General features: G+C 38.4%; 1 protein-coding gene, 1 long non-coding RNA gene, 1 other non-coding gene and 1 pseudogene across 4 annotated transcripts; 3 read left to right on the top strand and 1 right to left on the bottom strand.

The window, feature by feature from the left end:
* The first annotated feature begins 6,070 nt into the window (after nucleotides 1–6,070).
* LOC132342943 (uncharacterized) lies at nucleotides 6,071–8,321 on the top strand. Its single transcript, XR_009491496.1, has 2 exons — nucleotides 6,071–6,263; nucleotides 7,715–8,321. It is a non-coding gene; the product is annotated as an uncharacterized lncRNA (long non-coding RNA).
* A 23,049-nt stretch (nucleotides 8,322–31,370) lies between these two features.
* ITGAV (integrin subunit alpha V) lies at nucleotides 31,371–140,232 on the top strand. Of its 2 annotated transcripts, none has more exons than XM_005202252.5 (30): nucleotides 31,371–31,734; nucleotides 44,961–45,091; nucleotides 81,354–81,445; nucleotides 84,309–84,423; nucleotides 89,165–89,226; nucleotides 91,143–91,188; nucleotides 97,030–97,155; nucleotides 98,033–98,077; nucleotides 98,811–98,854; nucleotides 98,943–98,999; nucleotides 101,813–101,865; nucleotides 102,271–102,473; nucleotides 105,990–106,181; nucleotides 108,756–108,801; nucleotides 110,196–110,303; nucleotides 111,914–111,972; nucleotides 113,487–113,641; nucleotides 116,759–116,896; nucleotides 120,799–120,866; nucleotides 121,470–121,617; nucleotides 122,150–122,242; nucleotides 126,702–126,781; nucleotides 127,163–127,243; nucleotides 128,050–128,155; nucleotides 128,728–128,886; nucleotides 129,712–129,825; nucleotides 134,771–134,884; nucleotides 134,985–135,092; nucleotides 135,807–135,929; nucleotides 136,207–140,232. In XM_005202252.5, exons 1-30 carry the CDS (start codon nucleotides 31,550–31,552, stop codon nucleotides 136,300–136,302), a joined length of 3,147 nt encoding a protein of 1,048 aa, XP_005202309.1. In that variant the 5' UTR covers nucleotides 31,371–31,549; the 3' UTR covers nucleotides 136,303–140,232.
* Nucleotides 50,704–53,321, bottom strand: LOC132343530 (small integral membrane protein 20-like; annotated as a pseudogene).
* On the top strand, nucleotides 90,922–90,997 carry MIR2351 (microRNA mir-2351). Its single transcript, NR_031077.1, has one exon. It is a non-coding gene; the product is annotated as a microRNA mir-2351 (primary transcript).
* Nucleotides 140,233–144,179: the final 3,947 nt, after the last annotated feature.

Here is a 144,179-nt window from a genome sequence, read left to right as displayed (position 1 = left end):
GAATGGGGTGGGGAGGAGAAGCAGGATCAGGTGGAGAGAGCAGCACACCTGACTGATTTTTATAATGCCACAGTCATTCCACTGCTTTTTTTTTTTTTTAATTTCAGGAATGTACTTTTATTTTATTAGCACTGTATTTGGTTGTATTTGTTTTTAAATGATAGTATTCTCTAAGCCCATAAAATAGAGAATATCCCTGTCTGCTGTATTGAATTTGACAATTCTATTCAAATAAACTGGGAAGTATTTTAATACTCCTTAATTTACATTCACCATTTTGAATTGTCAAGGAAAACTTCTCTCTGATTCAAGTCAGCCAAAAATTTAATCAATCCAGTAATTAGACTTCTTGTTTTGTTCCGTCACTCAGTCATGTCCAGCTCTTTGCGACCCCATGGACTGCAGCACGTCAGGCTTCCCTGTACTTCTCCATCTCCAGGGGTTTGCTCAAACTTACGTCCACTGAATAGGTGATGCCATCCAGCCATCTCGTCCCCTTCTCCTTCTACCTTCAATCTTTCTCAGCATCAGGATCTTTTCCAATGAATTGGTTTTTTGCATCAGGTGGCCAAAGTTCTGGAAAACTTTACGACACCAGTCCTTCCAATGAGTATCCAGGATTAATTTCCTTTAGGATTGACTGGTTTGATCTCCTTGCTGTCCAGGGGACTTTCAAAAGTCATCTCCAACACCACAGTTTGAAAGCATCAATTCTCCAGGACTCAGTCTTTTTTATGGTTCAGCTCTCACATCCATACATGAATGTCTTTGGGTTTCCGGGGTGGTTCTGCTTCACGTATTCTTCATTCTCCTCTTGGAGCCAGTAGCTAGTCCGAGTATATTCTTCTCATGTTGATAGCAAAGAGGTAGAGAGACAGCTTGGAATTTAAGTCATTTTGGTTTCCCATCACCGTGAAACTTCACCTTGCAGTCTGAGAAACTCGTCTCCGAAAAGTTCTCACCCGTCCGTGGTGCAGGTCTCACAAAAAGACGACAGTCCATTTCATTGCATTTTGATGGCCGCTTTAATGAAAAGCAAGGTTTAAGTTATCTTCGTAATGTGGACACAAACTGGGTAGAAACTGATATGCCCTAACATCCTTAAACTTTTTTTGTGTGTGTGTTCATGCTCAGTCATGTCTGACTCTTTGTGACCCCGTGGACTATAGCCCACCAAGCTCCGCTGTGCATGGAATTTTCCAGGCAAGAATACTGTGGTGAGTTGTCATTTTCTCCTCCAGGGGATCTTCCCAACTCAGGAATCAAACCCGTGTCTCTTGCATTGGCAGGTGGATTCTTTACCACTGTGCCACCTAGGAAGCCAACATCTTTCAACAGCCCATCCTAAACCATAGTCAAGGCCTTGGACACCCTTTAGGTTAGGAAGAGGCACAGTTTCATTTAACTACTCAGGGAATGTCTCTGTGTCTGCCTCTGACCCTCCACACTTTGTACCACTGGTTTTGTTTTGGTCAATACGGTGTCATTAGTATTTACAGTATTTATTGAGCAAAGAAGGCCTCTCCATAAAATAACACAGTGCCTAATTTCATGAATTCAGCAGCCTAGTCTAGAGTAGAGGAGAATGCACATTCCTGTACCTCATAGTCAGTGCTGTACTGGTGTTTATTATTATTTCCTATTGTTCTTGCCTAGTCAGAGAATTCAGCTCTGCTTGTTCCTCTTAGATTCATATCTTGTTTGAACTATGACTTTGCTTCCTATCACTTACTTATAGCACCCTGAACTCCAGTGTCTCACCATCTCTCTCTCTCTGTCTCTCAAATACATACACACACACACCTCCTTAAGGATCAGAGCTCGGGTTCAGTGCCTCAGATTTAAATGGATACTTCTCAGCCTTTAGATTGATGAAATTATGCCTTAGTTCCAACTGAAAAAGAAAATTTTCTGTCCTGCCCTGGAAAAATTGTCTGTGCTCAAAAGGATAATAGCATGGGGCTATCTGCTAAAAGGGCTTCCCTGGTAGCTCAGCTGGTAAAGAATCCATCCACAATGCAGGGGACCAGGGTTCAATTACTGGGTCAAGAAGATCCCCTGGAGACAGGATAGGCTACCCACTCCAGTATTCTTGCCTAGAATCCCCAGAGACAGAGGAGCCTGGTGAGCTACAGTCCATGGAGTCACAAAGAGTCGGACACGACTGAGCGACTAAGCATAGCACACAGCATCTGCTAAAAACATATTGGTACATGATTAAGACTAATTACTTGAAATTTTATTTCTGTGTAAAATGTGAGTGGTGAATGAGCAATTGTTCTGGGGAGGGACTGTATACATCTTTCCAGTCAGCAGGATGTTGTTCAAATGTGTTTCTAAAGAACACGAGTTACAATGATTTCACACTTTCCAAAAAGGATTATAATTCCTGTTTTGAAGTCGGTGGAAGCTCAAATGCTTCTGACTGTGTCAGATCTGACTGGAAACAGTGCCCTTAAGTGAATGAATCAGTGAATAAGTCATTTATTGATACTGACATGACGAGGGGCACCCAGCTAGACCCCGCCTTCTAGCAGCTTGCTGGGTAACAGGGAAACAAATTCATTGACGATGAACAACATCATTGCCACTAAAAAACAGTCTGAATTATATCCAGTGTGTAGGATCACCCAGTACTGCTAAAATTTTCTAAACTGGAGTGTGGAACAATTACTGGTGCCCTTTAACCTCCAAGGGAGTTTCATATCTAATACCAAAGCAAGGGTATGTTTCTCAGGGTTCCCACTGTGTATAATACAGTAGCATTTCAACAGTGCCTACAACACCTGGCAAGATAAAATAATGGGTAGTGTAGTAACCATTTTTATCCTGGCTATCCACATCTATTTACCCTACTTCTGGTTGCTGCTGCTGCTGCTAAGTCACTTCAGTCGTGTCCGACTCTGTGCGACCCCATAGACAGCAGCCCACCAGGCTCCTCTGTCCCTGGGATTCTCCAGGCAAGAATACTGGAGTAGGTTGCCATTTCCTTCTCCAATGCATGAAAGTGAAAAGTGAAACTGAAGTTACTCAGTCGTGTCCGACTCTTAGCGACCCCATGGACTGGAGCCTACCAGGCTCTTCCGTCCATGGGATTTTCCAGGCAAGAGTACTGGAGTGGGGTGCCACTGCCTTCTCCAACTTCTGGTTAACAGCCCACAATTTATGTTAGGGGATTAACCACTCCTCCCCTCTTAGTCCATGTGGCTCCTCTGGAGCTCATTCCACTTTTAACTCTGGAGGTGTTACATGACCCAGACTTGGCCTGAGCCAAGTTACTAATCCACAGGCAGGTTGGTCATGCTAATGAGCCTCTGGGACTTTTGTTGAAGCCACATCTAGGTGGTAGACTTCTTCCCTGCTGGACTCTAACTAGTCGTGTTGTGAGACTGGGGCTGCTGCTGCTCTCTTGTCACCAAGAGGAGACTTAAACTGTAGCATGAGCACGTAGCACATGAATCTTCATATGGAGACTACAAAGACAAGACCCAAGAACTTCCTACCTCCAAGGTTCTCAGTTATGCAAGCCAGTAAATTCCTTTCTTATTTAGTCTTTGAGAGTTTTGTGTGTTTTGGTTTTACCTAATGCAACTGGCAAGTGTGGTTTATTTTATCTTAGGCAAACAGCGGCTGATTCAGGAGCTAGTCCTTAAGGAAACTCCCTTGGTCTCACATCCATTGAGTCAGTGCTGTTTCTTATCCAGAACACATGACTCACATAGCTGCAGCCAAGGTTGTTGCACCCCATGAGAGGAAATTTTCAAGTCAGATTTTCTTTACCACTCACTTGACCTTGGAAGTTCCCCACAAGCAAGTACGAGTGGGATTCTATCACCTTCTCCCACCACCCCTCCTCATGGTACTGCCCCTCACTGGCTGTGCGACCTTGGAAAACCCTCTCCTTGCTTCCTCCCACCTCTCTTCTCTCACTGCTACGTCTGCTAGGGTCTCTAGTGCACTGATCATTGAGAAAGGGTCTTGCCTTCCCACGAAAAGTGTGAGCATCATATTCTAACATGCTGTTCTGTGGACAAGCAGTAATTGTTAACATATGTTGAATGCACATCAGAAGACATTACTGATAAAAGTTTTACTTAGATTATCTCACATAATCATTTCAACAACCTTGACCTGTCAGTTTATTATTTCCACTTTACTGGTTGGGAAATGGAGGCATAGATCAGTTAAATAAATTTCCCAAGGTCACACAGCCAGTAAGTATAAAATGGGAAGGAATATTACATTCTCTTGTGATTCTTGGCAATGCCTTTCTGGCCTCCATTCAGATATTGATAATTTATGTATGTCACAGGACTGGAAGAAAATGTGGAAGAAGGAGCTCAGGATAAGGCAGAGACAAGATGATTCAGTTAAGTAAAGATAAAGTAAAAGAATATGTGTAAAAATCTATCTTGGCGGAAAAGAACAGAATAGTAATGTATAGTTACAAGGAAACTGATGTCTTCCAATTTGTAATTGTTCATAGACTATTCTGGAAAGACCAAACCTTATCTTGTTATGTACTCGATCAGCTTTATTTACCGTCACCATGACCTTACATGGGAGAAGGCAATGGCACCCCCACTCCAGTACTGTTGCCCGGAAAATCCCTTGGATGGAGGAGCCTGGTAGGCTGCAGTCCATGGGGTCGCTAAGAGTCAGACACAACTGAGCGACTTCACTTTCACTTTCCACTTTCATGCATTGGAGAAGGAAATGGTAACCCACTCCAGTGTTCTTGCCTGGAGAATCCCATGGACGGAGAAGCCTGGTAGGCTGCAGTCCATGGGGTCGCACAGAGTCGGACACGACTGAAGCGACTTAGCAGCAGCAGCAGCAACAGCAGCATGATCTTACATATTTATTTCAGCTTGGCAAATGTTTATTGATTGTTTATTGTGCACCACGCTGGGCATGGGGATACAAAGCCTGCCAAAAAAAGAGTTAGCGTGCCTGCCTTAATGGAGCTACAGTATCAATCTATGTACTGCACACATAGGTATTAGCTTACAACTGAGGTAAGGGCTTCAAAAGAGAGACAGATGGCCACATCTATGAGAGCTGAGGATGGGAGAAGTGGTCAGTGAAGGAGGCCAAGCAAAGGAGAAAGAAAAAAGGTCCATGTTCGGAGGACATTTGTTCAGGCCCTTAGTTCTTACATTGTTTCAGTTGAGACACTCCCCGCCATGATTTTCTTTCTTATTCTTAACTTCTCAACGCTTTTCTGACCTTTGCCCTGAATATCCCCACTCTCCCAAAAGCACACACACAGTGCCTGCTTTTCCATACTCTTTCCCAAGCTTTGAGTCTCCTACCTTGGTCCCAATCACAATGCATTCCTTGATGTCTTTGTCTCATTCCCCAAGGCTTGTTCTATTGTAAAGTCATACGGTTATGTTTTAAAATCACTGTAGAGATGTGGTACTGCCTAACCAATGTCTGCCAGTCTCTTCTTCTTTAGTACTAGAATTTTTACTTATTTGATTTATTAATGTGCCTACTTGAAAATACTGTATTTTTTAACCTCCCTTGAAGCTAGATACGGCCATATGACTAAGTTCTGGCAAATGAGATATAAGCAGAAACGTTACAAGAAAGCATCCAGAAAACTTCCTGAAACGGCAGCTAATGTTGGGAGACTTCCTTGGCAGTCCAGTAGTTAAGACTCTGCACTTCCACCGCAGAGGGCACAGGTTGGATCCCTGATCCAGGGACAAAATTCCCGAATGCCTCCTGCGTCTGGCCAAAAAAATTTTTTTAAAGGAAAGGCCGCAAGTGTGGGCTGTTTGCTTCTCTGTCTTTTATATCCCTTTCTCTCTTCACCAGATTATTGATACATTAAGTAACATTTTTGAAAAAAACACACTCCCTCTTCTCAATACTCTACTTAGAACACTTAACGCTTGTAACACCAGATGTGTGGGTTTTTCACATGCTAAACAGTTCCGTGATACTGTAATAGAGTACGGCCATGTGCAGCCCTTAGCACACTGCCTTTGCTGTGCACCATCACCCACCACCCTGTTACTAGGCAACTGTTACCATGGGACCATTAGTGGTCCTGCTCAGCCATTGGTCAGCACTGCAGTGGGCTCCTCCCCCAAGCAAGCAACTCTCAATGAGCAGCGGTTGGTGATCCTGCTCAACCATTGATTGGCGCCATAGTGGGCCCCTTCCCCAAAATAGCAACTGTCAAGGAGACACCGTTTGTGGCTCATTCAGCCAACTCTCAGAGGAGTGGTGGTCGCCAGGCAGAGAATGAGGTAAGAGGGAGATCCTGGCCTTCTCCCCAGGACCCTCCCCCTCAACTAGCCTCGGGCGGAGGATCCCAGGGAACAGACTGGAGTCTGTGTCCTATAGGGCTCCTCCGCCCTCGCCAAGGCCACCTACTGGACGGGCCCAGGCCTTGAGGCAGAGGTGAACCTCTCCGCCATCCCTGTCTCTGCGACTTCATGACAGCAGCAGTCCACCTGGGTCGCAGTCTGTGGAACCTGCCCCCAGTGTTTGGGCGGCCTGAGGAGCCTGCGGGCCAGTTGGGTCCTGGGCACCCGGCTCCTTCAGTGATGATGGCTGGGCAGAGTCTGGGGAACTTGCCCTTTCTTATTAGAACAAAATAACATCTATTTGGTGGAGAATCACAGGAACAGCATTACCTGACTATGACCTGACCTCAAGAACAAAGGATCTGACACTTAGAAGCTTACAACAACTAACCATGCTCCACGCTCACATTTCCTAGGAAAGGGCTTTGCTGAGAGCTCTCCGGGAGTTTGGGGTTTTTAAGGGAGGAGCCACCCATCTCCTTGTAAACCTTTCTTTGTAAAGGTTGCTGCTACTGCTAAGTCACTTCAGTCGTGTCCGACACTGTGCGACCCCTGAGATGGCAGCCTACCAGGCACTGCCGTCACTGGGATTCTCCAGGCAAAAACACTGGAGTGGGTTGCCATTTCCTTCTCCAATGCGTGAAAAGTGAAAGTGAAGTTGCTCAGTCATGTCCGACCCTTCGCGACCCCATGGACTGCAGCCTACCAGGCTCCTCCGTCCATGGGATTTTCCAGGCAAGAGTACTAGAGTGGGTTGCCATTGCCTTGGCCCTCAGTAAACCCTTCTCTGTTCTAAACTCCGATGTTTTGGTATCGCTGGCCTCACTGTGCCATGAGCACGTGGACTTACATTTCAGTAACAATCACCAGCTGCGTGTCTTAAATGTAACTCAATTCTGACACTGTCTACCTGGAGATAGTGTCACATCCCACAAGTTAAAGGTTCAGTCCCACCAAACTGCTCACCCACTCCCCACCCCTCCACCTCCCCTGCTGCCAGTCAGAAGCCCATTTTGTCACCATCTGTGCTCTGACAGAGGCTATAAATGACATGTTCCCACAGCTCATTTCATGGGTTCAGTTAATTTCTAGAGTGATTCACAGAAGTCAAACAGTGTACTACTGGATTACCAGTTTATTATAAAAGGAAACATCCCAGGAACAACCAGATGGAAGAGATACACAGAGCAGATATATGGGAAGAGGGACAGAGCTTCCATGCCTTCTCTAGAAAACACCTCTGTCCCAGCACCTAGGCAGGGTTGGTTACCCTGGCAACCAGCCTGCATCTTTAGGAGCTTTCTGAAGTCACCTTGTTAACACAAACAGATGTGGTTGAAAGGTGTTTGCTATGAATAACAAAAGATACTTTTATCTCTCTGATCACTTAGGAAATTCCAAAGGTTTAGGGGCTCTGTGCCAGAAACCAGGATGAAGACCAAATATATATACTTCTTATTATGAATCACAGCACCACGTGGTGGTGTAAGCTGGAGCAGCTATTTTGACCCTTGAGATGATCTTGGAATGAAAGTCACTAAGAGATAGCCAACAAGAAAAAAGGAGGCTGAATTTTTGAGGCTGCTTTGGAGCAACATTGCCATCACGAACTTAGGTTGTGAAGCTCCCTAAGAAAGAACACTTTGCTCTTGTTTAAGTCACTGTTGTTTTACACATCTGTTAAACTTCTAGCAACACCCCGTCCAAAGAGAACATGTCATTAGCATGCACCTTTCTGCTGTTCTTTACATTTGCTTCCTGCCTGGGATGTGGACGCCAGAGCCAAAGCATTGGCAACTGTTTTAGCCAACTTTGAAGACGATAAATAGAAAGAGATGGCGGTGCCTGAAATGACTGGATCTGCCTTCCCAGCTCTGGACTTATTTTCTATGAGAAAAATACAAACTTCTCTCTTGCTGGAACACTAGCATTTCAGTTCTTTGGTACCAGCAGATGAATCCAATTTATAACTGGTAAAATCTGTAATTCTGTAAAGAATCTCCTGTATCCACTTAAGACAGCAAAAGTTTTTTTTTTTTTTGGCAGTTTTATAACTTTATTTTATAGTTGGCTGTTAGTCCTCATCCATACTGGCTGTAGATTTTGACCGTGGTGATGGGGACTTAGGTAGCCAACATATACAGCTTGCTTGTTTGGCAAATCTTCATCCTCATTATGCTTCCTGGACAACCACACATGGAAATGGTATGGGACATTCCTATTCCTTTGGCTCAGACAGCTTTGTTGAGCCTGGTATGAAAATGCACATCTAGAGTTCCCATCTCCTTCGTGGCAGATTTCCAGATTTCTTTGAGTTCCTGAGGGCCAGGCTGCTTAGCCCACTTCATGTATGTCAAATGGTTGTCCTCATGAAGTGTCAATAGGCTGGACATCAATCCCTGACAGCAGCCAGTCAGTAGGTGCTTACATTATTCAGGTTCTGCGGTCGTTGGCTCTCTTCTTCTCCCTAACTATTCCAGCAATCCTGACAAAACAGGTGGTTTATAGGGGACTACCACAAACTAAACAATGATGGCAACTGAGAGTTTGCTCAGGTTAACTGTTCCAGGGGACTGTCAATAAGCAGATTACAGAAACACTGTTACTCTGTGCCACATCCAGGTCATGGAGCTAGATATTTCCATATCAAGCTTTTCTTAGGAGGTTTGTTGGACTGGACATTTAACAAATACTTCTTTGTTTTCCAGTAATACAGTTTCCAGTACAAGGGCCTATAAAGGTTATTGTTAATGACAAATTCATCATTTTGCCCTTCTCGTAGATTAGCATTACTTTGCAGGTATTTATCTCTGCATTCCCAGGATCTCAATGCAGCTATACTCATATTGTTTTTTCCCCACTTTTCGTTATGTCTCATGAAAGTCATTTCATGCATAAAGTGCTTAAAATGTTAGTGAACACAAAGAAGGACAGACTAAGAATTACATGGTTGGTGCCAGGTGGTAAATTGTAATGAAATGAACATGCTATATCTGTCCTTCTAACTAATCCTGATTACAGGGCAGATTGTCTCTCCTCTCCTACAAATATGCCAGATCCTTTGAAAAGATGTTTATAAAATATGAATTATGCAACTGGGGATTTAAGTGATCTTACACAGCTCACAAGGACTGATCTTGTGTTTTCCGCTTTTTGTGTTTTCAGTGTGTGATTTGATTTTAGTTTTTGTCAGGCAACCAGAACCTGCAAGGTTTAAGGGCACTGACTTAAGCTGGGCTGTCTATTTACTGCTGGACACGCTCAGTAACAGCACTAAGCTGATCACACAGATAAGCAGTTCTGGAAGAGTTTCCGCAGTTAGTCAGCCAACAAGAGAATGCAGTTTGGTCATCCTTTCAGGCCATAATTACATTCTATTCCAGTGACCAGTGGTAATTAATTGTACTTTGTGCCCAGTGTAAAAATAAACACGTACAAGGAAAAGCACAGTGTCTGGTAAGTGGCCTGGGCATTCTTGGAACTCAGGCTAGTTTCTTTGAATGGTGTAAAGGAAGTGGAAGCCTCACTTTCCTCCCAGAATAATATCGAGTTGTAACATGCAGCTGACCTGTAATAGCTCCCTCCCCCAACCCCAAAATAGCCTTCAATTTCTGTAACCTTTGATAACAAAAACAGAAGCTTTACAAGGTAAAGCATTAACATGGCTTATATTCTCTCAAAAAAGCATGTGAGTTGTACAGGCCTGCACAAAGCTTCCCTGAAATGAGCCTTTTGGAAGAAAGGTAAATAAATGTGCAGACCATTTCAGATACACTGTAGAAAGTTAGACTAAAAGAGCTAGAAGAAACAGTTTAATTTGATCTTTTATTTCTTAATAGAGACACTGACTGCAAGGACCTGCATAAGGCTAGTGGCAGAGCTTGGACACAAACCACAGCTTCTGAAAGTTAATCAAGAGCTCTTTATACAGTGGAAAACAGCCTCATAGCAGGGAATGAGGAATAATTAAGTTTTCTACAGTCTAGAACTCTAGAATCTGAAATCCAGGGAAATTCAAAAGCAGTTTTCTGTTTTCTTTAGAGCTAGACTTTTCATTTCTTCCTTAATTCAGACATTTTCATGCAGCTAATGGAAACAAGACTGCAGTCTTTTGGGTTTTTTTCTTGTTGCCTCATTTAAAGTATTCTACACTTTAGCCATCATGGTACATCAAGGCAGCCCAAGGCCTGCCCTTCTTTGTTAAAAAGAAAAATGAATACAAATTAGCACCAATCTAAAACTTAACCTTTGTTATAATCAGAAAGACTGAAAGAAACTGGAGGTGGGTAAAATTTTTACTGTGATTCACTTAGATAACACTTCAAATAACCTCTTTAACCATTGGCTTGTTGGGAGAAAACTACTACAATGAATGCATTTACTTATTACCATTAATACTTAAAATTAAGAGTCATTTAGTTGTTCAGTCACCAAGTCATGTCCGATTCTTTGTGATCCCATGGACTGCAGCACTCCAGGCTTGCCGGTTCTTTACTGTGTACTGAAGTTTGCTCAAATTCATGTCCATTGAGTCGGTGACACTGTTTAACCATCTCATCCTCTGCTGCCCTCTTGTCCTTTTGTCTTCTATAATTCCCAGTGTCAGTTGTTCACTCGCTCAGTCGTGTCTGACTCTTTGCAACCCCCACGGACTGCAGCATGCCAGGTTTCCCTGTCCTTCACTATCTCCCGGAGCTCGCTCAAACTCATGTCCATCGAGTCAGTGATGCCATCCAACCATCTCATCCTCTGTTGCCTCCTTCTCCTCCGGCCCTCAATCTTTCTCAGCTTCAGGGTCTTGTCCAGTGAGTCAGATCTTCGCAACAGGTGGCCAAAGTATTGGAGCTTCAGCTTTAGCATCAATCCTTCCAATGAATATTCAGGATTGATTTCTTATAAGATTGACTGGCTTGATGTCCTCGCAGTCCAAGGCACTCTCAAATGTCTTCTCCAGCATCATACTTCCAAAGCATCAATTCTTTGGTGCTCAGCTGTCTTTATGGTCCAACTCTCACATCCATACATAACTACTGGAAAAACCACAGCTTTGACTAGATGGACATTGGTCAGCAAAGTGATGCTTTTGCTTTTTAATATGCTGTCTAGGTTTGTCATAGCTTTCCTCCAAGGACCAAGTGTCTTTTAATTTCATGGTTGCAGTCACTGTCCACAGTGATTTTGAATCCAAGAAAATAAAATTTGCCACTATGTCTATTTTTTCCCCATCTATTTGCCATGAAGTGATGGGACCAGATGCCATGATCTTTATTTATTGAATGTTGAGTTTTAAGCTAGCTTTTTTACTCTCCTCTTTCACCCTCATCAAGAGGCTCTTTAGTTCCTCTTCACTTTCTATCGAGTGATATCATTTGTGGAGCTGAGGCTGCTGATATTTCTCCCAGCAGTCTTGACTCCAGCTTGTGATTCATCCAGCCCAGCATTTCACATGATGTACTCTGCATAGAAGTTAAACAGGGTGACAATATACAGCCTTGTTGTACTCCTTTCCCAATTTGGAACCAGTCCATTGTTCCATGCCCAGTTCTAACTGTTGCTTCTTGTTCTGCATACAGGATTCGCAGGGGGCAGGTAAGGTGATCTGGTATTCCCATCTCTGTAAGAATTTTCCAAGCTTGTTGTGATCCACATATTGAAAAGCTTTAGTGTAGTCAATGAAATAAGCAAATAAATAAATAAAGGGTCCTTTAGGATCCTGTTATTCCCTGCAGGAACTTTCAGAAGCAATATCATATGGTGGAGGCCACGGATATTTTCTGATGCATGGTAGCTAAGGTACATGCAGGGTTATGCCTTTAACTTGTTTTGTTTGGATTTATATCCTGGCTTTACTACCAATTATCTGTATGACGATGGCCAGGTCATTGTTCTTGAAGCTGTAGCTTCCTCATCTTTAAAACTGGAGTAGTGATAGTGCTCGTTGGATGGTTACAAAGATTTAAGGATCTAATGCACATAAATACATATAGTGAGTGCTTAATAAATATTAGCCTAGTTATTAATTTATCATATTGTACACTACCCTGCTAAACTGTGGGCTCTGTAGGAAAATGTGTATAAACTTTTCATGGCAGGTAGAGTAAATAAACTGCCATAGTTTAGAACAAAAACATTTTTAGGTAGTGACATTTTTTGCAGGCCAGATCAGGTTAATTTCCTCCTCTCATGGGAGACATCTGCTGCCTAAGAGTCACTTTCTACTTTTCTCTCCCCTAGGCGGAAGTTCCCTGAAAGGGCACACCGAGAACCCACAGTTAAATGTTTGCATAGCAATTTGCCACCCACCCCTAATGGCTTTGTTTTCCCTCTTCTGAGCCAACATTTCATCTTGGCAGCCTTTCAACCTGCTGATGGGCCCACCCAGGAACAGGGGCATGTGTGTAATTCCTAACGTTGTTTCCAAGGGCATGGTGATGACTGCTGGCATTGATGAGGGATGCAGATCAAGTAAAGGTCTGGTCACAGATTCTAGAATGCTCAAGGTAAAGAACTGAGCAGAACAGTGATGGAAGGTGTAGACTAAGCATGAACAAGAGAAAATAATGCATGATGAATCAAGTGGACCAAAAAAAACCAAAAAAACAAAAAAAAACACTATCCCCAAAGAAAACAAAACAAACAAATAAGCAAACAAACCAAACAACAAGATAAAATTTTAAAAGGGGAAAGAAATCTGTGGGTAAACTTCAGTGCAAGGTACAAGAAACCCAAAAAGCATTCTTCCAGCTAAACAATACTGCAGAAAAGATCATGATTTAAGAAAGGTGGCATAAAAATTGCTGACACTAAAGTGTGACACAATTAGAAGAAAAAAGAGGAAGGTGTTTGGTTAAAAAGCAAGTTAACTTTATCCAAGCCCATGTCTGTTTTGTGTAAACATGTGTTATATATTAATTCATGCAATATTCTTTTTTCTTAATTGGTGGTTCCAGACTGATTCATGTGAATGTATGGCAAAAACCACTACAATATTGTAATTAGCCTGCAATTAAAATAAATAAAAAATATACATACATAACAATTTTAAAAAAGTAATAGTCTTATCAGTAGCTTTGAAGGCATGCTTTTATTTTTGTTGACATGTCTTTGTGTGAAAAACAACAAGAACTTAAGGTTTGATTTTCTTCCTTAAGTCACATTCCTTGACTCTAGCCAAGCCTCACAAAGAGTAACAGACTATAAATTCCAGTCTTTTCCAAGCCAGACCGACTCTGAGGTGGTGGCTGTTTGGTTTCCATTAGAAACATTAAGAGAAATAAATTATTTTGGACCCATGGAAAAAATGTGTGTTACAGATATAAAGTTTCCAAATTTGGAAAATATTTAGTGATCTACCAGTTAAAATAATAAGTCTATTGCTTTCCTCAATTGCTTAGAAAATGTGATTGAAAGTGGACACATTGAAAAGACCAAGGTGATTGAAAAGATCATGGTGATAATCCTTCATACATCAGTCTCTCAAGATTACAATTAATGAGTAATAAAGTACCATGTCAGTTTCTTTTTTAAAAAGCTTTGCCCCCCAGGAGTGTGCATGTGTGTGTGCTTGTGTACTCAGTTGTGTCCGACTCTTTATGACCTGGTGGAATGTAGTCCGCCAGGTAGGTGATAATAAACCTTATCCAGCATCAAAGTGAACTCATCAAAGACAGCAGTTCTCAACACTGGCTGTACACTGGAAGCAACTGAGGAGCTTTAAAAAATACTGAATCCTGTCTCCCACTTCCCTGCAATTCACATCTAATTTGAATGGGACACAGTTTGGGCATCAAGAATTTTGAAAATTCCTTGGGTGATTCTAATGTGCAGCAAAGTCTGAGAAACACTGAAAACGTTGTCACTGAAAAATGTGGTCCAGGGGCCAACAGCACTAGAAATGCAGAATGTCAGGTCCCCTCAGCTTAGAGTTAGAATCTGAATTTTTCCAAGATCCCCACATGGCCTATATGTACATTAAAGTCTGAGGATTACTGCTCAAAAGAATTCTTGTATTTGATAATTTTTTTTCTTTCTATGATATTAGGTAGTAATTACATGATTAATAAAAGATGAAAGAAAAATAGCTTGACTTTTCTTCTCAAAAACTCAAGAAACAGACTTTCATCTCTCTGACATTCTGCAGATGATATGAAGTGAGATCCATGTTTGTAGGTTTGCCAGATAAAATATACGATGCCTAGTTAATGTGAATTTCAGATAAGCAATGTATTTTTTTTTTCAAGTGAAAGTAGGTTACGAATATTTCATGGAGCATACATATACTAAAAAAAGTATTCATTGTTTATCTTGAAATCTAAATGTAACTGAGCATCCTGTATTCTTATTTGCTAAATCTGGTAACCCTACGCATATTCCCAGGAGTGTCTCTTTGCTCTCTAGGTTCTCAGTAGTAAAGGGGAAATGATACCATAAATGGCCAAGTGACTGTCTAGACTGATTGACTGTAATGTTATTTCTCATCCCGCCCAGACAGCCAGGACTGTGACTTCCCTAAGCCGGGCTGATGACTCACCCAACTGGAAGAGTAATGGGAAATTTACTTGCTGATTCAGGGAGACACAAACCTTGGCAAACTTTTCCTCCAGTCTAAACCAGAAGAAAAAAATTTCCAAAGCAAATGTTAAATATGGCACAATATATAGAACACTTTGCAGCCGACACATTCAAGGGTTTGTAATAGTATGTTTTCCATTATTTGATTAAAAGACATTTTTGTGGTTTGTTCTGCCATGGCACTAAGAGGTTGGTATTTTTTCTTAACAATTACTGCTACTTAAGCCCCCTCAGAGAACACTTTCCAAGAATACATTTTAGATCTGTTTTCTCAATACTGCCTGTAAATAAAGTAGCACATTTTTGAACAGAGATGTGGGTGTGGATTGGATGGCTACATTGCCTCTGTCACTGACTCACAACAGGCTTTCAACTGTAGGCAAAGCTGACAACCCAGTCCTTCCTCCTGGAACGGTCCTTTAATCTTACACCCCATACCTAATTTCTCAGGTTGTCGTCAATCCTTCTGTATTCTGTTCTATAATTTTGTCATTTTTAACTAAGTCTACTTGTTACCAAAATCACTGAAGATTAGCTTTGGTAGAAGAGTAAACTAAACTTACATTACCCAATTCTGACCTTTTTGTTTTTAATTTGGAAAATAATTGATCAGAAAAGTCTGGATAAAATAGCTGTGAAAATAAGCAATCTTGTATTAATTATTTTTAAAAAATAATCCCATGGTTGATTTTGAGTAGATTGAAAATGTAAGTGTAGATACAACTTTTTTTGACAATCTTAGTTTCAGGACCTGAAAGAAAACCAGCTTTTTTCTATCAAATGAAGGCAGAAACTTCCATTTAAAAGGAAAGCCTACAGGGGCTTCTCTTGTGGCCCAGTGTTAAAGATTCTGCCTGCCAATGCAGAAGACACAGGTTCGATCCAACATGGGTTTGGTCTGTGATCTGGGAACATCCTACATGTCTTGGGGCAACTAAACCCCTGCAGGGTAACCACTGAGTCTCTGCGTTAGAGCCCAGGAACCACAACTACTGAGCCTACGTGTTGCAACGACCGAAGCCCTGCAGCCTAGAGCGTGTGCTCTGCAACGAGAAGCCACCAGAATGAGAAGCTCATGCATCACAACTACAGAGTAGCACCTGCTTGCTGCAACTAGAGAAAAGCCTGCGGAGCCATGAAGACCCAGCACAGCTAAAAGTAAATAAACATTAAAAGAAACTCACAAATACCGTATTTCAGAGGTTTCCATTTCCACAGACAGGATGATGAGGGCTGAAAGTATTATACACTATAGTATGTTGGGAAATATAGCTGTAAATGCTTTGTATCTCTTTCAGTCAAGAAAAGGAATCAGTTTCCCATACTTTGAACCTGGTCTGACCTTGTAACTTGCTTTGACTAATAGAATATGGCAGAAGTGATGTGTCAATAAAGTCTAGGTTTCCTGAGAGCTTTCGGTTTCCACCTTTGCCCTCTTGGAACACTGCCTTGAGAATGCCACTTGTAAGGAAGCCACCTCTGGTATCAGGAGGCAAGTGAAGGATGAGAAACCACAAAAAAAGAGAACTGAGGCACCCCACTGACAGCCAACACCAACTGACAAATATGTGAGTGAGGCCATTTTGGACCTTCCAGTCTAGAAAGATGTTGCAACAGTGAGCCCAGGAGAAACTGCCAGTCAACCCACCTAGAATCATGTGAAGTAATAAATCATTGCTGGGATTTCCCTGGCAGTCCAGTGGTTAAGACTCCTTGCTTCCACTGCAGGATGCACGGGTTAGATCCCTAATTGGGGAACTAAGATCCCCATGCTGCTTGGTGTGGCCAAAAAAGAAAAAAAAAAATCACTGCTTTAAGCCACTATGTTTGGGGGTGAGGGGAGGATTGTTATTTATTAACAGGTAACTAAAACTCCCAAAGGAAATCGTTAACAAGGCACATGCAAAGTTCCCTCTCCAGAAATTCTGATTTAGTGCCTGGCTTGGGATTCTGATCACACTTTTCACATGAAGACCCCAGATGAAGGTGAACTTCAGACCGTCCTTTGGGAGAATATCCTAGTGAGATTTCTCTCAGCACACAGCAGGCCTGAGGCAGGTGGCCACATAACTGTGCATCACCCCTGCAAATGGTGCTCCTGCATCTGTGCAAAGTACATTTGCATTGCCACATGCAATGGCCAGGTACAGACAGAAGCTTTTCTTAATGTTTGCATAAAAAGACTAAATATATATATATAGAGAGAGAACATAAAATAGAAACCAAGAAGTTTATTTTTATGCTTCCCCATTTGCCTGATAAAATTGATATGGGCTAAAGTCTTGAAATAAGAGGGTAGGTATTCTTTTAAAGGCTGCAAAACTGAAGCAGAAAGAGAAAAAGAGTATGCAAGTTTCTTTGAGCACTGTGAAAAGAGGAGGCAGGAAAATAGGAAAGGCAGATGCTCAGGAAGGTTATTTGAATGAAGAACAAGACCAACTGCAGGTGAATATCCTGAAGCTCTAGAAAGATGAAATGTGAATCTGCTAGAAAGAGAAAGCTGAGTTTTCTACTCATGTGTACAACCCTTGATAGGAGTGTCATGAACTTTAACAGGGTATCTTTAAAGCCATAGCTTTATTATGTTGTGCTGGATGGTGATGTTCCGAGTGTCTGGGTCCTGCTTTTATCCATCTTGTATTTGTGATTTCTGCTAATGTATCATTGGAAGAATGGGTCCCACTGCCAGGAAACATTTGAAAACCAAGGAATTAAAGTATGAAAGAAATATTATTTAATTGAAGAGAAAGAGTATCACACCACTGATATTTTAGTTTCTGAGATCGCTGCTTCTCAGTGGCAGATGTAGTCAAATTCAGTCTTCTTGTGGTTCCCTTTTGTTCTCAGAAGGTGATGGAAATCCATAAAGCTTTCAACAAATGCCATCTCCCTGGATCCTTTGGTGAGTCCAACCTGTATTTTCTTTTCCATGTGCTAAGTCTCTTCAGTCATGTCTGATTCTGTGAGAGCCCATGGACCGTAGCCTTTCAGGCTCCTCTGTTCATGGGATTCTCCAGGCCCTCCTCCAGGGAATCTTCTTGACCCAGGGATCAAACCCATGTCTCTTAAGTCTCCTGCACCGGCAGGTGGGTTCTTTACCATTCGTGCCACCTGGGAAGCCCCAGTAGATGTGAAATAACCTGTGAAAACCCCAACTTCTTATACAGTAATATAACTTATATTCAGAAGCTTCCCTTTTATAGGAGCTGTTTGTGAAACTTAAATCACTGAAATACAGTAAGAAAAAAAAAATCATAGATACCTACAGAAAGTTGGTGTTGATGATTCTTAAGTTTGACAGCTTTCTTGACACTCACCAAATTATGATTTTTCCCTATTTCTCTTGGGAAAAAGGCAGACTTAACCATCACTCTTAGGAAATCACACAGACATATGTATGTTTGCCTAGAACATAAATTATACATATTGTAATAAGGTAAAGTATATACTATTTGTCTAATTATAGTAAGAATCTTTTTATTTATAAATTATACCTTGAAACTTAACACATTTATATTTATCAGGATTGGCTAGGATATATTTCAGATTATATTATAGATTTTGTAAACTATAAAATTAGTTCACAAATCTCTGTGACTTAACCCAGCAAAAGCTTGTCTTTCACCCTATCGCATGAAGCACATTTAGTAAAAATTTGTGATAATAGCAGCAGGTTTTTAATTTCTATATACCAAGGCAACATGAGTAGAAAATAACACAAATCATGCTTTCTAGCCAATAAAATTCCTATAAAAATAATGTTTTTCTGTCAAGGCTAAAATAGTCTCTAAATACGGTGGCAACCAAAGTGTGGTGAAGCCAAGACACACTGTTAAGACTACCACAGCCACACAACTCAGATTAACTGGGGAAATGGCTTGTTAGATTGACATAGTATTCACAGTGTCTAAAAACAAATTTATCATTCATTATACCAGAAAAAGTTTTAAGCCAACATTGCCTTTTGACCACCACAAAAATGTTACACCAATGAGCAAACAATTTTCACACGTAGTTTAAAACTAACAAAATCAGGTTTATATAATGGTAATAAAAACTGATAGGATATTTAAATTTTATAACTGAGATAACTGATTAATAATAGAAGTCAAAATTGGAGGCCTGTGCGGGGGTATTTTCCCCTTTGATGTAATAAATACTAAGATTTACGTGGAACAAACCGCATACATTGTATTGGCATGCTTGGCTGCACCCCTTTCTTTGTACAACTTCCGTTCCTGCATCCTAAATCATTAAGAACCTCCTATCTACAACAGTGTCGTGCCACATTCTTGCTACAGAAGTGATTACTTGACGCAGGCATGGCCAATCCTAATATCTCACTCCACTGAACACAGCGATCAGCTCAGGGGTAAGCAATTATTACAAACAGAGCCAACTCAAACGAATCATTGCCTGGAGCTGCTATCCTGGGATTTTAGCTAGAATGGAATTGCTAAATTACGATACAGAGCCTGAGGTTACAGGTGGCTATCTTCTCTAGTCAACTGGGAAACCTGAAACAGGAGAGGAGACAACTAAAAGAAGGAAGCAGAGCTGGAAGAGGAAGCGGGAGAGGGGAGGGAAGCGGGGGTGGGATATGGATCAAGCTATTTTTAGTTACTTTTTAAATCTATATAGCTTTCATTTTTATATGCTTTTCCCCCAGTGTCTGTTATGCCATTTTCTAGTGCTCATGACCTTGTTTTCATTGGAGACAGTATTGTAAGTGGTTGTGAGAGTCTCATACCTGTTTACAAAATCTTATCTAATTCATTGTTTATGGCTATAATTTAATGAAAAGATAAATGCTCTTCAAGAGTTTCACCTTCTAGTCCCCATAATGTCTTTTATTGACTTTAGGACCATGGCCAAGTCTTCTTTGAAACTATAATATACAGTTATGTAGTCACATGAAAAAGAAAATTTTACTTCAAAATCTGGAAGTAGAATCCTTTTTTTAGGGTAAGAACATTTTGTATACTTAGTTTTTTATTTGAAATTTTGGATCTGGCAATATAGGTCCCTGACATCTGAAAAATTAGGGTAGAGCAGAGAAGTCTGAATTATTCTGAAGGAAAAATTGAGAGCAATTTAGACATGGCCATGGCCCAGAGTGAAGAAATAATAGGGGCTTGGGAATGAGGAAAAGAGACAGAAAAGGGCCTGGTAGATGTGGGCACTAACATGACAGGCAGTCAGGAATTGGAGAAGGGGACACAGGTTGGGAGAGATTCCCACAGTAGGAATGCTGAAGGCTTTAAGGAACAGGGCTTTTTAATATTTAGCTGCAACACAGCACATCCCACTATTACCCTCCAACTTTTTACAGAATCCTGCTACCTTGCATTTAGGTTGCTTTGTGGAATCGATGTGAAAGGGAGCATGTTCCATATCTGGGTTGAGATAGTTTATCTGCAGGGATGAATGAACAGACCAGATGCAGGAGTACAAGCGAGACTAAGAACTCGATACAGGCTGAAGCTGCTTTGAGAATCCTGGGAAACACTGCGAAGGAGGCTGGCAACAGTAGGAATTCCTTATAGCTCACATCTCACATGTGCAGATAATATCACTTTAAAATCAACTTGAATCTGATCAGAACCCTTATTGCTGCTGCATGACCCCATCAATTCCCGTGGCTTTACTCTATCCAAGCAGAGAAATCTCTGGTGAATCTGGGAGTTCCTGCATTTAGATATGGTGTCCACAGCCTGCTGCTACCTGGACATCATATTTGAGAGGTGTCCAGAAAAGAAGGGTTATTGAAGGTTCTTGTTCAGTTGTCCAGGTGTGTCTGACTCTCTGCAACTGCATAGACTGCAGCACACCAGGCCTCCCTGTCCCTCACCATCTCCAGAAGTTTGCCCAAGTTCATGTTCATTGCATCAGTGATGCAGTCCAGCCATCTCATCCTCTGACACCCTCTTCTCCTGGCCTCAATCTTTACCGGCATCAGGGACTTTTCTAGTGAGTTGTCTGTTAACATCAGATAACCAAAGTATTGGAGCTTCAGCTTCAGCATCAGTCCTTCCAGTAAATATTCAGGGTTGATCTCCTTTAAGATTGACTGGTTTCATCTCCTTGGGGGACTATCCAAAGGACTTTCAGGAGTCTTCTCCAGCACACAGTTCAAAGGCATCAATTCTTTGGTGTTCTGCCTTCTTTACAGTCCAGCTCTCACAGCTGTACATAACCACTAGGAAAATAATAGCCTTGATATGGACCTTTGTCTGCAGAGTAATGTCTCTGCTTTTCAGCACACTAAGTTTGTCGTTGTTTTCCTGCCAAGAAGCAATCGTCTTCTGATTTCATGGCTGCAGTCACCGCCCGCAGTAATTTTGGAGCCCAAGAAGAGGAAATCTTTCTCTACTTCCACCTTTTCCCCTTCTATTTGCCAGGAAGTAAAGGTCCATCTAGTCAAGGCTATGGTTTTTCCAGTGGTCATGTACGGATGTGAGAGTTGGACTGTGAAGAAAAGTGAGTGCCGAAGAATTGATGCTTTTGAACTGTGGTGTTGGAGAAGACTCTTGAGAGTCCCTTGGACTGCAAGGAGATCCAACCAGTCCATTCTGAAGGATATCAGCCCTGGGATTTCTTTGGAAGGAATGATGCTAAAGCTGAAACTCCAGTACTTTGGCCACCTCATGCGAAGAGTTGACTCATTGGAAAAGACCCTGATGCTGGGAAGGACTGGGGGCAGGAGGAGAAGGGGACGACAGGGGATGCGATGGCTGGATGTCATCACCGACTTGATGGACGTGAGTCTGAGTGAACTCCGGGAGTTGGTGATGGACAGGGAGGCCTGGCGTGCTGCAGTCCATGGGGTCGCAAAGAGTCGGACGTGACTGAGCGACTGAACTGAATGGAGCTAGATGCCATGATCTTAGTTTCTTTTAATATTTAGTCTTAAGCCGGCTCTTTCACTCTCCTCCTTCACCCTCATTAAGAAGATCTTTAGTTCCTCTTCGCTTTCTGCCATGAGTGGTATCATCTGCATTTCTGAGGTTGCTGAGATTTCTCCCACCTATCTTGATTTTGGCTCATAACTCATCCAACCCGGCATTTCTCATGATGTGCTCAGCGTATAGGTTAAATAAATAGGGTAGTAAGAGGAAAATCGAGAAGGTAAAAAATATTAATGCCCCCCCCAAATTAATACCAGAGCAGATTCTCTTGTGTTTTTTTTCCCTCACTGCATTTGGCACATTATAGTTCTGTGATGATTAAATTAATTCCTTGGTTAATTTTAGATATTAGAAACAGGGATAATTTGGTGCTGAACAGAGAAGACAATGGAGAAGAAATAAAGTTTAATTGCATGTTTTTGCAGCTATGGTGATATAAAGATGGGAGGGAGTTTAGAATCCATCAAAATTAATTCTTTCACCCCCCATGAATACCATCTAAAACTATATCATCCAGTTTGAGAGTCACTAGCCACATGTGGCTATTAAAATTAAATACAATTTGAAATTTACCTTCTCAGTGATACTAGCCATATTTCAAGTGCTCAATAGCCACATGCAGCTATTATAAATATTAGAGACAGTATAGATACAGAGTATTTCCATACTTATAGAAAGGTCTATTATATCCCTATCAAATGATCATCCAGCCTTAGCTTGAATTCTTTTTGTGAATGTCATTTACTATTGCATTTTGGGTCAGATGTAATTGTTAGGTTGTCCTTGAAGCTTTCTTCCATGTATTTATCCTAGACATTTTAAATGTATGAAAACATTTATTCTCTAATGGAAGCATTTTATTACAATCACTGTTCAAAAATGTTGTTTACTTAATGATAAGGATATTCTGAACTGAAATAGAATAACTAACTTGAAATAGAATAAAAAAGTTAATTCAGTTTCTTAGAGTATCTTATTTCTGCCTATAATAGTATTAATTTACTATTAATAATTACATAATATTATTAATTTACTTTTTCAGAACTCAAAAGAAAAACTATGGAAATGCTGTTCTGCTTCACAAAAATGCTGAATATGCACCAAACCTTTTATTTAATTCTTTTATATTTTTATGAGCTAAACCTAATACAATTATGTGATTAAGAGCTCTGCATCTAACTCCTTTCTGAATGTAATAATTTCCTATTAAATCCAGATATTTAACGTATCATGAAAATCCCCTGTCATAATGATTGTCAGGTGGAAATCTTTAATTAATTTTCAAGTTTTAAGAAGAAGTAAGAGTAGAGAGTTTAGAAGAAAAAAACCCTCTAATGACTCATTTAAAAGGAACAAACTAACCCATCTAAGAGTATCACTTAGCACACTTAATTCATACCTGGTTTATTTAATACAAATAGTTGAATGAGCTTCCATGGGGCATATAAAACTCTGCTGCTGCTGCTGCTAAGTCACTTCAGTCGTGTCCGACTCTGTGAGACCCCATAGATGGCAGCCCACCAGGCTCCCCCGTCCCTGGGATTCTCTAGGCAAGAACAATGGAGTGGGTTGCCATTTCCTTCTCCAATGCATGCAAGTGAAAAGTGAAAGTGAAGTCACTCAGTTGTATCCAACTCTTAGTGACCCCATGGACTGTAGCCCACCAGGCTCCTCCATCCATAGGATTTTTTATTAGGCACTAAAAAGTGAGCTGACTCTCCTTTCTATAAATAATAATAACCTTGTATCATCAAGAAAACTATCAGTGCTTTTATTTTAGCTACTTTAAAAAGTAGGAAGGGTGTTCAATATATTGAGAACAATTTCTATTAAAACAGAGTAAGTATACAAATGTTTGGTGCTCAAAACTTAAATCTATTGCTTGAGGAATTAAGGTGGGTATATCAGTTAGGATTAGGTTAATCAAGGTATAACTGAAAACCCTTGTAATATCTACTTAAACAAAGATAGAGGCATATTTTTTCTTTCACATAAGAGAAAAATTTACTAAGACAGAAACAGTGGGTCCCTGGTTTGCAGAAGCCCAGACTTTCTGCTCTGTTATTCTTAAATCATGACCTTCATTACCAAGTATGCCTCCTCATGTTTGCAATGAGGCTGCTGCAGCTACAACCACCATATCCATGTCCCAAGTGTCAGCAGGAAAGAAACTGAGAAGGAAAAAGGGCTCCTGATAGTTAAGCTAGCCCTCTTCTAAGTGGTTTCTTAAGTAGCTCCACCTGATAACTTCTGCTGACGTCTTCTGGTCATCTATAAAGGAGGTGGCAAATGCAGGTTTGTTTTTTTTTTTTCTGGCTAGACACATTATTGCATCACACAGTGTGGGAGTATTACCAATGGGAACAACGAATATTTGGTAGACAGTAGTCTCTGTCGGAGTACATGCTTTATGCCTTCCCTGTGCTATACTTCCATTGTTGGGTAAGTCACACTGTATCCAGTAATTTATATAGAAGACAATGTTCTGTTGCAGTAAAGCGCATAGGCTGTATAGTGAATCTATGTCCCAGTTTGCCCTAGATAGTTCCAGTATATAGCTGTTGTACCAATATAATTATTATCACTATCCCTGTTACTCTCTAAAGCGTCCCAGTTCGACAATAAATTACATGATTAGCTATAGTTGACTGGCTGACACATCTCTTACATTTCCTGGCTCTGTGACCTTAGCAAATTACATATCTGCTCTAAACTCTTTGTCTTAGTTTTCTATTGCTGAATATCCCCAAAATGTACTGGCTTAAAGCAACAAATATTTATTATCTAACAATTATACCATAGCTTAGATGGATAGTATCTGGCTCAGTGTCTCTCTTCAGATTAGATGTTGGCGGGAGCTGCTAGCATCTGAAGGCCTGACTGGGAAGAAGGAGCCACTTTGAAGAGGACTCACTCCCATGGCTGTTAGGAAAAGGCCCCAGGTTCTCACTATGTGGACTTCTCCACAGGGCAGCTTGTAAGTTCCTACCTCAAGACATCTGGCCTCCCATCTGGAACAGCAAAAGGACACCTTTTATGACCTAGTCAACAAAGTTGCACCATCACAAAATTTTTTAATCCTATTCCTTGAAAGTAATTCATGAGATCTAGTCCACATTCAAGGGAAGAGGAATTGGGCTCCACCTCTTGAAGGGAGCATACTTTAACACCTCCAAACTTACTCTTTTCATCTGTAAAATGGGGTAAAATTACCCACATGTAGTAACTATATTGTTATAAAGAGGCAACATCTATATGATGAATAAGTGAATGATTAACATATTCCTTAATAAAGTAGTTAAGTGGAGTGTTTCTGTAAGTGGAAAGAAAATGTGATGTGAATAAATTTATGTTTTATTTGAGTTATATATCAGATTGTTTTAGCTGTTTATTTAATAGAACAAGAAAAAGTTTTATACATTAAAATTTCTTCTGCAAAATTGTGTTTTGTAGACATATGTCTAGCTATGTCTTTTTGGGACACAAGATAATTTTTTTCATTTTTTGGAGATAATGTTTTATAAGAAAATACTTTAATAATCATTTAGGTAACATAGTACTAAACAATAGTAGGATTAAATCATGTATCTAAGGAAAAATTTCAGGACCTATACATACATACATTATACAAATGCTGTGTTTTGTCATTAATGACATTTTCTTGCCATTTTTTCCAAGGAAAAAATAAAAATATGCATGACTTTGTGGACTTTATTTTTTAAAGATCATCTGATTATGAGTATTTAAATTTATCATAAAGCTGAAGGAAAAAAGAATTAGAGGTTTTGGGAATTCCCTGGTGGGATTTGATCCCTCTTGATGGTGAAAGAGGAGAGTGAAAAAGATAGCTTAAAACTCAGCATTCAAAAATACAAAGATCATGACATCCAGTTCCATCACTTCATGGCAAATAGATGGGGAAAAAAATGGAAACAATGACAGACTTTATTTTCTTGGGCTCCAAAATCCTGTGGACGGTGACTACAGCCATGAAATTAAGATGCTTACTCCTTAAAAGAAAAGCTATGACAAGCCTAGCTGCTGCTGCTGCTGCTGCTGCTAAGTCACTTCAGTCGTGTCCGGCTCTGTGTGACCCCACAGACGGCAGCCCACCAGGCTCCCCTGTCCCTGGGATTCTCCAGGCAAGAACACTGGAGTGGGTTGCCATTTCCTTCTCCAATGCATGAAAGTGAAAAGTGAAAGTGAAGTCACTCAGTTGTGTCCAACTCTTAGCGACCCCATGGACTGCAGCCTACCAGGCTCCTCCATCCATGGGATTTTCCAGGCAAGAGCACTGGAGTAGGGTGCCAGTGCCTTCTCCAGAACTGAGCTCAGAGGATACAAAAACAAAAATCATGGTTCCTGATAGAAGGCTTCCTGAGAACATGATGATGACTGATACACATCTTGAAAGAAGAGTAGGAAGCAGCTAGAGAGAGGACATTGTGTAGGTTGAAGCTGCAGAAGGATGTAGGCTGGTTGATGAGATCTGATGTTTTCTAGGAAGACAGAGACCCTGTGAACAAAGATGGCACTTTGGGGACACTGAGTAATTGATTTAATTGATTTAATATAGTTAAAGCTACTTTGTGAGGTGCAGAGCGGTAAGATCATGACAATGAGTAAGATAATGTTAGCGATGTGTAGAATGAGAAATGCAATGAATCAAACAGACCTGGGCAACCCTAACCCTGAGGGAGCAGATTAGGAAAGAAAGCCCAGAAAGACAAGTTTTTTGCCTTCCTTCTCTTCTGTTCCACACATCCAAGTGCTAGCTGGGGATCTTTTGTGATACAGATAGGAAAAGGCAATTCTGTAGGGTATATAGAAGTAGAAATGAAATGTTGTACCCATAAAACTTGTATAATGTAATAAGCCAATGTTATCTCAATAAAAAGAAATGAATGCCTTCACCCAGAAGGGAGTGCAGCTGGAAAGGCCAAGGCCAAGTTGATCTCCTTAATAAATAGCTGGAAAGCAATAGCAACAAACATTGTAGGGTTGGGTTTAGTGGATTTTAAGGGCTCGAGAAATGGAGGGCGGAAAAAGAGGATTTCAAAAGGGTTTCTGTGGATTATGAACTGAATCCTCCTTGATGTTGGTTGAAAGATAAAAATTTGAAATTCCTCTTATTTTATGGTAACAGAACTGAGCTTTCTTTGAAAAGAAAACAGACACATAATGATGGGAGCGATTTGCCCAGCATCACACAACTAACTAGTATTTGGTGAAGCCAGCAGTTGAACTCAGGCATTTGAATTTACAGAAGTCAGTGGACTCAGGATTTTAAGCATAGGACAAAGAAGTATGGGGTAAATTCAAAGTAAATATACTTTTACTATTTAATTTTCTTGATTTAAAAATGATTATACTTAATGTTGATATCTAGTTCTCTTAAGTTGGAAAACTGTTATAATGTAGTTTTAAGGAATGCTATGGGAAAGGGGATAGCACAGTTTTTCTTTGTAGCATAAAATATGCTCTTGCCCTCTCCTGTGCACACAATACCTGGCACATTGTGGATTCTGAATAAGCATGGGCTGAATTGGTATACACACTTCTCAGGTGGTGCTAGTGGTCAGGAACCCCCTTGCCAATGCAGGTAGACGTTAGGAGACACAGGTTCGATCCCTGGGTTGGGATTCCCCTGGAGGAGGGCATGGCTACCCACTCCAGTATTCTTGCCTGGAGAATCCCATGGACAGTCCATGGGGTCGAAAAGTGTAAAACATGACTAAAGTGACTTAGTTGCTTCATTCACATAATAAACTTCCTCAGTCTGCAAGGTGCTGGATAGATGACTGCTCAAGCTTGACTACTCTGTAACAAAGATGTCTGCATTCACAACCCTGAAGGTTAAGGTACTGGCTTACCCTGTTCGTCTCCTCAGAGAAATGTGGTCTTCATTCACTCAAGCTTCAGCTTCTCTCCCTATCTCGGTGGATTTCCAAGGGAACTGATTCTCAGGCTTTTAAGGCATAGATGATCCTTTGGGTTTGTGTGTACATACCCATGGCCTGATTTGTGTACCAGAGAACACGGCAAGGAAAAAGGTACATTTATATTTATGTACAAGTATGCAACACAAGCTTAGGCATGTTTTATAACATATGGTCCAACATTTGCCTAAAGGAAATCTCACATAGTAATTTCCTTTAGGCAAGTGTTGGATCTTACATTATAAAACATGCCTAAGGTTGTGTTGTATAAATATTAGTCACATTTAAAAATCAAAGTATATGATGCAATTAAGTAATACATTCAAATTAGATATTTCAGTTTACATACATATCCCTGCACAGGATTAAGAGCTTTTAGGTTCAAATTCAAAATTACTGTTTTAGTACTCTTTAAACTGTTTTAAAAATCCAAACAATGCATTTATACTCTTATCTTGTTCACCAAATTCTTTATAGCACATGATACACAATATGAGGAAGTCACGTCTCTGGGCAAAGTTTACTGGTGATTTCATCTTAGATTTCATCACATCTCATTCATTCCTTCAACATTTTATTGATTGCTTGCTAACTGCAATTGATTGCTTGTTAAGGTGCTAAGAGTTGTGAATACAAAAGAAAAGGTCAAGGTTTAGTCTTCAATCCTGCTCCAGGGCCTGGGCGAGGTGGAAAACACCAATAGCAAGCTAGCCCCAAGGGACCTCAGGTGCATATTCCTTCTTCCAAGTCTAAAATCCTTCAGTTTAGTTCAGTTGCTCAGTCGTGTCTGACTGTTTGCGACCCCATGGACTGCAGCACGCCAGGCCTCCCTGTCCATCACCAACTCCCGGAGCCCACCCAAACCAATGTCCATTGTGTTGGTGATGCCATCCAACCATCTCATTCTCTGTCATCCCCTTCTCCTCCTGCCCTCAATCTTTCCCAGCATCAGGGTCTTTTCAAATGAGTCAGCTCTCGGCATGAGGTGGCCAAAGTACTGGAGTTTCAGCTTCAACATCAGTCTCTCCAGTGAACACCCAGGACTGGTCTCCTTTAGGAGGGACTGGTTGGATCTCCTTGCAGTCCAAGCACCACAGTTCAAAAACATCAATTCTTCGGCACTCAGCTTTCCATATAGTCCAACTCTCACATCCATACATGACTACTGGAAAAACCACAGCCTTGACTAGACGGACCTTCGTTGGCAAAGTAATGTCTCCGCTTTTTAATATGCTGTCTAGGTTGGCACCCCACTCCAGTATTCTTGCCTGGAAAATCCCATGGATGGAGGAGCCTGGAAGGCTGTAGTCCATGGGGTCGCTGAGGGTCGGACACGACCGAGCGACTTCACTTTGACTTTTCACTTTCATGCATTGGAGGAGGAAATGGCAACCCACTCCAGTGTTCTTGTCTGGAGAATCCCAGGGATGGGGGAGCCTGGTGGGCTGCCGTCTCTGGGGTCGCACAGAGTCGGACACGCCTGAAGCGACTTAGCAGCAGCAGCAGCAGCAGCAGCAGCAGCAGCAGCAGCAGGTTAGTCCTAACTTTCCTTCCAAGGAGTAAGCACCATCCGCAGTGATTTTTGGAGCCCAGAAAAATAAAGTCAGCCACTGTTTCCATGGCACCCCACTCCAGTACTCTTGCCTGGAAAATCCCATGGGCAGAGTAGCCTGGTAGGCTGCAGTACATGGGGTCGCTAAGAGTTGGACACAACTGAGTGACTTCACTTTCACTTTCATGCATTGGAGAAGGAAATGGCAACCCACTCCAGTGTTCTTGCCTGGAGAGTCCCAGGGACCGGGGAGCCTGGTGGGCTGCCGTCTATGGGGTCGCACAGAGTCGGACACGACTGAAGCGACTTAGCAGCAGCAGCAGCAGCAGCAGCAGCAGCAGCAGCAGCAGCACTGTTTCCACTGTTTCCCCATCTATTTCCCATGATGTGATGGGACCGGATGCCATGATCTTAGTTTTCTGAAAGTTGAGCTTTAAGCCTTTTTCACTTTCCTCTTTCACTTTCATCAAGAGGCTCTTTAGTTCTTCACTTTCTGCCATAAGGGTGGTGTCATCTGCATATCTGAGGTTATTGATATTTCTCCTGGCAATCTTAATTCCAGCTTGTGCTTCATCCAGCCCAGCGTTTCTCATGATGTACTCTGCATATAAGTTAAATAAGCAGGGTGACAATATACAGCCTTGATGTACTCCTTTTCCTATTTGGAACCAGTCTGTTGTTCCATGTCCAGTTCTAACTGCTGCTTCCTGACCTGCGTATACGTTTCTCAAGAGGCAGGTCAGGTAGTCTGGTATTCCCATCTCTTTCAGAATTTTCCACAGTTTATTGCGATCCACACAGTCAAAGGGTTTGACATAGTCAATAAAGCAGAAATAGATGTTTTTTTTTTTGAACTCTCTTGCTGTTTCGATGATCCAGCGGATGTTGGCAATTTGATCTCTGGTTCCTCTGCCTTTTCTAAACCAGCTTGAACATCTGGAAGTTCACGGTTCACATATTGCTGAAGCCTGGCTTGGAGAATTTTGAGCATTACTTTACTAGCGTGTGAGATGAGTGCAATCATGCCGTAGTTTGAGCATTCTTTGGCATTGCCTTTCTTTGGGATCGGAATGAAAACTGACCTTTTCCAGTCCTGTGGCCTCTGCTGAGTTTTCCAAATTTGCTGGCATACTGAGTGCAGCACTTTCACAGCATCATCTTTTAGGATTTGAAATAGCTCAACTGGAATTTCATCACCTCCATTAGCTTTGTTCATAGTGATGCTTCCTAAGGCCCACCTGACTTCACATTCCAGGACGTCGGGCTCTAGGTCAGTGATCACACATTCATACTTCTACACTAATAAACTAGGAATAAGGTTTTGACTAATCTGACGTAATTTAAAACGGTTAGTGCGGTTCTTTGCCCTGCCCATCTTTTCGGGGTCGGCTGAAGATCAGCTTTAACACGACTCGCCTGGAAGAGGCTGTGCTAGCATTCTGAAAGTTTATAATTAAGTTCAGTGTTTGAGTGTGGGCTAGAATTGGGGAGGAGAACGACCATTAATTACAGAGTTTCGTCTGTGGGTGCCTGAGGGCTTTAAAGTACCAGAAACAGGAAAAACGGACAAAGCTTTACTCCTTTTTAAATAAACGTCGCACAAGAGTTGCCGCCGGAATCCGGCTGCCCTTGGCACTCCGTAGGGCGCGGGCGGGTTGGGACGCTCGAGCATCTCCTCCACCGACCATCGTTCACCCCCCACCCCGCTACTCCGGTTGTGGGTCTGAGGCCCTAGTCTAGGAGCGCTGCCGCTGACCCGGGCTCTGAGGGTTTGGGGCCTCGATCCTCGAGCCCCGTTCTTGGGACAGGAGGTGATAGCCAGCGCGCACGGAAGTGTGCTCGGCTCGTCCCAGTCCGAGTCTGACTCTCCTCCCCCACTTCCTCCTGCGATGGCTCAGCCTCCAGGGCGGCTCCTCCTCCTGCTCTGCCTCCTCCCACTGGCCGAGGCAGGACCCCGGCCGGGGGTGCGGCGCCCGTCCCGGCAGTCCCGAGCCCGAGGCGCGACGCTGAGCGGCCGAGCGGGAGGGAGGCGGGGGCCGCCCGAGCTGCTGTCCCCGCCCCGCGCGCCCTGCGCCCCACTTCCCGGGCGGCCGCTCAACAGCTCGGCCCTCCTTCCTCCCCCAGCGCTGTCCGGGACTCGCGGGGAAGCGAGCAGCTGGCAAGTTTCGGCGCGCGCAGGCGGCGGGCCGCGGGCTCCGTGCGCTCCGGGAGGGGTGGCCGCGGCTCCGGGCTCGGCGCCCCGCGCGCACTTCGACGATGGCTTCTCTGCCGCGGCGGCGACTGCGCCTTCGCCCCCGCCGCCTCCTGCTCCTTCTCCCCGGAATCCTGCTGCCTCTTTGCGGCGCCTTCAATCTAGATGTGGAGAGTCCTGCGGAGTACTCCGGCCCAGAGGGAAGTTATTTCGGCTTCGCGGTGGACTTCTTCGTGCCCAGCGCGTCTTCGTAAGTGGCCACCCTTGGAAGGGGAGTTGGTCCCCTCCGCCATCAAGCGCACCCACCCTGCGATTTCCCATAGGGAGCGACCTCTGCAAAAGATCCCGGCGTCTTTCTATCCGTTCCTTCTAACCTTCCCTCCCCCTCACTGGGCGAGTTAGATTCTGGGTGGATGAAATATTTGGGGGAGGTGAGCCCCTGCACTGCTCATCACCCAGTTCCCCCTTCTCCCTTCTTCATAGGGAGCGCTTTGAAGCAGACCTGTGCTTAAAATTAGGGGAAAGAGGGAAATCAACAAAGGCTAGTCCGGCGGAACACCGCGCAGCCTCTGCGGGCTCCCGGGACTTGGTTAGTTTCATCTCTGAACTTCTTTCTCTCCTATACCAGTTAAAGTTAGCCTTTCCTGTAGTCGTCTTTTTTGCTTCACAGACTTACTTAAACACCCGTGTTTTTCGCTCTCCCCAAAGCCCTCCCTCATTCTTTACGCCTCTCAGTCTGATTTTGTCCCTCCTCGTCTGCTCCTTTTCCAGACATTCTGATGACTAAAATGACCATTCTGTCGTAGGAGATTCATTGTGTCTTATCTCTGAGACTGTCAAACCTGTGTACATTGGAGGCTGAACAGATGAATTGGATGTGTCATCTGTTCTTTTTATAGTGATCCATTATTTGGGTCATTGTTCAGTAAGAACAAGGGTGTTTGCTGAGTTTTCACTCACTACAGGTCTTTTCAGTTATGTTTCAAATTACCAACGTTTCGCGTTGCACAGGATTTGGAACAGAGTTATTGTCATTATTGGATTAAAAGTTGTCTCTCACGTCACCAAACGCTGACATCATTCTCACCACCCACCACCTTTTTTAGCGTTAGAAATACTGATTTAATCAATGTTCACTGGCTGTCTTTTGATGTTTAAATCTTGTTTCCAACAGGGAGAACTGTTCCTAACTCTTATAAATCGTAGCAACATATTTTTGTTTTTTTGTTTTTTCTGTATTTTAAAGTATTGTTTTTTGGGGAGGGGAGGGAGGATAATTTTAATGGTCAGTGCTTTTTAGAACCATTTTTTCTTATTCATACATACCTAATTTGAAGATGATTAAGTATTTTTCCTTGACTTTTAATAATATTCATCAGGATTTATTCTTTCTGAGAGTTGTTGATTATCATTCATTTTGGTGACAACCTTTGCAGCACTTTGGAAAATCTGTTGGAAGCAGTTGGTGGAAACTAGACCTCGATCTCTGTAGTGAACTCAGTTTTGCTTTCTCCAGCATCATTGCTTTTTATGAGACCTGAGCACAGATTTTCCAAAGTGATAAAAATAATCATTAACTTCAGGAAGCATTTACTGCCTTCTCATTTGATGTAATCATATTTTCAGCCTTTTTTGTTATTTAAATTTCTTTTTGTCTCCAGATAGTTTTAAGTGTATGCCTTTATATTGCAGAGGATTTTAGTTGCTCTCAGAGTGCTCTTAATAATTCTAATAGTTTTGAAAATACGTGTTGTTTTTTGTCAAGAGTTACAGAAACAAGAATTAGCATTTAAATGTTTTCTCGTTGATGGAGTGTTTTGCAAATGTTGCTCTTAACTCTGTGGCAACCCTCTGAGTTTAGTGGTGTAAAGATATGTGACAGAATGATAAACTTTAAGTGTTTTTACCATGGAAAATGCAGTAATGTTGACTGTTGGCCTGACATATTTCCTATTTTTTGGCTGCGAGGGTGGATGTCTACTTTGTGACTAGCCATTGTAGTTGTTGAATACACTGTGACCTCACAGGTTTACATTATCTCCCACTTGGGCCTTTAATGATAAGGTAAAACTGAAGTTGGTTTGGTTTCATATAACATTTTGAAACTTTCTTCACTAACTTTGTTATTAATAGACTAGTGAGCTCTAGAAAAGCCTTACTTAAAAAAATATAAAATTATCTTTGAGATTAAAAAAACCCAAAATATATATAAACAAAGGTGTCTACTTCTGAGCATTTCAGATTTAAAAAAGATTGATGCAAACTTATGCTTCCCTGGTGGCTCAGTGGTCAAGAATCCGCTGCCAGTGCAGGAGATGTGGGCTCCATCTCTGGCTTGGAAAGATCTCCTCGAGAAGGAAATGGCAACCCACTCCAGGATTCTTGCCTGGACAATCCCAAGGACAGAGGAACCTGGTGGCTACAGTCCATGGGGTTGCAAAGAGTCAGACAGGACTGAAATGACTGAACAACAATGTGCTTAATTTTGGAGAGAGGTACTTCTAAAGTTTAACAAGCATTGGAATCCCAGGTGCACGAGAATGCCATTTACAGTATCAGCAGCTGCATTTACTGTTGTCATTTGGTGTGATAATAAACATCTAAAGGGAAATAAAATTCACGTTAAAAAAAGTGCTAATTAAAAATTCCTTTCTTCTGAAGGAAGAGTGCCTGGATTAATGAGGAAGCAATGAGGTCTCCTCCTGCTGCTTCTGGTTTCTGAAGGTGTCTAAATACCTTTGGCAAGCTGTAGGACTGTTTTATGTCTCATTTTTCTTGTTACAGAAAATTGTTACCAAATTATATCCATACCCTAATGAAAACTAATGAATCAGTGTTCATAATAAGCAAAAATATTAAAGTGACTTCAGTAAAATTTCTCCAGAAATGTCTTAGGTTTAAAGTGAAAAGTCAGAAAAATTGTGATTTGAAAATTATAAAAAATATAGAAAACAAACTTATAATTACCAGAGGGGAAAGATTGTAGGGGAGAAGGATAAACTAGGAGTTTGAGATTAGCAGATGCAAATTACTGTATATAAAATAAAGCAACAAGGATTTACTGTATAGAACAGGAAACTATATTCAATGTCTTGTAATAAGTTGTAATAAGCTATAATGGGAAAGAATACACACACACACACACACACACACACATATATGTAAAACTGAATCACTTTGCTGTACACCAGAAACTAACACAACATTGTAAATTAGCTATGATTCAGAAGAAAAGGAAAAGTAATTAGGAAAAATAAAACATTGGCACTCCCTATTTTTTTTCCCTGTATGCATTAATTTATGGTGACTGTATTGCCAAACTTACATAAAGTTTAAATAGTGTATACAGGCCAAGAAGCAAAGGCATGTTTTTCTTATGGAGAGTAATTGAAAGAGTTAAAAATTACACCCTAGGCTTAGTTATAATAATGGTATTTTACATTGGTTGACCTATTTTATAATTTACAAAGCACTTTTGCTGTGATTTCTCATTTTGCTCTACACCACAGACCTCTAGGGGAAGAAGGGAAGCAGATAAACTCATTCTTACAGATGAGGGAACTGAGGCCAGAAGCGTTTGTAGCCTTAAGTTGTTTGAGTGGGATGATGTGGGGTAAAATGGAAAAGATGGGAACAAAAGGCAGAAGAAATGAAATCCAAATTCCATTTAATTTTTGTATTCAAATTTTAAGAAGAAAATGAACAGTTTTCTTATTCTTAAGGTATGTTATACAGTTCTCATTTTACATATATTTTGAAATAATGCTATAATGAGCAACACTAGATTATAAGGCTTAATAATTAACACTAGATTATTAAGGCTAATAAGCAACACTTAATAAGGCTATTAAAAAGCAACAATTAATAAGGCTACGAAACTAATAAGCAACACTAGATTATAAGGCTTCCCCCCATTAAACATGATTGGAGCCTTACAGTTACTATTTGTCCTGTGACCCCAAAGACAAGGTTTGGGTGGGTGTGCCCTGGTCACAGGCCATCCTGCAAAATGATTCTCAGTCCTGACTTCCTGTTTGCAACACCTGGAGAGCTTTTAAAACCATACTGCTTCCCTGTCTGCATCTTCTATCTCAAAGCAGAGCTCAAACTTTATATTCAACAGCCTCTGGATCATTTCTCCTTGACTAGACTGTCTTACCTCAATTTGACAAAAAAGAAAAGGAACTTTTTCACTAAGTGATGTCAATTGCACCTCTGTTTCTATTATGGTACCTTCATTCTCTCTGTCGCTCTGGAAATAATTTCGTATTCCGCCCTCTCATTTTCTATTTTTCTTTATCTCTCCTACTGCACACCCCTAATATTAGCCAGTGATTAGTCACCAGGCAGAAGGTCCTAGAAGTTCTTCCTTGCTAATGTTTCTTGCATCCATCCCTGTTTTCCACTTGTACTTTGACGAGCTGTCACAAGCATGGTCTGTGGTACTCAGGTCATCACTTTTGCTCATCATTTAGCTCTTAGACCTGCAAAACATCTTACATGTTTCTAACAGTTTTCTCTTTCTGAAGCATCTTTTGATCTTGGTATTCTGCTGTTTAAGTTTCCTCAACAATGTTCTCATGACCAGAGATGAAGTCCAAACTGCTTAACCTGAATGAAGGCCCCTTTCAGTCTGTCCCAGTCTGCTTTTACGTTTAAAAGCTTACATCCTATTTCTCCCTTAGTTTTTGTAACCATCTTCACAACCTTTTTGGAGAAGGCAATCACACCCGACTCCAGTTCTCTTCCCTGGAAAATCCCATGGACGAAGTAGCCTGGTAGGCTGCAGTCCATGGGGTTGCTAGGCGTCGGACACGACTGAGCGACTTCACTTCACTTCACAACCCTTTACCAAATAATACAGGTTATTTTCATGAACTGAACATAGTGTGGGTCTGGCTATATTGGTTCTTTTTTCTTATCATAAATAATATACATGCATAGGTTCTGTCATTTTTATTTAGAAAGCAAGTCCTATGTTGATTTCTCCTGATTAAGGCCCAAGGTTTATAGGATAGATATTATGGAGAAAAAGAGCAAATACATAGAATTTATAATTAAAGCATCTGTTTTACATCATATAAATATTGACTGTAGCTTTTTTTTTTTGAAAAAAATGAAAAGTAAATGTGACTGGAATTATAGCTCTGAAATAACATTCAGACAATATAATACACATTTCTTTCTATATATGTATATGATCATTTTTCGGAAGTTCCTTTTGGTGAAACCTCACTGGTCAGCCAGAGCCAGCCAAAATATGTTCAACATGCTTTATCATGGAGAAGTCGATGCTGAAAGCAGCCAAATAACTTAGTTCATTTGGAGGGTTTGAAAAGTGTTCTTGTCATTGTTCGGCTGGTTGTCTCTCCTCGGTGGTCAAGGTCCCATTCCCTGCAACTGCCCCTAAAGTACACTTTGGGTTAGAAGTGCGTCCACAGGGCATCTTCCTGCTTGTCTGCTCACATCCTCTTGTCTGTCTCACATCCTCTTCCCCTCCCTTTCCCTCTTCCTCCTTCCCTTCCCTTTTTAAAATTTCCTTTTCCTCCCCCTCTTCTGCGCTCCCTCCTCTCTTCTCCATCCTGACCCTCCCTTTCTATCTCCCTTCTCCCTTCCTATCTGCTGGCCCTCCCTCTTTCTTCTTCACCTGCTACCCTAAAATTTCTTGGCATGATATTAATAACCTGCTCATATATGTAAACCTTAATTTTAAAGCCATTTAATGAAAATAAGTCATTGAGTGAAAATGGGGATTCTGATACTGTTTTGGGGCAAACTTTCTGGTGGGAGATGGATTCTGTCAGGAAACTGCAAGCACGTGAAACTAAGTTGCTCAAGTTCACATTTTTGCTGCTTCTAAGAGAAATCTCTATCAGCCTCAACTAACCCTGTGCATCTCCCCCAGCTGTCCACCGTTGTCAGGAAATGTTGCAAGCCAACCATTTTCTGCCTTCTTTTTTACCTCTCTCCTGAGAGCTTGCCTTTGGGTTAATTAATGACCCTTTGAGAAAATTGAGGAAAGAAAAAGCTCTTTTAAAAAGAGGTTTGAACTTTTTATTTCTTGTTTTATTAGGGAATCATTTTATTAATAGTTGTCTTTCGTTCTGATGTCATCATCTTGTATTTTTATGAAGTGGTCACATTTTCTAAGTTTGCTCTTATCTGTACACATTCAGAAAATTTCTCTTTTAAGTAATTGTACTGGGCATTACTATTTCCATACAATGGAAGTGGAAACTGAGGCTGAGAGATTTACAGTGACTTTCTTGAATGATTTATATGGTGATTAGAACCTTTAGACCCAAACTGCCCATTAGACAGTGCTGCTTACATCACATTTTTTTTTCTGGTCTGTCACTTCTTTTACTTTAATTAAGCTGTTGTAGGCACATTAGATATTCCTAGATGAACTCTTTAGTAAAAACGATTTAATTGTTTATAAGGTGATTTATTTACAGGCTGTTTTTTGTTACTGTGGCAGAAAGACACAAACTTGTCCTCCCAACACATTAGCAGGCTTTTCCTCTCTGCGATATGTGTTGCTCTTATAGTCTTAATTTTCTCATATAGGATCTTTTGCCACCCTGTACTCTTTGTTCTCTACAAATGCTTACTTTTTTTCTCTCCCTTTTAGAACTTAACATTTGTCTAAGGCAGTCTTACTGTTTTTATCTCTCCATTTTTCTCTTGGAGAACTTTCTCTTAACACTCTTTACAAGTAACTTCAATATCATGTTGACACTTTGCACAAAGAACTTCATTTCTCAGCTTTTTTCCCCTCCCATTCCTCCCATTCACCTAGCACTTAGAAGCTGAGAATGCTCACACATTCCTTTTATATTATTCTACCATTTCTGTGGCATTTCACCAATGTGCAAGACTGCACATGAAGGTATGCTTAGGAAAACTTGATGAACACCCTGGTTAGCACATCTAATTACCGTCATTTCATGCCCATAATGTGCAAATGGTCTGATGAAAAGCAGCAGCCTTGTTCCTGGTCTTATCCAAGGAACTCGAGCTCTGTGCCACCAATAGAGTGAGTGCAATTTCCATTCAGAACTCTCCTGCAGAGCCCTTTTTTCTGTCTTTGCTGAAGCCTGTGTCCCCTACCAACTTCCCAGCCTTCTCTGTCTCTAGTGCCAAGTAAAGAAAGTATCTGAAATCCAAGATTAAGAAGCGATATGTTACAGAAAGAAATTATTTTAAGGATAACTTAACCAGATGTTTATTGGAGGATGATTTCTGCATTCTGCAGGGGTTGATGATAGTGGAGGTGGCTTTTTACTTATGGCTGTTAAAACTGAGACTTATTACTATCAAATGTACCTGCCACTCAGTTGTCAATTTAATAAGCTTTTTTAAAGCGCTTATTATGTGGCAGTACAAAGATGAATGAGGGTATCCTTCATTCATGGAAGCCGTTTATTATAAGGTAGGAAGAAGTGCTTTGACAAAAAATTATTAAAGATACTGTAGTGTGCTGTGTGAGGACAGTTCAGAAATGAGTTTGCTTGTAGGTTTTTAAATAGATTCTGAGAACCAGCTCTTCTGTCCTGAGGTCCCGGAACCTGTCCTTTATCCACAACACAAAAGTCATAACACACACCTGTGCTTGCATTACCCTTATTAGGGCTACTGCAGGAATGATCCTATGCCTTTTTAGGTACAGATCTGAAAAGTATACTTCTCAGAAATACTTTTTTTTCCCCCCTATCTTGTACTCAAGAATCATTTAATTCAGATAAGGAGGGGCAGTTTTATAATTTTGTAGCCAAATTTTTGACCCGTTGAAAGGCAGATTTCATATATATATATGTGTGTGTACGGATGTGTGTGTGTGTAATTTAGTTGTTAACCAGCTCTGCTGTAGAAATGTAGGGTAGGATGATAACTGAGCTGCTCTCTTATTCATGGGGGTTAAGAGTTCTCGAGTTGGACTGTGAAGAGAGCTGCGTGCCGAAGAATTGATGCTTTTGAACTGTGGTGTTGGAGAAGACTCTTGAGAGTCCCTTGGACTGCAAGGAGATCCAACCAGTCCATCCTAAAGGAGATCAGTCCTGGGTGTTCTTTGGAAGGACTGATGCTAAAGCTGAAACTCCAATACTTTGGCCACCTGATGCAGAGAGCTGACTCATTTGAAAAGACCCTGATGCTGGGAAAGATTGAGGGCAGGAGGAGAAGGGGACGACAGAGGATGAGATGGCTGGATGGCATCACCGACTTGATGGACATGAGTCTGGGTGAACTCCGGGAGTTGGTGATGGACAGGGAGGCCTGGTGTGCTGCGATTCATGGGGTCGCAAAGAGTCGGACACGACTGAGCGACTGAACTGAACTGAACTGAACTGAAGGGTTCTCTTACTCAGCTTTTTTTTTTTTCCTTGCTGAATGAAAACTTAGTTGGCTATGAGGAGAAAGAGCCAGCTTTGGTGTTTTACTGATGCCAAATATGACTGCATAAAACTTTATTCAGCAGGGTGTGGCTTGGTTGGGAATTTTGTCTTTTGAGTGTGGAGTTTTAAGATAAGTATCTGAAAGCAAGATTCAAGTAATTCATGCAGCCAGCTCTTGACTGGTCTAAATAGGATTTGGTAGCTACCATCCAGAAGAAATGAAATTGATAAATAAAAGTTAAAATCAAAGCATTCCAGTACTTCCCCCAAATCAGCTTTATCACTTTTCCTTTGATGCCATGATTACCTTACAATAAAATATCTTTTAGCTCAAAAAAAAAAGAAATCAGAGCATTCCATATTTAAGATGTAGGTTTGTTCATAACTTCACAAAAAAGTGAAAAGCAATTGTGAGTATTTTCTTTGCTGGAAGAATGTAAGTGACTTAGTGTTTAGTAAGGAAATGATAGCGGTGGTAGCTTTTATCCAAGGCCTTCTGTGCTTGACTCCGTCCTGCTCAGCCCCTTTTACGCTGGCCTCTTTCTCTGCCTCCTAAATGTTGTTGCTTCCTCTCTTTGGTCCTCCTCTCTGTGCGAAACTCTGCATTCCTAGTTGACATTCTCACCATATTATCTCTAAGACAGAAGTCTCCTTAGAGCCACAGATACCAATTAGGTGTCTCACAGGTGTTGCAGGCTAACGTGTTGGGAACTGAATTCTTGGTTTTTCTGTAAAATACTCAGTCTGCCTTCTGCTTCCCTACTCTCTCTGCTTTTCTAGCACAGTGTATGGTTCTCCCACTCCTGAGCTCCAGAAGGAAACCGAGGTATTATTCTTTCATCTCATCTTCTCTTTCTACCTTAGTCAAGCCATGAGCTCTTCCTGTTCATTCTACTGCAGATATTTTCCAAATCTGCCCATCCGTCTCTTTCTCCATCTACCCTCCCAATCTCAGTTACTGTCACCTCCTTCCTCCGCTGCTGAAAGTCTCTCACTTTTCTTGTTCCATTTTTACCCCCTCCTTCCTTTATTTGTTTCCCCTAAGGCACCAAATTTCATTTTCTTTATTAGATTATGTCTTTCTCTTGCTTTAAAAAAAAACATTCAGAAGCTTCATATGGACCTTAGGAGAAAACCTGAAAGTTTTCCTCTGGCTGAAGGACCCTGCGTGATTCAGCTTTGGCCAAGCGCCCTAGTTTTATTTTGTGCCATTCTCAGTTTGCTCTCCTTCAGCTGCTCTTCTTCTTTGTAAGTCTTTCCTGCTTTGCGACTTTGTACCTCTGCCTGGGATGTTCCCTTCCACCTCTCTATTGTTGTTGTTCAGTCACAAAGTCGTGTCTGACTCTTGGTGACCCCATGGACTGCAGCACTCCAGGCTACTCTGTCGTCCACTGTCTCCTAGAGTTTACTCAAATTCATGTCCATTGAGTCTGTCATGCTATCTAACCATCTCTTCTTATGTTGCCCCCTTCTCTTTTTCCCTTTAATCTTTCCCAGCATCAGGGTCTTTTCTACTGAGTTGGCTGTTCAGTAGAGCCACTTATCAGGTGGCCAAAATATTGGAGCTTCAGCCTCAGTCCATCCAGTGAATATTCAGGGTTGATTTCCTTTAGGATTGACTGACTTGTTCAACCTCTGCATTCCAGTCCCTTATTCCCTTACTCCCAATACACAAGACGCTCTTTGGCAACTTCCTTCTAATCATGTACACTTCAGTGTCTTAGTGAGTCTTAGTGAAGTCGCTCAGTTGTGTCCGACTCTTTGCGACCCCATGGACTGTAGCCTACGAGGCTCCTCTGTCCATGGGATTTTCCAGGCAATAGTCCTGGAGTGGATTGCCGTTTCCTTCTCCAGGGGATCTTCCCAACCCAGGGATCGAACCCGGGTCTCCCTCATCGTAGACAGACGCTTTACCGTCTGAGCCACCAGGGAATTCAGGTAAATCCATTTGTGACTTTACCTACAAGAAGTCTTTTCTCCTAGTTCTTTAAAGATAACTTCCTTAGATATCCCTTGATCTGAAGAAAATCTCTCCCCTGCATTCTTTAGAGATAACTTTCCTTTATCTAAAAAGGTGTCCTCTCCCCGTACCCAAATAATGTCTCTCAGCCAATTGTTGGTTTCTTTCCTGGCACTTGTAACAGGGACTAATTTTCTTTGCTAGTGTCTTAATTTTCCCCTGAGGGACTGTAAGCTCCACTGAGAGCAGGAATCAAGATGGTTTTATTCACCCTGGTTTCTCTAGTGCCCAGATCTGTGCCTTAGTACTGGAGACACTCAATCTATCTTTTTCGGAATGAATAGAAAAACAGCTAAAGAAAAGACCTCTTTTACTTAAAAATCTGATTCCTGATTATTTTTATCTTTTGCTAATTTTACCCTTTTAGGAAATTGAATAGTGGTTTTGTTCTTTGACCAGAGGTTGATTAAATTAATCCAGTGAAAAGAGAAATTTGTTAGTCGCTATAAAAAAAAATTAAAATATGTTGTTTTAAGACAAGATAAGTTTTCCCAGTGAAGAAATGATAGTATTTAGAATTACCATACGATAGAAATCATTTATTTATTTATTTTTTTTGACCATTCAGGATATAGAATGTATAAAGTAAATCATTAAAAAAAACCCCAAAACCCACAAATTAAAACTAAATGTCCCTGTCTTCAGCCAGCATATATTTTTAACAAATTTATTGAGCTATAATTGACATGATTTGCTGGCATATTGAGTGCAGCACTTTCACGGCATCATCTTTCAGGATTTGAAATAGCTCAACTGGAATTCCATCACCTCCACTAGTTTTGTTCGTAGTGATGCTTTCTAAGGCCCACTTGACTTCACATTCCAGGATGTCTGGCTCTAGGTCAGTGATCACACCATCGTGATTATCTGGGTCGTGAAGATCTTTTTTGTATAGTTCTTCTGTGTATTCAAGTTTGGAAAACTCAGCAGTGGCCACAGGACTGGAAAAGGTCAGTTTTCATTCCAATCTCAAAGAAAGGCAATGCCAAAGAATGCTCAAACTACTGCACAATTGCACTCATCTCACACGCTAATAAAGTAATGCTCAAAATTCTCCAAGCCAGGCTTCAGCAATATGTGAACTGTGAACTTGCTGATGTTCAAGCTGGTTTTAGAAAAGGCAGAGGAACCAGAGATCAAATTGCCAACATCTGCTGGATCATGGAGAAAGCAAGAGAGTTCCAGAAAAACATCTATTTCTGCTTTATTGACTATGCCAAAGCCTTTGACTGTGTGGATCACAATAAACTGTGGAAAATTCTGAAAGAGATGGGAATACCAGACCACCTGACCTGCCTCTTGGGAAATTTGTATGCGGATCAGGAAGCAGCAGTTAGAACTGGACATGGAACAACAGACTGGTTCTAAACAGGAAAAGGAGTCCGTCAAGGCTGTATATTGTCACCCTGCTTATTTAACTTATATGCAGAGTACATCATGAGAAACACCGGGCTGGAAGAAGCACAAGCTGGAATCAAGATTGTCAGGAGAAATATCAATAACCTCAGATATGCAGATGACACCACCCTTATGGCAGAAAGTGAAAAGGAACTAAAAAGCCTTTGATGAAAGTGAAAGAGGAGAGTGAAAAAGTTGGCTTAAAGCTCAACATTCAGAAAACGAAGATCATGGCATCCAGTCCCATCACTTCATGGCAAATAGATGGGGAAACTGGAAACAGTGTCAGAGTTTATGTTTTTGGACTCCAAAATCACTGTGGATGGTGACTGCAGCCATGAAATTAAAAGACGCTTACTCCTTGGAAGGAAAGTTATGACCAACCTAGATACCATATTCAAAAGCAGAGACATTACTTTGCCAACAAAGGTCCGTCTATTCAAGGCTATGGTTTTTCCTGTGGTCATGTATGGATGTGAGAGTTGGACTGTGAAGAAAGCTGAGTGCCGAAGAATTGATGCTTTTGAACTGTGGTGTTGGAGAAGACTCTTGAGAGTCCCTTGGACTGCAAGGAGATCCAACCAGTCCATTCTGAAGGACATCAGCCCTGGGATTTCTTTGGAAGGAATGATGCTAAAGCTGAAACTCCAGTACTTTGGCCCCCTCATGCGAAGAGTTGACTCATTGGAAAAGACCCTGATGCTGGGAGGGATTGGGGGCAGGAGGAGAAGGGGACGACAGAGGATGAGATGGCTGGATGGCATCACTGACTCGATGGGCATGAGTCTGGGTGAACTCCGGGAGTTGGTGATGGACAGGGAGGCCTGGCATGCTGCAATTCATGGGGTCACAAAGAGTTGGACATGACTGAGCGACTGAATTGAACTGACTGAACTGACATGATAAACTGTACCTATCTAAAGTGACAGTTTGGCTGGCATAAATTTTTAGTTGATACAACTTTGCCGACAAAGGTCCTGTAGTCAAAGCTGTGGTTTTTCCAGTAGTCATGTACAGATGTGAGAGCTGGACCATGAAGAAGGCTGAGTGCCAAAGAATTGATGCTTTTGAATTGTGCTGGAGAAGACTCTTGAGAGTCTCTTGGACAGCAAAGAGATCAAACCAGTCAATCCTAAAGGAAATCAACCCTGAATATTCATTAGAAGCACTGATGCTGAAGCTGAACCTCCAGTCCTTTGGCCACCTGATGCAGAGTTGACTCAGTGGAAAAGACCCTGATGCTGGGAAAGATTGAGGGCAGGAGGAGAAGGGGCAGTAGAGGATGAGATGGTTGGATGGCAACAGCAACTCAATGGGCATGAGTTTGAGCAAGATCTGGGAGATAGTGAGGGACAGGGAGGCCTGGTGCGTTGCAGTCCATGGCATCGCAGCAGAGTCTGACACGACTTAGTGAGTGAACAACAACAGCGACAACCCTGAAGTTGCCCTATAATGTGTTACTGGATTGAATAAACCATACTGAATAATGTATGTATGTAAAAGAGCACCGAATGAGTAAGGAAGATGGATTACGCTCTCAGTGAGTGGTTTTTTAAAAATATTTGTGGATAAAATAAGGAGAATGATTGCTTTTCCTAAATCACAAGAGATGGTTTATGCTTTGTGTGACTTAGAGTCTTTGTCTTCCCATTTGTATTTTAGCAGGATGTTTCTTCTGGTGGGAGCGCCCAAAGCAAACACTACCCAGCCTGGGATTGTGGAAGGAGGGCAAGTCCTTAAGTGTGACTGGTCTTCTCACCGTAGGTGCCAGCCAATTGAGTTTGATGCCACAGGTAAGCATTTATATGGTGGCCCCTTTGCTTAATTTCTGTTACTTATATTTTCTCCCTATCTTTACCTCCCTCCATTTGACATAGTTTAAAACATTTAATTTTTGAAAGTACTTGCATTAGCTTAAATGTAACAATTTAATGACATAGATATATAAGTACTTCAGATCCCCAGAGAGTTAAAGACAAATGACTTATTATATGATTTTTTGTTTTTTGTACAATTTTGTGGCATGTGAAAGCCTTAATACATTGTGTTTCTATTGCTTTAGATGTCTCCAACTTTAACTGGTAATGTAACCTGCAGAAGTCTGGGGAAATCTATTAAAATTTTTTTGCCAACAGAGAAAGGACAAAAAGCTTTCTTTGAAGAGGTGCAAAAAATTTTATCAAAAACCAGTTGAGTAATCTTTTGTATTCAAGTAGATTTGGTTGACTTAAAAAAATTCTTTTCTAGAATTTATTGGGGAAATAATATGTTATGATTCTGATAACATTAAAGTTTTCTCTACAGGGACAATTCCACTGTGGTGGTAAGGAGAAAGATAGGATAAGATGAGAAATAAATAATTGTAAGTTTTTCACTTACATAGGTAAAATAAAATATGCATAATCCTATATATATTTCTGTTGGTATATTTATCTACATTTGTGAAAGCTTAGAGAATCCTTAAAGAAAGAGTTTGACATTCTTCAGGTGCAATAGTCTGCATAATTTTTTTAACAATGTTGATTTGCTGGCTTTGACAGAATATTTTAAGATAAGTCTGAAGAAAATTAATATTTTTTTCCATATTGTTATTTACTGCTAGTTCTAAAATTCATTCTGGGAATTATACTATCAATTAAACAGAAATCATGATATGGACTGTTCCATTTGATATCATGATCAGTGCCAAAATGAATGTCATTAAGCCAGTTCTTTATAGGAATCAGGTCACGTTTGCTTTTTTCCATTTGAAACCATCTGCATTAAACCTTGTTTTTTTCCCCATATATATGGCATTTGGAAAACTCTAGGAGTATGTAAAAGGTTCAGTTTTACCACAAATAGAGAAATATATCTGTGATTCAGGGTATTACTGGTCAGGGCTTTTATGTCTTTTGACAAAATATGCATATTAATGAATAAAAATGTTGAACTGTTCAGATATATTTCTGTATTCAACACCATAGGTTTTGTGCAGTGCAAGGTAATTTATTAACTGGTCTTTATTGAAATTTGTTTATTGAAAAAATTTCAAACAGTTTAAAAGAGTAGACAGTGAGAAATGGATTTGCTCACATCAGCCTGCTTAGAGGCTACCACTTGAAACAATTTCTTTTATCTTCTTAGAATTTTCTTATTCTTACATATCTATATATCCTTTAAAAAAAAAAGCAACTCACGAAATAGGAGTCTTCTATATATTACTAAGGCACCTGAGTCAACCCCCTCCGCCTCCTAATATAATCTCTTATAGACATATATAGATTTACCGCATTCTTTGCCAATCATGGTGATTATTCAGTTTTATGTACATACAGTCCATATTGTTTATTTCTTGCCAGCAGGCAGGGCAGTCCATGGGTTCACCCCGGTCAGCATCCTAGGCATTCTCGGCACACAGTAGCGTGGGGAACGGTGGAGAGGAGACCTGGAGGGGCAGATGGAAAAGAGCCAGCACCACCCTCTGCAGTTCTCCACGCTTCTGCCCCCGGTAGCCCTGCTGTTTGTTCTCTAGAGCAGCCAGAGTGATTCTTTTAAAATAATATTCAGATTGTAACATTCCCATTCAGATTCCACTGAATGGACAGATTCCACTTCCATCTGTCTCACAGTAGCTAAGAGGACTCTTGAGTATTCCAGCCCACTGTTTCTGTCTTTACCTTCATGCTCTTCCAGGCTCACTGGGTCTCTTTGCAGAGGTTTGTAAACAGTAGGCACATTCTCACCTCACCTTTGCCTGGACTATTTCCACTGCCTGAAACATTGATTCCCCGAATGTACATTGGGTGCCCCTCCATCACCTCTTCTGGGAATTCCTCAAATGTCATTTTCTCAGTTATGCGCTGACCTTCTTATTTAAAATTCCAATTCCCCCTTTCCCACTGTGTGCTCCCATCATCTTCTCCCCTTTATTTTTTTCCTTAGTACTCACGCTGCTGTACAATTTATTTTTAGTTAATTTGTTTTAGTTATCCTTTCCTTCAATTAGGATATGTATTCCATGGGGATTGTTTTTATCTGTTTTGTTCACTGCTGCAATCCCAGGGCCTAAAACAGTGCCTGGCACAAGTGGTACCCAATACGTTAAGTAGATGAATGAATGAGTCATAAGAGCTTTTTCTATAGTGAAGAAATTGCTAAAGTCCTTCAGTTGTACATTGACATGTATGGACTTTTTCTATTCTTTTTGCCCTTGTTTATGATAGTTCTCCAGTCATTTTGTATAGCCTTTCAGACTTCTCTTATGAAAAAAATATACAAATTGTATTTTTTCCATTACAGTTTTTATCCAAATAGTGTTTGAATTTAAGAAAACAGGACAATATGGTTTTCAGTAATCTAGTCATAAACATGTATTATCTGGAACTAGCACCATCAGACTGTATCTTGACTGTGAAAGAAATGCTTACAACTTATAGCATCCTCCTGAACATTCCTCACACCTCTGTCCCATCCTGGCCCAAATACCTCACCATCTATGCACCACTGATGTCTTTTATCTTTTTCATTATCTCAAGAGAGATAGTGGCATTTCTGTTTCCCTCATCCTTAGTCTTGAGTCAGGGGAGATAGTGAAAGTGAAAGTGAAGTTGCTCAGTCGTGTCCGACTCTTTGCGACCCATGGACTGTAGCCTACCGGGCTCCTCTGGCCATGGGATTTTCCAGGCAATAGTACTGGAGTGAATTGCCATTTCCTTCTCCAGGGGATCTTCCCAACCCAGGGATTGAACCCTGGTCTCCTGCATTGTAGACAGCGTCTGAGCCACCAGGGAAGTCCTGCTGACTTCCCAGGGAGATAGTAGCTGAGGGGATAAATGTGGTTTCTGGAAGCAAATCGCCTGGGGCTTAATCCAGCCCTGTCATTTACTGCTGTTAAACTTTTCACAGTTTACTAACAGGTTACCACCCTCTCCCTGACACAGTGCAGGCATGTGTTAAAAGGAATGAGTTGATTCCTATGGAGTTAAATGGAATGTTAAAACATGTGACCTACTTGGTGCAGGGCCAGGCCCACTACAGTCACTCACTTCGTATCTGTTGTTGTTCTGTTGCTCAGTCATTTCCAGCTCTGCGACTTGGTGGACTGCAGCGCACCAGGCTTCCCTGTCCTTCACCATCTCCTGGAGTTTGCTCAAACTCATGTCCACTGAGTCAGTGATGCCAGCCAACAGTCTTGTCCTCTGTCCTCCCCTTCAAGTTGCTTTGTATTGTTAATACTTCTCCCTTCTCAGGGACCCTGCTTACTTTCATTTGTCTCTACGATCCCGCCCTTCCCCCGTACTCCTTTTTAAAATTTTTTTAAAAAGAAAACAACTTTCAAACATGCTTTACTTTTTCCTACCTGAAAAATTAATTGAAACAGCTTTCCCTTGAGCTTGTGTCTTCTCTTAGCCATTTTCCTTTCTCCTTTTCTTCACAAGCAATATACTGAACACTCTGCCTCCGTTTATCACCTTCCATGCTCAGCTACTTCAATCTGGCGGCTCCCTGAACCCAACCCAGCATTGCCCAAACTCAAATCGCTGGTGGCAGCTCTGCCTCAGTGGACACTTGATCCCTCATCCACCACTGTCTTATTTAAAGTTGCCACTTTTTGCCTGTCTGGAACTATCTTGTCCTCTTATTCCTCCTGACCTTTAAAAAAAAAATTATTGATGTATAGTTGATTTATCATGTGTTAATTTTTTCTATACAGCAGAGTGACTCAGTTATATATGTGTTTTTTTCATGTTCTTTTCTATTATGTTTTCTCATAGGATATTGAATATAGTTCCCTGCCTCCTAGCCTTCTTGGGACTCTTGTGGAGTTTGCCCTTTGACTCTTCTTTCTTTGCTCTCTCCATCTGTATTTGTTATACATCATCGTGTCATGAAAAGGAAATAGACCATGGAGTCACACAGACCTGCGTTCAAATCCAGGCTCTGCCATTTTTTCCAGTGTTGTTGTTTTCTAGTTGCTCAGTCACGTCTGACTCTTTGTGACCCCATGTACTGAAGCCAGCCAGGCTCCTCTGTTCATGGGATTCCCCAGGCAAGAATATTGGAGTGGGTTGCCATTCCCTTTTCCAGGGGTTCCCAATGTTACTTTGGAAAGATTGCCTACCTTTCCACAGCTGTACTATATTCCAGGGGTGATCATGAAATGTTTCAGTTATTTAATTTATTTTCTCTGCTTTATTGTGTTTCTGAGTCCAGAGGAGACTTCAGTGCTTTAAAGGGCTCCATCCTCATTTTTTTGAATATTTGGGAAATAAAATTTATTGTTGTTCAGTCACTAAGTTGTGTCCAACTCTTTGTGACCCCATGGACTATAGTATGCCAGGCTTCCCTGTCCTCCATTGTCTCCTGGAGTTTGCTCAAATTCATGTCCATTGAGTTGGTGGCAGTATCTAATCATCTCTTCTGCCACCTCCTTCTCCTTTTGCATTCAATCTTTCCCAGCATCAGGGTCTTTCCCACTGAAAGACCGTATTGTTACTACTTCTCCTGTTATTACTGCACTGGCTCGTAGCATCAGGTGGCCAAATAATTGAAACTTCAGCTTTAGCTTTAGTCCTTCCAGTGAATATTCAGTGTCGATTTCCTTTAGGATGGACTGACTTGATTTCCTTGCAGTCCAAGGTACTCTCAAGAGTCTTCTCCTCCAAAGCACAGTTAGAAAGCATCAGTTCTATGGTGCTTAGCCTTCTTTATGGTCCAGCTCTCATACCTACACATAACTGCTGGAAAAACCATAGCTTTGACTATATAGACCTTTTTTTTTTTTTTTTGATGTGAAAAGAAATCATTCTAATATACACACTTTCACTTCATTAATTCAACAGTGATTTCTGATAGGCATGCCCATCCATTTAGTTTTGCTTCAAGTTTATTCTTCAACATAGAGCCACCTTCCTAATGAGATAGTTGAGTTGAACTATTTATTTTTAAAGAGTACAATGTACCTTGTCCTCAAAGAGTTTTATCAACTTTAACATTTTCAAAGAGCCCTATGAGGGTGCTCATTATGGTGGTTTCCCCCTGAAACTTCCCATTTGGAAGACTGCAAAACAGACTAGGATCTTCCCCAGTCTATCGGTTGCTTATATTCATATCACAACCCAGGTGGGTAAGAGGTACAGATTGAATGATAAATAGATTGCCTCCAATCCCAGCTGGGTGAGAGAGCTTCATGTTTAGAAAGGAAGCCAAATCATGAAAACTTTCCTAATGGTGTGATTTATTCCAGGATTCTTTTGAACTTAAGTAGGGAATTTAATCCTTGTGCACAGTACTCTTCTTTATGGCTTTCTCGAGTTTTCCTCTCCAGCCATCATTCTCTAGCCAGGTGATTGATTATACTTGCTGTAGAACTGAAAGCATGAAGTCTCTTTCTCTTTCATAATTAAAGGTGGTGATAGTCTTCTCATTTCCTACCAAATGGATCCAACCACACTTTCAGCCATGGTGGCTGCATGTCTTCTTGAACAGTGCCAGCTTGATTTATGGTTTGTTGCTTCTGTTACTCCTACAGTCGCATTAGGGTCTGGAAGTAGATGAGGTAGAGGGCAGCACCAATCAGGGAGATGAAGCTCCCGAAAATGAGAGCAGTGTGCAGATTCTGGGACACGGCTGTAGTTGGGGGCGGCCTGGATTTCTATATAGACCTTTGTCAGCAAACAGTCTCTGCTGTTTAATATGCTGTCTATGTTTATCATAGCTTTCCTTTCAAGGAGTAAGCGTCTTTTAATTTCATAGCTGTAGTCACCATCTGCAGTGATTTTGGAACCCAGGAAAATAGTCAGCCACTGCTTCCACTTTTTCCCTTTCTATATGTCATGAAGTGATGGGACTGGATGCCATTATCTTAATTTTTTGAATGTTGAGTTTTAAGCCAGCTTTTCGCTCTCCTCTTTCACCCTCTTTAGTTCCTCTTCACTTTCTGCCATTAGAGCGGTATCATCTGCATATCTGAGGTTGTTGATATTTTTCCCAGCTGTCTGGCTTCCAGCTTGTGCTTCATCCAGCCCGGCATTTTGCATTATGTACTCTGCATAAGAATTAGATAAGCAAGGTGACAGTATATAGCCTTGTTGTAGTCCTTTCCCAATTTGGAACCATTTTGCCTTCTTGCATTTCTTTTTCTTTGGGATGTTTTGGTCACTACCTCTTGTACAGTGTTAGGAACCTCTGTCTATAGTTCTTTAGGCACTCTGTCTACCAGGTCTAATCCCTTGAATCTATTTGTCACCTCTACTGTATAATCTTAAGGGATTTTTGATTTAGGTCATGCCTGAATGGCCTAGTGGTTTCCCCTACTTCCTTCAGTTTAAGCCTGAATTTTGCAATAAGGAGCTCATGATCTGAGCCACAGTCAGCTCCCAGTCTTTTTTTTGCAGACTGTATAGAGCTTCTTCATCTCTAGCTGCAAAGAATATAATCAATCTGGTTTCTGTATTGACCATCTGGTGATGTCCATGTGTAGAGTCATCTCTTGTGTTATTGGGAAAGGGTGTTTGCTATGACCAGTGTGTTCCCTTGACAAAACTCTGTTCAAGGCTGCTTCATTTTGTCCTTGGAGGCCAAACTTGCCTGTTACTCCAGGTATCTCTTGACTTCTACTTTTGTACTTTAATCCCCTGTGATGAAAAGGACATCTGTTTTTTTTTTCCCTTTGGTATTTAGTTCTAGAAAGTCTTGTAGGACCTTCATAGAACTGGTCAACTTCAGCTTCTTCAACATCAGTGATTGGGGCATAGACTTGGATTACTGTCATGTTGAATGGTTGAATTTATAAAATTACTGTGATGTTGAATTTATAAAATTGTTTTATTTACATTAGCTCTTAGATGATGTATAGTAAATATTACGACTAGTGATTAGTATTATATTTCTAAAACTTCTAGGAATGCCCCTGAATTAGGTAAGCCCCTGTGACTTTTGCAGCCAATGAAACATGCGCAGCAGTGTAGGTGGAAGGGTTTAGGAGTCGGGACGTTGTTCTGCTCCTCCTCTTGCCAGATGCCGCAGTGAGTGGTGATAGTTTAAATGATAGAGGCTCCCTCAGCGTAGTTTCCTGAGTGAGGATGATGTGAAGCTTAGGCTCTTTGACCCACAATGTATGTATATAGAATAATTTTTTGTTATTTTTGACTAATAGACATTCGGGATGCTTGTTACTTTAGCATAATGCAACCTAACTGAATAATACATGTAGGGATATTAAAACTAAGTAAAATTATCAGTAGTCAGCTTTTGGAAAATGGTTATTAAAACCCTTTCCTACTCTGCATGCCAACCCGAGTTCCTGTTAAGTTTCTTGTTCTATTTTATTGGGTCCTGAGTGGCTAAGTAAATAGATATCGTTGCTTTGTTAAGAATGGCCCCTGGTTGGTAAATTGAATTTAGTTTAGGAGAAACTATAGACTATTAGTACCTGATGGGGAAGCCATAGTGTTAGCGTTCCCTGAGTGCATTGACTCTCATAACTGGCATGTCCTTTGTGGGAACTCTGAAAGTGCTGGCTGTGGGGTTTTTATAGGAGATAACCATTCCCATGGGGCATGAGACCTGACACACTGGTAGCTGTTTTATCCGCCAGATCTCGTTCATGTCTGAGCTGTGTCCTGGTGAGGCAAAGAGACATGCTCTGAACAGCTGTGTGTACTGCTGCAGAGGAAAGTTCATGTGAGGACTCTCTTAGGGAGGTATGTCCAGTTCTGTTCTAAAGCCTTGAAATAGACTGGTGCTGAGTGTGGCCTCTGGTGGTTTTGTGAGTCTGACCATTCAATTGAGTCCTGAGAATCCCTCCTGATAGTTGTATCAACATTTGATGTTTGTAACTGTATGAAGTACTTACTTTTTAGGCTCATTTATTTCTTGGGCTGTCTCTTTAAAAACAGAACAGTGACTTATCCCTTCTTGTAATAAGAACAAATATCAGCTAGTTCCAGAATCACAATAAAGTTTTTTTACAGTAAGGTGCTTTTTGGAGATACTACAAATACTTGGTGTTAAATAGGTATTTTCAATGTCCTTTCCCATTCCCTTTGTCTTCCTTTAAGATCAGCTTCTGCTATGCAGGCTGTCAATGCAGTAGGTACAGCTCTTTTTCTTTATTTAGCTAAAATTTACACTTCTTTTCTTTTCTTTCTGGTTGTCTTACATTGTGTTTGTTTTCCAGACTAGACTGTAAATTCTCCAGACAAATTTGTTTGTGCTCACCATCGCGTGCTAGTGAATAGAGACGTGCTTGGCATATGGTAGGCTGTGTGTGTGTATTTATTGCCTGCAGGTGTTGGGTTCTTCATGTAAAGCAATAAAAACTGCCTTTGGCTAAATTTTGCTGAATAGGAATTTATTGGCAGAATATCGGTAACTCGATAGTTTTCTGAATAATGGGTAAGAGAAGCTAACAGAGGAACTAGTAGTGCAGGGTCTTACTGCTGTTGGACTTGGTGGTACTGGCTATAGGACAACACCGTGAGAATAATTTCTTACCCATCTCTGGCTTTTGGCATCACTTGCTAGAGATTCAAAGCTTTTATGGTAGTATCTGACTGACTCTAAGAAGTATGCCTATGCCTGTGTCAGAAAGTCTGTCTTACCTGGCACAGCTAAGAAATGATAGACTATGAGCTTGTTTAGAGAACTAAAACTTACAGTTTTCAAACGAAGAAAAAGAATAGCAGTAAGAGAGTACCTTTTTCTCTTTTGGGTTGGAAAACAAGGTCATAGTAAGAAAACATCCAGTGTGTATCTGTGGTTGTTGTCCAGTTGCTAAGTCATGTCCAGCTCTTTGCAACCCCATTGGCTGTAGCACGCCAGGCTTCCCTGTCCTCCACTATCTCTGGAGTTTGCGCAGGTTCATTGTGTGTTTATTGCTGATCAGTAATTCATGAACCAATTTTATTTTCTCTTTACCAAAGATATACCTAGATATTAAACAGTGTATAACTTTGTAGGCCATTTTAGTGTGACCTGTCACATGCATTAAGACATGTAGCAGTAGCTAAGAAAGAAAATCTGGAGTTTGGTATTAGAATAGTGTAACACTTAGTTTCTTAGCTCTTAAAGAGGAAAGATGAATACTTGTAGTGTTTTTCTTTTTTTCTTATCCCAGGGCATGATTTTTGGTAGTGGAAGAGGAAGAAAGATTTTAAAAATTATGGTTGGAAGACTAGTCTAAATTTATGTCACTTTATGTCTGAGCAGTAGACACAAGTAGATTTATACTGAAATAAAGGAGGCAGACCCAGAAAGTCTTAACTCTGCAGAGAAAGGGCTTCCCAGATCAGTTGCTGGTATTTTAGGTAGCTAATAAAAGATAAGGTAGAATTCACCAGAGGCAAGAGAGAGTTCCAGGGCAGAGGAAACAAAATATGCATAGATTAGTAAAAGTGTTTTTGAAGGAAAATCAAATAATTCTATGTGACCTGCATGTGTACATTTTTCTATAAGATTTATATGCATAAGGTGAGAGTGTCTGAGGGCATGTTGAGAAATTAAGCTGGAAGTAAATGGAGGGAGGATCTAAATGAACTTTAAAAAGATAATTCAAGCCAGCAGTCTAACCAAATAAATTCACCATCGAGCCTAACACACATAGAGCATTGTATGAAAAATAAAAGGATCTAAAACCCAGTGGGTAGAGCCCTTGGTTCTTTGCCATGCTAAGTAGATTTGATGTGAACTTTACAGAGAAAGTAACATTTTCAGTACCTAGTCTATTAATTTTCTTAGTCATTATTTTTGGTAGAATTATACAGGTTACATGAAATAATGAATATTATATGGATAGCTCCAAAATACTGTAGACATGTCTTTTAAACAAGGAAAATGTAGGGTTCTGTGATGAAAAGTTTAATTTAGTAGAAAATTCAGTCTGAGATGGTACGCTTATTTACTGCTTTGATTTTTGAATGATATTTGTGCATTACTGATCCTGCAGGAACAAAAGAAAACCTTAGTCTAAACTTCCTTATTTCATGGATTTGTTAAACTTAGTTCCTAAACATGCTCTCTTAATTTTTTTTTAAGCTTTTGACTTTGGCTTGTCTTCCTTGTTTTCTTTTGTTAACTTCTAAACATAAACTTTATTATGTTTCTAGTTGTGTCCTTTTGTGTGATTTGTCGTCTTTATTTTTCTTTTTCCTGCTGATTTCCTTGATGTAATATGTAAATAAAACCACAACTAGTATGTAAAAAGGAAAACCTCGTGTCTTATTTTACATACCTGTTCAGTGATTTCAGCTACTTTGAAATGGTAGTTACCCACTTAGGTTTTTAAACCCCTTCATCTAGTGACTCAGCAAAATTGGTAGGTTTTAACCAAGGTTTGCATAATGGTTGGAAACTGATTTTTCCCTAAATTGATAGAATAATCTGAACTTTGAGACATGGGTTGAATTACTGAAATTTAAAAGGTCATTTTGGGGTATGATTTGTTTGTTTTCTAACATGATTTTTAAAAAAATTTTTTGAGATATAATTGATTTACAATATTTTATACATTTCAGGTATACAACATGGTGATTCACAATTTTTAAAGATTATACTCCATTTATAGTTATTATAAAATAGTGCCTCTATTTTCTGTGCTCTACAATATACCCTTGGAGCTTCTTTATTTATACACAGTAGTTTGTTATCTCTTATTCCCCTACTTCTAAAAAAACAAAATGATTGTTATGTAGAAAACATAATTTATCTGAATGTAGATGGCAACCCACTTGTATTCTTGCCTGGAGAATCCCATGGACAGAGGAGCCTGGTGGGCTATATAGTCCATGAGGTCGCAAAGGAGTCGGACACGACAGCACACAGCACACAGATGTGGAAAAGTAGAACTTAAGCAAGTCTACTTTAGTGTAAGGACTGATGATCTGTGTATTTTAAGAAGTAAAAGTATTCTAAAATTGTGTTATGTTGGTATGCAAAACATTATCAAGAATATTATGTAGCAAGATAGGGTTAGTCTGTTATCTCAGTTTTGTCTTCATGCCTGATTAATTTCTTATTCTTTTTATCACAAGTTACTATAAATACATTTGGAGGCTTAAAAACAACACAAATTTATTATCTTCAGTTTTGAAGGTCAGATGTCTCATGGGGCCCAAATCAAGGTCTGCAGTGCTGCATTGCTCTTGGGGGCTCCAAGGAAGAAGCCATTTTCAGGCCTTTTCTAACTTGAAGAGGCCACTCATCTTCCCTGGCTTGTAGCCTCTTCCTCTGTTTTAAAAGCCAGGATTGACTGGTTGAGTCTTTGTCAGGCCACATCACTGATACTGACTCTCCGGCCTCCCTGCTGTGACTGCTGCTCCTGCTGCTGCTGCTAAGTTGCTTCAGTCGTGTCCGACTCTGTGCGACCCTACAGACGGCAGCCTACTAGGCTCCTCTGTCCCTGGGATTCTCCAGGCAAGGATACTGGAGTAGGTTGCCATTTCCTTCTCCAATGCATGAAAGTGAAAAGTGAAAGTGAAGTTGCTTAGTCGTGCCTGACTCCTAGAGACCCTGTGGACTGCAGCCTACCAGGCTCCTCCACCCATGGGATTTTCCAGGCAAGAGCACAGGAGTGGGGTGCCATTGCCTTCTCCGCCCTGCTGTGACTACCTCAGGCCTACTGAGATAATCCTGAGTAACTGTCCATTGCAAGGCCCTTAACTGAATCACACCTGCTAGGTTCCTTTATGTAATGTCCTATATCCAGGTATGACATTTCACGTGGTGTGAAGTTTCCAGGGATAAGGATTTGAACGTCTTTGGTGGCGAAGTGGGGGTAGTGGGGATTATTCTGTTGTCACAGAGCCCTTTTAAATATTTTGTTTGATATTGGTTAGAGGCTTCCCTGGTGGCTAAGCGGTAAGCAATCCGCCTGGAATGCAGGAGACATAGATTTGATCTCTGAGTCGGGAAGATCCAGACATGGCAACACGGGCTGAGGAGCCTGGTGGGCTACAGTCCATAGGAGCCTGGTGGGTTGCAATGAGTTGGACACGACTGAAGCATCTGAGCACGCATGCACACCCATACTATAAGCTACTTTAAGGGCACAACCATGATTGTATAAGTCGGCCTTGTTTTCTCTCTCCTTGTTTTTGCTTTGGCTCTGTTGTTATGGGGAATGCAAACTAGAAGGTGAAGGCTCAAATCCATGTCCTGACACTTACTAGATGTGACCTCGGGCAAGTGATTCAAGTTTGCCAGCCTTAAATTTTCCCATTTGTCAAATAAGCATAAGACCTACGCCTCAAACTTGTATGTGGATCAAATGAGATAATGTCTGTGAAGAATGTCTTCATCCTTCTTCTTCATAAATGATGAAGAAGGATACCCTTCTTCTTCATAAATGATGAAGAAGGATACAAATGAAGAAAGGATAGTTGACATCATGCTCATACTGCAGCTGTGGGGAAGTGAATGATTATGGAAAAGGGATAAAATTAAGATAACTGTGGATATCCTTGGTCTGTGTTGTAACCTCTTATGATAACATTTAGGAAAATCTTCTTGCAACACGCTTTCCTTTTTCAGGAAGCAGATGTTACTGACAGATTGACCACTGCCCAGTTTTCTTAATAGTAAATCTTTTCTCAGAAGTTAAACAGATGATGAGCACTGACAGGAAAACATGTAGCACCTGGCACCGTTGCAGTCTCTTTGTTTAGGAATGTGGACTTGCCTGCGTGATTTGTTAAATACATCTCTCTTATAAAAGGAGAAGCACCTACATTTATGTCCCACATTCAGGGAATTGGTGGCACCTTTCACCAACAATGTCTGTCCTAGAGAAGGTCATTAGGTCATTGCCCTCCATCCAAGTGACTTGCTGGAACACTTACCACCTGTTCCCAGAAGGGCTTGGCTGTGTAGACTGTGGGCAAACCCTGGCTATGCCAATTTTCCAGTCAAGAAAAATGCTGTGGAGTATTTTCTGAAAATTACTGTGCTTTGTATTTAATAGAAAGTAGAAAACTGAGCTGCTCTCTGGCTTCTGCGTCATACAGTTGCCAACTCAGTGCAATTAAAACAATCAGGCTGACTCAAAAGCCACCTAAGTTTGCCTTTGTCCTCCTGGTGGATTTTCTGTCTCGGAATGGTGTCAAGATACCTGTCCAGGTGCAATAGTCCTGCAAATTAGAAAGTTAAAAAACACAGAGAAAATAGTCTCCCTTCCCTTGTTACTACAAAATAAGTTTATACTAAAGAATTACATATGTGTGTTTTTTTACTTTTGGTTTAGCGTGTCTGTGTTTATTCACATATGTTGTTTTTTAATGAAACTGTTTCTCCTAATGTACTCTATTGTTCCCCAGTAGAGAATTACACAATTGAAGAACTGGCAGACAACCTAGAAATCAATGAATCCAGTTCTTTTATTACTAGTTGACTACTACTCATGCAGTTAGTTGGTGTTTTAACACTTTAAATTTTTACTGAAGCTGAGCACGTGTAGTCCTTTAAAGACCATCCTCTTCCCAGCCTGTTTGGACCTGACTCGTCCCCATTATTTTAAGACTTAACGGTGACTTTTGTTTTTTTTTTATCTTTGGTAAAGAGTTTTTGTTTTAAAATGTTAGACGCTTTCAGGATCATTTCCTTCTCATCTCTAGGAGGAAACAAACCAGCATTGATAGAGCACTGGGTGTTTTCAAAGGGCCTGTATTCTTTGTGCTGGCTCCATCAGAAGCATCAGAATTGCTCATGGAAGGAGAGGGAGATTTTGATTCTCTGTTCCCCGTGATGGTAATAAATCAGTCAGTAAATAAATACCAATCCCGGGTGAAATGAGCTTTATCATATTTTCTTCTGGCTCTACTTTTCTGACACTTCTTGTTTGCTTTTGAAAAACAGCTGTATCTAATATATATAAAAGATATTCTTGGATAGCTCTGTGTAAATTAGTAATACTTGCTCATGTTCATAGACTATGATTTATTTTTACATTCGCAAGTGATTAGTTTTTCAGTAGTCTGTGGCCCCAAACACTGGATTTAAAGATCTTTATCTCTTTTCATTTTAAAGTCAGTACAGTTACGCTTTTAGAGATATTTAAAGACACTTTAAAGTTTATAAAGCAAATAATTCTTTTACTAATACTAAAGTATAACCATTGCATATTGTCTTCCAGAGTTTCTTATATTAAGAAACTGTGTTTTCTTAGTCAGAGAAGTTTATTAACCTCCATTTTGGTCATCAGTAATATCTGGAATTTTGGTTTTTTTTTAAATGAATTATTTTTCACAACATTCTAGTCCAGTAGTTTGAGTACTAGGAAATATAATGTTTACTGACTATACGAAGAATAACGCTTATAAACATTGCTAGGAGAGCTTGTTCAACCTAAATGTTCTTGAATTTCATGAGCTAAAACTCTTATGTATGGAAGACAAAAATGTAAACCTTAGGTTAATTAAAAGGGGATATATAAGCTCCTAACAGAGCTTTTATATGTGAAGGTTTTTGAATATATACCCACACTACTTTTTTTTCACTTTTTGAAACATACAAACAATACATATTCATTGATTAAAAAAAATGAGAAAACTCCAAAGGGCAAAAAGAAAAGAAAAATCTCCCAAATCCCACCACCGAGGAAATCAGTAGTTATAGGATATGTTTGGTTGTGTGTGTATAACATGTTTGTGTATGTACCTTGTTTATTATGTTTTTGTTCTTTTAAATTATTATTTAGGGTTAAATGAAATTTGGAAATCAGAGGGATGTGTGTTTTTAACACGTTGTAATTTAGTTGCTAAATCGTGTCCACCTCTTTTGTAACCCCATGGACTCTAGCCTGCCAGGCTCCTCTGTCCATGGGATTTCCCAGGTGAGAAAAGTGGAGTGTGTTGCCATTTCCTTCTGCAGGAGGACTTTCCTGAACCAGGGATTGAATCCGTGTTTCCTGCTTGGCAGACGGATTCTTTACCAGGGAGCCAGGAGGGAAACTCCCTTTAACACATACTTGATACATATTTGTGAAGTAGGAAAACCCTCTAAACCAAACTTGATGTAATCTTTCTTAGTCTGGCAGATGAATCAAATTGTTTTAATTTGCATTTCTTGTTTCTAGGGAGGTTAAGTCTTTTCTCATGAAAAGAGGTTAAGTGAGGTTAGTTTCTAGTGTGGAGAAGGCAATGGCACCCCACTCCAGTACTCTTGCCTGGAAAATCCCATGGACGGAGGAGCCTGGTGGGCTGCAGTCCATGGGGTCGCTAAGAGTCGGACACGACTGAGTGACTTCACTTTGACTTTTCACTTTCATGCATTGGAGGAGGAAATGGCAACCCACTCCAGTGTTCTTGCCTGGAGAATCCCATGGACAGAGGAGCCTGGTGGGCTGCTGTCTATGGGGTCGCACAGAGTCCGACAGGACTAAAGTGACTTAGCAGCAGCAGCAGCAGCAGCTTCTAGTTGAGGGTAAGGCTTTTCTCACTTTTCTAGTGAGATGGCAGCAAACAAAACCATCCTAAAGAAAAATGCAGGAAGGCAAAGTGGTTGTCTGAGGACACTTTACAAATAGCTGAGGAAAGAAGAGAAGTGAAAAGCAAGGGAGAAAGGGAAAGGCACACTCAGCTTCCCAGGTGGCGACAGTGGTAAAGAACTCACCTGCCAGTAAAGGAGACTCAAGAGACTCGGGTTCAGTCCCTGAGTTGGGGAGATCTCCTGGAGATGGGCATTGCAACCCACTCTAGTATTCTTGCCTGGAGAATCTCATGGACAGAGGAGCCTGGCAGGCTACGTATCCATAGAGTCACAGAGAGTTGGACGTGACTGAAGCAACTTAGCACAGCACACACCCAACTAAATGCAGAGTTCCAGAGGATAGCAAGGAGAGATAAGAAGGCCTTCTTCAATGAACAATGCAAAGAAATAGAGGAAAACAACAGAAAGGGTAAGACTAGAATCTCTTCAAGAAAATTTGAAATATCAAAGGAATATTTCATCCAAAGATGGGCACAATAAAGGATAGAAATGGGAAAGACCTTACAGAAGCAGAAGAGATCAAGAAGAGATGGTAAGAATACACAGAAGGACTATACAAAAAACATCCTTAATGACCCGGATAACCACGATGGTGTAGTCTCTAACTCAGAGCCAGACATTGTGGAGTGTGAAGTCAAGTGGGCCTTAGGAAGCACTGCTGCCAGTAAAGCTAGTGGAGGTGATGGAATTCTAGCAGAGCTATTTAAAATCCTGAAAGACGATGCTACTAAAGTGTTGCACTCAATATGTCAGCAAGTTTGGAAAACCCAGCAGTGGCCACAGGACTGGAAAAGGCCAATCTTCATCCCAGTTCCCAAGAAGGGCAGTACTAAAGAATGTTCAAACCACCAGACAATTGCACTCATCTCCCATGCTAGTAAGGCTTTGCTCAAACCCTCCAAGCTAGGCTTCAACATTGTGTGAACTGAGAATGTCCAGATGTTTAAACTGTATTTAGAAAAGGCAGAGGAAGCAGAGGTCAAATTGCCAACATTTGCTGGATCATAGAGAAAGCAAAGGAATTTCAGGAAAACATCTACCTCTGTTTCATTGACTGTGCTAAAGCCTTTGACTGTGGATCATAGCAAACTGTGGAAAACTCTTAAATAAAAGATGGAAATACCAGACCATCTTACCTGTCTCCTGAGAAACCTGTATGCAGGTCAAGAACCGAAAGTTAGAACCCTGTATGGAACAACTGATTGGTTCAGGATTGAGAAAGGAGTACAAGACTGTTTATTGTCACCCTGTTTATTTAACTTATACACAGAGTACACCGTGAGAAATGACGGGCTGGATGAGTTACAAGCTGGAATCAAGATTGCCAGGAGAAATATCAACCACCTCAGATATGCGGATGATACTACTCTAAAGTAGTATGGCAGAAAGCAAAGAGGCATTGAAGAGATTCTTGATGAGGGTGAAGGAGGAGAGTGAAAAAGCCAGCTTAAGAAGAGTGAAGAGTGAAGTCGCTCAGTTGTGTCTGACTCTTTGCGACCCCATGGGCTGTAGCCTACCAGGCTTCTCCATCCATGGGATTTTCCAGGCAAGAATGCTGGAGTGGGTTGCTATTTTCTTCTCCAGGGGATCTTCCCGATCCAGGAATTGAACCCCGGGTTTCCTGCATTGCAGGCAGACACTTTACCCTCTGAGCCACCAGGGAATGAGGGTGAAGGAGGAGAGTGAAAAAGCCCACTTAAAACTCAATGTTAAAAAAACTAAGATCATGGCATCTGGTCCCATCACTTCATGGCAAATAGAAGGGGAAAAGGTGGAAACAGTGACAGATTTCCTCTTCTTGGGCTCTAAAATCACTGTGGATGGTGACTGCAGCCATGAAATTAGAAGACAGTTGCTTCTTGGCAGGAAAGCTATGACAAACCTAGACAGCATGTTAAAAAAGCAAAGGCATCACTTCGCTGACAAAGGTCCGCATAGTCAAGGCTATGATCTTTCCAGTAGTCATGTACGGATGTGAGAGCTGGACAATAAATAAGGCAGAGTGCTGAAGAATTGATGCTTTCAAATTGTGGTGCTGAAGAAGACTCTTGAGAGTCCCTTGAAAAGCAAGGAGATCAGACCAGTCAATCATAAAGGAAATCAACCCTGAATACTCTTTGGAAGGAATGATGCTGAAGCTCCAGTACTTTGGCCACTGATGTGAACAGCTGACTCATTGGAAGTGACTCTGATGCTGGTTAAGATTGAAAGCCTGAGGAGAAGAGGGTAACAGAGATTGAGATGGCTGGATGGCATCACTGATTCAATGGACATAAACTTGGGCAACCTCCGGGAGATGGTGAGGGACAGGGAAGCCTGACCTGCTGCAGTCCATGGGGTGGCAAAGAGTTGGACATGACTTGGCGACTGACAACAACAATTTGCATTTCTGATTTCTAGCGAGGTTAAGTCATATTAGGTTAAGCTAATATGTTTATTAGCTCTTTCTGTGTTTTTTTTTTTGTATTGTCTATTTGTATTCTTGGTCTGTTTCCCTACTGATACATCTGTTTTTTTGTTGATTTTGAAAAGTCTTTATTACATATATACATTTCTACTGTGTGGCAGCTACTTTTCTGCCTGACAAGTTTGTCATTTTTTAGGAACAATATTGAGATATAATTTTACATATTTATAGCATTTTGCAGATATTATTAAAATTGAATTCCAGAGCATTTCTATCACCCTTTATAAAGAAACGTCATGTTCATTATCAGTCACTGCCCATTTGCACCCCCATTGATATTAAAATGTGCTCATGAGGTACTACTAAAAAGTGCTGCTAATTATAATTATGTCACCATTGACTGTAATACATATTCATATTTCAAAGATGTTGATATCTGAATATTTGCAACTCTGAATCAATAAAATACATTATTTCCCAATAGTATTATCTTACTTACATAGTCAGTCAGCAGCTGTCTGATTACTTCATTTTCTTTCATATTTCTTTTATAGTATTTGTAACTGTCTGAAAATATCTTACGTAATTGGTTATTATTTCTCTCCCTTGAAAGCAGGGATCTTATCTGTCTCATTTAACTGTTATGCTCCATGCATTTAGATGTAGGAATTGCCCATGATTTATTTATTTAACTGAATGATCAAAGAGATTTCTTTCTCTGCCCTGTTAATTTTCACATAAATAAGCAAGCCATATTGGGAGATTTTTCTTTCAGGCAGATTTGTTACAGGAAACATGATTGAACAAAAGTGATGTCTGAGGTAAAAAGCTACTTAAGGAGGATTCCAAATTGTCTCATTAAATGGTGAATATGAAGTGGCATTATTGTTTTTAATTGAGGTATAATTGACATATTAGTTTCAGGTGTACAATATAATGATTTGATTTTGTGTATATTGCAAAATGTTGACCGTAATAAGTCTAATTAATTTATCATATACAGTTACAAAATATTTTTTTCTTGTAGTGAGAACTTTTGAGATTTACCCTTTTAGCAACTTTCAAGTATGCAGTATGTTACTATTAACTGTAATAAAGTCACCATGCTGTCTGTTATATTGTTTTAATAGCCACTTTTTAAGGGCAAAATGTAAACTCTCTGAGGACCCACATCATATCATTGTTTGTCAAGTAATGGAAACTAAATGACTAAATACACAGATAACTTCCAAATAGGGCTTCGTTGGTTTGCTTTTCTAATGCTTTGGCATTCTTGCCTGTGGCCTTTTCAGAAAAGGTGACATAATCTTATTGTTCCCAAGGAGATTCTTTAGGCATGAAAAGAAGAAACAAAATGTAGTTTCAGGGTGATAAGGTGACTTTGTCTTAAAAATAATTCTGATTCTCCTGAAAGTTGAACAGTGTCTTTTCAAACACTTGGAGGAAATGAGAGAAAAAAAAGTGTTGGTTACTATAATCAGCAGGCCAATTCTAAAGCTGTGATAGTTTGTGTTGTTCAGTGTGCTTCTGTGCTGAAGTCCTCAATCATGGAAGTCTGATAAAGTGCAATGGCAAGGTCAAAAGCCAACCAAAATAGTAAATTTTCAAGTCTCAGGGGATGTACTTGCTAATTAACTTCAGGACTCTCTAGCAACATTTTCCTCTATGCATTTTGGAAAGTGACAGTATAGAGTCTTAGTTTAAATAATATGGGGCAGTTTCTTCTCACTTTTGCCTTTGCATGAGATTTTCTTTTTCCTTTGAATTTACTTGGGAGATCAGAACTAATATTCCAAGGGGTTTTACAGAACTGTGGACAGAAATCGTTGTTCTTTCTTGACTGTTGCCTGAGGTAGCATTTCCTCCAGCACTGGAATTTCTGCAGTTTGTCTGTATTAGATTTCCCTTTCAAGGTTGGTGGCATAGTCCAAGCAGCCTGGGGAGTTCCGGCATCACTCGAAATGGTGACTCAAGGCCATGACTCAAAATATTTACTTCCCTCATGCGCCCTGGATTAGCTGCCAGTTTCAGCCAGGTCATGAATGAACTTCTTGTCCGTGTGTTTGGTGAGCAGGCTTTCCTTTTCTTTCTCCCCACCCAATTCTATTCACACTGCATCTGAGTTAAACTTCTGCCTGAGATTGAACTGGGTATTTTAAGACTTGGTCTCTGAAAAAAAAAAAAAAGTTCTGATTGGTAAAGAAGAACTTCCCATTGAGCAAACTTCTTAAAGAAATGGTAATTTGAGATTGTGAACCTGTTGAAGCTGAAGCCATTCAAAGCAATGGGTGGCATTAATACATGTTTTTTGGAAAACTGTTGACTTAAGTTTTAGATGTTAATGCATGCTGATACATTATAGCCAAATATATTTTACTTCTTTTGTGTGGTAATGTGATTGAAAACACAGTTGATAACTTGATGCCTTAAGATGTAATTACTGGGGGTATATCTAAGTTTTAAATAAGCTCCGGGCTGGAAAATCCCATGGATGGAGGAGCCTGGTAGGCTGTAGTCCATGGGGTCGCTAAGAGTCAGACACGACTGAGCGACTTCCCTTTCACTTTTCACTTTCATGCATTGGAGAAGGAAATGGCAACCTGCTCCAGTGTTCTTGCCTGGAGAATCCCATGGGTGGGGGAGCCTGGTGGGCTTCTGTCTATGGGGTCGCACAGAGTCGGACACGACTGAAGCGACTTAGCAGCAGCAGCAGGGCTTTTCAAATGTGCTTTTTAATTTAAAAAAAAACAACGAAAAAAGCCATATTGCCTGATGTTTTTTTACCTTTGACTGGTGTTTCTTATTTTTTAAAAAATCCTGTGGGCAAATTGCTTGCCATATTGGAAAGAACTGTGGATTTTTGTGTACCATAATACTTGATGATAAAAATAAAATTGAAGTATATGTAATACTTATTTTCTTGGGCATTTTTTAGCTTAAGCTTAACCTGGTGTCCACAAAAGCAGATATCCATAATCATAATGGTAGGGGTGCTATAGGAGCTTTTTTTTAAAAAAAAAAAAATAGGACACAGAACATGGTAGCAATGAGAAGCACATATTACTTAACAGTCATTGCAGTGTCCTGTGCTACCACTTACAAATTTAGAGAAAAGTCCATTTGTTTAGGGAAAAATATATATATGGAGGCAGTTTTTCAAAGTAGTAGGAAGAGAATTGGTATCATTTTACGGAGGAAACTTCTCTTCCATCTTTCAGGAGTATAATTGAAGAAAAATTGCTTAGCACAGAGGGCAATTGTAAAATGCCATGCAGCCCCTTCTTAGCATTGTGTGAAAGCTCTTGACCACCTAGAGACTCTTTTCTCTAGTCACAGTGAACAACTCACGAGTCTCTAAAAATCCAGGAATACCCATTGCTCTCTTTCTTTGCACAGGGTTTTCTCTTGACCCAGAAAGCATACCCCTCCCCTGTACGCTGCCACCCTTTTCCCAGTGCTCTTTCCACTCCTCTGCCATCCCTCCACTGTAATTACTTGTCCCCATGACTGGGCTTTGTGTGTCAGATATTTCCTTCAGGGAAGACTACCATTTCATCATGTGTTAGAGTCATGGACGGTTGCAACTGAATTTTCAGTTAGGGTTTGGATCAAGCATGGAAGGAATAAGGTATTCCAGGTCAGAGGGCCTTGGGTAAAAAGGCCTACAGGTGGGAATGAGTGGTGTTTGTATAAGGCACTAGAGGCTCAGAGTAAGGGAACTCTTACATATAAGAATAAGTTTATCTGGGAAACTGAATAAAAATTTATCCATTAGAATAATATTCTATATTACATTCCATATTCCAGAAGGATTAGGAACCTTCATTTAGGAATTATCTTCACTTAGGAATGAGGTCATGCTCAGTTAGCTTATGCTGAGCTTCTTGAAATTCAAGAGGAAGTGGATGTGACTTTGAGACAATATGTAAGTCTCTTAAATCAAAATACAAATGTTACTGAACATGAAACTAAAGGAGATGTAGGAGGTGGATTAAATAAACTGCTGTGCAGTTGTAAATTACATAACAATGAAAATGGTGCTATAGGTCTACTTTTATTGACATGTTGTGACATGGAAAAAAGTATATACATTTATATAGAATAATACAATTTTTTTTAACCTTTTAATTTATTTTTTTTATTGAAGGATAATTGCTTTACAGAATTTTGTTGTTTTCTGTCAAACCTCAACATGAATCAGCCATAGATACACATATATCCCCTCCCTTTTGAACCTCCCTCCCATCTCCCTCCCCATCCCACCCATCTAGGTTGATACAGAGCCCCTGTTTGAGTTTCCTGAGCCATACAGCACATTCCTGTTGGCTATCTATTTTACATATGGTAATGTAAGTTTCCATGTTACTCTTTCCATACATCTCACCCTACTTCCCCTCTCCCAGTGTCCATAAGTCCATTCTCTCTGTCTGTTTCTTCATTGTTGCCCTGTAAATAAATTCTTCAGTACCATTTTTATAGATTCTATATATGTGCGTTAGAATATGATATTTATCTTTCTCTTTCTGACTTACTTCACTCTGTATAATAGATTACAGGTTCATCCACCTCATCAGAACTGACTCAGATGCATTCCTTTTTATGGTTGAGTAATATTCCATTGTGTATATGTACCACAACTTCTTTATCCATTCATCTGTTGATGGCCATCTAGGTTGCTTCCATGTTCTAGCTATTGTAAATAAAGAGTGCTGGAGTAAACAATGGGAAACATGTGTCTTTTTCCATTTTTATTTCCTCAGGGTATATGCCTAGTAGTGGGATTGCTAGGTCATATGGTGGTTTTATTCCTAGTTTTTTAAGGAATCTCCATACCGTCTTCCATAGTGGCTGTATCAATTTACATTCCCACCAACAGGGCAAGAGTGTTCCCTTTTCTCCACACCCTCTCCAGCATTTATTGTTTCTAGACTTTTTGATGATGGCCATTCTGACTAGTGTGAGGTGATATCTCATTGTAGTTTTGATTGCCATTTCTCTAATAATTCATGTGTTCCAAAGCCTTTGACTGTGTGGATCACAATAAACTGTGGAAAATTCTGAAAGAGATGGGAATACCAGACCACCTGACCTGCCTCTTGAGAAATTTGTATGCAGGTCAGGAAGCAGCAGTTAGAACTGGACATGGGACAACAGACTGGTTCCAAATAGGAAAAGGAGTATGTCAAGGCTGTATATTGTCACCCTGCTTATTTAACTTCTATGTAGAGTACATCATGAGAAACACTGGGCTGGAAGAAGCACAGGCTGGAATCAAGATTGCCGGGAGAAATATCAATAACCTCAGATATGCAGATGACACCACCCTTATGGCAGAAAGTGAAGAGGAGCTAAAAAGCCTCTTGATGAAGGTGAAAGAGGAGAGTGAAAAACTTGGCTTAAAACTCAATATTCAGAAAACGAAGATCATGGCATCTGGTCCCATCACGTCATGGGAAATAGATGGGGAAACAGTGGAAACAGTGTCAGACTTTATTTTGGGGGGCTCCAAAATCACTGCAGATGGTGACTTCAGCCATGAAATTAAAAGACTCTTACTCCTTGGAAGGAAAGTTATGACCAACCTAGACAGCATATTCAAAAGCAGAGATATTACTTTGCCAACAAAGGTCCATCTAGTCAAGGCTATGGTTTTTCCTGTGGTCATGTATGGATGTGAAAGTTGGACTGTGAAGAAAGCTGAGCGCCGAAGAATTGAGGCCTTTGAACTGTGGTGTTGGAGAAGACTCTTAAGAGTCCCTTGGACTGCAAGGAGATCCAGTCCATTCTGAAGGAGATCAGCCCTGGGATTTCTTTGGAAGGAATGATGCTAAAGCTGAAACTCCAGTACTTCGGCCACCTGATGTGAAGAGCTGACTCATTGGAAAAGACTCTGATGCTGGGAGGGATTGGGGGCAGGAGGAGAAGGGGACGACAGAGGATGAGATGGCTGGATGGCATCACTGACTCGATGGACATGAGTCTGAGTGAACTCCGGGAGTTGGTGATGGACAGGGAGGCCTGGTGTGCTGCAATTCATGGGGTTGCAAAGAGTCGGACACGACTGAGTGACTGAACTGAACTGAACTGAATAATTCATGATGTTGAGCATCTTTTCATGTGTTTGTTAGCCATCTGTATGTCTTCTTTGGAGAAATGTCTGTTTAGGTCTTTTTCCCACTTTTTGATTGGATTGTTTGTTTTTCTGGTGTTGAGTTGTATGGGTTGCTTATATATTTTGGAAGTTACTCCTTTGTCAGTTGTTTCATTTGCTATTATTTTCTCCTATTCTGAGGGTTGTCGTTTCACCTTGCTTATAGTTTCCTTTGTTGTGCAGAAGCTTTTAAGTTTAATCAGATCCCACTTGTTTACTTTTGTTTTTATTTCTGTTACTCTAGGAGGTGGGGCATAGAGGATCTTGTTTTGATTTATGTCATCAAAACAAGGCAGAGTGTTCTGCCTATGTTTTCCTCTAAGAGTTTTATAGTTTCTGGTCTTACATTTAGGTCTTTAATCCATTTTGAGTTTATCTTTGTGTATGGTGTTAGTGTTCTAATTTCACTCTTTTACCTGTAGCCATCCAGTTTTCCCAGCACCATTTATCGAAGAGGCTGTCTTTGTCTCATTGTATATTCTTGCCTCCTTTGTCAAAAATAAGGTACCCATAGGTGCATGGGTTATTCTGGGCTATTGTGTTCCATTGGTCTATATTTCTGTTTTTGTGCTGGTACCATACCGTCTTGATGACTGTAGCTTTGTAGTATAATCTGAAATCCCGAAGGTTGATTCCTCCTGCTCCATTCTTCTTTCTCAAGACTGCTTTGGCTATTTGAGGTCTTTTGTGTTTCCATATGAATTGTGAAATTTTTTGTTGTAGTTCTGTGAAAAATGCCATTGGTAATTTGATAGGGATCACATTGAATTTGTAGATTGCATTTGGTAGTATAGTCATTTTCACAATATTGATTCTTCCTACCGAGGAACATGGAATATCTCTCCATCTGTTTATGTCATCTTTGATTTCTTTCATCAGTGTCTTATTTTCTGTGTACAGAAAATTTGTCTCCTTAGGTAAGTTTATTCCTAGTCATTTTCACAATATTGATTCTTCCTACCCAGGAACATGGAATAGCTCTCCATCTGTTTATGTCATCTTTGATTTCTTTCATCAGTGTCTTATTTTCTGTGTACAGAAAATTTGTCTCCTTAGGTAAGTTTATTCCTAGATATTTAATTCTTTTTGTTGCAGTGGTGAATGGGATTGATTCCTTAATTTCTCTTCTGATTTTTCATTGTTAGTATATAGAAATGCAAGTGATTTCTGTGTATTGATTTTGTATCCTGCAACTTTGCTAAATTCACTGATTAGCTCTAGTAATTTTCTTATATTATCTTTAGGGTTTTCTATGTATAGTATCATGTCATCTACAAACAGTGAGAGCTTTAATTCTTCTTTTCCAATCTGGATTCCTTTTCTTTCTTTTTCTTCTCTGATTGCTGAAGCTAAGACTTCCAGAAATATTGAATAATAGTGGTGAGAGTAGACACCCTTGTCTTATTCCTGATCTTAGAGGAATGCTTTCAGTTTCTCACTGTTGAGAATAATGTTTGCTGTAGGCTCATCATATATGACGTTTACTGGGTTGAGGTGGATTCCTTCTATGCCCATTTTTTGAAGAGTTTTGATCATAAATGGGTGCTGAATTTTGTCAAAGGCTTTTTCTGCATCTATTGAGATTATCATATGGTTTTTATCTTTCAATTTGTTAATGTGGTATATCACCTTGGTTGATTTGCATATACTGAAGAATCCTTGTATCCCAGGAATAAACCCACTTGATCATGGTGTATGAGCTTTTTGATGTGTTGCTGAATTCTGTTTGCTAAAATTTTGTTGAGGATTTTTGCATGTATGTTCATCAGTGATACTGGCCTGCAGTTTTCTTTTTTTGTGTTGTCTTTGTCTGGGTTTGTTATCAGGGTGATGGTGGCCTCGTAGAATGAGTTTGGAAGTGTTCCTTCCTCTGCAGTTTTTTGAAAGAGTTTTAGAAGGATAGGCATTAGCTCTTCTCTAAATGTTTCGTAGAATACTCCTATGAAGCCATCTGGTCCTGGGCTTTTGTTTTGGGGGAGATTTTTGATCACAGCTTCAATTTTAGTGCTTGTAATTGGGTTGTTCATAATTTCTGTTTCTTCCTGGTTCAGTCATGAAAGATTGAACTTTTCTAAGAATCTGTCTATTTCTTCCAGGTTATCCATTTTATTGCCATATAGTTGTTCATAATAGTCTCTCATAATCCTTTGTATTTCTGCAGTGTCTGTTGTAACCTCTCCTTTTTCATTTCTAATTTTATTGATTTGATTCTTCTCACTTTTTTCCTTGATGAGTCTGGCTAGTGGTTTGTCAATGTTCATTTTCTCAAAGAACCAGCTTTTAGTTTTATTGATCTTTACTATTGTTTCTTTCATTTCTTTTTCATTTATTTCTGTTCAGATCTTTATGATTTTTTTCCTTCTATAAATTTTGGGGTTTTTTGTTCTTCTTTTTATAGTTGTTTTAGGTGTAAAGTTAGGTTGTCTATTTGATGTTTTTGTTTCTTGAGGTAGGGTTGTATTGCTGTTAACTGTCCACTTAGGACTGCTTTTGCTGCATCCCATAGGTTTTCAGTTGTTGTGTTTTCATTGTCATTTGTTTCTAGAATTTTTTGATTTCCCGTTTAATGTCTTCAGCAACCTGTTTGTTATTTAGAAATGTGTTTTTTAATCTGCTTGTGTTTGTGTTTCTTGCAGTTTTTTTCTTGGAATTGATATTTAGTCTCATAGTGTTGTGGTCAGAGAAGATGCTTGATATGATCTCAATATTCTTAAATTTACTGAGGTTTGGTTTGTGACCCAAGATGTGGTCTATCCTGGAGAATGTTCCATGTGCACTTGAGAAGGTGTACTCTTCTGCAATTGAATGGAATGTCCTGAAGATATCAATGAGATCCATCTCATCTAATGTATCATTTAAGACTTGTATTTCCTTATTAATTTTCTGTTTTGATGATCTGTCCATTGTGAGAGTAGGGTGTTAGTCTCCTACTATTATTGTGTTACTGTCAATTTCTCCTTTTATGTCTTATGTATTTATGTCTTTTTTGTTTTATATGTTTGTCTTGTGTATTGAGGTGCTCCAGTGTTGGTTGCATAGATATAACAATTATTATGTCTTCCTCTTGGATTGATCCCTTAATCATTATGTAGTGTCCTTCCTTATCTCTTGTAATCTTCTTTATTTTAAGGTCTATTTTGTCTGATATGAGGATTGCTCCTCCAGCTTTCTTTTGCTTCCCATTTGTATGGAATATATTTTTCCATCCTCTCACTTTCAGTCTATATGTGTCTTTAGATCTGAAGTGGGTTTCTTGTAGACAGCATATATATAGGTCTTGTTTTTGTATCCATTCAGTCAGTCTGTGTCTTTTGGTTGGAACATTTAATCCATTTACATTTAAAGTAATTATTGATATATATGTTCCTATTGTCATTTTCTTAATTATTTGGGGTTGGTTTTTAGATCTTTTTTCTTGTATTTCTCGACTATATAAGTCCCTTTAACATTTGTTGTAAAGCTGGTTTTGTGGTACTGAACTCTCTTAACTTTTGCTTGTCTGAAAAGCTTTTGATTCCTCCATCAATTTTGAATGAGATCCTTGCTGGGTAGAGTGATCTTAGTTGTAGATTTTTCCCTTTCAGTACTTTAAGTATATCCTGCCATTCCCTTTTTGGCCTGCAGAGCTTCTGCTGAAAGATCAGCTGTTAAGTGTGTGCGATTTCCCTTGTGTGTTACTTGTTGCTTTTCCCTTGCTGCTTTTAATATTTTTTCTCTGTGTTTAGTCTTTGTTAGTTTGATTAGTGTGTGTCTTGGCGAGTTTCTCCTTGGGTTTATCCTGTATGGGACTATTTGCGCCTCTTGGACTTGATTGACTATTTCCTTTTCCATGTTGGGGAAATTTTCAACTCTTCAAAAATTTTCTCATACCTTTTCTTTTTCTCTTCTTCTTCTGGGACCCCTATAATTTGAATGTTTGATCTTGTCCCAGAGGTCTCTGAGACTGTCCTCAGTTCTTTTCATTCGTTTCACTTTATTCTGCTCTTCAGAAGTTATTTCCATCATTTTATCTTCCAGCTCACTGATTCATTCTTCTTCTTCAGATATTCTGCTCTTGATTCCTTCTAGAGTATTTTTAATTTCAGTAATTGTGTTGTCTCTGTATGTTTATTTTTAAGTAATTCTAGGTCTTTGTTAATTGATTCTTGCATTTTATTTTCAAGGTTTTTGATCATCTTTACTATCATTATCCTGAATTCTTTTTCAGGGAGTTTGCGTATTTTCTCTTCATTTATTTGGACTTCTGTGGGTCTAGTTTATTCCTTCATTTGTGTTGTATTTCTCTACCTTTTCATTATTTTTTTAACTTATTGTGTTTGAGGTCTCCTTTTCCCAGGCTTCAAGGTTGAATTTTTCTTCGTTTAGGTTTCTGCCCTCCTAAGGTTGGTGCAGTAGGGTGAGATTTGTGCTGAGTTTTTGTTCGTTTTTCCTCTGATGGGCAAGACTGGGTGAGGTGGCAATCCTGTCTGCTGATGACTGGGTTTGTATTTTTGCTTTGTTTGTTGTTTAGATGAGGTGTCCTGCACAGGGTCCTCCTGGTGGGTGGGTGGTGCTGGGTCTATATTCAAGTGGTCCTTTGTGTGAGTTCTCACTATCTGATACTCCCTAGCATTTGTAGTTGTCTGGTAGTCTTGGAGTCATTGTTCCCACTCCAAAAGCTCAGGGCTTGATCTCTGGTCAGAAACAAAGATTCCACACGTGGTTTGTTACATCATTGAGTGAGATGAAAACAAATACCCCAAACGAGAAACCAAAGATGAACACAGACAAATGGCAGTTCCAAAATCAGGCAAATAATAATTAAAATAATGAGATATACACATATACATATATACCCATGAGCAAAGTCAAAACAGCCCAACAAAAATGAAGTACAATTGATTGCTCCGGCGAACAAAGGAAATAAGAAATTATGTTTACCAGTTAAGAACAAAACTAGCTAAAGCAGAAAGTGGAAAACAAAATTAAAGTAAGGTGCCAAGTGGGGAATAAAGCAATGAAAAAAAACTAACAATGTGTTGAGAGGAACTTAAAGAGAAGAAAGAATAGATATGCAAAGTTAAACAGAGGTAGATGAAGAAGATTTATATACATTAAAGATTAACTGAAAGGGGAAGAGAACAGTAGATAGGCAAATAAATACATGTAGAAAAAAGAAAATAGGTTTAAAAAAATGAAAATTACAAAAAAGAGAAAAGAAAAAAACTGAAGAAGAAAGAAAAAAAAAGGAAAACTCCACAGAACTGCAAAAGCCCAACGTAGAGGCAGAGGTTTATAACAATAATAAAAAGTGTGACTGAATATACACATATACATATCCACCCATAAGCAAAATTAAAACAGTCCAACAAAAATAAAGTACAATAGATTGGCCTGGCGAACAAAATGTTTATCTGCCAGGACAAAATTAACTGAAAGGCATAAATCGGATAACAAAACTAAAGCAAGGGGCCAATTGGGAAGTAAAGCAATGAAAATAAAACAAATATGTTGAGAGGAAAGGAAAGAAAGAAAAGAAAGAATAGATATGCAAAGTTAAATAGAGATATATAAAGAAGATTTATATACATTAAAGATTAAGTGCAAGGGGAAAAGAAGAGTAGGAAAAGCAAACAAGAGAATAAATTTAGAAAAAGTAATAATAGGTTTAAAAAATTAAAAATTAAAACTAAAAAAAAGGAGGGGGGAAAGGGAGACCCCCCCCAGAACTGCAAAAGCCCAATGCAAAGGCAGAGGCCTATCACAACAATAAAAAATGTGACTGAGGAAAAGAAAAGCTCAAAAGCTTAATTTCATAGTGCCAATAAAGTTGGCAAGTACAACAGAGGGAGGGGAAAAAAGGGAAAAAAAATATCCTAAACAGTCTACAGAACAAATTGAAACATAAGAATAATAAATGTTTTTCTTGAGTCACTGCTGCCAGAGTGCTTTCCCTTGCTGGCAGTCACAGTCCGCCTCACCTCCCTAGGGTGCCCTCCAACACTCTGCTGGCCTCTGGACCTACTGTGGGGGCAGCTCAGATGCTAATCTGGTCCTACTCCTGTGTGTTCTTGCCTCCAGTGTCCACAGCTATCAGAACTAGTGCATTTTCTTTTGTGGGAGCTCTCAATGACCTTTTATATATTGCGTAGACACAGAGCCTGCCTAGTTGATTGAGTGGATTTAATCTGCAGCTTGTACAGCTGGTGGGAAGGTTTTGGTTCTTTTTCCTCAGTCACACTGCCCCTGAGTTTCAATTGTGGTTTTATTTCCACCTCTGCATGTGGGTCGTACACTGGAATTTGGTCCTGAGGATGCCCTGGAAGGTCTTGGATTTGCCCCTGTAAGGGCCAGGTGTGGAGGTGGTACAGCTGCTTGGGCGTCAGGGGTTCTGGCAGCACCAGGTACTCAGGGGAGTTGGCAGCTAGGGCAGCAGGAAATATGGTGCTGTAGTAGGGTATGGCAACCAGTATTGGCCAGTACGCCCCAATATTCTTGCCTGGAGAACCCCCGTTCCTGACAGAGAAGCCTGGCATGCTGCAGTCCACAGGGTCACAAAGAGTCAGACAATACCAAAGCAACCCTGTGAGCATAGATGCAAGACTTTTTTTTCCTGTGGCAGCTCTGCCCCAGTGAGAGTTGAGCAAGAAGGTGGCATAGCTGCTTGGCTTGCAGGGACCCTGGTGGTGCCAAGTGTGTAGGGACAGGGACTGCTTCCACTGAAGGAGTTATGGCCCTATCAGAGTCTTTTTCAAGCCTCTTGTAGCTGGCGATCAGAAGGCCTCTTTGGCCAGTCTTTTTCCCTTGCTCCGCCTGTTCAGGCACTTAGAGGGCTCCCTTGCCCGGGGTCCTCTGTTGTTCGGCATGTCAGGCACATAGAAGGGCCCCCCTGCCTGGGGTCCTACTCTGTAGATCCACGGGTCAGGCACTTAAAGGGGCACCCAGGGTGGGGTCCTGCGCTGTGTTTCAGTGCATCAGGCGTTTGATGGGCCAGTCTCTGTATTGTTCAGCTGCTGATGCTGTTGTGTGGGGGGAGAGAGGCTATGGTGACTTCACTCCCTACGTGTGACTCAGCAGTGTCACCTTGCTTCCATGGATGCCTGGCTTTCCTCCACAGGCATTTCCCACCACGATCTCTTCCCTCACATCCCGTCAATCCATCTCTCTGCAGTCAATGACAGCTCTTGCCCTGGGATTGCTCTGCAATCCCTAAACTCCAGCTGCCAGCCACTGCGCCTTCCAGGGGATATATGTCCTTGTCTGGGATATGTATGGCTGTGTCAAGGACTGTCTTATTTTCCGTCCATTTAGGCTGCCACAGATCAGCTGTTTCATTCTCAGCCTTAAATGTGTCTCCTCTGACTCAGACAATTGCCCTGATGTGGGGATCGGATCCCTGCTCTTTCCCCTACCCGCCGAGGGCAGGTCCAGTCCTACTAACACTCCTGTTTCCCACCTAGTTCCTTCATCCTACCGAGTTTTGCCTGGGTCTATATGTTCTTTTCTGCTTGTCAGGTACTCCTGTCCGCTCTCAGCTGGTGTTCTGTGTGCACTTCTGTGTCTGAACGTGTATTCCTGATGTATCTGTGGAGAGAGATGTACTCCACATCCACCTACTCCTCTGCCATCTTGTTCTCTGAGTGTTTTTTAAATACTGGCTTAAAATATCTATTTTACATAAAAGAATATGCATGTATTCCTAAAACAGATGTTTAGGATAGATACCAAAATGTAAGCAGAGGCAGTTTTGTTTCTTCATGGTAGGATTGTAGTCTTCAGATTCGTCTTTGCATATGGCTTTATTTATTTCATATTTATTTTTTTCATTTGTTTTATAATACTTTTAATGGTATTATTAGAGTAAATGTGTGTGTGTATGTGTGTGTGTGTGTGTGTATATGTTTGTGGTCGGTCGTGTCCAATTCTTGGCGAGTCCATGGACTGTAGCCTACCAGGCTCTTCTGTCCGTGGAGTTTTCCAGGCAAGAACACTGGAGTGGGTTGCCATTTCCTCCTGTAGGGGATATTCATGACCCAGAGACTGAACCCACATCTCCTGTATTGGCATGTGGATTCCTTACCATTAGCACCACCTGGGAAGCCCAGAGTAAATATGGTAAAGAGTGGAAATAAAAGATATTCTGTTGTTGGCCTACAGTACATACAATTTTACTTGCTGACTGCTGTACTTTTATTTTGCAAAATTTTAAACTTACAGAAAATTTGAAACTGTAATGTAATGAACAGTATCCCCTTCACCTAGATTCAAGTATTCTTGCAGACATTGTGGAACTTTACCCCCAGAATACTTCCTATGGCAGATAGTTCCCCATAACTAGGACCTTCCCTTTTATAACCACAGCACTGTCATCATCACAGACTAGACATGTGTCATTATTACAATACGGTATCTAATAAAGTCCTGCTGCTGCTGCTGCTAAGTTGCTTCAGTCGTGTCCGACTCTCTGTGACCCCATAGACGGCCGCCCACCAGGCTCCCCCGTCTCTGGGATTCTCTAGGCAAGAACACTGGAGTGGGTTGCCATTTCCTTCTCCAATGCATGAAAGTGAAAAGTGAAAGTGAAGTCGTTCGTTCATGTACGACCCTCAACAATTCCATGGACTGCAGCCTACCAGGCTCCTCTGTCCATGGGATCTTCCAGGCAGGAGTACTGGAGTGGGGTGCCATTGCCTTCTCCGAATAAAGTCCTATGTAACTTGAAAAATTTCTTCAGACAAAAGAGTCAGCCAAGGATCATATCTTGCATTGGGTTGCCATGTCTCATTGTTCTCTTTTAATCTTGAATCTTACTATTTTTCTTTTGTCTTTTATGACATTGACATTTTTGAGGAAGCTATACCAGATATCTTTAGGCAGGAATACTTATATTTGCAAGAATATAGTGATGTTGGGTCTGCATTTTTTTTTTAATTGAAGTTTTATTAGAGTATGAGGAACTGTATAGAGCCATAATTTGAATTAATTTGAGTTGCACCTCTCCAGTGTGGTACTTTGGTTCATGAAAGAACAAAATACAGAAATACAGAAAAATTGTGCTTCTGCTTGCATATCTTTAGGGTCTTGCTGAAAAGGCTGTTTTAAATGAAAGCAGAAGTAGAAGGCAGCAATTGTGATAATGCTGTACCTTCTGTTCAGATACATAAGTTCATAACGTCAGTTCCCTCAGGCTAAGCTTACCTGAGTTTATCAGGTGATGGTGACTGGAAGTGTATCCCTCCAGGCACCAACTGTTTCAGTTTCATACTGTATTTCTCAGTAATGTCAGGGAGGGGCGATGCCTTTATTTCCTTTGCAGAAAAGAATAGAATAGAAAGCCAGTGAGAGAACTCAGCTTGCAGTGGATTTTTTAAAAATCCTATTACATAGCTTGTAATCATACATTTATTGGCTAAAATCCTAGAAAAAACTATTAATTGAATCCAGTTCTTCCAAGGGCAAAGCCTCTTTGCAGTTGTAGGTCAGGCCATTTTTAGTGTTTTGTTTTTAGAATATATGTTGCTCAAACTGTGCTAGGCTGTACTGCAATAACAACATTTTTTTTTTTTCCCTTAAAACAAATACCCAGATCTTACTCACTTAAAAAAGGATAAGTTCTTGCTCATGTCATCGATTTGTATCGATCATTTGGCTGTTTTTGATGGTTTGGAAACTTGAACTACGGCTTCTTTCGTTAAGGAATTCCACACCATCTATTGTTTTCAGTTTCATAGATGGGAGAAAAAAAACATGGAGAATTTATATCCACTGTTTTTGTTTTGCCTTGTTTTTTAAAATGAAATGACAATTTGAGATTTAACATATAAGTGATACAATGAAGCATTTGTTTTTCTGTGTCTGGCTTATTTCCCGTAACATAATGCCTCCTAGATCCAACCATATTGGTGGACATGGCAGGATTTTTTTTTCTTAAGGTTGAACAATATTCCATTTTAATTATAGACTGTATTTTCTTTTTTTTTTTTAGTTCATTCAACCATCGACATTTAAGTTGCTTCTATGTCTTGACTGTTGTTAATGATACTTCAGTGACAAGGGAGTACAGATATTGCCTTAAGATAGTGGTATATTTCCTTCAGGTATATTCCTAGAGTGGAATTGCCAGATCATACAATAATAGTCCTATCTTTAATTTCTTATGTAGCCTCCATACCATTTTCCATAATGGCTGGACCAATTTACATTGCCAACCAGCAGTGTATCAGGGTTCCCTTTTCTCCACATCTGATAATAGCCTTCTTAACTGGTATGAGATGACACCTTATTGTAGTTTTGATTTGCATTTACTTGATGACTACTGAAGTCATATCCACTCTTAACTGACTTGAGCTAGAAGGAACACATGCCACTTCTGCACTTAACTTATTGATTAAAATGAGTTGTGTGGCTTTAACCTAACTGGGAGGATGGGAAATGTAAGGGAGCACATGGACTGTTGTGGGACCTTTAGGTCACTGATGTGTCTTATTGCCAGTGAGGTCGGCATGTGAACATCTGCATCAAAGGCAAGCCAACCACTCTTGGGAAACCTTGATTTTCTTGGTAAAAGGCATATATTAGTTAGTTCATTCATCCTTCCTCCCTCCCTTTACCAATAAAAAGGTGCTTTGTGACCACTGACAAAAGTGAGTGGTGTTTAGACTACAGATAGAGGACTTTGGCAGAGAAGGCAATGGCAACCCACTCCAGTACTCTTGCCTGGAAAATCCCATGGACGGAGGAGCCTGGTAGGCTGCAGTCCATGGGGTCGCTAAGAATCGGACATGACTGGGTGATTTCACTTTCACTTTTCACTTTCATGCATTGGAGGAGGAAATGGCAACCCACTCCAGTGTTCTTGCCTGGAGAATCCCAGAGACTGTGGGGCCTGGTGGGCTGCCATCTATGGGGTCGCACAGAGTCGGACACGACTGAAGCGACTTAGCAGCAGCAGCAGCAGCAGAGGACTTTGGAGAGTGACAATTCAAATTATTATTTTTTTTTTTGCAAAAACAACAAAAAAGTTAAAAGAATTGTATAGCTAATATGTCCTTCATCTTGCTTATGAAATGTCTGGCATTATTGAAATGATCATTAATTATTTATAATTCTTCAGTTGATCTTAAAAGTCCTCAGAATGGAATTGAATAACCATAAGCACTATCTTAGAAGGTTGAGATTTAGAGAATAGATTTAATCAAACCTCCTGATGATATTTACATATTGGCTGGCATTAAAGCTGACACTAGTCTGATATATCTCTCCAGTATAGTTATTGAAATATCTGTTTATAAGGAATGATTATTATAAGTAGATTTTAAGAGGAACAGACTAGTCTTTAAGAATAGTCTCTCCTAATAGTTTATGGATTTATTTCTGTAATTTCTTTTTCATTGAGCCGATCAAGAACTTTCTTGTAGAAAATATTTTTATCTTTTTCTTTTAAAATCTATAGTGCTTTACGAGTACTTGGTATACTGGAAATAATTTTTTCAATAATGTAGGCTGAAAAATAAATGTTTGCATGTAGTGTGCCAAATCTAGTTCTTTTTCCTACCAGCCAAATAATGTCTCCTGGACTCTGACTCATGGTATAATGTCATTCGCAAGATCTTAGTCTTTTACTTTAGTCTTTAACTGTTGGTGTTCTATAAAGGTGTTTCATAGCTTTCTATTTTTAGAAATATCTTTATGCTACAGAAAGAACTTTGGGGAATACAAAAGGTATTTAATAGTTAATTACCTTATAATTAAGCAACTGGAAAATTTCACTTATCGTGACTTTTACACATCTATATTATGATCATTGATAGGGCAAGTAACAAATCTGATATACTTCCAAGTCATCTTGCATTTTATTTTTCTGACTAGTTGAAAGTATAAAGTATATAATGTTTTAAAGTGTATGAAATAAGTAGCCAAATTTGATTAATCAGAGGCATGCTATTTGTAAACCTCACTGAGTTGAAATAAACTCTGTTATACAAAGAAAGCATATTTTGATTCTCACCCTCATGCTTTTAAAAAAAGTTTTAAATTTTATTTTATTTTATTTTAGGCAACAGAGATTATGCCAAGGATGATCCATTGGAGTTTAAGTCTCATCAGTGGTTTGGAGCATCTGTGAGGTCAAAACAGGATAAAATTTTGGTAAGTTTTACGCTTTTACTCACAGGTTAAATTTAGTCAATTTATGTGAAAACACAGGAAGTTTTGTGTTTGAAAGCTGATAGTAAAATTCAGTGTGCTCAGGGGCACAGAGTCTATTCCGATAACATAGCTCTAATTACTTTGTACACAAAGGTCCATCTAGTCAAGGCTATGGTTTTTCCAGTAGTCATGTATGGATGTGAGAGTTGGACTATAAAGAAGGCTGAGCACTGAAGAATTGTTGCTTTTAAACTGTGGTGTTGGAGAAGACTCGTGAGAGTCCCTTGGACTGCAAGGAGATCCAACCAGTCCATCCTAAAGGAGATTAGTCGTGGGTGTTCATTGGAAGGACTGATATTGAAGCTGAAACTCTAATACTTTGGCCACCTCATGTGAAGAGCTGACTCATTGGAAAAGACCCTGATGCCGGGAAAGATTGAGGGTAGGAGGCAAAGGGGATGACAGAGGATGAGATGGCTGGATGGCATCACTGACTCTATGGACATGGGTTTGGGTGGACTCCTGGAGTTGGTGATGGACAGGGAGGCCTGGCGTGCTGCGGTTCATGGGGTTGCAAAGAGTCGGACACAACTGAGCGCCTGAACTGAACTGAACCCCTTCTAAGGATACCTTCTCTTTCACCCTTCATAGACTTGGCTTTTGCTACTTTCACTGTCATTCCTACATTGGACATTTTTTCTGCCCCATTTGGTAGTTCCCTGGGAATTTGTTTCTCTCCAGCAAGGTTTATGAACAGTGTGGCTTTGATTACTCAAATGCCCTAGTACCTCCTTTCCTTACGAATAAAACACCCTTACCTTTGCCTCATCTTCCTCTTTGCTATAGTCTCCTTCCTTTGCTCATCTTTTTGAAGACTTGTTGAAATGTTTTCTGTAGTTACTGTCTCCACTTTCTCACTTTCCTTCCTCTTCCCAGCCCTTCCTGTCTGGCTCAGGTAGGCATGGGCAAGGTCACTTTTGACTTTCAGGTCAAGAATATTTTTCTTGGCCCCTCAACACTATTCAGCAAGGTCACTTGAGCCACACTTTTTGAAATACTTTTCTTTCCTTGGCTCCTGGGACTGTACTCTTCCAGTTTCCCCCCTTACCACTTGCTCCTTTTCCATCACCTTTAGTAGCTCTACTTCTGCTTATTTTCTAAATGTTGGAGTGTCTGAGCTTTGGTCTGGGCTCCTATTTTCTTGAACTGTACCTTTTATCTAGCAGCTCCTAACCTATCCTGTGACTGTGAATACAATCTGTATATCATAATCCGCAAATCTACATCTCCAGCTCTTAATTGTTCTTGTATCTTTCAAGTTGTATTTCCAAACTGCCAATTTGGCATTTCCATTTAGATATCTCATTATTACTCAAAATAAATGTGAACCAAGATAGAAGTCTTACCCTCTATCATAAAGGAAAAACCAGGGAAGTAACTATTTCCATATAAAACATCCTCATCTTAAAAGCATGACTCTACGCCATTCCTCAGCAACCCCAGTCAGTTCTGCCTTCAGCTTCCAGGATTCCACCCCTCAATAAATCATCATCTCCACTATTTCTGTCCTGTGCCAAGCCCCCATCATTACTCTCCTGGGCCAGTGTAGTAGCACCTGTCACCTCTCTGCTTCCTTTCTTGCCCCAGCTACAACATGTTCTTTATAGAGGGACCAGAGTGAACCAGAGCATTTCACCTTCCTGATTCAAACAATTAAGCAGCTTTTCATCACTCTCAGAAAAAAAATCTGTTCATCCTTGCTTTTATCAGCATCTTCATAGTCCAGTCACTGGCTGCTGTCTCTCTGCCAGCATCTCACTCCATCTTACATGTGTAGTACACTAATTTTTTGATTCCTTCCATACCAAGTCATTTCAGTTAGTTCCTTAGTGTTTGTCCCTCTGCTTATCTTATGTGTAACTTACTGCTTTTCACTTGAGCTGGCTCCTTGTCAGTCTGATTTCAGCTCTACTTTCATTTCCTCAGACAGCCCTTCCCTATTTTAATTAGCTGCATAGTATTTAGTATTTTCTTTCTTTCCCATTGGATTGTGGGGCATCAAGGAAGGGTTTATTTAGGAAGTAATATTTCAGTGGCGCTTAGGAATGTGTCAAATTGCAGTTAGAGGTGAGGGGAGGAGTTGAGAGTAGTGGCATTCTGGGCAGAAAGAGGTAGAGGCAAGCAAGAATACGCAGAAGTGGTAATACTCCACCCTGGAAGTCAGGTACACGTAGAGAAGTAGTACAATTGCTTACTTCCAGTTTTTCGGGTAAATATAGCTCAGCATTGTTTGCGGTGTTTGTTTTAAAATGTTTTGCTTCAAAGGAAATTATAGAAAATTTATTGATTTTTTTTTTTTCCAGCAAATTGAATTGTTATACTTTGGTAGATTACTATGCTATTCAAACATTGGTTCTACCACTTATACGTAGTGTTGAAATCTATAGCCCTGAAAGCAAAAAGGTCGTAGTCTATTTGAAAAGTAAGTAAAATAAGTGCTGCAAATTCTTTTACTCCCTTATTTGATAAATTATTTGTTTTATAGGTTAGAGATATATTATTTAGTTAAAGTATTGAGTTGGTCTGTGACCTGTACCTAAAATCAAAAAGGTACTGCATGGAATAATGATTTTGCTAACTACTTTGGGAAAAAAACAAAATCAAAACCTAGACTACATATACGGCCTTTAGAAGCATGTGAGAAGAGTACTTATAAAAATCTTATCCACTACTATTATAAGGAATTTAAGAGTATAGGTTTGATTAATTTTTGTTAATGCTTATAAAAAGATGTTATATATTGTCTGAAACACTAATTTTTTTCAGAAAATGTTTATGCATGGACTCCCCCCTTTGATTCCAGGCCTGTGCCCCACTGTATCACTGGAGGACTGAGATGAAGCAGGAAAGAGAGCCTGTGGGAACATGCTTTCTTCAGGACGGAACAAAGACTGTTGAGTATGCTCCATGCAGATCAAGTATGTGTTGGAAGTTGTACTAGCTTTTACCAAGAGGATTGGGAAGCCTCGGCTGTTAAAAATGTGTGTGTGTGTATGTGTTAAAATTTGTAGACATACCATGATGTTTGAGAGAGCAAAATGAAAGCAGCTTTATTAATGTAAAGAAATGTCAAAAAACAGTCAAAGGCTTATCTTTTCTTCCTAAGAACTGTTGTTTTCCTTTTCCTTGATCAGTAACAATTAACATTTGATTTTGGAAACCTGCATTTTTAGTCACTATTAGTCAAAAGGTGTTCTCTTGAACTTTATCAGAGATGCAGGCCCCACAGCTAATGATTCTGATTCAGCAGGTCTAGATCAGGCCTGGCTACCTGCATTTTTAACAAACTCTACAAGGTAATTCTGATGGAAACCAAAGTTTGAGAGCTCACAGCTTTATATTAATAATGGTGTTAAAAGTTAAAAAAAAATTATATCTTAAGAAGCCAGATTTTTTATAGGAAGATAGAATATTGGGCTCAGGAGTCAGAGTGTGAATTTCCTTGCTTTAATCAGTCTCTTTGTCAGTCTGTTAACTAGACTCACTCTTCTTGATGATCTAAAAGATCTCACCCTGTTCTCTAATATTATTTGAAATTTCCAGTGAAATTTATATTGTGACTAAAGATGACTTTGAGCATTTATAATTTTAATTATGCTTTCCAAACGCTGTATGTTTTTTCCTTCCTGGAGACTGCAGTGCTTTAGCTTCTCCACCATCGTTGAGTTGGCCACCACCCCAGATCTCCATATCAGAAACATAAAAATCTCTTACTGAAATGCAGTATGGTGTTTATACCTGGAGCACTTTTTAGGCCTTTACTCTTTCTGCTTCACTGGTGACTAGGTAGTGTAGTAGAGAAAGTTAATAACAAAGGCACAACATGTAAGATTCTTATTGCTGGACTCTTTTTTCCTCGTCAGGCGACTTCGGACATCAGGTCAAAGGATCAACTTAGTCTTCAAAATTCTAAGCAGTTGAACCTCTGAGAAACTGCAAATCATTTTGCTAAATGCTTGTTTTCTTGGCCTACTGCCTTGCTCCTACTTCTGTAAGTGGGAGGCAAACATGAAAAGAATGATATGTACGTGGAACCACGTCGTTTACTCTGGGAGGGCAGGAGGCGCACAGTGCGCAGGATGGAGGGAACGGGCAGCTTTATCCCCAGTTCCTGACGCCATCTGTGTTGCCACCTTTTGTCGGTGTTTTGGTCACGGTACTGTTCTCTGGTGGCGTGTGGAAAATGGGAGGACTAAATTTGTGTTTTTAATTTTTGTATTGCAAAAATATTCCTATTATGAAAAGATAATTTTGTAGCTCTCAAGGATGAACTAACCATTGTGTGCCATACTTGTAACTTACTGTTTGTGTGGTGGGCACACCTGTAAAATCATCCTTATTCTCCTCCGATACATGTGGGAACCGAGATCTAGACAATTGAAGTCACGGTTTTTTCCTGCATGTTATGGTGCTGAGTGATCTAATGAGGATATAAACCCGGGTCTGTCTTATTCCAGAGGAACCTTTTCCCTGTATTACTAGCAATAGGAAACATTTGCCATTTCAGCTGCCTTTGTACTAAGCACAACTTTTCTATAGAGAGTACATTCTGATCTCACAAGTGCAGGTTTGAATTAATTCCTGATGTAAGAGGACAAGAAACCTTCTGAAAACAAGCATTCTAATGATGATGGTCCCTTGAGGATATACTGCGATGTTTGGCTAGTATTTTTCGTCATTTTGCCTCTTCGCTAATGACCAGTTCTTTTCTTAACATGTATTTAAACGATTAAGACTGTTTGCATGATGTAGCTGCTGCATAATGCCTTCACTTATTTGGTTTAAGCACAGACATTTTAAACTTATTTTCCAAAGTATTTAACATCCAAATCAGGTCAGCAAACTATGACTTGTGAGCCTGTTTTTGTAAATAAAGTTTGACTGGAACATAACCACACCCATTTGTTCACATGCTATTAATATCTACAATGGGAGAGTTGAATTCTTGCCACAGAGGCTGTCTAGCCCCTGAAACATTTATTACCTGGCCCTTTACCGATAATAATACCTCAAGTATGAGAAAAAGCAGAGAAAAATCTAAAAAAAAAAAAAAAAAAATCAAAGTGAATGCCTTCTTCCTAGTAAGTCTGGCTTTCAGTATCTCTTGATCATTGTGTGTACTTTTGGGCTCAACCTTTGAAATATTAAGCTACATGCAGGCCTAAAGTACAAAAGGCAAACGGCCCAGAGGAACACACTCAAGAGTGGGAATCTGAGAACTTGGGTTGTATTCTTATCTGCCGACAACCTGCTTGTCTACAGTCGTGGGTGATTGATCATTAATAAAACACTGATTTAGACAAAAGACTTCAGAGGCAATTTTTGTAGTTTATGGCTTCTTCGTACTTCAATAAATTATGTAAGCTAGCCCCATGACTGATTTTACATGGGAATGCCAGTTTTGTAGGGCTACACTGCCAACTTCTTGATAACTGCTTGTTTTGCTGTGGTGGTAGTTTGTGGGTTTGTTGTTGTTCATTTGTTTGTTTATTTGCTTTCGTTTTTATTGTGACCTATGTGAATTTATGGAACTTTACTCTCTGTAAAAATTTACCTTATTACTGATTATGTTTGCTTTTGGCTTTTCATTATTATATCTACGCCCGTTCTTGGGCATTGCACAAAAGGCTGAATGTCTTTCTGTTCTAAAAGTGCCTGAACCACAAATCATATGATTTAAATAGTCTTTCAGCTTCAGGCTCAGACTGAGTCTTTGTTCTTTCTACTTTCTGATGATAATATTATTTGCACATAGATTTTTCTCAGGTATCATTTCTAGTTTTCTTTTTCTTCCCCTTGATAGTTGCTTGGGGAATTACAAATACACTGCTGGTTTGAGATACTGCAGCCTTAATCGTATAGGCACTCTTCACCTCAGATCCACTCTCTTTTATTTACTAGCAGGTTTGCCATGGTTAAATTCCTTAATTTCTGTGAGCCTTAATTTCCTTAGATGTAAGTGGTGACTAATAATACTATCTCTCATAGAATAGGGCTACTGTTATTCTCATAGAATTTTGCTGTGTAAATTTGAAAAGAATTTAAGTGCTTTAGTACAGTACTGGACTCACAGTAAGGGCTTGATAAACACTAGCTGCTCTTACTATCACGATCAGTAACATTAAATATAATATTGTCAGGCTTAACAATTAGGAAAAATATTAACTGTCCATACAAATAAAAACAAAAGCCTTCCCTGAAATAGGTTATAGTCAACAGAAAATTCTTTACATTTGCGCTGTTTAATATGTACCTGTTACATTTTTAAAAGACAGTAATGTTTTCTAGTTGGATGTTCTGGGAAACCAAATAAAGTAGATAACTGTACAGTAAGATAATCGAAAAAGGATGTCTTTATAAATAGCTTAAAAGAGTTCCCCAGATGCAACTCGAATAAAGGAAATAAAAGGCTGACTTGAGGTCAGAGCAGAATTCCTTACTATGATTCACTAGACGCTGGAAACCCCAGCCCTACATTTTCCCATTCCCTCTTGGTTAGAAAAATTTACATTGGGGGAGCATTATACTCTTGAGGCTATTTTCTAAAAAAATTTCTGAATTTAGATATTAAGTGTGTAATCTTAGGGCAGTTCCCAGGTTTTAAAAATGGGTTCAAAAATTTTGATGGGAGTATTTGACAAAAATTCTTGCAAGTTGTCCTTATGACTGAAAGTAGGTATTTTTGGTTACTGTATTTGGGTGGCAAATACAGGAATATTATATCATAATTATTTAGATATTGTGGCATTGACTACAATAATTCCTTGATGACTAAAGAGTAGCTGTTTTTCATTGCTCTTATTATCCTCAAAATAAAACAAGGAAAAGACTTGCTCACTGTTACCTCTATTCTAGGTACAGTATTACTAGTGATTAGAGCTAATTTAAATTGATTGGCTAATTGTCCCCTTTTGTGAGAACTATGGGGAAAGGGGTAATTGTGAAAGAGTAAAACAGTTGAGTCTGTCATCATTTGGAATATACTTAAAAGTGTCATGTTTTAAAAAGTTGGCTTTCTAAATGTGTTTTCAGGGTATATTTTGCTCTCTGCAGAAAATTCAACTAGGCCATCTCCCTAAATTCTGAACTATGTTTTTTTCAGATTTGTTGTTGTTGTTGGCTATAAATGTATTGGAATGCAGGTATCTGCTTATTAGTCTTCATAATAACTTAGCAAAGACCTAGCAACTGTAGGGGAATAATAGTAAGATTTAGAAATTTCAGATTGGAGTTTTTAACTCAAAGATCATGACTCATCATTGTTAAATGAAATCAAAGAATGGGTCATAACCAGTTTTTTAAAAGATGGAATGAAATACAATGCGTGTATGTTGGGTTGTGTGAGCTATGATATAAACTATAATCTTTCTGTATAAAAATAAAGTTTGAAATCCACTATCTTAGATGATCTTTCTGCCCCTTGCTGACTGGTCTAGTTACTTTCATCTCTCTGTGTTGCCATTTCTGATGAATGGGTGTTGATAAACATGCATACTAACTTTTTAAGAATGTGTTAATAACCCATTAAGAACCTGAATAAATGAACACTCTCCGAGACTAGTACATTATCTTACAGTGATATCAGATTTTTCTCATGTTTTGTTTTGTGTTATTTGTTTGTTTTTGGGTTTGTGTATATTTCCAATCTTTTTATTTTAGAAAATATTGATGCTGATGGACAGGGATTTTGTCAAGGAGGATTCAGCATTGATTTTACTAAAGTAAGTTCTCATTTAAGACTGAATGAGATTCAGATCTACCTTGTTATCTAAACCATGGTTAAAAATTACTGAATAATACTTCGTATTCTCTGTAACTATTACCTGTTTTATGGAAACATCTAATAAAAATTACCCTTGCATTTGATATCCTTTGCTTGATACTGTTCTCTCCCTAGGAGATGTTGCTTATTTGAAATATTCATCAAAAAGGGAATGGAAAATAGTAGAAAATCTCCTTAGCAGAAGATAGACAGCAATTATGACTTAATATTAAAACTTCCAGTTGGATAGATTTACAGACTGTTATAGTAAAGCTTTCTATTTTTGCCTGAAATTGAGTTTTCATAAAAGCTATCAATGGGAGTTTTTTACAAATCAGGGTTTAGTTAATAAAAGTTGAAAAACATGCATGTTTGCCATCTATTATGTGCCCATAGGCAATAAATAAAGATGAAGAAGTTTAATTACTGTAAGAAATCTCATATATATAGGGCTTTATGTATTTTTAACTAAGCTGATATGCTCTCTAGAGTTGATAATTTTTCATCTTTTTTTAAAAATAAGAATTCCATGTATATTTTCAAAGGAAATTTTTCTTAAATATTTTATATAATTTACTTTTGTCTTTGTGTGGTTTTTTGTGGGATATATGAGCATTTTGAATAACAAATTGAGAAAATTAATTACTCCTAGAGAAGTCTCAAAAACACATTGCTTGAATAAAAGTAGAGCTTTCTTAGAAAACTTAATATGACTTAGAAAACGTAAGCAAAAGTACCTTAAATTTACTAAAAGCACAGAAACTATAATCATGGTTCAGAGAAACTAATAAAGCATTTTCTTATTTTTATAAATTTATATTTTTAATCTTAAATATTAGGTACTAATAATTTTAGTTAACTCTCCTTATCAAGCAGTTAATTTTAATTCACTCAGTTTGAAACTCATAATTCAAAATTTATTCATAATTACTCATAATTTAAAATTTAAGGAAGCAGAACAAAGAGAGGTAAAGTGTATTAACACATAAAAGGTTTCAACTTGGATGATGTATTTTCAAATAGATGTTGTATTAAAACAAGAAGTGTTCATAGTTTCTGTACTTAAACCAATACAACTATAACCCCAGAAATATTCCCATACCATGAATAGTCTTTGCTAAATTAACTGCTGTCTTCAACTCATTTCTGAAAAGTGGTGTCATTTTAAAGCAGACAACTTAGAAATATCTTTTACATAGCCAAGACAGGAGATTGTTGAAAGCTTCAAAGGCTGTATGTGTATTTGGAGAAAGTTTTTCTCTTTTCTCCAGCGAGAAGAAATTTTTAAAATATGCTCAAAACACTATCTTGAATTAGATACTTGTAAATTATTACAGATATAAGAAATGTTAGTCAAGTGTAATTTGTATACATAACATACCCTGAAAAATGTACCCTCAAACCTCACTCCTGTTTAGATCTACATGACACTACAAATTTTGCTTTAGCTTAAAAAAAATTTAATGATTATTAGAAAGGAAATTTGTCAGTGTAGTCACAAATGTAATAAACAAAATTAAGGAGTGACTTTTTTTCTTATTGTAACTAATAATACTTTGCTCACAGTACTTCATACCAAGTATGTGAAGCAGTCAAGATCTACAGAATCTGTATGTATATATGTATTTGTATATTTTCATATATTAAATGAATATAGGCCTACTTTTTAATAGTTATTGTATTGTGTTTTAGAAAAGGTACAGTGAAAATTATGGAATCAGCTGGGTTTAAGATTTATGATTTTGTTTGCTTTAATGTATATGCATATATATGTCATATATACATGAATGTGTAGCTTTTATGTTTATTATATTGCTCTCAGTTTTTAAAGCTATCTGTTTTAAAATATATATCTTTTTGTTTGATTTAATCTAGGCTGACAGAGTACTTCTTGGTGGTCCTGGTAGTTTTTATTGGCAAGGTAGGTTAATCTTTTTAAAAAATTACCCAGTAATGACTATATTTCAGACTCATCTGGCTTATCATGTATCTTTGCTGCTGCTGCTGCTGCTGCTAAGTTGCTTCAGTCATGTCCGACTCTCTGCAACCCCATAGACGGCAGCCCACCAGGCTTTGAGACTTTTCAAATTATTTAAAAGAAAGAAATGAAAAAATTAAATGGATAACCACTATCTATATATAATTAGTTTAAAAAGGACTGTAACATCATATAAGGTATATGTAAAATATATAACAATATATGACATATGCATTTCTAGTAGAAAATAAACTAAATATTTTAAAAGTAAATTATAAAGTAATTTAAAGTAATTAATTTTTATTGCTTATATACTTCATCTCTGTACTTTAGAGGAAATGATACAATTAATCATTAGGAAGTATGAGGAGCTGTAGGTAAATTGTGGCCTTCCAAAAGCTCATGGTTTTAAAATTAATTTGCACATTAGATTATTGATGTGGTTATTTTTTCATTAACCACTGACATCAAGAATGATTTCTTTGTATTTGGGAAGTTGTAAAAATAGAGGATCTTACTAAATTTCAAAAGAATATATTAGCATTGGTGATTGAAGTAAAAATCTGCATTCTTTAGTCATTTCCAGAGGATTAATAAAATTGCCATTTGAACAAATGTATAACAGGTCATTATTTTCTTACACTTTGAAAATTGGTAACTATATCTGCTTATTTGATTTATGTTTCATTTATCATTAGAAACATAATTATTTATTTAGTCAATGTATTCATATGTTTATTTTCTGTTAAAAAGTACCATTTACCAAATCAAGACTTTTTTGTTTATTGGTATTCTGTTATTCAAGCATTGCCAATATTTGGAAGAACTGGAAAATCTCTGACTATATTGATTTGCAAGTACTTTCTGATTCTGAATTTTACTTCTGTATTCTGCTCTGTGCTTTCTTTACTTGTTTCCTTATAGGAAAACCTGTGCTTTTGCTTTATAGAAAGAGAACTAAAGAAAGAGATTTGCTGAAGGAAAAACAAGGTGGAAGGAAAATAAGGAATGAAAAGTGGGAATAAGTGAGAAATTGGAAGGGATGGCAAAGGAGAAAAAGAAAAATCAGGCAAAAAGGATCAACATGACACATATTAACTAAAACTGAAAGATTTGAATTTCTGTGAATTATACCTCTATTGGAAGATGAAATGATGTAGGAGAATTATACTTGAGTTTTGCAGCCTTACAATAAAAACGAAAATAGCAGTTCTAATTATATGTAAGAAAATATATATTAATGCTTTCTAGTTAGCTATAAAACATGGGTTCATTTTCCTCTTTGCTGCTAGGTATATCATTCAGTGGAAGAGAAGGAAGTGTCTCGTGGGCATGTGTGGGAACCAAAGATGGGTTTTTTGATTCTCGGTCAGGACTTTTTAAGAGACACAATTGTGAATATATTAAAATTACTTGTTCTTTTAATACTTTGAATATTGCACAATGCAGGCATTCCTGTTTATTATAAATTAGCACAGATACTATTGATTTATTATAAATGATATATAATATGTTACTAAAAACTCAGTGACTGGGCAGATAATATTTTAATAAGATTAAAATCAGCATGTTTCATTGGGAATACATAAGATGTTAGGATGAATTTTCCCATAGATCTCAGAATTGTCTCTGTAAGAATAGAGAAAATGATAATGATGTTTTATTCCAAAGACATGATAAATGTTCCTGTGTTCTTTGAATCAACAAATATTTAAGGAATCCCTCCTATGTGTTAGATACCATTTAGGCAAGATGATGGGATTCCCCAATCGCTCAAGCAGTAAAGAATCCGCCTGCAATGATGCAGGAGATGTGGGTTTGATCCCTGGGTTGAGAATATTCCCTGGAGAAGGAAATGGCAACCCACTCCAGTGTTCTTGCCTGGAAAACCCCATGGACAGAGGAGTCTGGTGGGCTGCTGTCCACGGGGTCACAAAGAGTCAAGACACAAGTAAGCACACACACACGCAGGCAAAGATAATAAATTAGTGATCCAGACAGAAAGTGTTCTGCCCTACAAACTCAGCGTATGTGACTGGAAAAATTGGAACTAAACTGATAATCTTTAGCTATTACGATTTTCTTTCTGAAATAGCAGAAATGAAGAGATTGTTTTCTGTATGTTACGGAGATGGCATTTAATAAATCAAACAGCCTTTCTTGGGTACAAGGAGGCAATCTGACTTTCATGTAGGTGTCTGGCTTTCTTGTGTACTCGATAACTTAAGGTTGTGAAGAAAATGCAGTCACTCATTCAGGCTGCTGCATAAAGGTGTCCAAATAGCTCATTAAGATTGACAAACCATTAGCCAGACTCATCAAGAAACAAAGGGAAAAAAATCAAATCAATAAAATTAGAAATGAAAATGGAGAGATCACAACAGACAACACAGAAATACAAAGGATCATAAGAGACTACTATCAGCAATTATATGCCAATAAAATGGACAACGTGGAAGAAATGGGCAAATTCTTAGAAAAGTACAACTTTCCAAAACTGAACGAGGAAGAAATAGAAAATCTTAACAGACCCATCACAAGCACGGAAATTGAAACTGTAATCAAAAATCTTCCAGCAAACAAAAGCCAGGTCCAGACGGCTCCACAGCTGAATTCTACCAAAAATTTAGAGAAGAGCTAACACCTATCCTACTCAAACTCTTCCAGAAAATTGCAGAGGAAGGTAAACTTCCAAACTCATTCTATGAGGCCACTATCACCCTAATACCAAAACCTGACAAAGATGCCACAAAAAAGAAAACTACAGGCCAATATCACTGATGAACATAGATGCAAAAATCCTTAACAAAATTCTAGCAATTGGAATCCAACAACACATTAAAAAGATCATACACTATGACCAAGTGGGCTTTATCCCAGGGATGCAAGGATTCTTCAATATCCGCAAATCAATCAATGTAATACACCACATTAACAAATTGAAAAATAAAAACAATATGATCATCTCAATAGATGCAGAGAAAGCCTTTGACAAAATTCAACATCCATTTTTGATAAAAACTCTCCAGAAAGCAGGAACAGAAGGAACATACCTCAACATAAGAAAAGCTATATATGACAAACCCACAGCAAACATTATCCTCAATGGTGAAAAATTGAAAGCATTTCCTCTAAAGTCAGGAACAAGACAAGGGTGCCCACTTTCACCATTCCTATTCAATATAGTTTTAGAAGTTTTGGCCACAGCAATCAGAGCAGAAAAAGAAATAAAAGGAATCCAAATTGGAAAAGAAGAAGTAAAACTCTCACTGTTTGCAGATGACATGATCCTCTACATAGAAAACCCTAAAGACTCCACCAGAAAATTACTAGAACTAATCAATGATTATAGTAAAGTTGCAGGATATAAAATCAACACAGAGAAATCCCTTGCATTCCTATACACTAATAATGAGAAAATAGAAAGAGAAATTAAGGAAACAATTCCATTCACCATTGCAACGAAAAGAATAAAATACTTAGGAATATATCTACCTAAAGAAACTAAAGACCTATATATAGCAAACTATAAAACACTGGTGAAAGAAATCAAAGAGAACACTAATAGATGGAGAAATATACCATGTTCATGGATTGGAAGAATCAATATAGTGAAAATGAGTATACTATCCAAAGCAATTTATGATTCAACGCAATCCCTATCAAGCTACCAATGGTATTCTTCACAGAGCTAGAACAAATAATTTCACAATTTGTGTGGAAATACAAAAAACCTCGAATAGCCAAAGCTATCTTGAGAAAGAAGAATGGACATGGAGGAACCAACCTGCCTGACTTCAGGCTCTACTACAAAGCCACAGTCATCAAGACAGTATGGTACTGGCACAAAGACAGAAATATAGATCAATGGAACAAAATAGAAAGCCCGGAGATTAATGCATGCACATATGGACACCTTATCTTTGACAAAGAAGGCAAGAATATAAATGGATTAAAGATAATCTCTTTAACAAGTGGTGCTGGGAAAACTGGTCAACCACTTGTAAAAGAATGAAACTAGAGCACTTTCTAACACCATACACAAAAATAAACTCAAAATGGATTAAAGATCTAAATGTAAGACCAGAAACTATAAAACTCCTAGAGGAGAACATAGGCAAAACACTCTCTGACATATATCCCAGCAGGATCCTCTATGACCCACCTCCCAGAATATTGGAAATAAAAGCAAAAATAAACAAATGGGACCTAATTAAACTTAAAAGCTTCTGCACAACAAAGGAAACTCTAAGCAAGGTGAAAAGACAGCCTTCCGAATGGGAGAAAATAATATCAAATGAAGCAACTGACAAACAACTAATCTGAAAAATATACAAGCAACTCCTGCAGCTCAATTCCAGAAAAATAAATGACCCAATCAAAAAATGGCCCAAAGAACTAAATAGACATTTCTCCAAAGAAGACATACAGATGGCTAGCAAACACATGAAAAGATGCTCAACATCACTCATTATCAGAGAAATGCAAATCAAAAGCACTATGAGGTACCGTTTCACGCCAGTCAGAATGGCTACGATCCAAAAGTCTACAAGCAATAAATGCTGGAGAGGATGTGGAGAAAACGGAACCCTCTTACACTGTTGGTGGGAATGCAAACTAGTACAGCCACTATGGAGAACAGTGTGGAGATTCCTTAAAAAACTGGAAATAGAACTGCCTTATGATCCAGCAATCCCACTGCTGGGCATACACACTGAGGAAACCAGAAGGGAAAGAGACACGTGTACCCCAATATTCATCGCAGCACTGTTTATAATAGCCAGGACATGGAAGCAACCTAGATGTCCATCAGCAGATGACTGGATAAGAAAGCAGTGGTACATATACACAATGGAATATTACTCAGCCATTAAAAAGAATACATTTGAATCGGTTCTAATGAGGTGGATGAAACTGGAGCCTATTATACAGAGTGAAGTAAGCCAGAAAGAAAAACACCAATACAGTATACTAACGCATATATATGGAATTTAGAAAGATGGTAATGATAACCCTATATACGAGACAGCAAAAGAGACACTGATGTATAGAACAGTCTTTTGGACTCTGTGGGAGAGAGGGTGGGATGATTTGGGAGCATAGCATTGAAATATGTATAATATCATATATGAAACGAGTCGCCAGTCCAGATTTGATGCACGATACTGGATGCTTGGGGATGGTGCACTTGGACGACCCAGAGGGATGGTATGGGGAGGGAGGAGGGAGGAGGGTTCAGGATGGGGAACACATGTATGCCTGTGGCAGATTCATTTCGATATATGGCAGAACCAATACAATATTGTAAAGTTTAAAAATAAAATAAAATTAAAATAAATAAATAAATGAATTTTTAAAAAAAGAAAAATCAGGTTTAACCAATTATGAAAGTAAAAATAATTTCAGTAGATTTTTCAAGTTCTAATTTGAAATTTGGTTGGGAAACAATCCTTGATTTTATGATTCCATTTATTTAACAATGACTTTTTAGTGAATTAAATTCTGTATTTATAAATTTTTGCTTTTTAGCAGAGACTAACTTTAAATACTAGCCTTGAATAGAAATAATTGTGACTTAAAAATAATCAAATTTCAGATTTAGGATCATGAAGAGTTGTTTAAGGCTAATAAGCAGAAATATTTATATCTAATCTATTTTCTTTCATGCAGGTGCTATCCATCATCTGCATCATAAGATTCTGCTAGAAAATTGTCAATTATTTTATATATTGTTTTCAGGGCAGCTCATTTTAAATTATAATTTATTTTATATATTTCTTTCAGGTCAACTCATTTCCGATCAAGTAGCAGAAATTGTATCTAAATATGACCCCAAAGTTTACAGCATCAAGTATAATAACCAGTTAGCAACCCGGACTGCACAAGCTATTTTTGATGACAGTTATTTGGGTAGGTAAAATCGAAATATGGATTCACTTTCTGGTGTTGCGGTAGATTCGTCCTATATTTGCATATGCTGCTTTCAGTAGAAAAATCTTTTATGTGAAATAGATTAAGATTTTCTTAAAATAAGGAACATATAATTTCAAATTGTTATTGAGTACCTAGATTATGTTGTATTTCAGTAGCTGAAATTTAAGGCATGATTATTTACACAGTGATAATAATAACGGATAGTCTTTAAGATGTGCTTGCTGCATTCTGGTTGTTGTTCTAAGAGCTTTATTGTTAACAACTCATTTATCCTCACAAGTCTGTTACAGTGTGCTGTTATTACTCCCATTTTATAGATAAAGACACTGAGGCACAGAAAGGCAAAATAAAGTCTGAAGTCTTTGCCTAAAGTCTTTCACTTATAACTTTGCTTTTCTCAGATTCCAACTCAGGCAGTCTGATTCTTGAACTTCTATTCACTGTATTAAACTACAGTTTTGGTTTAGGATTTATTTACTTTTGTTCTAAGTTTCTCTTATTCATTAAACCAAGTATACATGACAGAAATAGTATTTTGCTGATTGAGAAAATCTGTTGTTTGTTACTCCTTTACGCCAGATTGCAAATTTGCCCTGTTTTTAACTGACTCCTTTGTAAAGTTGATAAAACAGTCTTATATTTCTAACAGAGATATACTATTTGAGTATTTAGCGCCATTATTTTCTTCAAGATTCATTTATCATGCACATGTGAACCCATTTCTCCTAGAGGACAAAATATTACATAATTAAAGGAATTAGTTGAAGGTATTTTCCAGGAAAACTTAGCCTGCAGATAAGTTGAAGATAATCAGTTCTGCCCTGATGGTGTTTTACCTTTGGTTCCTCTTTAGGTTACTCGGTGGCCGTCGGAGATTTCAACGGTGATGGCATAGATGGTACGATGTGCTTGAACTAGATTTAATCGTCTTTAAAAAATTTAGACTACGCATTTGAAACAGGTGGCACTGAAAAATTTCAGCAGTTAAAGAGTTTTGAAACTGAGCATGGTCCTGGGTAAACCTCTTTTAGGTAGCCAAGGGAGCTGAGCGCCTCAGCGACCTCTGTCTGCTCTCACTTCCAGCTGTTTCTTCGGCTCTTTCCTTCTTACGTGTGGTGGGTTCAGTTCTCTTGGGGAGGCACAGTTTAATAGTTCCTGCTTTCTTTGGACACATCATCTGTAACTTTTTGAGCTCTGTCTATATCTTCTCTTTGTCCGTTTTTAGAGCTCAGTCTTGGGAGCCTAGACTTGGCCTGATTTGATCACGTTTCTGTATCATTGCAGCCTCAACCTTGTTTCACTTGACTCTGGATTATTTTTTATTACTGTATGTACAGCTTTTCTTCATCCTTAAGCCCTTTTCTCTTGTCTGCTCTCTTTCACAAGATTATAAATACCTTAAGGGCACATGTGCATTTATTTGAAGTCTTCAAGAATCTTTCCATATTTTGTAAAGATTTGATTTTGTGGTTAAAATCAATGCTTGGGTCATTTATTATGGAGTCCCAAGTTTTTAAGATCTCATATTTACTGTTTCCTGAAATAACAAAACTTAAAGCTGTCTGACATAGCCACTTACTGTTGGAGTTGCCAGTATTGGTCTTAAAAAGAAGTAATTTTTTTCTTTTCAGACTTCGTTTCAGGAGTTCCAAGAGCAGCGAGGACTTTGGGAATGGTAGGAAACTTAAAAGGTGTTTTCTAAAAAATCTCTGGGTTATATTGTATTTTACTCTATTTCATATGCTTTTGTTTTTCTTGCACAGGTTTATATTTATGATGGGAAAAACATGTCCTCCTTGCACAATTTTACTGGTGAACAGGTATGCTTTTGAAATGTTGTGGGGTTTGTTTTTTTTTATTTTTTTCACTTAACATTTTGACACCAACACTTCCTACTATCTTTAACAACTTTTCTTGGTAATATTCTGAGGGTTTAATATTTAATATATAGTAACTATTGGTTTAATAGTGGATATTATAAATATAAAATAGGCTTTAAATATTTCACCTTTGTTTTAACCAGAGTAATTTATTTAAGCAAAGCCTTTTGTAATTGTTAACAATAGTTTTTTAAAAAAGGAAATACAAAATCAAATTGAACACATAACAAAACTAAAAAATTTCCTTTTTGTTTGCTAATAACATTAAATTCTCTTTTAAAGAATGATCTATGCTTTTTTTTTTTTTTAAAGAATGATCTCTCTAAAGAATGACCTTTTAATTTTATTAGATGTAAAACAAAGCATGGCCAAGATGTGTTAAGTATAGATATTACAAGTAAACTTCATTTGTACTATATGAAATACAACATTCTTCAATTACTAATTAGTACTTTTAAGTACTGGACATTCTCTATAATTATAGGTGTTTTACAATATTCTCTATTGTATGTCTCAAAGAATGAAATGGTAAGTTAGTATAGGAATACCATGTTTTCGTTAATAATGAAATGCATTTCATTATTAATACATTTCATAGATTCTGCTTGTTTTTTTTACAAACTAAAAGTTTGTGGCAACCCTGAGTTGTCAGATGATGGTTAGTATTTTTTAGTGATAAAGTATTTTAAGATGAAGATACATACATTGTTTTTTTAGACATAATGATATTGCACACTTATAGACTATAGTAAAGTTTAAATGTTATATGTACGGGAAACCAAAAAATTTGTGTGACTCACTTTATTGGGCTGTTCAGTTTGTTGCGGTGGTCTGGTCTGGAACTGAACTTACAGCATCTCCGAGGTGTACCTGTAACAATAAAGGAAAACTTAAATCAGTGGTAGAAAAAAGCATCTCCTAGTTTGCACATCTAGGATTTAAGCCCACTTCTTGTTCAGTTGAGACTGTTTGGCTTTGCGAGAGGATTGATGGGCTGGGAAACTAGACTCGAGGTCCCCAGGAACGTCCCGCTTGTGTGGCCGTCAGGGTTGACATGTCAGTTATCAGCTGTTATGGCTGTGGCAGGGGCGGCTATCCGTTTGTGCTGTTGTGGCTTCTTGTCCTCAAGCAGCTTCTGCAGTCGGGTGCCCGTGTGTGTCTCTGGGTCTTGTACTTGGTCCCTGATGCTTTCTCTTTGTCCTCAGCTCTTTTGTGGAGGAAAGCAGGGTTTGCATTAGGACTGACCTGGGTTCTCACTACTCAGTCTTACTGCATTGGATACGGTATTTAACATTGTCCATCTGATGGCTTACGTACAAAAATAGGGATCCTGGTAGCTTCCTTATGGGGATGTGGTGAAAATCCAAGGGAAAAACTTCAATGATAATAACACAGGACAAGACTTTTCTCAGTCAGTGACATCCTTTCTTTGCAGTTTCAGGCCCAGTAACCTGAGAGACCACAATCCAAGAGTAGTATTCTGTTAAATTCCAGCCAGCACTTTATCATGGTACCCCTAATACAGCGCACTTTATTACACATGTTCTGACCTTGTGATTCAACACAGACTTTGTCTTTCATTTTCTCAGTTACACTGTATAAATTCAAAATAGATTAACCTGGGAATCTCCCTCCTGATAGCTCAGCTAATTGAATTTTGGAAGATTTACTAACCACTTTTTTTGGTTTGTTGATTCATCTTTCATTTTAGTTCATCTTTAGTCTGTCATCACTCCTAGTTCTGTTTTGTATGTTGGAATCTGTTTAGAACTTTTTTTTTTCACATGTATTTCCAGCCAGACTGCTCTGTCTATGATGGCCAGCAGTCTCCTGTGGTGAGGAGAGGACATTCCTTCTCTGCAAAACAAGCCCATGATAAACCCAAGCACATTTGTACTACATGCAATTTAAAAGCAAAACCACTGGCACATAATTGATTGAGATGTGAAACAAAAAGGAACTCCGTTCTGTATCTTTCCAAACAGTAATTTCTTTTGAGTTGTAGTGGTTTCACATAGGAAGAACTATTTGCTGCTGCTGCTGCTAAGTCGCGTCAGTCGTGTCGGACTCTGTGCAACCCCATAGACGGCAGCCCACTAGGCTCCTCTGTCCCTGGGATTCTCCAGGCAAGAACACTGGAGTGGGTTGCCATTTCCTTCTCCAATGCATGAAAGTGAAAAGTGAAAGTAAAGTCGCTCAGTCATGCCCGACTCTTAGCGACCCCATGGACTGCAGCCTACCAGGGTCCTCTGTCCATGGGATTTTCCAGGCAAGAGTACTGGAGTGGGTTGCCATTGCCTTCTCCGAAACTATTTATGACCTATTAAAATTAGTATTTATTATTTTTACTGCTCTGGCATCATTTATAACTTCTTGTGTTCAGTTGAAATGTCTTGTCTGTCTTTCTGGTAGTGTGTCTGGTGTCTTTGGGTAAGTAGAGAGGACAGGAGATAGGAGGTGAGGCCTCAGGAGGAGCCTTGATCGTACTTGGACTTGTGAATGGCGTGTGCTGAAGACACTGGAATGTCTTCCAAGACACATTGCTGTCTTGCCAGTAAATCTAGGAAAGTATACAAGCCTCATTAACTGACGGTCATTGTTTTGGTAGAATAAACAAAAGAAGAAACTTAGATTGAAACACTATATGCAGAGAAAAAAGTAATCCTTTCTATTTGGTAAATACACAACAAATATTAATTTTCTAAATTAGTTGGATGAAATTGTAAACATTTCATTTTCATCTCATTATCCAGATGGCTGCATATTTTGGATTTTCTGTCGCTGCCACTGACATTAATGGGGATGAGTAAGTTTTAAAAAATGTTTTCAGAAACAGTTTTCCTCTTGTGTTTATGAATGCTTTACTAAAACTAAACATTTTTCCTTCTGTTTCTCTGTCTCCTTCCCACTAATCTTCCTATTTAAGGAACCAATTTGATGCAGCCTTAATCACGAATACTAGAAAATCTTTATGTTGTTAATAATTCCTTTCAATAGCTTTTATAGTATGAAGGAATAAAATAATCTTATGAATTACTCATAGTTTCTTAAAAGAACTGAAGGAAGGTTTGAATTAGAAATGGTCATTTCAAATGTGGCCTTAAGAGAGGTAGAAAGAGGAAAACTTGAGTTTCAACTAAGAAAGAAAATGATTATTAATAGTCACATGGAATTTGATCTTGCCTTCGTGAAAACGATTCTGTTGTTTTAGTTACGCAGATGTGTTTATCGGCGCACCTCTCTTCATGGATCGCGGTTCTGATGGCAAACTCCAGGAGGTGGGGCAGGTCTCGGTGTCTCTGCAGAAAGCTTCGGGGGACTTCCAGACCATCAAGCTGAATGGTTTTGAGGTCTTTGCAAGGTTCGGCAGCGCCATAGCCCCTTTGGGAGATCTAGACCAGGATGGCTTCAATGGTAAGGAGTGTGAAGAGCCGAAGGTCCCTGATTTTCTGTGGCCACTTGAAAAAGTCCTATACCCTATTTATAGAAGCTCACACGAGCAAACCTCCTCCCTGGAAGGAAGGATTTGAGTGACACACTAGGTTCAACGACAGGTTGTTCATTTCCCTTAAAAATCAGAGGGGAATTTTCAAAAACTGACTCTCATGAGTTATTATACATGCAGCTCAAATTAGAGCATTAGAGTGGTTAATTTTTGAAAGGCACTTGCATTCCCAGGGAGCCCAGTGTGAGCTGGTGATTTTTTGTCTATGTCCTGCTTAGCAGCAGTGCCCTCTGCTGTCCATTCAGATACAAGTGTAAAAAATGCTCCCAGGCCTATTGTCAAGGCAGTGCTGACCCTAATGCCTCCTTCAAAGGTATGATTTGATACTAATATTTTTAAAGCCGTAATTTTGTTGTGGCTATCCAGAATATTCTGAGGGAGTTTGTATCTCCCTTCACAGGGACAGATAAAAAAGGTATATGTTCACTTTTATCACAGTCCCACTTAATAATTTAATTAATAGCTATAGATAGCTTTAAAAATCAAAGTTGGCTTCTGCTATAGAGTGAAATGATTACAATGATTACAAATCACCAAGATTTTTTTCAAAAAGGAATGATACTAATAATCTTCCCAGAGGTCACAAAATGGAGAGTTGAACCGTGGGTTTGTTTGTATAATCAACAGTATATAGGGATATCCCCCCAAAAATGACAAGAAAGTTATAAATTAAGATGAAAACCTCAAAAAAGACAGATGACTCTCAAATCTCCCAATTAGTAGTAGAAAAGGAAAATGTTTGTTTGGCCTCAAGACTCCTCTTGCCACGTGGGTAGTGTTATGTCACGTGCTGAAAGTATCATCTCTCACCCTAGAAGTTTTCATTGTTAGTGGAAAAACTACTCAAGGGGACATTTTGCCTCCTAAAATAATCTTAAAGGTTGTTTTTTACCACCAGGAGAACATAAATGGAATTCTAGTACAAAACTCAATGTAGAACTTGAGAAGAATACTATAGAACAGATCAAATCATTAACTTTTGATAACAAAAACTACCTAGAAAACAGGGCCAGATTCGAAGTTCTACCTTGAGTAAATTTAACAGGTTCTTTGCTGAGGATGGGCCTGTCTCCAGGCATTTTGGGAAAACCTGGACATGTTTGCCTTCACCCTGTTTTGAGAATATTCCAGCCACTTTAAAGAACGTTTCTTTAATATCGTAATCCAGATAGCGTCTCATCTTGCTTTCCCTATTCCTATTAAAATGTACTGTGAACACAAAAATTATAAGCAGTGATAGCTAAAAAATATCAAAGTTTTATAACAGTTTTACAAAGAGATTTTACTTTTAGAGCTAGATACCATTGAGGATGATTTTTTCTTTTTTTGCTCCCAAAGTGTCTCCTGAGGTCTTATTGTCCCATATAGTCTGTATGTGTGTGTGTATTAATTATAACCTGGATCTTTTCCTTATTCAGACCTGATGACATTGACTCTTTTTTTTGTCTTTGCTCCTATTTTCCTCTCTTTCCACTTAACACCCACTGGGAAAACCCTAGGTATGATCAAGAGGGATACTGAAAACAATAATAAAATTAGGTTCCACAATTACGTGGAGTTTTTGTCAATACTTCTCCAGAAAGGCAGAGGGGGAAAAGCACAGAAAAAGAAACTAAAATGATCAAAGGAGTAGATTGATTACATGAAAAAGGAGGGCTCTCCAGACTAGACAGATACCAGCCAAGAGAAGACATGATTAGAATATACAAAATAACAAAGGTTTAGGAAAGGTAAAGAGAATTTTTTTAAAACTGTCTCTCAGTAGTAGAGCCATCTTCTGTTGGAAAATTGTATTTTAATAAAAACTTTCTTAGTGCATATGTCAATTTAGAATTTATATTGATCTTTTAAAACTTAAAGAAAGATAAAGAAGAACTTTTACATAATTTTAAAACTACTTTTTATTTAAGGATAAGAAATTCTTAGTTGGTGCTTACTGCAAGCTAAGCACTGTGGTAAGTGCTAAAAATGAGAGGATGAATTAGAGCCCATCCATGTCCTTAAGGAATTTAGCATCAATAGGAGAAAGTTTAATATGAACAAGTAAACACTAGAAAGTAGTCATCACAGTGTTTGAGATATTCCTGGGTATAACCGTCTTAAAAAATGAGTGACGAGGTGTCTTTGATGTCTCGGGAGGCTACGTTGAGGGGGGTGAAACCACTTTAGGTATATTAAGAAAACTGAGGCAGTTTGAAATGGCTGGTATTTAGGGGCTGTTATAAGCAAGATGAACACATCTTTGTTCTTAGGAAATTTATGTTTTGTAGAGGACCAATAGCGTAAACACATAAAGGGGAAATTCAGGTAGTGATAAAGGCCGTGGGTTTAGACAAACAAAGGCAAGGTGATGTGATAGAGAGTGCCTAGACAGAGGAAGGAGAAGCTGTTACTCCACAGACGGGCCAGGGAAGAACGCTCTGCCATTTTGGACAAACAGTAGGAGCAAAGCTTGAAAAGCTCTGGAGCAAGAGCCTATAAAGCAGAGGGCACAGCAAGTATAAATCCAGAGATGGGGGCTAACCTGGTGAGTTTAAAGGCCAGGATTGGTAGGAAGATCTGGGGTTGGGTTAGAGGTGGGGTGATGAATGGACAAACTAGGTGGCATTTGAATGCTTGGGGAAATAATTGAAGGATTTTTAAGAAGGAAAGTGACATGATATTAACATTTGGCAGTCTTGAGGAGAATGGATTATAGAGGCAAGAGTAGAAGTGGGAGGCACTTAGACTCCTGTAGGGGTCCAGGCAAAGGATGAGAATGGCTTGTCCAGTGTGGGGCCAGAAAGGTAGAGGGAAGTGGACATAGTATTCATAATATATTCTGGAGTTAAGAAAGGTTATAGTGACCATTTCGTTGTTTGTTTGTTTGTTTGTTTCTTTTTAAGAATTTCAAACTTTTAAAAAAATTCAGTATAAATTGATTAAGATAGAGATGAAATCATAGCGTTCATGTCTCTGAACCAGATTGACTTCTCAAAAAAACAAAACAAAGAACCCCCAAACCATGCCCAATTAAATTAACAAGAATTTTGAGAGCTAGAATGAACCTTAGATGAATATTTGGACATGTCCCCTCCTCTCTGTTTTAAGGATGAGTCATTTGAGGTCAAGAAAGGTTAAGTGATTTGTCCAAGATCAGACCCAGAATATATGGCTCCAAGTTAATGTCATTTCCATACTGTTTGCTTGAATCTCCTTGAGTTTGGTTTTTGCTTTTAAGAGTACCCTACTGAAGTTTGATATTTATCATGGTATCAATACATGGATTCTAAAGATGTTAGGATCTTCTCCACAGAAATAATGATGAGTACTATGACTTATTTTCTCCATCTATTCTCTCCTCCCTCCCACTCTCATATCTTCTTTACCTTCCCCCTACCCCTTTCCCCCCTCCTTACTCTCCCCCTCTTCCTTTTCCCCCTCAGATATTGCAATTGCTGCTCCATATGGGGGTGAAGATAAAAAAGGAATTGTTTATATTTTCAATGGAAGACCCACAGGCTTGAATGCAGTACCGTCTCAGATCCTTGAAGGGAAGTGGGCAGCTCGGAGCATGCCACCAAGCTTCGGCTATTCCATGAAAGGAGCCACGGATATAGACAAGAATGGATATCCAGGTGCTTCCTAGAAATAAATAGTGCATCTTAGATTTTTCAGTCCTAACAGCCAGTAGTAGTAGGTTGGTGCAAATGTAATTGCAGTTTCAGACCGTGGACTTTAAATCATTATAACTAGGTTCAAACACATCTTTGTTAATCAAAATAGGAACCATTACAATAAACACATTTTTGCCAGTGAGAGATAAGTTTGTTTAATCCTGTAGTGTAAAAATCTGTGCTTCAGGATTTGACGAACCTCTCGGAAAGCATTTTCTGTTTCCTGCTGGTTGTGGAAGCATTTTCGCTGCATTAAGTGGTCAAGATGCTTGAAGAAGTGGTAGTCAGTTGTGAGAGATCAGGTGAATATGGAAGATGAGGGAAAACTTGTAGCCCAATTTGTTCAACTTTAGAAGCATTGATTGTGCAACATACAGTCAGGGGTCGTTGTGAAGAAGAATTGGGCCCTTTCTGTTGAGCAATGCCTGCTGCAAGTGATGTAGTTCTCCATACATCTCACCAATTTGCTGAGCATACTTCTCAGATATAATGGTTTCACTGGGATTTAGAAAGCTATAGTGGATCAGACCAGCAGCAGACCACCAAATAGTGACCATGACCTTTTTTGGTGCAAATTTGGCTTTGGAAAGTGATTTGGAGTTTCTTCTCAGTCTAACCACTGAGCTGATTGTCACCAGTTTTGTATAAAATCCACTTTTCATCACAGGTAACAATATGATTGAGAAATGGTTCATTGTTGTTGCATAGAATAAGAGAAGATGACACTTCAAAAGAACTATTTTGATTTTCGGTCAGCTCACAAGGCACGTACTTATCTAGCTTTTTCACCTTTCCAATTGGCTTCAAATGCCAGACAAGTATAGAATGGTCAGCGTTGAGTTCTTCAACTTCTTGTGTAGTTGTAAGAGGATCCACTTTGATGATCCTTTCAATTGGTGGTTGTCAACTTCTGATGGCCGGCCACTACGCTCCTAATCTTCAAGGCTCTCATCTCATTTGGAAAACTTCTTGAATTACCAACGGCCTGTATGTTCATCAACAGTTCCTTGGCCAAATGCTTTGTTGATGTTGTGAATTGTCTCCGCTGCTGTCTGTGACCCACTTTGAACTTGAATAAGAAAGTCACTCAATTTTGCTTTTTGTCTAACATCATTTCCATAGTCTAAAATAAAATATACAGCAAGTATTAAGTCATTAGCAAAAAAACGTAAAGCGAGAAATGCACATTGAAATGATGTATAACATAACCCCATTCATTTAAGGATATATTCCAGTATCAAATGGCACCAACCTAATATTAATTACTTTTGCACCAACCTAATATTAATTACTCCTCTCTTGATTCTATGTTATAAGTCAGTTTAATTTAGTATTTCAGCTGCTGTTCAAGCCCTGCCATTGTTCAAGGCAGGTGGTCATCACTGAGGGGGATGGAGCACAGACAGCTCTGTTCCCTGTGATGTTTTCTTTAGGGGCATAAAAAAGTTCCTAATTCTTTTGTGATCCATTGTACCTGTCTTTATGGTTTCTCATGTACTTTTCTGCTTAGAAAGAGCTTTGTCAAATTTAGCTTGGGTAAGCCTATTGGACTACAGTCCATGGGATCACAAAGTCAGACACACTGAAGTGACTTAGCACACACGCATGCATATACTGTGAGATAGAGTTCTGATTTCATTTTTCCTGATTGTGAACCAGTGGTACTAGCTACGTGTAAAGATACGTGTGAAGACTAACGCATTCTGTTCTTGTTGATTTGGATGCTATCTGCTGTCATTCTAAGGATTCTAGGTACAGTTGATCCTTGGACAGTGTGTTAAGGGTGCTGACCCTCTGCACACTCAAAAGTTCATCTATAACTGACTACACTCGACCTCTGTATCAACAGTTCTGGTTGTGAACCAACCTTGGGTTGTGTAGTGCTGTAGTACTTTCTGTGAAAAAAAAAAAAAATCCATGTATAAGTAGATTTTCACGGTTCAAACCCATGTTGTTCAAGAATCAACTGTGTTTGTATTTTGGTTTTATTTTGTTTCAAAAACAGAAAAAAATTTTGTTTTGTTTCAAAACACAAAATTCAAAAATTTTTTTGTTTCAGAGAAAGAGAAATTTAAGTCCACAGGCAAATGTATCCCTATGGCTGATGCATGTTGATATATGGCAGAAACCAACACAATATTATAGTTATCCTTCAGTTAAAAGGAAATAAATTAAAAAAAAACCTAAATTTAAAAAATCCACAGGCATCTATAAAGCTTTTACCTTTGGGAATGTGTGTTTGGGTGGTATATCCTTCTTCATTGGTGCTGATTTTTACTCAGTATCTATTCAGAAGATTCTTATCTACCTGGATGGATGAAAAAATTAGTGTTATGAAAGTGTTTGTCATTGATAATAGTGTAAAGTTTTCATATAAATTTTAGCCTTTTAGATGTTGTCTTAAAATCACTGATGAAGAACTTTGAGTCTATGTCTAAATCTAATCTTTATTATGTACATGGAGAGCTTTATAGAATGGTATATGAATTTTAAAAAACTATTATTATTAACGTATTTTTTCTATTCTCTTTTAAGACTTAATTGTAGGAGCTTTTGGTGTCGATAGAGCTGTATTATACAGGTAAGACTTTCCATATCTGATACTACAGGAGTGTTATGAATTATATGGAAGTTTTATAGTTAAGTACCAGTGCTTAAATTTCATTTTAATTTTCTTGAATTAATGATAAAATTTGTTCTTTCTATTCAAGATTCACTTCAGGCAAGGAGGAGTGATACAAGGAGATCCCCAGAATAGAGAAAGCAGTAGATTGTTTTTTATTAGAAAAGCATTAAGAATTTTCCATCTTTGTTCTTTAAATTTGTTCAAAGATGTTCTCCTGTGTTTTAGATTTTATGAATTTAAAAGTATACGAGTTACATTTAAAAGTATAAAAGTTACATTTTCCTCTAAGAGACAAGAAATTAACTTGGTATTTGTGCCACAGTATTCTGAGACCACTGGGGAAGGATGTAATGACTCCCAAAATAAATATTTTTATCAGAGTAATATGTGTAAATCTACATGTCTCTAGTTCCCAGCTTCATCCGTATTTCCAGTAATTCTCTGTGTTTCATCAGTTCCTCATGCCTTACGGTATCATCTAGCTTCGCAAGTAGATTAAGATGTTTACACTTCTATGGACTGTGCTTATATCTGGCAGGAAAACTAACGCTCTTGTGTAGTGTAGGTCAACTTGATTGTGCCTCTCAGAGCAGCTTGCGACCATACAGGTTCTTGGATTTGTCATGATTGGAACAAGCACACTGACCTGAGCCTGCTGTATTTTTTTTACAGAGCATAAACATGTACATCTGAACTTTGGAAAACTATATTTATTTTAATTTATTGTTTAGTTTTAAAAATTGCTATTAATAGTAATAGCAGTAATACAGGCATGTGGTAAAATGTCAAGCAATATAAAAAGGGCATACAATAAAAAATATATACTTCCTCTCACACCAGTTACTAGTTCATTAGTATATCCTACCAGAAACATTCTGTGCATTACAAAATTGTGTGTGTGAATATGTGCACGCATCCTTTTTACATGGTGGTTTTTTTTCCTGTCATACTAAAATTCTCTCCTGGCTAATATCATCCCATATTAGTGCAGATGGCTTTACAGCACTCATCTCCCTCTTGTATTGCAGCTGCATTAGGTAGCTATCCCCCGACTTGTTTAATCATCCTGCTTTAATGGGCTGTGTTCAGATAGGTTGTGACCAGTGGTCCTGCTTTGCCTGGAATTGAGGGGGCTTTACCAGGTCATGGAACTTTCACTGATAAAATCAAGACAGTCTGGGGCAAACTGAGCTGTTTGGTCTTTCTACGTTTAGATTGTTTCTATTCTTTGTGCTATTACAGACACTGCTTTAGTGAACATTGTGCTGTATACACCATGAACGTGATCCTGAAGTACTTAGATCAGTGTATCATTTTAAATAACTTTTTTTCTTTTTTTTTAAAACCAGGGCCAGACCAGTTATCACTGTAAATGCTGGCCTTGAAGTGTACCCTAGCATTTTAAATCAAGAAAATAAAACCTGCCCTCTGCCTGGGACAGATCTCAAAGTTTCCTGGTAAGGGTTTTTGTTTAATAATAGTTATAATTATTGGTTCAATCATTATAAAATTAATTGAAAATGGGGGAGTGGGCTGAAATATTACTGAAACAGTTTCTATGGATATACTCTATTTTCTTGTCATAGATTGAATTTACAAATATTGTTCCAAAGAGGGTACATATAAGCCTCTAGAAATATTCTATAAACTAGTATAAAACTAATTTTTGAAAAATGAATATATCAAAAATAAAAAAACCAGTGAACATTTTGATTTTGATTTTGATTTTTAAAAAATAATGATGTTTTTCAGATTTAGTATCTGTGACTCATTGTATGAAAAGAATTATTTTGCTTGAAGGTATTGGTCTTCTATTTGTTCTTTTACTAATTTCTGAAGAAAAATGTAACTTTTTCTGTAAACTTAATGTCTGAAATTCTTCTCTATTTTTCAAGTTTACATTTTTTATTACTTTTCACTATATCATGTGATTTTTTTTTTACTATTTTTTATTTTATTTGTATTTATAATTTAAGATTTTTTTCCTTTAAACTGACTCATGTTTTACTTTAAAACATATTAAAATAAAATGGAGAAACCAGTCTTTCTCATGCATGTCAACATAAATATAAAATTAGTAATGAAAAGTCCTGATCCATATAAACTGACTGTAAGTACCCAACTTTGGGAAACAATGTTCGTGTTTCTTACTTACACAGAAAAATCAAAGAGAACTTATATATGAAGGGTTGAATGATTGGAAGCTGGGAAAATTTTACTTCAAATGATCTAATGGAAAGATATTTTTCCTGATTTTGTTTTTGAAGTATTGTTATTATTAAAATCATTTTTCAAAATTTTGTTTATAATATATAAAACAAACATGTATACAATAAAAATTTTATTTCTTTCATCAGAGTGCTTTAAAAGTTCAATAGTATTTGGTCTTCATTTTCATTGATTGGCAGTGACATTTTCAAGGTTTTGCTTATTCTGGTAACAGTGTGAAGGCTTTGAATACATTAACTAGAGCAGTAGCTTTCACATGTTTTTGATTATAGGATGAAACACATTTTACATCATAATCCAGTAAACATACGTTTTTAAACTTAAGTTTCATGAAATCTTACCCTTGATACTTACATCAGTTTTACACATACATTCGTTTTTTTAAGATGCTGACCACAGCCCAGTAAACTGATGTCATGACCTAGTAATAAGCTGTGAAAAATGCTATTCTAGAGGAGCTCACTAATTAAAGGGAGCTTTGCGGGGCTTTTAAATAAGTGAGATATTTATTTTAAATCTGGACTGTCATTTTCCTCATTTAGATTTGTCAAAGAGATTCTATAAACTTGAGAGGAGGTTAGGAACTTTTTTTCTTTTTTGTCTCATTAAAGTATTGTGAAAGGAAATGTGCCTGTTACTGAAGAATGAGTTAGAATATTCTGTATAGTTTAATGTATAAAAATAATATTAAGATGTAAAGAAAGATACAAGGCTTCACAGTGTAAACTAAGTATTAGAAATGTGAGATTTAAAAAAGAAGAAATGTGAGATTTGGATGATATTAAAAAATGTTTAAACTGGATTATGGGATTTGTATGTATTTTTTATTTTTTTACAGTTTTAATGTCAGGTTCTGCTTAAAGGCAGATGGCAAAGGAGCACTTCCTACGAAGCTTGGTAAGTGTTCTATGGAAAAATTATATATAATGGTGCTGCGTATGCAGCACTTAAAAAAGTTCTAGGATATCTGAATAACTATTCAGATAGTTGTTATTTTTTTTTTATTTGAGTGTTTATGTAAAAGACATTTAAAATTACAACATAATTATTTTGTTTGGCAGCTCTTAAGCCAGTTCAGAGATAATACATTTATTTATTGGCATTCTGAAAAATTAGTGATAAATACGGCCTTGAGAAAGTTAAAGTTACAAATGTGAGACAAATGAACTTCAGGAAAAATGAATATCATTGCTTATAAAGTCAGTTACCTACTGAGAAGTTTATATTTTATGTGCCGGAGAAACCCTGGTAATTTCAGGAGTAGAAAGAGAGAAGAAATTTAGAAAGAGAGAAGGAGAAAAAGTTTTGACCACTAAGTTTAACCCACACAGAAAATACTAACTTCACTCTTTTTTTCCAAAAAATTGTTTATGTGATTCTGAAAGCAGGGTAGGAGAGTTCAGTAACTATTGTGGAGATTTTTCAGTGTAAATGCTAAGAAATAACAGTGAAGCTCTTAACAGAGGGACTGAGTCTGTTGGGAGGTGTGTTTGTGTCTGAAGTTCACATAGGGTGGCAAGGAAGGTAGTTTTTCAGTAAAGACTTGAAGGAAATGAAGGAGCTAAGGGATTACCTGGACACGTATTTTGCGGAGGAAATGGCAGTTTCAAGAGGCTAGAGGCAGGCGCTTGCTGTCTCTCAAAGAGTGGATGGAACAGAACTGGAAGCAAAATAATCCTGGGTTTTCACTCAGATTTGTTATGAAGTTGAGCATTTAGAGGAACTTGAAAGGAGACTTGTGGTTTTAAAGATCTACATTCTTATCTCCTTTGAAGAAACTATTTAAGAAGAACTGAATCTTAAAAGCTAGTAATCTAGCAACTATGCTTGATTCTTGGCTGCACATTCTTTTTAAGATGATTCCTGACCTGGTCAGCTTTGTTTGGTCATTTGCTTCACAAGAGACATATTTACCTGATAGTTTGATATGGTAGCTTTATTAGAAGTAGGAGTTGGAATTGATACAAACTGCTCATTCATCACGGTAGTGAATGTATGGGTGCAGATTAGTAAACATTTCTTACTCACAATCAGCAGGAGTGCTGCTACCTGCATTAGTGGTGGAAGTCTTAATTATTCACATATCTTATTTCTGAACTTCCTCCTCTCAGCTTAAGTGAAAAGAAAAAAAAATTCCCTTCTATCTGCTAGTTGTTTTATCATTATCTAGTGTCTGAATTATTAGATGACATTAAGCTGGGAATGGTTGGATTAATTAATTATTAAATATTTATTCAGAATTAATATGTTGTGGTCTCACTATACCGGATAGACTTTTTAAGAATGAATTAGAAGGAAGTTACTTCTTAAGAAATGTCTGTATATCTCTCTTTACATGAAAACTTGAGATATTTAGGACAGGTAGGTGTCCATAAAGATTATGTTGGTTATAAATCCTTTGGTTTGTATAGACTTCCAGGTGGAGCTTCTTTTGGATAAACTCAAGCAGAAAGGAGCAATTCGACGAGCACTCTTTCTCCATAACAGGTCCCCGGGTCACTCCAAGAACATGACCATCTCAAGGGGGGGACAGATGCAGTGTGAGGAGCTGATCGCATATCTGCGGGTAAGACATACTTTTATGTTTCTTATCTTTCTATGTATTATTTTTTCATCTGAATGATTTTTCCTTTCTGTAAAAGTTTTTTTGGTGGTGAATAAACAAGAAAACAGAAAAATGCAGTTGAGGAAACAGGGCTTTTTAAAGAGTCAGACTTGAGTAATGGACATCTACTCTTGTCAGGTGGCCTTATTAAATTATGACAAATGTATTAACTGGACTCTCAAGACCGTAAAATAAATCTACCCCTCCCCAAGTAATCAATTAAAAAACTCCATTGGCAAACCTGACTTGTGAGTTGTAAGCAAGTGTATGAGTCAGGGTAGCTAGAGAGGGAGGGATGGAACCTGGGCAGAGGGGAGCAGTACTTGCCAACACCATTATGGGGGTTCAGAGTCACCTGGGGCCTGCTGCAAGCTAGGGGTCTGACCTGAACCTCTGTATTAGGTCTAGATTTTTCCACAGGGCTAAAGTGTCCCCAAAACAAAGATGCCCCTGACTCTTGTAAGAGTAAGTGCAAGTTTTCACTGGAACAATCTAGTACAGGTCCCACAGGTTAAGTTCAAATCAAATAGGAATTCATTTCTAAAGTACTAAAGAAACAGAGAGTAAGCCATTAGAAGACACAGCAAACAAATCTTAGTCCTGGAAAAGTAAAGTGAAAGTTGCTCAGTCGTCTCCGACTCTTTGCCACCCCATGGAAAGACTTGAGATTTAGAATTATCAGTTACAAAGTATAAATGTATATAAAATATTGAAAGAAATAAAGGGTGAACTTTGATTTAAAAGACAAAGATATCAGTAAAGATATAGAAGACTCAACATAATTAATAAACTCTATATAGAACTTGGCATCCAACATTTAGAGAATATAAAAGTTCCCAATATACATATAGGAAGTCTGAACAAATTTAATAAAATTGAAATCATAGAATATATGCTGTTTGATTATAGTGCAATATTTAGAAATCAGTAACAAATTTAAATTGAGAATTAGGAATTGTGATTTTAAGCAACTTATGGATTTAAAAAAAGATCATACTAGAAATTTACTTAGAAGTAAAGTATAATGGAAATATCAAAATATGTAGAATATCCCAAAAGCATAATATAGAGGTAAATGTATATAGCCTTAAATGCTGTTTAAATGAAAGCTTGAGGGAAAAAATGAAGGGGAAAAAAACCCAAAAACCTCCACAAAATTAAAAATTAAAAAAGGACATTCCTGGTGACTCAGCAGTAAAAAATCTACCTAGAGTGTGGGAGACCCTGGGTTCGATCCCTGGGTTGGGAAGATGCCCAGGAGAAGAGAATGGTTACCCACTCCGGTATTCTTGCCTGGGAAATCCCATGGACAGAGGAGTCTGGAGGGGTACAGTCTGTGGGGCAGCAAAGAGTCGGATATGACTGAAGCAACTTTGCTCGCAGGCACATAGATAATGGAGGAATTAAAATAATAGAATATTATGAACAACCTTGTACCAAGAAAACAAAAACATTCTTAGAAAAACATGATACAACTGTTACTTGAAGAAATAGAAAACCCAAACAATCCACTTAACCATATAAACTAACCATATAAACCATTCTGAAAATTGAACTGGCAGTTTAAAAAGTCTTTACACAAACAGATCACAAGACCTAAATAATTTTATAGGCAATAATGTCTAAGCTGTCAGGAATGAGATATTCCAATATTAAGCTCTTAGAAAGAATAGAAAAACAAGATGTATTTCCAGTTTATTCTCTGAAGCTAGTGTAATTGATACCTAGACTGGCCAAGGATAGTATAAACAAGAATTCATGAGTCTTACACAAAGACATAGATAAAGAATTACTAACCAAATATAAGCAAACTCAATCCAAGCTGTTTATAAAGAAGATTAAAAAACAGACCAACTTGCATGTATCCTAGAGTGGGTTAACATTAAAAGTATAGAAGTACAACTTCACACATGAATAGACTGAAAACATGGCCATCTTACTTGAAGTGCAGGAAAGGTTTTTGATTAAATAACTGTTCATGATATTTGCAAACAAGACAAATACCTCAAGCTTCAACTATGAAGAAATACCATTTTATACGCAAAGTCTACCAGTACCTATTGCTTGGTCCAGCTGTGAATTAATGAGAATTCTTATGTGTTGCTGATGGCAGTGTAAATGCTGTGAAGATTTTAGAAGATAATATGGTATTATCTTAGCCGACAAATCTCCTTTCCACTGTGTAGAATGATACATTTTTTTTTTTTTGTAATAGCAAAAATAAACCAAAAACCCAAAGAAATCCAAAAAATAATTGATAAACTGTGGATTTATTATAAGTATTACTCAACATGGGCTTCCCTGATAGCTCAGTTGGTAAAGAATCTGCCTGCAGTGCAGGAGACCCTGGTTCAATTCCTGGGTTGGGAAGATCCCCTGAGGAAGGGATGGGCTACCCCACTCCAGTATTCTTGGGCTTCCCTTGTGGCTCAGCTGGTAAAGAATCCTGCAATGTGAGAGATCTGGGTTTGATCCCTGGGTTGGGAAGATCCCCTTGAGAAGGGAAAGGCTACCCACTCCAGTTACTCAGCAATAAAAATTAACCTTGCTACATGCAATAATGCAAATGAATGTTCTAAAAAAGTGTCGAAGCAAATAACAGAAGAATACGTATGGTCTCATTTTAAAATGAACAGGAAAAGCAATCTGAAGAATATGCTGTTTTAGAGACCTATACACTACTGTGAGCAAGCTAATGGAATGATTACCTCTGGAAGGAAGACAGAGGGATGAAAAGAGCATGTAGGTAGCTTAAGCAATATAGGTAATGTCCTAGTTATTATTTATATTGGGTGTGTGTCAGAGTGCTCATTTTATTAACAGGTCTCATATATTTTTGTGTGAATCAAATATTACATTGCAAAACAAAGTTGGTTAAGGATTCTCAATGGATAATGATAGTCTTCTTTATGGATATCCTATTCTTATGTAAGTGTAGTTTTACAGAGAGTTTTGGTAGAACTGGATCAAGGGCTGAGTACAGCTGGCTTTGTATTGTGCGCTTACGGATTTCTACAGATAGCTTGATGTCTTACTTAGGTTGATGTTGTAATTAATTCAAAGCTTTTCCATTTTTAGGATGAATCTGAATTTAGAGACAAACTCACTCCAATTACTATTTTTATGGAGTATTGGTTGGATTATAGAACAGCTGCTGATGCAACAGGGTTGCAACCTATTCTTAACCAATTTACTCCTGCCAATGTTAGTCGACAGGTACTGTACTTTTTTATTCTTTTATCTTTTTAAAAAATATTATAATTCATTTTTTAAATAGCATAAAGGATGGCTTTTATTTTATATTTTTAATCTTTTTGCATTGGAGTATAGCAGATTAACAATATTGAGATGGTTTCAGGTGCACAGCAAAGGGACTCAGCCGTACAAGGATTGCTTCTATAATGTTGCCTTTTTAGTCAGAGAAGTCAGAGGGGAGGAGACATTCAAAGCCACTCAGCTTATATGCAGAGGAAGACAAGGTCGCATTTTGAATACATAAAACAATAAAGTAATTCAAGGAAAACAACAAGATGCTAAGTAATACATAGTATTTTAGTATTTTGCTGAACAAGTTTATGTTATCTTTGATTTATATTTAAAAAACTAGTGTATATACACACATATGCATATATAGTATATAAATCATTCTTTTGATAAAATCAAATACAGCAACACAGAATTTTATAAGGAACATATTTTATATGTTTGCTACATTTTATAGTTTTAATTTTATAATTTATTTTATATAGCTATCTTATATTTATTTTGCATGTAAATAGTATAGATGCTGCTTTCCACTACCCATTAGTATAGAACTTACAAACATTGTTCTTAGTTCGTATTTTTTACAATTTATATTTTTAGGGGATGCACAGTCTTACTTTGATTAATTTAATAATGAACATATGAGCCTCTTATAGTCTGTTGTTCAGTTTTACAGTTTTTAAAAAAGTTAATTGTTAATTTTACATTATGCATTTTGATATATGGGTTATGATTATTTTCTGTTTATAATTGTGGAATTTTTTCGGAAACTATTTATTAGTGTTAACATTAGTTTACTGGGATCACCAATCTCTTTGATACCAATATAATTTAAAGGCAGCTTATCAAACTGCCTAACTTTGGAATCTGATTTGAGGGAAATAATAACTTTAATATTTGACTTTCTTCCCTTTCTCTACCTCCATTTCTTCATTATTTGAATCTTTGTTTCCTCTGTGTTCTACTTTTGTTTCAACAAGGACATTACCTATTCTCAGGCATCTTTCTTTCTCTATTCTTAGTTTTATTATGAACTCTCATTTCTGTGTTAATTACCTACCCCACCATGCTTATTTACTTCTCTCTAAAATGGCCCTTTATTTCCCTGATCATATTACTCACTTTTTTTTACTGTACACTCTTTAAAGTACTGCTTTCTAGTAGAAATATAATGTGAGACACATTCATAATTTAAATTTACTGATCAGTAACATTAAAAAAAATAGAAAACTGGTGACTGTAATTTTAATAATATATCTGTATTAGTTTGCTAGGACTGACTGCTATTACAAAGTGCCACAGAATGGGTGGTGAAATAATGGAAATTTATTTTCTCACAATTCTGGAGGCTTAAAGTCAGAGATCAAAGTGTGGGCTATTGGTTTCCTCTGAAGCTTTTCCCACTGGCTTGTAGTGGTCACTTTCTCCCTGTGTCTCTATGTGGTCTCCCCTCTGTGTCTGTGTTCTAATCTCCTTATAAAGCACTGGTCATATTTGATTAGGGCTTCCCTCATAGCTCAGTCAGTAAAGAATCTGCTTGCAATGCAAGAGACCTGCGTTCGATCCTGGGTTGGGAAGATCCCCTGGAGAAGGAAATGGCACCCCACTCCAATATTCTTGCCTGGAGAATCCCATGGACAGAGGAGCCTGGCAGGCCACAGTCCATGCGGCTGCAAGAGTTGGACATGACTTAGCGATTTAACCACCACCACCACCATATTGGATTAGGGCCCACCCTAACGATGTCATTTTAACTTAATTACCCTTTAAAAACCATATTTCCAAATAGTCACATTTTTCTATGAAATTCTTTATATTGTTTTTTACTGTCTTCAAAATCCAGAGTTTATTATACTATAGCACATCTCAATTCGGATGCTAAAGCTTCGTCAGATATTTTTTCTGCATTTAGAAGTCATAGAATTTGCAACTGGAAAACTTTTAGTATAACTTTTAGAATAACATAGGCAAGTTATTTTAAAAGTTATACTTAAAGTTTTCCAGTGGCAGAATCAAATATCAGTTTTTAAATTTAAATAAATTAATATTAAATGAAATGTAAAACTCAAACAACCCCCGCCCGCGCCCGCCCCCACGCCGCCCCGTCATACTAGGTACATTTCAAGTGCTCAAAAGCCACGTGCAGCTTGCTGTGGCTTTTCTATTGGACAAAGCAGCTCTTGAGTTTTCCTTTCTGTACCCTTATCCTTTGGAGTTAGTGCTTTCTGCAGAAAACGTGCTTTTTAACCACCCCACCCCCCCACCCCGCCCTGGAGAAGGCATTGGCAACCCACTCCAGTGTTCTTGCCTGGAGAATACCAGGGACGGGGGAGCCTCGTGGGCTGCCGTCTATGGGGTCGCACAGAGTTGGACACGACTGAAGCGACTTAGCAGCTCCCCACCCCCCCACCGCCTCCTGGTTGTTAATTCAAATGTGTATTAAGTTCTTAACTCTGTGTAAGATCAGATCAGATCAGATCAGATCAGTCACTCAGTCGTGTCCGACTCTCTGCGACCCCATGAATCGCAGCACGCCAGGCCTCCCTGTCCATCACCAACTCCCGGAGTTCACCCAGACTCACATCCATCGAGTCAGTGATGCCATCCAGCCATCTCATCCTCTGTCATCCCCTTCTCCTCCTGCCCCCAATCCCTCCCAGCATCAGAGTCTTTTCCAATGAGTCAGCTCTTCACATGAGGTGGCCAACTATCACATATCATTAAATCCAGTCTTAGTTTATGAACTAAGCAGTTGATTGTCTTTGATATGACTTGTGCAGTTACCTCAAAGTTCTTCTAATGATCCTGGCCTTTTCCCCCCAACTTCTTGAAGCACATAGCAGCTGTTTACATCTAGGTCAGTGAATTAGTTAACATGTATTGTTGGGTTTCATCCCAGTTACGTTGTCAGTTAAGATCTCTATCATATAATTTTATTCTTGGAAGCCATATATCCCTGTAACTTGAAAGCATACAGTTTTGTTGTTGTTTTCAAGAAAGCCTGTCACTATTTTTCCCCTTTAAATCTTTTTCTTTTCTGTTTGCCTTAGGACCTGAAGCCCTTTGGATGTTAACAATAGACAAACCAAGAATGGCTTAATCATTTTTTTCTTTCCTCTTTTATTAATTTTTATGTTTCTTATTTCACATCCTGCCCAACTTCTTCTGCTTCCTCCACTGTGTCTTTCTGCTGGGTTTTCCACAGTGTTCCGGTTGACACGTCATATGGTCATATCTAGAGGGAGAAAGTGTTGAGGTCTTTGCTTATTGTATCTGTCCTGGATCTGCTAACTTAATGCTTCTGGGTCCTTCTTCTTTATCTCTTTCCAGATGGCCATGCCAACACGGAACTCCTTTCATCCAGTTTCTGTTCCGTTTGGTCTGTCTGTCTGAATTGCTGCTATGCATCCACAGCTCCTTATTCTTTTACTCCTTATTCTGTGCTCTCCAGAGGCATAGTCTGTAATGAGAAATTCTGTAAAGGAGCTTCTTTGGCCCAGGATCACACAACTTAGCAGTAGCAGATTAAAGCTAAACTCTAAATTCAGTATTACTTTCTATTCTACACTTCATTCCAAAGTCATAACAGCTTAATTCGAGATAGACCTAAAAGGTTCCAACTAATTGTATTATACCCTATGAATCTTTTCCTTCCTTTTCATTCTTACTAGCTAACACTGACCTGTTTAAAAACAGGCAGCCATGATCCCTTTTGCATTCAGGTATATATAAGTTGAGTGTATATAAATATATACATGTATATTCATATACATCCATATATATATTAATATACACTGTGTGTGACCTGTATTGGTATTTATTCATGTATAAAAAATTAAAAAACTTTTTTCTAGGCTCATATTCTACTTGACTGTGGTGAAGACAATGTCTGTAAGCCCAAACTGGAGGTTTCTGTAGATAGGTAAGTTTTGTTCCAAATAATAGACTGTATAATAAGAAATTGAAATGAAAGAGCACATTTTTCTATTAAAGTAATAGCAATGAGAATTAGTTAAATTGGAGGATAATGCATGATTTTCAGTAAAGGAGTGAATGTTGAGCTTTAGAAAAATAGGCTGTATGTTTCACCAGCTGCCTAGGTTAATAGATCTTTTTTCATCAGTATGGAGTAGTGTCACAAAGTAGCATTGTATTCTCTTAAAGATTGTCTCTTGACTAAAGGACGTATTACCATTTTATATGATGTATAAATTATAGCAAAGTATCATGACCAGGGGATTAGTTCAACTTTTAGAAAAAAATCAGGAAATTAATAAGTACAAAGGGATATAAAATTACTTTCATAAGTAGATTTGAGTGATAGTGATATGAGAAAGGCATCAGTGTTTTCTTTGATTGGGAGAAACGTTGAGTTTGCACCCAGTGTGCTATTTCCAGTTCAGTGTTGATCTGTGCAGTGGTCTCAAAATATCCTGAGACGCTGTTGAACACCATCAATGCTTTGAACAGTCATGCTCTTGCTATGCAGTCTTTCTTCATTGACTAGATTTATATTAACTTGTAGTGATCAAAAGAAGATCTATATTGGGGACGACAACCCTCTGACCTTGATTGTTAAGGCTCAGAATCAGGGGGAAGGTGCCTATGAAGCCGAGCTCATCGTTTCCATCCCACTGCAGGCTGATTTCATCGGGGTTGTCCGTAACAGTGAAGTAAGCAAGCTGCCTCTTTAAAAATCGAAATGCACTCATGGTTCACATTAACATTAATGAGCAGCTACCCTATTTATTATACTACAGCTTAGCTGTTCTACCTAAGGCTAAATTGCTAGACAATAGAGTGCCTGTCTTACATAATTCTTTTCAAGCCTAGTACTTTGCATAATGCATTGATATGACTTTTTAAAAATTGCTAGCTAAGTGCCTGACACAAGGTCAGATGGATAAAGGGTCTAAGCCTGGCCATCAAATAATTTGTCAGAAATAATATGGTTATGTGTCTGAGTCCTCTAGGGATCGTTCAGAAACACTTCTGCATGTATATGTGGCAACTGAACACAGTTCTGGTTCCCCCATATCCCTCATTATTCAAATAGATCTGTTTGCTTTGTAAAGCAAGAAACCCAAACATCCAAATGTATGATATTGTCTAGAAACTTTACAGTTTTAGTATGACTTCTGCTTTTTTTTTTTTTTTAGTGATTAATTTATTTTCCCTTCAATCCTCTTTCTTCGTCTATCAAAGGCCTTAGCAAGACTTTCCTGTGCGTTTAAGACAGAAAACCAAACCCGCCAGGTGGTTTGTGACCTTGGAAACCCAATGAAGGCTGGAACTCAAGTAAGACATTTTAATTAAATGGGTCTCTTTTGTTCTTTCATAGAGATTAGCATATTTTTCTGTGGGTTTGTCCACAGTCATTTGTTTGATTGTTTTTTATTTATGTTTTGATTATGGTGGGTCTCTGTTGCTGCATGTGGCCCTCTCCAGTCGTGAGCAGAGGCCACTCCTTTCTGCGGTGCTCGGACTTCTCCCTGCAGTGGCTTCTCCTGTCGCGGAGCTTGGGCTCCAGTAGCTGCAGCACGTGGGAGAAGTAGTTGTGGCTCGTGGGCTCTGGAGCATGGGCTCAGCAGTTGTGGTGCATAGCTGCTCTGTAGCATATGGGCTCTTCTGGGACCTGGGATTGAACTGGTATCACCTACATTGCAAGGCAGATTCTCAACCATTGGACCACCAGGGAAGTCCCATAGTAATTGTTTTTTTTTTTTTAAATAAAAACTTCAAAATAGTATTTCAGTTGGTTTTGATTTAGAATGTAACGATTATTAGAGCTTAGTTTTGATTAAGATACCAGAGTAGTGAGTTGTGCTATTACCTGTATTCAGTAAGCTCCTCTTTGCCTTCAGTTTGGTGAATGGATGAGAACATGGTTTAAACTAAGGATAGATTGTAACTTTGATGTTTTAAACTGATGCTTTAATGCATCCTCAAAGCTACTCTGACAAATACTGAGACTGTTGTTATTAGGTGAGTTAGAGTGATCTCATTAATTGGGGCTTCCCTGGTGGCTCAGACTATAAAGAATCTGCCTGCAATGCAGGTAGGCCCAAGTCCTATCCCTGGGTTGGGAATATCCCCTGGAGAAGGGAATGGCTACCCACTCCAGTATTCTTCCTTGCAGAATTCCATGGACAGAGGAGCCTGGTGAGCTACAGTCTGTAGGGTAACAAAGAGTCAGACACGACTGAATGACTAACACTTTCACTTCACACTTTATTAACATGAAACCTGTAAGGTCATCCCATTAGGATCAAACTGCACATTGGTTGGATCAGACTTCTCTTTAGGTGGTGGAGAAGGGAGCCCAGAAGCTTGAGAAGAAGCACTCACTGGATTGCTTCCCAAATCTTCTAAAAAAGGAGACAAAATATACCTTTTTGAATTGTTAGTATCAAGGGGGAAAAAAGCAGTATATTTCTTGTTACCTTTTCAGTAGAATTTAATTTATTAATAATGACACATCAGTTCAGTTCAGTTCAGTCACTCAGTCATGTCCGTCTCTTTGCGACCCCATGAATCGCAGCACGCCAGGCCTCCCTGTCCATCACCAACTCCCGGAGTTAACCCAAACTCATGTCCACTGAGTCGGTGATGCCATCCAGCCATCTCATCCTATGTCATCCCCTTCTCCTCTCGCCCCCAATCCCTCCCAGCGTCAGTCTTTTCCAATGAGTCAACTCTTCGCATGAGGTGGCCACAGTACTGGAGTTTCAGCTTTAGCATCATTCCTTCCAAAGAACACCCAGGACTGATCTCCTTTAGGATGGACTGGTTGGATCTCCTTGCAGTCCAAGGGACTCTCAAGAGTCTTCTCCAACACCACAGTTCAAAAACATCAATTTTTCGGCACTCAGCCCTCTTCACAGTCCAACTCTCACATCCATACATGACCACTGGAAAAACCATAGCCTTGACTAGACAGACCTCTGTTGGCAAAGTAATATCTCTGCTTTTGAATATGCTATCTAGGTTGGTCATAACTTTCCTTCCAAGGAGTAAGTGTCTTTTAATTTCATGGCTGCAGTCATCATCTGTAGTGATTTTGGAGCTCCCAAAAATAAAGTCTGACACTGTTTCCACTGTTTGCCCATCTATTTCCCATGAAGTGATGGGACCAGATGCCATGATCTGTGTTTTCTGAATGTTGAGCTTTAAGCCAACTTTTTCACTCTCCTCTTTCACTTTCATCAAGAGGCTTTTTAGTTCCTCTTCACTTTCTGCCATAAGGGTGGTGTCATCTGCATATCTGAGGTTATTGATATTTCTCCCGGCAGTCTTGATTCCAGCCTGTGCTTCTTCCAGCCCAGTGTTTCTCATGATGTACTCTGCATATAAGTTAAATAAGCAGGGTGACAATATACAGCCTTGACGGACTCCTTTTCCTATTTGGAACCAGTCTGTTGTTCCATGTCCAGTTCTAACTGTTGCTTCCTGACCTGCATATAGGTTTCTCAAGAGGCAGATCAGGTGGTCTGGTATTCCCATCTCTTTCAGAATTCTCCACAGTTTATTGTGATCCACACAGTCAAAGGCTTTGGCATAATCAATAAAGCAGAAATAGATGTTTTTCTGGAACTCTCTTAGAAGATCTGTGATAATTGCTATTCAGCCGCTCAGTCATATCTGACTCTTTGCTACCCCATGGACTGCAGCATGCCGGGCTTCCCTGTCCTTCACTATCTCCTGGAGTTTACTCAAACTCATGTCCATTGAGTCACTGATGCCATCCAACCATCTCGTCCTCTATCGTCCCCTTTTCCTCCTGCCTTGAGCCTTTCCCAGCATCAGGGTCTTTTCTAATGAGTCGGCCCTTCAAATCAGGTGGCCAAAGTATTAGAGCTTCAGCTTTAGCATCAGTCCTTCCAATGAATATTCAGGGCTGATTTCCTTTAGGATTGACTGGTTTGGTCTCCTTGCTGTCCAAGGGACTCTGGAGTCTTCTCTAGCACTTCTCTAGTTCAAAAGTAGCAATTCTTAGGTGCTCAGCCACCTTCATGGCCCAACTCTCGCATCCGTACATGATTCCTGGAAAAACTGTAGCTTTGACAATAGGGACCTTTGTCGGCAAAGTGATGTCTCTGATTTTTTAATATGCTGTCTAGGTTTGTCATAGCTTTTCTTCCAGGAAGCAAGTGTCTTAATTTCATGGTTGCAGTCATTGTCTGAGTTGATTTTGGCACCCAAGGAAATAAAGTCTATTACTGTTTCCATTTTTGTCTCATCTGTTTGCCATGAAGTGATGGGACTGGATGCGATCTTGATTCCAATCTGAGCTTCATCCAGCCTGGCATTATCTGTGATAATATGGGACTGCAAATTCCATATCTACCCTTACAGACAGTGTCCTATTAGGTGTTTTTAAGGGTACAGCCTTTCAATGACTAGTAAATAAGTCCTAGAGATCTAATGTGCGGTATATGATTATAGACAAGAGTATGGTGTCAAACTTGTGAGAGATTAGATCTTAATTCTTCCGACCACAAATAAAGAAGTTATAATTTTGTAATGTGACAGAGTTACAGTTATTGCTGCAATGGTAATCATGTAATGTATGAAATCAACATGTTGTATATCTTAACTTTACACAGTGTTGTGTGTCAAATATTAATATATTTCAATAAAAAATAAATATTCCGTATTTCTTTAAATATATTTTTCCCTTAAAAGTCATAATTATTTCTAGATGTATGGTCTCTTGGGGAAGATGGCTTGAACAGAGTCCTCAAAGTTACATTTCAAAGTTGTGTTTAATGCAGTGTTTTATTAAGAAGTGAACGTGCCTTTTATTTTCTCATACACTCATTCTCTCTGACTTTCTTACTCCCTGTGTATTCAGGAAAGATAATTCCAGGTTAATTCTTACGGCCGGCTCCAGGCTTTGTAAAGTGAGAGGTGGTTTCATGAAGTCCCCTGGAAGGGCCACTTTTAGATGTCTTTTATATGACTTCCAAGAAGCCTGCTTTCTCTAACTTTGTAGCTCAGTTGTTTTCTTTAAAATAAGAATTTTCTGCCCGCAGAAGTTAAGATGTTTGTTACTGATGGACTTGTGGGTGGCGTAGAGAAATTCGGCTTCTGGCCCTACTTCTCTCCTTTTTAGTCAGGCTCTCTGAGTCTTGTAAACCATCTATTTCTTCCTGCTCTATTAAAACAAGTTCAGGTATTAGCTTCCTGTCACTAAATCTTGTGCATAACTACTGTACTTTCATTGGATCAGTGGTTCCTCTTGCATTTTTCAGAAAGTTAATATTAGTTGACATTATAAGGAGATAATAAGTTAATATTATAAGGAGATATGATTAATCATTGTTGTTAAACAGGCTCCATTATGGATTGGTCTGAGTATCTTAATAGAAGATCAGACTTAGGGCTTCCCTGGTGGCTCACTGGTAAAGAATCTGCCTGTAATGCAGGAGACACAGACGCGGTTCAATTGCTGGGTCAAGAAGATCCTATGGAGAAGGGCATGGCAACTCACTCCATTATTCTTGCCTGGAGAATTCCACGGACATAGGGCCCTGGCATTCTACAGTCCATGGGGTCACAGAGGGTCGGACATGACTGAAGTGACTGAACAGCAGCAGCAGCAGCAGCAGGCTTAGTTATTTTTGCGAGAGTACTTTCAGTTTTAAGTTCAGAAAAACCCTGTGTTAGACCATTCTTTTTTCTTTGGACATTGGATTTGAAATTTCACTTGTTTGACATGTTTCTAACTAACATTAACCTTCTCTTCCTCCTTTAGCTCTTAGCTGGTCTCCGTTTCAGTGTGCACCAGCAATCAGAGATGGATACGTCTGTGAAATTTGATTTACAAATTCAAAGGTGTGAAGACAACTTTTTTCTGTCTATAATAACTTTTGAGGAAATAGCGTTTGTTATAAATATATTTTGCAGTATACTTAAGTATTATGGAATAAGGTAGACTAAAATTTTAGTACTTAGTTTTCAAATTTTAAGACCAATATTTATATGATAAGAATAATTTTATTATTTTTGAGTTTTAAGACAAAAATAAAAGTTAAATAAAACTCATCTTCTTAGAATTAAATGCTAATGAAAATAATTATTTTGTGCACTTTGTCATTTCTTTATTGCTTTTCATTTGTTCACTTTTAGTTTCACTGCCTTTGCCTCTGTATGATTTTGATGATAATTATGCTCATCAATAAATTCAGTCCTAAATTTATTTTTTTTCTTTTTCAGCTCCAATCTTTTTGATAAAGTAAGCCCGGTTGTATCTTACAAAGTTGACCTTGCTGTTTTAGCTGCTGTTGAGATAAGAGGGTCAGTATGATTACCCAGTTGAGTATCTTATTCTCATGATTTAAACTACTTTAAAAAGTAGTTACTTTTTTTTTACATTAAAAAAAAATTATTTATTTTTTAATTGAAGGATAATTACTGTACAGAATTTTGTGGTTTTCTGCCAAATATCAACATGAATCAGCCATAGGCATAGATATGTCCAGGGCTTCCCTGGTGGCTCAGACGGTAAAGAATCCGTCTGCAATATGGGAGACCTGGGCTCAATCCCTGGGTTGGGAAGAATCCCCTGAAGGAGGACATGGCAACCCACTCTAGTGTTCTTGCTTGGAGAATCCTCATGGACAGAGGAGCCTGGCAGGCTACAGTGGGTCAGACACAACTGAGCGACTAAGCACAGCACATAACTCATGTCCAAGTCTTAGGCCGCCTAACTTCTTTTGGATAGTATATGTTCTTATTCCTACAGAAGCTAGAACTATAGCTTCTGTAGGAATAAGAAGGCTCTGGGTTTATTCCAAAGCCCCAAATATTTATTTGCTAATTCTCTGGTAATAAACCAGACATGGCAAAAGCAGCATAAAGTAAATTTATTGAACTTTTATGCAGAAATGTTTGCCTATTACCAATTCATCTGTTACACTGGATTCAGTAAAGAAGAGTTTGTATGTCCAGCTGTGCATGTACACATACAAGTATAATTTTTCTTGTCTTTGGTGTTTTTTTAAAAATTCTGATTTTATTCATTTGGATACTAGGTACTTTTGAAAATGAACTGACCATATCATTTTGATATTCATGGTAGGTTTTCTTTGGTCATTGTTTAGAGTCTCAAGTCCTGATCATATCTTTCTTCCGATTCCAAATTGGAAGTACAAAGAGAACCCTGAGACTGAAGAAGACGTTGGGCCAGTTGTTCAGCACATCTATGAGGTTTGCGTTGGATTTAATTGATACCTGGTAGAGAGACAACAGAGGGAGGAACAGATTGGTTGCTTTTAAAAAACAAGTCCAAAGAACAAAAAGAAAACAAATCTATGTAACTTTTATGTGAACTCTGCATAGTTTAATTTTGTACCAGAGATTTCTTAGAATTTTTCCCCATTCTTAAGCTCATTACCATTAGACAAGTAACTTCAAGTGGTAAAAGAAAGCTGTTTATACAAACTGTTGTTTAAAACCAATTAGTTGTACTTGGGTAAAAGGAATAGGTCTATGAGTAAAATTTTGATTCTGTGGGAAGAAAATTTTCTATGCCACTTCTCAATAACTTTCTCATGTTTTCCTCTTTTGTTTATATTCTTATCCTAACACATACTGCCCTATTCGGAGGCAGATGTTGAGTTTGATTCTTTTGCATATTAATGATCATGATGTAATATTAGAGTCACTATGGAAACTCTGCTGTTAGTCAAATGCTGTTGCTTTAGGATTCCTAAAGATGATGTAGGGGACGGATTATAGATTTTTGCCCAGAGTATTTACATTTTTTTTTCCCTCATTAGCTGAGAAACAACGGTCCGAGTTCATTCAGCAAGGCAATGCTACATCTTCAGTGGCCTTACAAATATAACAATAACACCTTGTTGTACATCCTTCAATATGATATTGATGGGCCAATGAACTGCACTTCAGATATGGAGATTAACCCTTTGAGAATTAAGGTAATATGCTTCATAGCAGCCATTTATTATGCTGATGTTTTATTGCTTTTCTTTCTAAATCTATAAAAGAAATGCATAAATAAAGCAATTGTTTTAGTAATAAATCCATTCTGCAAAAATATTTTAGTTCATAACCAGTATGCTATGGATTAGATTGTTTATTTGTGTAATGAGTAAGGATGAATTCTATGACGTTCTGCTGAACCGTTTGTTTATGTAGTATTTAGTGAGCCTCTGGAGATATTCTTAAGTGATCCAGTTTGACTTTGGTTTCATCACAGAGTGGTTTTATCCACATGTGATATTATATCAAGGATGTTTGGATGTCCAAATTTTTGTCTTTGGGGTAAGATGTAACATTTTACTCTTGGCTTTTTTGACTTGACCTAGAAAATCTCATTTTATGGAATTCCATTTACTTTTAGGTATAGTCCTCTCCATCCTAGCATGTATCTTTGGATAGGAAGCCGTTGCAGTTGGGAAAAAGGAGGGTTAAGAAAACAAAACAAAAAAATGTATACTCTTGACACACATCACAGATGTACACTGTGAAATTTCTGACTGTTTTGTATATTTTATCAGTTTCTCCTCTCACTATGCAAGGGGAGAAAATGATGGCTAGGCAGAGGTAATTTTTCCCCACATATTAAGGACTCATCTTTATTTTCTGTGCTTAGTGTTAGCCATATAGTAAGTGGTGAATTTTCTATCATACCAAATTTTTAGTGGCTTTGTATTTTAATCACGTGTAACAGTTTATGCCAAAATTTTTATGCAAAATATTTTCCATTGTTATTTACCACCAGTTTATTAATGTAATCCTAGATCTCAAATTCACAAACAAGTGAAAAGAATGATACAGTTGGTGGGCAAGGCGACCGGAACCATCTCATCACGAAGCGGGATCTCACCCTCAATGAAGGAGACGTTCACACTTTGGTAAGTGTCATTCCAACAACAAGCACTTTAAATGTTTTTAAAATAAGTGATTATAGAACTGATGCCAAAGAACATTTCAAAAATAACAACAGCTGTGCTGGAAAGAGCTATATATTTTAATACCATTCACTCCTCTTACTTTCCTCTTCCTAACTGGATTAACACCACATTTTATTCAAAGGATCTGTCTTTATAGATTGCTAATAAAAATGTTTTATATTCTAACTTATTTTTCTGACTGCACTCCTTTAACTGACCTCTTTCTCCGTCTCATTCTAATCTTTGCAACTTATGTGCAGTACTGTAGAAAAAACCCAGAAGGCCTCAACAAAAATTTGAGAATAATTAACATTATGATCATCTTTTGTTGAGTCAGCCTAATGACTACAATATTATAGAGAGGTTTGTCACTCCAGTCCTTAAAATTTAATGTGTTAAAAGATGTTAAAATTTAACAGCTGCAAACCACAGCTAGCAGAGCACCTGGTATAGTGTTTCTGTTCACTTGCAATCACCAGTTACCTTCATAACTCCTAATTCCATGGTTCTTCTTAGCTCTCTTTCAGTTTAACCGCTCAGTGATTTTGGGGCACATTAAGCACTTCCTCCGTAATGAAACATTCCTGTCTTACTTCTAGAGCACTACTCTGTTGGTTGTCTTCCTACCACAACTCTCGACTGCTTACTCTCCATATCTAGGCTTTTAGGCTCCCGAGAGGATTTTCAGGGCTCAGATTTCTTGCTGATCCACTTCCATTCATTCATTAGATCTATGTGGTCCAGTTTTGTAAATAGCAGCCACATTTCAGGTATTCATTGGCCACGTGTGGCTAGTGGCTACCACTTAGAGAAGTGCAGGTATATCCACACTGATGATTTCTGTCACTGTAGAGGTTATATCCCACAGTTCCATGTGAGATGACCTTCATCATTCTCAGGGCTATTAAGTACTGTTTCTGTGTAGATGACTTTGATTTATATTTCCAACCCAATCCTCTGCATTGAACTGCAGACTCTTATTATCCAGCTATCTACTGGAACTCTTCTTAAATAGGAATCTTACACTTAATGCTGAGAATATACCCTTGAGTTTTCCCAACGCTAATCTTTCTGTGATGTTGCACGTTTTAGTAAATACCAGCTCATATCTCTGTCCAAAACATGGGCGTTGTGCTTGACTCTTTTTTTTTCTCTCAAACTTCATATCTGACATATCAGCAAATTCTGTCATTATCTAGCTTCACAACACACAGAAAGTCACCCCTTGTTGCCATCTGTATCACTGCCACAATCTAACCCAGGCCACCTTCCTCTTGCACTTGAACTATTATTGCCAAACCTCCCGTTAGACTCCATGTTTCTGCCCTTATCCCCATGACAGTGTATTTGCCACATAGGAGCCATAGTGACTCTTTTTAAAAATTGGTCAAGTCATGTCACTCCCAAGGACTTCCCTATAGCTCAGACAGTAAAAAAATCTACCTGCAATGCAGGAGACCCAGATTCGATCCCTGGGTCGGGAAGATCCCCTGGAGAAGGGAATGGCAGCCCACTCCAGTATTCTTGCCTGGAGAATGCCATGGACAGAGGAGCCTGGTGGGCTACAGTCTGTGGGATTGCAAAGAGTCAGGTATGACTGAGCAATGAACACTACTACTGTGTCTTCCCATCTAACTCAGGAGAAAACCAGAGCCTAAAAAGCCTTCAAGGCAAACAGGATCTGGGTCCTTCTGCCTTGCTGCCTGCATTTCCTCTCCTTACTCTGCTCTTCCCATTTTGGTCACCTTGCTTTTCATTGAACAGACAGCCCCAAGCCTGTTTCTACCTCCTAATTTTGAAAATTGCTCTCCTAAAATGCTCTTCGCCCAACTCTCTCTGTGGCTTACTCCCCCATCTCCTGCTGTTCTTAAGTGGCAGATTGGACTTGCCTGACCAACCCATGTGAATTCGAAGTTACCTTCTACCTTCATCCCACTTTTGATCCTGTTCTTTCTGGCCTCGTACAGAATCACATTTTTAAAATATTTGAGATAAAACTTAGATAAAATTTGCCATTTTACCCATTTTAAAATACATGATTTAGTAATCTCTAGTGTATTCACAACACTGTACATTATCTGACTCCAAAACGTTTTCATCACTTCAAAAAGAAACACTATGCACTAAGCAGCCACTGCCTTCTTGCCTACCACCCGTCTCTGGAGACCACTATCAGCTTGCTCGCTCTGAGGATTCATCTGTTTTGAACACATCCTATCAACGAAATCATATAAAATGTGGCCTCTTGTGTTTGGCTTCTTTGACTTAGCATAGTGTTTTTGAGGTTCATCGTGAAGCATGCATTAGTACTTCAGTCGTTTTGTGGCTGGATAATATTCCATTCTGTGGATAATACCACATTTTGTTTATGCATTCATCAGTTGATGAGTGTTTGTGTTGTTTCCGGTTTTTGCTATTTTGAATAGTGCCACTGTAAACGTTTGTGTGAACATATATTTTAATTTTTTTGAGAATAAATCTAGGGGTCCAGTTGCTGTGTCATATGGTCATACAGCCAAACTTGATTTAACTTTTGAAGAACTGCAAAACTGTTTTCCAAAGTGGTTGTACCATTTTACATTCCCAACCAGCAGTATAAGAGGGTCCCAATTTCTCCACATTCTTGCCTTCACTTGCTATTGCCTTCAAAGAAATTTATTTTGTAGTCCTCCTTATTGGAGTGAAGTAGTACCTCATTGTAGTTTTATTTGGATTTCCTAATGGTGCTGAGCATTTTTTCATTTCTGTATCTTCTTTTGAGGAATCTCTATGCAAACCGCTTACCCATATTTAAATGGGGTTGTTTGCTTTTTCTTGTTGAGTTGTGAAGTGTTCTAGATGCTACCCTGCAGATGTTTTCTCTCATTCTGTAAATTGTCTTTTTACTTTCTTGATAGTAGCCTTTGATGCAAAAAAGCTTTTAAATTTGAAGAAGTTCAAATTTCTCAAGTATACTTTTTTTGTGTGTTGCTTATATTTTTACTGTCATATTTTAAAAACCATTTTCTACCCCAGAGTCCTGGAGATTTACACCTAAATTTTCTGGTTTTCTGAGTTCTATAATCTTAGCTCTTACTTTTATATCTCTGATCCATACAGAATTAATTTTTGTATATGGTGTGAAATAGAAGCCCAGATTCATTCTTCTGCATGTGGTTTTCCAGTTCTTGTAACATCATTTGTTGGAAAGACCTAGCTCTTCCCTTTAAATGGTCCTGACTCCCTTGTTGAAAATGAATTGACTGTGAATATATGGGTTTATTTCTTGACTCTTAATTTTGTCCCATTGATCTACACATGTATCCTAATGTCAGTATCAAAATTTTTTGATTATTGTTTTTCTGCAGTAAGTTTTGAAGTTGAGGGGTGTGAGCGCCCCCTGCACAGTATTTCTTCTTTTTTAAGAGCGTTTTGGCTGGTTGTTGGTGGTGGTGGTTTAGTCGCTAACTCATGTCCGACTCTTGTGACCCCATGGACTGTAGCCTGCCTCGCTTCTCTGTCCATGGGATTCTCCAGGCAAGAATACTGGAGTGGGTTGCCATTTCTTTCTTCGGGGACTCTTCCCAGCCCCAGGAATCGAACCCAGGTCTCCTGCCTTGAAGGCAGATTTTTTACCGACTGAGCTACAAGGGAAGCCCTGGCTAGTTGGGGTTCCTGGCAATTCCATGTGAATTTTAGGACCAGCTTGTCCATTTCTATAAAAACACTTGGTGAAATTTTGATAGCAGTTTTATTAGCTCTGTCACTTTGAGAGTATTGCTATTTTGATGTTAAGTCTTTCAGTCCTTGAATATGAGCTATCTTCTTTATTTAAGTCTTCTTTATTTCAAAAATATTTTGTAGTTTTCCGTGTACAAATCTTACACTTCCTTGGTTAAGTAACTTCTACATATTTTATTCTTTTTGAATTCTGTTTAAAATAGAATTAAAAATTTTTTTTCATTTTATTTTTGATTGACAGTTTATATAAAAATAATTCACATTTGTATACTGATCTTGTGTTCTGTACCTTTTCTATACTTGTTTATTAGCTTTAGTAGTTTTATTTTGGGTTCTTTAAAGTTTTCTGTAAGTATTCTATCATCTGAATAGAGATAGTTTTACTTTTTTCTTTCTGATCTGGATACCTTTTTTTAAATTTTTTTTTCTTGCTTAATTGCACTGGTGAGAACCTTCTGAACAGTGTAGAGTAGAAGTATCATGAATGGACATTGTCATACAGTTCCTAATCTTATGGGAAAAGCATCCATTCTTTCACCAGTAAGTATGGTATTAGCTGTGCACTTTTCATAGATACCTTTTATCAGGTCAGAGGAGTTTGCTTCTAATTCTATCATCAACCGGAGGGGTCAGTTACTGGATAGCACTGTTGTGAGGTGTATGCATATGACATTACAGTTTATGTCTAATGCAGGTTGACCAGCATATGAAAGGTGGTGAATATTTGTTACTTCTGTCTGCCTTCAAGTTACCATTAAAAACGTCAAATGTGGCAAAGACCATCAGCATGCCACTTGATTTCTACAGATGTGACATGGAATAACTATTAAAGATTCACCCCATTTCTCTTTCTTTTCCACAGGCATATTGTGATCTGATTTTCATGTCTTACTAAAATAACCATGCTCTGGGTTCTTTAGAATGTTAAATTCTAGCTATAAAAGTAAATATTTTAATATTATAAAGTTTATCCTTCCATAACAAATCACAGTAAAACCAATCCCTTCATAACAAGAAACATCCATAGGTTCAGCTGTTAGCCTGCTCATTTTGAACGTTATTGCTGTAAGGCAAAAGAATCTAGATCTCTTTAGCTTTCATATAAAACAAGACAAATGTCTAACTTTTATATGTTGAAGAGATGATGGAATGATCTTTTCTTTTAAGTAAGTAATTTTTTTGGCAGGGTTGTGGAATTGCTGAATGCTTGAAGATTGTCTGCCAGGTGGGGCGACTAGACAGAGGAAAGAGTGCAATCCTGTATGTGAGGTCTCTCCTGTGGACCGAGACCTTTATGAATGTAAGTGGGGAAAGGCGGCATTCAGCAAATTTATCCACTTTTTCAAAGAAATAAAAAGGCCTGACATCTAGAAAATCATCTTATTGTTATTCCCATATAGAAGGAAAACCAGAATCATTCATATTCTTTGAAGTCATCTGCTTCATTTAATGTCATAGAGTTTCCTTATAAAAACCTTCCAATTGAGGACATCTTCAACTCCACATTGGTAAGTCATTGATTTTGGGAAATGAAATAAGTGCATTCAGTTAAATACTGTAGTTGTTTTTATTTTAAGTATTAGCAGTTAGCTATTTTCGTAAAGTAATTGAGTTATTTGAATTGATTATAACTTAGTTTAATACTATTTTACTCCCCCATCCCAGAATTATTAAAGGTAGACTTTAGCATCTTATTGTGTGTAATATACTTAGCATATACTGAATTTCATGTGGGAAAATTTGGGGAATCTCTCTCCACAAAGTTAGAAAGTTGGAAATTAACTGCAGTAAGTGGGGGCATTTTATAGATCTTTAATTTGAGGATTAAAATGAAACCAATGCATCATAAAGTGGGTGGTCAGATTATTTAAAAAATCATTTCAGAGACAGTCAGAAGTTAACCTGAAGTTGAGAGTTTCATGTGTGTATATGCTATTGATGCCAGATGTGTAATGATACTATGTACTTATACTAGAAATGTACTTATACTAGAAATGTACTTATACTAGAAAATGTACTTATGTATAAGAAATGTGCTTATACATAGGTACTCATACGTATAAGAAATGTACTTTTACATATGTACTCATATGTATAAGAAATGTACTTATACTAGAAAATAATGTCAGTAACATTAACTTAAAATGCAGTATATATTCAGATATTTGTTGAATAACTCAGTGAACTATTTTTAAGACTCAAGAACTTTTTCTCCTCAACAGGTCACCACAAATGTCACCTGGGGCATTCAGCCGGCACCCATGCCTGTTCCTGTGTGGGTGATCATTTTAGCTGTTCTAGCAGGATTGTTGTTACTGGCTGTTTTAGTTTTTGTAATGTACAGGGTAAGTGATGGACTTAGGAAGAGAGGGAGGGAGGGGAAGCAGAAGAAAAGAAGAAGGGAGAGAAGAAAAAAGGGAGAGAAAAAAGGGAGGGACAGAGGAGTTGGACATTTAATAATGAGGTATGATGAGCACTCCTTATTGTTTGAAGGAAGAAAAGTTGAACTAAGTACCATGTTAAATTTTCTTGGCCATATTATGGCCACTCAGAATACTTTCTGTATTCTTCATTGATGTAGCAGTGATGTTATTTCTTCTTTTTTTTTTTTTAACTTGACAGATGGGCTTTTTTAAGCGTGTACGGCCACCTCAAGAAGAACAAGAAAGGGAACAGCTTCAGCCTCATGAAAATGGTGAAGGAAACTCAGAAACTTAACTGTAATTTTTAAGTTACGCTACATCCTGATCCATTAGAAGTTCCAACTTCAGTTTAGATTTTAATTTCCTTCCTGAGGAATAAAATTCCAAGACCGTACTGCTGATGGTGCCCATTGGTGTTAACCACAAAGTGAGAGCAATATTTGTCATCCTTTTCATTATGATTAAGTTCATACATACATTTAATACCCCTACTGACTTGTGTTTTTAGGTATTTAAATAATAACATTTCAAGTGATAGGTCTTCTTCAGTGTACATAAGATAGTGCCTGAGTTACCACTTTATCTAAAATAGTACCTCCTACAATTACTGTTTCTGATTTTGTATGTTGGATTTTGTTTGTCTTTTTTGTTGTTTTAAAGCAATCCAAATTTGGACCTTAGGATCCACATCTTTTGTGCAGATATATGATGTTAATACACGTTACACTACACTTGAGTTTTCAAGCTAACTTCATAGCTGTATAAACTTGGATTTTAATATTACCTATATGGTAGGACTTTTAAAAAAAGAAAAACGCATGATCCCATCAAAACTCTTTCTTGTAACTGCAAAGGTACAGATTTTTGTTTTAATGTGAAAATTGAGTACATGCTATTAAACTTGTATTTATATTTTTATCCACAGTCCATTTGATTACATTTTTTTTTGTATAAGTTTAAATTCTATTTCAAATCCTTTAAGTCAACTTATACTAAAAAATTAGTTTTTCCTGGTAGCTCAGCAGTAAAGAATCTACCTGCAATGCAGGAGATGCGGGTTTCATCCCCGCATCAGGAAGATTCCCTGGAGGAGGGCATGGCAACCCACTCCAGTATTGGAGTTCTCTTGCCTGGAAAATTCCATGGATAGAGGAGCCTGGCAGGCTACAGTCCATGGTGTCGCAAAGAGTTGGACTTGACTGAGCGACTAATACACACACAAGTTATATTTCAAATCCTTTAAGTCAACTTATACTAAAAATTAGTTTTATAATCAAAATTGCCTCTTTTGCATAATTGTTTAATTTCTGCTAAACATCATGATGCTTGAAGTTAGATGGAATTGGAAATTGTTTCCAAAGTATATTCTATTGCATTAGTCTGGCTGTAGACAATACCAGGAAAAAAAAAAAAAGCATTTAAATTAAAAGGCTATGTAGTTCTTTGACAGAGTTGCTTATTGAATAGTTTGTTCTTAGATTAGAGCAAGAGTTTTTAAGTTGGGATTAATTTATTTTCCTCCTATATATGTATTTTTCCTTATATTTTCAAAACTGTTATTGAGAATGTGTCAAGATCATTGAGAAAACTTTACAGTTTATAAGAACGTGCACTCAACCTCTGAATCCCACAAGAAATGCTAAGGTAGCTCACTGGTTTACTTCTAGCAATAGCATGATGCTACTCACATGGATATTACCTCAGTTGAAACCAGGTATAACATGTAAAACCAGTCTCAGCTATCATAATAACTTCTTAGAGGTTATTTTATAGGCAATTCAAGTTATTGGAAACCTTTTAAAATTTTCTTAGTTTTATTAATATGAACTACTTTTCTAGGATTTTTAAATAAAAGCTGTACAGGTGGCAAGTTGTAGTTTTTTAAGTCTGTAGGGTGATGAATCTTACTAGAAGATTATGTGAATTATTCACAGTTCCTCCAGGCCTGGGGATAACTGTTAATTATACCTATTTTTGTGTAATTACATCATATTGTGCATTAGAAATTGAGAGTTCAATAGCTTTTTAACTACTGCCTTCATTAGGTGATGATAAATATTTCCCTTAGATAATTGAATATTTTTCCATGTTTTAAAAATAATTGAAATTTTCTTGCCATGGCTTGTGTTATAACTCCCTACACAAGTGGCTAAACTAGAATACATTCATAAAATAGAGGCATATGTAGGTGAGTTGTACAAACAAGTTAGAACATTGACAAGACCCTATATTTAGCTTTAGTGACTTTCAAAATTGGTGTTATAATATAGATTTTACTAGTAGCTTAAAAGATCGTAGGTAGTCATACACAATAAGTACTTTTGTTACCAATAAATTTAAAGTTTTTTAAATAAAAATTTTTTTTATCATAGGGCCTGCCCCAAGACAGTTGCTAAGTTGGTCTAGAACAGCATTTACCTCACCTGTTTTCCCATCTAATAGCGGGTCATTCCTGGAAATATCTGTTGGATAGAAAGTCACTCTTTCAAAAAGTTAAATGTTACTATTTGCTTTTGCACAATCTGTTCCTTTTATGGCCTCTTCTCTCAAGATATAATCTTTTATGAGCGATTGAAGGAGGAGCCAAAATAGCTCAGTTGGGAGAGCATTAGACTAGAGGAGACTGAAGGGTCTTGTCATGAAAATTAACATGTTTTAAATTGCTCTTATGAACTGTAATTTAAAGCAATAGTATTTTCTTTTTTAAAAAAAATTTTATCTCTACAAAAATATGGTAGTCTAGACTTTGAAGACTAAAAACCTAGTCTTTGAAGAAAATATTTGGCAAAATGTTGGGATTAAAGTAACGTAAATGTTTTGGTTAAAATGTCAAAAAATAATCACTGCTGTATTTGTGATTTATTGAGAACTGAAAGCTGTTTTGACTGTAAAATTCTTATAATCTGGTTCAGTTTAAGAAATCACATATCGTTGGAGTTGGGAATATCGTAAAATATATGATATTGGTAAGAAATTGATTATGTTGTTGATTTCTTATGTAGGCATTTATTTCAGACTTAATATTTTGCAAAACATTTGTGTGAGGAATGCTCTTTCCTTTTCTTCCCTTTACCTTTCTGTTGTAATTAGTGATTATTATAATTCTGATTAAGTTCTTAATACTGAGTTGTAAAACAGTTAATCAAAATATTAGTGCCACAATTCTACATGTTTTGAAACTAATTATTCATAGTAAATTCTCATTAATACTTTATATAAAGAGAAAATTCAAGTGTTAGAGGCTCTACTGACTTCTCTAAGAGGATGTGAAAGGTTTCTGATAGTGAATCATAACCCTAAGAGAGATGTATGTGGCAAAAGTATAGTGTATAATAAGATCAGCGGGTTTTTTATAAGGCATACAGTCTGTAAATTGATAGATGTCCCTGTGTTACAGAATGTAGTGTTGAGCTTGCAAAGAATAAGCCATTCTTGGAATATTTGTGTACAACTGTTGCTTATCTCAGTATCACTGTGTTAGTGCTCTTGGATAGCTTATATATGCGATAGCTTGATTAATAAGAAAAATACAAAATTTGAAAATTGAATATAAGATCAAAAATAGAGAATGAAATGATGTAGTGCTCAGTGTTGTAGAGAGTATTTCTTTTAACTTGTTGGTAGGCTAGTTTGGCCAATGAACGTATCATGTAGCATGCATGTATGCTTGTATTTCATTGTAATTTCTCATACATAATGAATTTTTTGGCAGAGGTACTGAATCTTTGATTTTTTTTTGCTGTTGTTCTTCTCAAGTGCAATATAACAATGTAACCAAACCTAGATATTTCAAAGTCTAATTTAGTAAACCTAATCTAAAAGAATTTATTAGTATTTTTGTAAGCAGGAAGGAAGGATTCTGAGATGGATATATGAATGAAGTTATTTGCCCCTAAAAGGTCATTCTACCCTTTATTCATTCTACACTTTATTTCAGGCTGGACGTGAACTGTTCCCTGCTAGTTTTGAAACACTTTACAGTATCTTAAAGTTACTTGGAAGTTGTGTATATCAATTAATTTCCTACCTAGGTAACATAGAAAGTCATTTTCTTTCTTTAGCTCTCTTGTGATCACCCACATTGGGTGAGGCATAAAATGAGTGTGTTCTAAAATTTATGATTTGCTAACTTGATTTGAGTTAGTGAAAACTGGTACAGTGTTCTTCTTATTAGTTTCCAATGTGTAACTTGTGTCTGTTCAATAAACTTGAGCATGTGGTGCCACTTTTGTGCGTGGATGTTCTATTTTCCTTCTGTGATGTTGCTTTTTTTTAATCACAGGAGCCAGCAACAATGCACTAAAAGGATGACCTCAAAGAGGTGGCACATCTCTTTAAAAGTCCCAATTCTTAGCAGTGTTAGTTGGGAGGTGGAGGTTGACATACATACACTATTGACACTGTGTATAAAATAGATCACTAATGAGAACTTACTGTATAGCTTAGAGAACTCTACTCAGTGCTCTGTGGTGATGTAAATGGGAAGGAAATCCAAAAAAGGAGGGGTATATGTAAACATATAGCTGATTCACTTTGCTGTACAGCAGAAACTAATGCAACATTGTAAAGTAACTATATTCCAATAAAAATTCATAAAAAATTGAAATTTATCTACCTGCCTATCAACTTTCTGTAATAAACATGTATGTTCAAGTAAGAAAAATTTTGATTTGTTGTTTTAATCAACCAAGTTATCAAACAGTCAGTGTTGGGCCTTGTGGCAGGAACTGGAAATATAGCTGTGAACAAGATGGCCCTGGTCTTGTGGAACCTACACTAGCGAGGATACAGGCAAGAAAATATCCGTTTTATGTAATAAGAGTCCTAAGGGGAAAGAAGAGGTGTTGTGAAAGTTCATAGCAGGGGTTCCTAATCAAAGCTAAGGATATCAGGCAAAGTAGCCTCAAGAAAGTAATATATAAGCTAACCTTCAGTGTCTGTGGGGGCTTGTCAGTTAAAGACATGAGGGAGTAGAGGTCTAGGCAGAGGAAATAAGTATCTTCAACCCAAATAGTTCAGTTCTAGCTCAAGGGAATAAAATACACCCTTCCCTTCCCTTCTCTCCTCCCAAGAACCCCCATCTCTGTGCATAGTCAAAGGATATATTGTAAAGAGCTTTGTCAGTTTGTTGGGGATTTTGGATATTTTGCTAAGAGCAATAGTGAAGTACCAGGAGATCTTAAGCAGGGAAGAATTATTATATAGAATATGTATGGTATTATACTCTTTCTGATGGCTCCTGCAGTATGTTTATAAAAACAAAGTTCTAACATTAGTGATTACATTATATATGAGAGTTGGACCATAAAGAAGGCTGAGCACTGGAGAAGTGATGCTTTTGAATTGTACTGGAGAAGACTCTTGAGAGTCTCTTGGACTGCAAGATCAAACCAGTCAATCCTAAAGGATATCAACCCTGAATATTCATTGCAAGGACTGTTGCTGAAGCTCCAATACTTTGGCCACCTGATGCAAAGAGCCAACTCTGGAAAAGACCCTGATGCTGGGAAAGATTGAAGACAAAGGGAGAAGAGGGTGGCAGAGGATGAGATGGTTAGATAGCATCACTGACTCAACGGACATGAATTTGAGCAAACTCCAAGAGAGAGGAAGATAGAGGAGCCTGGTGTGCTGCAGTCTATGGGGTCGCAGAGTCGGACATGACTTAGTGACTGAATAACACCATAAACATGAACAGTATCATGGATTAAGAATTGAAAATAATTTCCTAGATTAACTAGCACCTTCCATCCATTTGTAAAACACACTGGCTGGCAGGTATAGTACATGCAGTTGGCAGGACACCCCTTTGTCAGCATCTACTTGGTTTTGTCCCCATCAGTTGGCCTGTATGTATGCTGAAAGTCAGTTATGTTTGTTTACACAATTTTTTTTTTTGGCAGTTCTATGTGTTACATGGAATGGATGAAATATAAATTTAAAGTATATTTTTCTATGGAAAAAAAGTGGGTGAGGAAATTGTAAAATTGGAGAGAAATTACAAATAGAAAGATTTGGCATTCAAACTGCTTGACAAGAGCTTTTAAGAACTTCCACTTAGCCGAAAACTTCAAGTAATAGGCATTCATTGTAATTGTGGTTTACTACTTCAAACTCTTGGGGTTTGGTTAAAAAAAAATTATTGACCCTATATCAAAAGGTTGGTAAGTGAATATATGCTTCTTTTAAAATATGTTTTAAATATATTGATTTTGTCTCTTGACCTACTTTTTTGATTCACCAACTACTAGCCCTGATTGCATCAAATAATACGGCTTTTGTATATTGCACAAAAATAAAGCATAAACTATGCGTAATGGAGCATTTAAAAGTCATTTAAAAACCATCTTGATTAATCTTATTTCTTCAAATAGTCTGTAGTATTGAAGGGTTTCACACCCATCCTCCTCCACTGGTGGCTGTGAAATCAGCAACTTTGCCTCTGGAAGGTCACCAGAAAATTACTAGAGCTAATCAATATAGTAAAGTTGCAGGATATAAAATCAACACACAGAAATCCTTTGCATTCCTATACACTAATAATGAGAAAATAGAAAAATTAAGGAAACAATTCCATTCACCATTGCAATGAAAAGAATAAAATACTTAGGAATATGTCTACCTAAAGAAATTAAAGACCTAAGAAACTAAAGACCTATATATAGAAAACTATAAAACACTGGTGAAAGAAATCAAAGAGGACACTAATAGATGGAGAAATATACCATGTTCATGGATCAGAAGAATCAATATAGTGAAAATGAGTATACTATCCAAAGCAATCTATAGATTCAGTGCAATCCCTATCAAGCTACCAACTGTATTTTTCACAGAGCTAGAACAAATAATTTCACAATTTGTATGAAAATACAAAAAAAACCTCGAATAGCCAAAGCAATCTTGAGAAAGAAGAAAGGAACTGGAGGAATCAACCTGCCTGACTTCAGGCTCTACTACAAAGCCACAGTCATCAAGACAGTATGGTACTGGCACAAAGACAGAAATATAGACCAATGGAACAAAATAGAAAGCCCAGAGATAAATCCACACACCTATGGACACCTTATCTTTGATAAAGGAGGCAAGAATATACAATGGATTAAAGATAATCTCTTTAACAAGTGGTGCTGGGAAAACTGGTCAACCACTTGTAAAAGAATGAAACTAGACCACTTTCTGACACCATACACAAAAATAAACTCAAGATGGATTAACGATCTAAACTTAAGACCAGAAACTATAAAACTCCTAGAGGAGAACATAGGCAAAACACTCTCCGACATAAATCACAGCAGGATCCTCTATGACCCATCTCCCAGAATATTGGAGAGAAAAGCAAAAATAAACGGGACCTAATTAAAAGCTTTTGCACAACAAAGGAAACTATAAGCAAGGTGAAAAGACAGCCTTCAGAATGGGAGAAAATAATATCAAATAAAGCAACTGACAAAGGACTAATCTCAAAAATATACAAGCAACACCTGCAGCTCAATTCCAGAAAAATAAACGACCCAATCAAAAAATGGGCCAAAGAACTAAACAGACATTTCTCCAAAGAAGACATACAGATGGCTAACAAACACATGAAAAGATGCTCAACATCACTCATCAGAGAAATGCAAATCAAAACCACAATAAGGTACCATTTCATGCTAGTCAGAATGGCTGCTATCCAAAAGTCTACAAGCAATAAATGCTGGAGAGGGTGTGGAGAAGAGGGAACCTTCTTACACTGTTGGTGGGAATGCAAACTAGTACAGCCACTATGAAGAACAGTGTGGAGATTCCTTAAAAAACTGGAGATAGAACTGCCTTATGACCCAGCAGTCCCACTACTGGGCATACACGCTGAGGAAACCAGAATTGAAAGAGACAGATGTACCCCAATGTTCATCACAGCACTGTTTCTAATAGCCAGGGCATGGAAGCAACCTAGATATCCATCAGCAGATGAATGGATAAGAAAGCAGTGGTACATATACACAATGGAGTATTACTCAGCCATTAAAAAGAATCCATTTTAATCAGTTGTAATGAAGTGGATGAAACTGAAGCCTATTACACAGAGTGAAGTAAGCCAGAAAGAAAAACACCAATACATGGAATTTAGAAAGATGGTAACGATAACCCTGTATGCAAGACAGCAAAAGAGACACAGATATATATAGCAGT

This window comes from Bos taurus, chromosome 2 (assembly GCF_002263795.3).
Source record: "Bos taurus isolate L1 Dominette 01449 registration number 42190680 breed Hereford chromosome 2, ARS-UCD2.0, whole genome shotgun sequence".
In the NCBI taxonomy this organism is placed as follows: Eukaryota; Metazoa; Chordata; class Mammalia; order Artiodactyla; family Bovidae; genus Bos; species Bos taurus.
This window is presented reverse-complemented; position numbering and strand designations above follow the sequence as displayed.

Bases quoted from the DNA above. Each gene is read 5' to 3' on its own strand.
- ITGAV (XM_005202252.5), top strand. From the start codon at position 31,550: ATGGCTTCTCTGCCGCGGCGGCGACTGCGCCTTCGCCCCCGCCGCCTC. The intron at 111,973-113,486 runs GTAAGTGTTCTA...TGGTTTGTATAG, and splicing joins AGCACTTCCTACGAAGCTTG to ACTTCCAGGTGGAGCTTCTT. The intron at 128,156-128,727 runs GTTTGCGTTGGA...TTCCCTCATTAG, and splicing joins TTGTTCAGCACATCTATGAG to CTGAGAAACAACGGTCCGAG.